This window comes from Scardinius erythrophthalmus (genome assembly GCF_964197995.2).
Source record: "Scardinius erythrophthalmus genome assembly, chromosome: 5".
NCBI lineage: Eukaryota > Metazoa > Chordata > Actinopteri > Cypriniformes > Leuciscidae > Scardinius > Scardinius erythrophthalmus.
The window spans coordinates 28385369-28508961 of NC_138225.1; the positions used below are offsets into that span (position 1 = coordinate 28385369).

The following is a 123593-nucleotide window of genomic DNA, read 5'->3' on the forward strand; positions in this document are numbered from 1 at the left end:
AATAAAGTTGGATGCCAATTGTGGAAACATGAATTAAGTTGAGTTTTCCAAAGAAGGGCCGTACTGCCACTAATCACAGAGGTCTTGCTGAGAGCAACCGTAAACGGGTTCTGCCCTCAGGCCCACGTCAGTGCTTTATGATCTACAGCCATCGATTATGGGGTGGACTTCATCTCTTCTTTGATCTGACAAATGTGATTCTTTACGACTTAAGTGATGGGTTTCATTATTGACCAAAAACATTTTAGTTGCCAAAATAAATAGCTTTTGCTCAACAACATGAATCTATTCATGAGATTGAGCTATTTGTAATGTTAAATAGTATTTTTATTTAGTTAATGAGGCACTAGAAGTACAGGATACAGTGTAGTTGTGTGATTGTACCCTAGTTCACACACGCCACTGTCAGATTGCCAACAAAGACTGGTTAGTAGAGCAACAAATCGCAGCTTCAAAGTGGCTACAAGAAACTGGGTCAGCAACCAGCGGCATCAGACCATATTTAAACCACTCATATTAATAGTCCTTATTTGAGAAGACGTTCACTGACTGAGAACCATGTTGAGTCCAGAGGAACACTTTTCTAATCAGTTAGGTACATTAGGATTTTATGTTACATTTAATGTTATTAATGTTTATTGCATTTTTAAAATTTCATGTGTGTTACCATGATGGTGTTTAGAGTTTGTGTGAATGACACTGTGCAGATTCTTAATATTAGCTTTCTCAGCATGTGGGAACGCTGCTTGTGATGAGCTTTGATTCATCATGTGATTCTTATCACGACTGTGATTGGTTGTCAGTGTATTACAATGGTATAAAACAGATATTAGTATTTCAATAACTCAGTAAATTAACATTATATCAGATAATGAAATACGGTTTTACACTGTAAATTTCTGGCCATGACAGCTGCCAGTTTTTTACCATAGATTTTGATTTTTTTGTGTGTGTGTGTGTGTGTGTGTGTGTGTGCGTGTATATATGAGATATAAAAAGGCATAGTTGATTCTTGATCCTGATCAAGGTTTGTGGACTACATTAGAGTTGCAGATCACTTTCCATTTTTCTTATAGACACTTTTGACCATGAAGATTATAGAATAGCTGAATGCAGCTTTAATGGCTTCATGCAACTCTATCACAATGTCACACACAGAAGGGAACAGACAGACGGTAAGGTGAAATGTTTTATTCAAGTAAAAGCAGAGTGATGGGACAACAGCGGGAACCAGACGATGGTGAAAGGATGGTGACTTGATAGGTGATGAAGACTTAGCTGGCGATGACTTAAGTGGAAACTCTGTGCAGGTGAAGGATGAACACGATGACTGGAGATCGGAATGACGGACAGGGGACAGGGGACTTGACAGGACGATCTCAGGTGAGTGTTCAGGTAAGGAGTCAGACACTGATGTGAGGGTGATGCAGGTTGATATAGGCTGTGTTGATGAGGGAGTGCAGGTGCAGGGAATCAGTATCTGGTGATGATCAGCAGCAGGTGTGGTGATGGCTGAGTGCAGGTGGGGACCAGAAGGGATGCTGGGAAGTGTAGTGCAGACAGGATACATAGTTGGTGACTGAGCTGGGGCCTCATTTATAAAATTTGCGTAGAATTTGCGTCAGAAGTGGCGTACGCACAGAAATATTCGGATTTATAAAACCGTGCGCATGCACATCCTATGCAGTTTTCCCTTAATAAATGTAGCGCAGCTTTTGAGGCATCATGTCACGCCCATAGTTGCCCATAAATAGTCTGTGAAACGCCCACAAGTTAATATTCATCGATTGCAAAATCATGGCAAACACAGAGAGGAAAACCAAGAAACGTAACTTCACTCAATGTGAAGTAGAAATTATCGTTGGCGAGGTGGAAAAGAGGAGTAAAATGCCTTCCATTTGCCACATCTTCTAAGAGCACAAGATCAGCCATTGTGCGTCATTACGCATTGTGATGGCATCATGGCATTTTATTACCATCCATTTGATTGCATCTGACAAGCTACAGATGTGTTATGAGGATGAATTGCATAACATGCCAATATTATTGCAGAACATATTTCACTTTTCTTTTTGCAAATATGTGTTAATTTGCATTTCTGTTGTAACCTTCGTTTGATTTTGTTTGTTTTACACCGCAGATCGATCAAACGGATGTTCGTGTAGGCTGTTAATTGTAAGACTTGCTTTGTGAAGTCTTCATGTTATTTATGAGAGGCAGTATTGCCATTTCTTTTACACAACAGTCTAGTTTCACACACTTTCACGTGTTTCTTCCATCTGCCGACGGTGTCGCCATTTCTCATTTCACTCGTTTTTGTGCGTATGCCTGGGTCAGAGTTTGCGTGAAGGACCGCACATTTTCCCGTCAAGTTTGCTTTTTATAAATACCAATTATTGCGTAGAGAGCGGCGTATGCCTTCTTTTGTGCGTACGCAACGTTTATAAATGAGGCCCCTGGTGACTGTGACACACAACTAGTGAACATTAAATTATTTGTTTTCTTCAGCAGCCAACTGCATCCCAACAGCTTTTCTCAATTATATTTCAATTCCTCCAGCAATACAATGTACAGTAACAAAGAGAGCCATACAAAGTTACAGAGAAAGAGAAAGACCAGTTTCCTATACAAATAGACTTTCAGTCTGTTCAATTACATTTTTCAAACTGAATGTGGTAGTTGCAGGAAATATCATCTGATTTATTTATTCTCATTGAATCAGTAATGGAAACCATATGCGATATGGCAAAAATAACATATAACAATTTTTTTCAGGAAAATCACGATTCACAATTTTATCACGATTCTCTTTCATGTTGGTTTTACTATTTTGCAAGTGACTGAGCATTACAGCGAAAAAAATTTCCCTATTTTAAAAACAAAGCCTTACAATGTAAAAAAAAAAAAAAGAATGGCTGACAATTAGGCCAAAGTGGCGCAAATAAAAATAGGCTACACAACATAATATACAAATGAAATAAACATTGCTTTATTTTTTCAGCTACAGTAGGTGTATTTAACAGTAGCATTCAAGAAAGAAATGAAATGAACAAATATAAAAATAAAACACTATATAGACATCACTGTATAAATTATACATTCATTCTTATTAAAGCAAATTTTAAAGTTCTCACTTCTCAGTCAAGAGCAGTGAGTGATTTTCTCTTTGTTTTTTGTTGTTTTATTAACATTAAAGGATTAGTTTCCCCCAAAATTACAATTGTCACAATTTACTCTCTCAAGTTGTTTTAAACCTGAATAAGTTTCTTTCTTTTGTTGAAAATAAAAGTTATTTTGAAGAATGTGGGTAACCAAACAGTTGCTTTTTTTTGTGTTCAGCACAAGAAAGAAATGAATACAGGTTTGGAACAACATTAGAGTGAGCAAATAATGACAGCTTTAAAGGATTAGTTCACTTTCAAAAAAATGTTTGCTGATAATTTACTCACCCCAATGTCATCCAAGATATCCATGTCTTTCTTTCTTCAGTCGAAAAGAAATTAAGGTTCTCTTACGAGAGTACTCTCGTGTTGCGTAAGCTAGCTTACGCTACGGGAAAATCCCTTTTCTCGAGAATAATTTAAAACGCATTGCTGCATGAGCAGACCTAGGCGAGGCAGCTCACGCGCCTATTGGTTGCTCTGCAGCAACTGCTGCAAACTATCGAGGGACTGCCCGTGACGTAAGCACCAATGAGGGCGCGGGCGCCCGTGCACGTCACGTCCCGCCAGAAGGGGCGTGGCTTAAGACTATATAAGCAGACTCCAGATAGGTTGTTCTTTGATTTTTCATCTCTTCAGCGAAGTGGTCACACCTCGCTGTTCTCCGGAGAAGCCTGCGCCGTCGAAGAGCCTTCAGCGGGACGAGCCTTCTCAGAAGCCGGCCATCTCTCGCCGCTTCAGCCGCCGTTCCTGCTGCGCTATCCGGCGCCGATATCCTTACATTGCACGCGTGTTACGTTACACACGCTTTTCTAAAAGAGCGAGGCGTTGTTGCAAATGCCTCTCTTCACCAAGTGCGGCTCTTGCCGAGCCACCCTCAGCGACGGGGACCGCCACATCCTGTGCGTTTTCTGCCTGGGACGAAGTCATGCGGACCACGCGCTTTCCCAGGGCGACTGCCCGGAATGCGAGGAGATGTCTATGTCGACCCTGCCGGCTCGTCTAGCATCTTTCGACGTGGACCCCGCCCCTCCGCTTCTCTCTTCTGGGCCGCACCGTAAAAAGCTCCGTCCACAGAGAATGCTGGAGGCCACCACTGCGAGCGCTTGCATGCCGGATATCTCATCTCCCTCGCCGGATATCTCACTGTCACCGAGAGACACTTGTGGTTAACCTTGTCTGACATGAAAGAGTCCGACAGAGCCACTTCGACACTTCTTACCGAAGCGCTCTAGTTCCGCTACGGGTCGCTCAAAGCAGCCGCCCAGCCGGAAATCAGCGCCGCCGCCAGCTTCACAGCGCCGTCAACCGAGAGAGTCTCAGCAGCGCTCGCGTTCTTCAAGCCGCCACAGGCCGCCTCCCCCCCGGGGACCCAGGCCCAAGATAGTGCTGAAACCTGAGCCCTCAAAGTCTTCCTGACTACACTAGGAAGACGGAGATGGTCGAGTCTCGCGGCCGGACCGCCATCAAAATCAGCACGCTTCGCTCTCTCAGTTCCCTCAACAGAGGCGACTGGAGATGTGTATTTCACAGCCAACGAGCCCGTTACACAACATGCTCGCCTGTACCCAAAGGCCGTTTACAGGATTTCGGTCTCCAAATCAACTGGATCAAGAGCTCGCTGTCTCCCAGCCAGAAAATTTCCTTTCTGGGGACAGACTAAGGCTGAATCCCAATTCTCTGTCTTACCCCTTCCCCTTACCCCTTCCCTTTAGTTTTGCACGTTCACGTGAGAGTAAGGGCTATCCCAATTCTCATTTTGATCAAAGGGTAGGGCTAAGGGGAAGGGGTAGATACCCCTTAAAACCAAGAATTTTCGCGAGCTTACTTGAAATCAAGGGGTACCCAGAATGCACTGCGCAACCGGCAACAAAGGCGGGCATACCATCAAGAAAGTCTCATTTTCGGCTTAAATGATTGATTGAAAAATTATGACAGTCGTGTTTTGTGCTCTACACAGTCATGTACATATATCTTTGCAACCATGTTGTTAACTGAAACGTTTTTAAAAATCGCTGGTCTGCTACGCTAAGCTATGCTAACGATACATTGCTGCTTTGCACAATCAGTCTCACATTTCTCTGACTAATGTCCGGGATTCGGCTTTTGTTTTCTACAGTCGCCATTCATTATGTGTAACGTTTGATTATTTGACACTGACACGTATGTGCCAGCTTTGCAGATCATGTATTCAGCTTCAAACGGATCCCGACTGATACGAAAACACAGGAATTTAAGCAATGCTAAAACGCACATAAACCGATCACTTGTTTCACTTGTTTAGCGTTCATGTACGTTAAACACTACATTCAGCTTCACCAATTTGAATGAATTCAGTCCGATTGAAACAACACTGTGCATAATGAATAGCGACGGCAGAAAACAATAAGCCAAATCCCGGACATTTTGGGTGATCCTGAAATCCAGGCGACATGTCCAGGAAAAAGATACGTGCTTTACATATTGTAACGCGTTGTGTTAGGAGGGAAACAAAATAAGGATAGCTCGCAGCTGAAGTATTAGGCCAGACAGACTCACGGAGGCGATTCACTCGCAATTTATTGACAAATCAAACTCCTGCAACTGTCTGCCACACGCTCCACCTTGCCTTCCACTGCGTCACTCAATAAAACAAAGCAAAAATAATGAGCATCAACAAAGAAATGACCCACATACATGGGGTTGTTCGAGTCGCACGGCACAATACCATTACAGCCCGTTCAACAGAGAGCGCGCAGCTCTTAAAGGGGCCATACTTATTTCCACTCGTTACAATATACTGTCCAGTATCACACAGGGACGCCGGAGTATGATGTATGATGACGTAACCAAGTGGCGTCTCATTTCATAGGGGTATGTTTTCAACCCTAACGCTTACCACTCGGTTTCGAGGGACAAGGGCTAGGGGTAAGACGAAGGGGTAGGGGTAGGGGAAGGGGTAAGACAGAGAATTGGGATTCAGCCTCAGACTCTGTGTCAATGACAGCGCGGCTGACGTCACAGCGCACGCTGCAAATTCAGCGCTCGGTAGCGTCTTTCAAGGTCGGCAACATCTCTCCTCTCAAGTGCTTCCAGAGTATGCTGGGTCTTATGGCTTCGGCCTGGGCAGTGCTTCGACTGGGCCTGCTTTTCATGTGCCCTCTCCAGCACTGGCTGAAAACGCGGGTCCCGCTTCGAGCATGGACCTCCAGCCGCGTTCGCCTCAGGGTGACTCAGAACTGTATTACAGCACTGGATCCCTGGAAGGTGAAAGACTGGTATCAGTCAGGCATGGATCTGGGAATGGTCTCGAAACGAAAAGTAATCTCGACAGACGCCTCCAACTCAGGTTCACTAGCCTGGTTAAAACCAGACCATTCTCAGTAGTAACTGAGTTATGGTCTGGCAAAGCTTCATTAATAACTCATTTCCAAAGGGGCGTCACCAACGGACGTCGCTCAAATGTCTCTGGGCGCAATTGGATAGCCCTAAAACCAATCAGAGAGATCGCCATCGTGTAAAGCCATATGCTGCGTCCCGATTTGCCTAAGTTACACTACGCCATAAAAGTATGTACTCTTTTTGTGAAGAAAAGGTATTTACTTTTGAATGTGTAGCAAAAAAGTAGGCAAGCTTTGGGACATACTACTTCATCATCTTTATCGGACGGATCTGTCGCGTGCATCCTGTCACATAAACTGCCCTGTCAATCATCTTGTTACAGTTAAAATCCTCTATTAAATCTAATTTAATTTCCTACGTTTCTGAGAGAAATGTAGTAGCACGTTCATCTGCCAGTGGGTCTTTCATGGAGACTGTCCTCATGTGTTTGCAATTTGAATATAATAATGCATTTAAAAGTTGGTGCGCTTCACCAATGGACATCGCTCAAATGCCTCTGGGAGCAATTGGATAGACTTAAAACCAATCAGAGCGATCGTCGTTGTGTAAAGCCCGCCCCAACGTTTCTGATTGGTGCCGCGATTTCGACGGATTAGAAATGGGCTTGAATGAGCTCTTTGCCAGACTACTTGCAGAGCAAATCTAAATTTGCCGGAAGTTGTCTGGGTTTTCCCAGGCTAACTGTTCACTTGAAAAAGTGAATGAAAATGAGTGAGCGAATTCGGACAGCCGTTGAGCGTACAGCAATTGTACACTCGTTATTGCAGTGCAATGTGGGATTGAATAAGTGCACTCAATAATGTCAGACACTTTCTGCTTCCCGTAGTGACCACTCACGTGGTGTTTGCATAGTTTACCACAGCTGAAGTGAAATAAATGATACGTTTCCATTTAATACTTTATGTACAGCTTAATACAGAGTCTGCTTGAACAAGATTAAAGTTCAACTAACATAAGCCTATACTATTTAAATATCAATGTAGTGGGGTCTACGTTTTTTAAAAATCAGTTTTATTTTGATAAACATGACACAATATAACATCGCGGCTACATGAAAAGAGCTTTTACTGTTATTAAAAAACAGATTTGTGAACATTAGTGGAACTGAAGGTGTTCGAATAACCACGAAACACACGTGATGGTTGTCATGCGGTGGATTTGGCCAATCATGGAACAGTTGTGTCGTCATCAGAGCTCGTGCAGCCACTCTGGAGAAGCTGCGCCGAATGAATCAGCCGGCTGCTCTCGAATCGCTCTTGCGGTACTTATATGCCATACGTCACAGTCAACTTCATACAGCATTGGGAAAAAAACATTAAGACATTTCCAAGAAAAAAAAGTTAGTGATAGGTCTATTCATTCTCTGTTAAGCAGAATGTGATGTTTTTAAAATCAAGAATACCTTTCCTTAATGAAACTAAATGAATTTCCCTTTTGTTTTCCTGAGAAGAAAGTCATACAGGTTTTTAGGGCTGCACGATTAATCGCAATAAAATTTGGCAAAGATCTGGCAAAGGCCGTGATTATTTTATGCGCAGCTTGTCAGTGCAGCACGGCTGATCGGTAGTAAATGCTGCTCCATCTGAACTCCAGAGGGCGCTCTCATGCAGACACACCAAATATGCCCCACTCCATCAATTAAAGGAACACTCCGACTTTTTGGGACTTTAGCTTATTCACAGTATCCCCCAGAGTTAGATAAGTCCATACATACCTTTTTCATTTCTGTGCGTTCTGTAAGTGTTATTTGACGCACCCACCGCTAGCCTAGCTTAGCACAAAGACTGGATGTAAATGGATAATGGTAGCATACTAATCCTAATAAGTGACAAAATAATGCAAACATTTTCCTATTTACATGTTGTGATCTGTATAGTCACAGCGTGTACAAATAACAAGGCTATATGAGACAGAGACCATTTTTAATCGTATAAATACTGGGAACTATATTCTCACTAGGCGTAGGAGCACAGCTACTTGGGCGGAGTGGCTACTTGGGCGGAGTGATTAGCGCAGCACACGAGACGCCCTGACTGTTGATGGTTCCGTAAACAAAACAAACGTGACAGACTAGCTAGTAGCGAACGCGACCCGTGATCATGGCTGACTTTGAGGAATTGTCAGAGGAATTTTACTGTGTATCAAACCAAGATCCAGAACCATATAGTTTTGAGCCAGAATACACAGACGAGGAGTTACAAACTTTGGAAGCTGTAAGACAAGATGCCGAACAGATTGATGTCGAAGGCAGAATCAGAACGAACACGGACTGGTGGTGTAAATGTGGAACATGCCAACCTATGCCGACAGAAACCGAGTGCCTTTGTTGTAATGAATGGGACCGGGTATTGCCATCAATGTCAAGGATTGATGAATGATGACAATCAAAATATTTGCGTCACTACCACGGAAGATCAACTGGAAGAAACGCCCCATGCCGAGTGAACCTAATGGTCAGTTGTCCACCAAGTAAGTGATTTTGTTATAATGATCATTCATAGTACAGTGATAATAACAATAAAGGGGATACACGGAGCCTCTATTCACGTAATAGTCACTAAGGATACATTACATTAGCATGGCACTGTTACAGTATGGCTAATGTTAGTCATCTCAAAACATAACGGAACACTTACCGCAGCAACAGGTGATTCAATTTGTCCTGTCTTTATTATCGATGGGATGGCTGTATCCTTTAGCACACGTTTCATGGTCCGTGTGGCAACTTGCATTTTTTCAAAATAGTCGTCTATAGTAAAATGTTCAGAGCAAACGAAATACTTATTGATGCTGTTTACAGGTGTGTTTGGATAAGTAGCCATCGATTCATCAGGTCAGCGTTTTTGGTTGGAATTCTATGAAACATCATAGTATTACCTGGTCTCCCCTGTTTATTGTCGCAGCTCTTTACAATACAGCGAACACCCATGATTGTAAACTATAAATTTACTATCTAGTAATTGCTGACTCTATTACTCCAACTCTGAGCGAACTCTCTGCTCCTCACCACAGGGCGTCTCGTGTGCTGCGCTAATCACTCCGCCCAAGTAGCTGTGCTCCTACGCCTAGTGAGAATATAGTTCCCAGTATTTATACGATTAAAAATGGTCTCTGTCTCATATAGCCTTGTTATTTGTACACGCTGTGACTATACAGATCACAACATGTAAATAGGAAAATGTTTGCATTATTTTGTCACTTATTGGGATTAGTATGCTACCATTATCCATTTACATCCAGTCTTTGTGCTAAGCTAGGCTAGCGGTGGGTGCGTCAAATAACACTTACAGAACGCACAGAAATGAAAAAGGTATGTATGGACTTATCTAACTCTGGGGGATACTGTGAATAAGCTAAAGTCCCAAAAAGTCGGAGTGTTCCTTTAAAACAATATGGAGTTCTAAGTACTAACTGTTGTTATTTGCCACTTCAATGACCACTGTAAAAAAACAAATGCTGTTGCACCTGAATAAAGTTATGCATGAGGAATGTCAGAGATAATGCTGTTCATTAGTTATACTTATTGGTTTAACATGAGGTAGCAGCCTCTGCAGCCGTGCAGTCTGGAAACTTCCACACACCTGCCAGCTTATTCAGTCCTGTCAGCGGACACATGGAGAAAGCCTGCTACAAAATAAGGCATGTTCTTCACATCTCACCAGTCAACAAGCACTTTGTGGTTTATATCCCAAAATAGCCCTTCAACCTCACTAACACAAACATCTTTGGATTTTTCCAGAAAGACTATTACAGGTGTTTTCAAAACGAGTCTTTGGCAATCGTTTAGAAGGGTACGATTACATTAACTTACAGAAAATCTGAGCTGTTCAAGGAAAGAGTTTGACTTTGAGAAGTTCGTAATATTCTATTGCAATGCTTCAGTAACTGGAATGTTTTATCTGCTTGCCCAAATAAAAATTTTAGTTGCTACAAAAAAAGCAAAAACTGTATAGCACCCGAACAGTCCAATATTATATTGAAAACGGTGGCATCCCTAGTTCCCACGGCTCTCAGCCCCGCCCTAATTGCCCCAACAACCATATGGTCAGATAGACTACAAATATGCCTCTATGGTTTATATGCGGTTATAAATTGCATTTTTTTCTTCTTTTCGGTTTTCCAATGTTTTACACGTGTCGCCTACTCAAATGGAAACACTTCCAACATGACTGCACATTTGCGGCGCCATCACCCAGCGATATCACTGTCTGAAAGCTGGATAGCAGAGCAGGTAATACAGTCACATCCAAAAAGCAACAGTCCCTGGCTGATTCCTTCCAGCACCAGAATACTCAACTGGTTAAATAACAAAGGCAGTGGGGATGTTCATTGCCAAAGATTTGCAGCCGTTTTCTGTGATTGGAGGTGAATGAAAGCACTAAACCAAAAGCGCTTGATCCGCATTACAGACTACCGTCTCGCACTTTTTTCAGCGCCGAGGTAATTCCCGACCTCTATGACAAGACACGCAACAGTGTTGTAATTTTTATATATATGTATTTAATATAATACAATACACTAGGAATGTGTACAAGTGGATTTTTTTTTTTTTTTGCTTTTAAGTAAAATAAAGAAAGAGTATTGCAATAAAAATAGTACGTTTTCTTATTGTTCCTGTCGCCTAAGCATACAGGATAACAAAAAAACTGATGTGCCAAGCCATCAGAACCGAACCGAAAACTGTGGTTAAAAAACAGAGGCATTTATTAAACCGTGGGTTAACTGTATTGTTGTATCCCTAATTGGAACATAGCGAGGCAGGTGGAGTGAGTGCTAATAAATTATGAGCGTCACCTGCACGCCACACCAGTTTCGAGTCCTACGGAGGAGCTCCGGAAGGATAAGAGGAGTGAGTGACAACAGTGCAAGATGAGAGAGGACCAGGCCTAGGACATTTATGTTGTGTTTTATGTTTATGCAGCAGTTATCCGTTAGGGGCTGCCACTTTACTCTCGTTTTGTTGTTTGTTTCACCTCCTTCTTCCCTTATCAACAAACCTTCGTTAAAGTGGTGCCAAAACAAGGGAGGAAAGAGGATCGCGATGTCAAAGAGCACTCGTCACTATGGGAAATCCAAGGTGCCATTGAGCATCCATGGTGGCAGACTCTGCTCACCACTGCTTGCCACAGTTGTCAAGGTTTAGTGTCACCTCTGGGGAATGATTCTCTAAGCGAAATTCAAACAAAGTTAAACAGTTTTTTAGCATTCAAAGACTTGAAGCATTAGCACAATCAAACCTGCCAATTCAAATGTTGTGAAACACTTACAGTGCAAAAGAAGTGAAAGAACTGAAACCCAAGGGGAATTTTCCAGCTGAATGTGTGAGAAGGCCGTGGGGGCTGGGAAGAGTGTCAGTGTAATATACGCAGATGTCAGAGGTGACACACTGTAGGAGTGAGACCCCCTCATTCAGATTCATTCATGCACTCTCCGCTCTCATTGAGGACAATGAATTGCACTTACAGGGGGCTCTCATATGTAAATGAAACCCTACACAGGGTACAATTCTTCAAGTACCCATACTTGCCATAAAGACCAATATAGTGATGGCCATCCACAAATGAATGGTTGTTTTCAACATGATTTATAATGATGCCAAAACGGACTGAAATAGGGCAGTAATGAATGGAAGGATTTTCAATGGAAGCTTTAAATCTGATTATTTTTGGGCCCTTCATTTTTTTTTTTTTTCAGTGAGTTAGTTTAATATTGTTTCTTAGGCTTCAGTTTTTATTTTCAAATACTTATATATAATCGACTCATGAATAATGAGTTAAACACAGCATACACAGCATTTGAAAGCTATAAGCTGTGTTTCTCCCAAGTGAGCTCTGTTGTAAATGTCTAAAAGTCAAGGGGTGAATGAAGTCTAGACAAGACAAAGTAAGGGTCATCACCATGCTTTCCAGAGAGGTTAGGGAAGCCCTAAAGTAAAGTAGAGTCAAGTAACATACCTTGGAAAAGTAGCCTATTAGTGGGTGCACTTACACAAGATGTGACACAATAATGATGCAAAACTCTTCTGATGTCAGCAGAAGTCAACAGGATAAACCCTTTAGATTTGTGTACACAAACATGAACGTACAGTAGTATGCTATATTATTAAATCAAAAATGTGTTTTGCCATTTTTCCTGGTTATTAAAATGTTAATCCTGAAATTAAATTTTGCACAATGGTCTGTGAACTAAAACAAAAGTGACTACACTGTAAATCATGTTTTTTAGAAGTTGTGAATAAAATAAGATTATTTTAGTATGTTATAATAATAATTTCTTTATGCCTTAAAATACTTGAATGTAGGGAAGCTTGTTTCCATCATGGAATACAAAATAAAAAAGGTAATTGTGACTTTTTATCTCAAAATTCTGCCTTTTTTCTCGGAATTGTGTGATATAGTGGCAATTGCGTGTTATGAAGTCAGAATTGTCAGTTATAAAGTCAGAATTGAGATGTAAACTTGCAGTTCAGATTTTTTTTTTCAGATTGGTGTGATATAGTCGCAATTGCGAGTTATAAAGTCAGAATTGTGAGATGTAAACTCACAAGTGTGAGAAAAAAAAAGTCTGAATTGTTTGAACTCTTGCTTCATTTAGAATACGAGGAACCATGAATATGCAAATTATTCCCCACCGCCACTCAATCACACCAGCTCAGAATACCCGATCCACTTGTTCAAATGTATTAAACACTGCAAAATGGCAAGTGGAAATATTTATTTAATTCAGCCATATATGTTTAAACCAGAAGAAGAAGAAGAGGAAGACAAATTGATGTATCAAAAGGGTAATGCATTTTTATGTATCGCTCTCTAAAATTTCAGACACATAATGGTAATTATTTGATTAGCCTTCGGCTTGACTATGTTATCAAACAGCTAATAATGAGTTACTAATGTTACATAATGTAACCATGTTCCCGTTCGCCATCTCAGAGTCAGACTACAGCATCCAGCATCCTTAGAAACGCTTTGAACAGGGATTGTTTACATGTTTGTGACAGTAGAAAACGAGCGGTTTCAAACCACGTTTATGAGACTGTTAGTTGCACTGCATTTTTAAGAAGAAAATACTCAGCAATGGTGTTGACTAAAGAATTTGCACTTGGTCTTAAAGCATATTAAAACACCTCGAATAGACAAATAAACAACATTAAAAATTTGATTTTCACAACAGGGGGACTTTAAAATATATTCTGATTAATACATGCAAAAGTTAGGTGTTTTATTAGATTCTTGAAACCACATTTTGATTTAATCTGGATATGGTAATCAGATTAATGCGTTTACATGATTAACATAATTGGGAAATAGGCCTACCCAATAATAACAGAATGTTACTGTGCTTGTAAAGACAGTCAATTATCTCAAATGGTGAATAGGCTACTTCTGTTTACCAAATGCAAGGAAACACTTTGCCACTTTTAAGGGTGAAAGTTTAGTAGATGTTCAGACTAGAAATTCTAGTTAGAAATAACTAGAAATTCACAAACATGCTGAAAGAAAAAAGATGTTAGCAATGCCAGTACTGCTGTATTTGTTCAACTTTGTGCAAAACACATCCCTGGAAACGTTAATGGTCCACTGTATTTTCATATACACATATCTGACATTTTTTTGTCAGTTTATTGCACCCAATCACCCAGACCCATGCACCACAAGAGACAGATAAATATTTAAATTTCAAACCAGCAAGGATCCATTCAAATGTGACTCCATTAATCTCTGAACTTCGACCATCCTTAACAACTCGTTAGCTTCATTAAACAGATAACCACTCTAGCAAAATATATGTAAAGCACCTAATATCAACCATACAAAACCCAATTTTTTTTTATGAAACTGGCCATCCTTCCTTACTCTTTGCCTAACGGTGCAGCATGAGATGTAGAGATGTAATCCCCCAGATGAGAATTTGATCTAGAGGGGGGTGGGTTGGTTCAGTCCTGTGGTCTCCCCTCTGGATGAGCCATGCATTGCTGTCGGGCGGGGTGCCAGATACTGTCCAGCTTAACCCAAAAACAACAACTGTACCACAACCCACTGACACTCCCCTGCTCTAAGTCTCACCATTCTCTCTAGATGCACCATTATGGTCTCTTATTTTAGACTACACACTGCTGTTCATTTTTTCCAGGACACACTCTCCACTTCAGTGCTGTAACACTAAAGGTTGTTGCTGGTGGGTTCATGCAAGAGAAGCATTAAAGGGGTCATATAATGGTACATGCACTTTTACAAGTTGATTGTACTGAAATGTGTGTTGGCAAACCTCTCTGAAATCAAGCCGTTCGACCGTGTGACGTCACACGGTCGGACGCCCCTCCCACGATTGTGATTGACAGCTGCAGCGTTTCAACACACACCCGCCCTCGCTCATGAGCGAGCTGTCAATCATAGTCTGCGCGTCATTGTTGATACCCTCACTGGAGCGCTGTCTATGAGCATAATGGCGTCTGCGATTGTTCTTCGGTGTAATAAGGAACACAGCAGTCATTTGAATGTTCCTAAATCTGAGCCATTGAAGATGCAGTGGCTGAGTTTTGTTTTTGAAGCGATATGCCCAAAGGATTGACGCGGGGATTCCCTCACGGGGATTCCCCACGATCGTCTGTGCTTTCCTGTTTGCGTGAATCATTTCACATCAGACAGCGTTACAAACGAGAAAAAACGGATCGGTACCAACGTGTTACTGCTGAACCTCCAGAAGATGTGAGTGTAATGTTTTATTAACCTTTATATTAGTATTTATATTAATCTTTGCAAGTTTGCAAACCTTGCTGCACGCTTCATGATGAATGCATCTAAGGTTTACACTCCGGGTACATTACGGCATGTTTTCTATGTACGACGTTCTCAATATAATTCATAATCCCACGTTTATAATGAACAACGCGTGGTTATTGTGTTAGAATTGGTGTACGCACAGAACAGAGGGGCGGGGTGAGCAAAGCTCATTATCATTTAAAGCTGTATGCACTGAAACGGCGTGCTGAAAACAGAGCTGTTTTTGAGCAGGTAAAATTAGTGTTTTCTTACTAATGAGAATTTTTAATTAAAGTATATTACAAACTTTTAATTTAGACCCTAAAGAATCATATTAGCTTGTACAAAAATGGCATTATATGACCCCTTTAAGACCTGGTATTTTTATGATCTGTATAGTTATCATGAAGCGATCAAATGGAGAAACCAAGCAGGAGTGCATTTCACAAAAGCATGATGGAACTTGCGACCATAGTTGGTTTTGGGAAACGAAACCCAGGTCAACAGAATTCTGATGAGGTGTGAAATATATATAGTGTATTTAGTGTATATACACAACTATATTTAGTGTGTACACAGTGCACAAAATAATTACTGTCATGTGAATTTAAAACTATACAAATAAAAAAGGATCACATGTCAGTGAAATATGACCTTTAAGATGGGTGATGAATAAATGGCTTCAAATGTCATATTGCAGATTGGTAATGATAGTTGAGACTTTTGGCTTGGAATTATATCGCTTTCCATATGACTCGTACAATGGATCAGAACATGACTGGGAATTTGGGAATATGACATGAAAATATAAACATGTGTTGACAATCAGCTAACAAGTTACAGCAAAGTAATCAATCTGGCCAATGAGTGCAATGGTTCAATCTGGCTCAGAAGATTAGTCATCATAATCAGCTTACTTCTTGTTTCTTACCTTATATGGTACTTCTGAAAGTGCATATTGCATCTAATATATACACAATGACAGACCGGTCATTGTGTACATTAGATCATTGGATATTTATTCTTTTCGGGATAGGAACAACGGTGCAATGGTAATGGGAGGTCTAAATGCTGACTGCCATAACTGAAAAAAGTGTGTAATTCTCCCACCAAAGCAGAAACAGACACAAAGAAAAGGAGGGGACTAAAAGCCCATTCACACCAAGAACGATTCTACGAAAACTATTATTGATAAATATATTAGCGTCCACACCAGTACACATTATTGTTCTGTTTATTGTAAGCACGTGCTGTATGCCACTTTAAATGCTCATGCTCTCTAAAGCAGAATGGATTCAGATTGGCTGTCAACTAAGCTTGACGTTAAAGGATTAGTTCACCCAAAAATGAAAAATTAATTCCTCACCCTCATGTTGTTCCAAAGCTGTAAGGCTTTCGTTCATCTTCAGAAAACAAATTAAGATCATTTTGATGAAATCTGAGAGCTTTCTGTCCCTCCATTGACAGCTATGTAACTCCCATTTTGATGCTTCAAAAAGTTCATAAAGTGATCTAAAATTAGTAAAACTAATCCATATTAATTGAGCGATTTAGTCCAAATTTTCTTAAGAGACTCAAACGCTTTATATGATGAACCGATTTACTTTAGTTTTTTATTCAACATTGATCAGCGTACATATACAGAAGCTCAACCGAACCTGCTTGACACTCAAGAACAAACCTTTTGAAAAGCTGCATAACACAAGAATGAACCTCATTGGTTCTTGCACATCGATCGAATATGTTTGAGCTTCCGTTTACCACAATTGATGTGTGAGTTGATAAAAGTTTATATGTGAATAAAAGCCTAAATTCAATCAGTTCATCAGCGATCATGTCTCTTCAGAACATTTGGACTAAACCTGTCAATTCATATGGATTAGTTTTACGATTTCTTTATGAGTTTTTTGAAGAGTCAAAGTGGTAGTTGCATTGGACAGTGACGGTTCGTGGGTTTTAAAATGGAGGCACACTAAAGTGTAATGTCTGGGGATCCCCTGCCGAGGATGATGATGATGATGACGATGATGATTATTATTATTATTTGCCTGACTGCTTTAAATGGCTTTTTGATCACTTTTAGACAGAAAATTAGACAGCAATATATAATACAAATATAATTTCACTCACCTAGCCTATTGAAGCAAACATCCATCCCTTCTTAAATGTCCGTGTTAAAAGAGCGCGTTTGGCCGTTTAGTGAAGCTGACTGCTGTAGCCTATATATCCAGCTTAGGCATGGAGTCTTCCTTCGTTTTTAATTTGTAGATACTGTTCATTTAAAATTTGTTGGCAATCAAATATTCAATATCGCTACTCTCCATAATTAATGTACTTGGTGGTATTATTTATCAGCGCAGCAGTTCAAACTAATATCAAGTAATTTCTCGTCTCTTCGATGATTAGTTGAAATACTAAGGGAGGATAGCCTCCCCTGCTATGTAATTTTCCTCAACACTCCTAAGCGCTGAAAGTGAAACACTTGATGGTGATTGGCTATTTTTTTTACCAACTGAGGCCCAAGAGCCGATTTGCCTCCCCCTCCCCTTCTCTATCCCTTAGCATTTTTAATTACATCGGCAGATTTGATACGTACGTCGTGAAAGAAAAGCGATGCTTTAGATTTCATTCGATTGGTGTTACAGCGGGGAAATTACAAAGAAACTTCTCCCATTTTCACCTCAAAATCTTGGGTAGGCTGTGCCTCCCTTGATGAGCCGCCACTGGCGTTGGAGTCTATGTGGGGTCAGAAAGCTCTCAGATTTAATCAAAAAGATCTTCATTTGTGTTCCAAAGATGAGCGCAAGTCATGAGGGGCCTAATTAATGACAGAACTTTCATTTTTGGGTGAACTATGCATTTAACACCCGCGGGTGGAATTCAGCAGTTGCATGTATCACAGTTATTCCCACTAGCTACTTTGGCGGGTTGAATTTTATATTCACTTAAATAAATATATGCACAGCAGGTTTCAGAGTGAAGCACGACACTTCAATAATTTACATGCGTGCAGGTTACGCGTCACTTCCAGCGGCTCAGAGCGGCTCTATTCACAGTAAATGCTGCTCAACATGAACTCAGTCTCTGCATACATGCACATGTGCTGTTATTTTGGGTTTCAAATAATGTGCATTTGGAAATGCATATAAAGTCAGACATGCTTTGTGTTTCAAGTGTTGTGCTGTTATCATTTAAATGCGTGCAGTATGTCTCCAGTTAACAAACTCCATCTCTGCATGTGCTGAGTTTGGGTTGCATTGCATATAATGTTCGTCTGGGAATGCAACGTGCGGCATTTCACCAGATTTGTACCGTAAAATCATTTATAAACTAACACCAACACAGGAGAATACATCAACGTTTCTAAATTATGTGAATTGTTGTTCATCACGATTTCAAAATAAAAGTTGAAACCCTCGCTCTGAGATTGCATGTTTTGAATGTCCACATATTCTTGTTAAAGAAATTACAGTGGCTGTGGCATTTCTATTGTAAAGAAGTGGCCAAGCATTAAAGATTAAGTAAACATCTGAATTAAATGTTGTTTGCCCAATATTAAACAAGGATTTGGTCATGCTGCAACAACAACAGGTCGTTGGCACCCTCTGCAGGCATTTGTTATAATACGTAATGTACATAAGTTGATTATGTTTATATTATGTATTGCATTATTTATTTTAACAGTGTTGTTCAAAGCCAAATGATTACTTGCTGTACTTTCATCGTTGTGAAAGTGATTCCAACAATATTGTTTCTCTGTGCTATTATCATTATAGTTGTTGTGTGGACTCTGCAATGTTTTTTTGTTTAATCACAGAATTATTAAACAATTCGTATCACTAAGTTCAACTGCATGATGAAAATTACTGGTCATGTGATGTCAACATGGTGGCACACATGGGGTGCGACCCACGCAGAATAAAACCCTTTTTTCCTAGAAGACAGACTGTTATGTCATTTCATGTAATTATACATAATTTTAACATTATTTATCAAGCGCAAAACTTTTTATTTAGCTAAAAAAAATAAATACATAAATAAATAAAAATACAGAGTGCACAAATTAGCGAAGTGCTCAGACTATTCCATTGCTGAAAACTGACTCTTTTTAAAAGTTGGCATATTCACAAATGTAAATTACTTGGTTGAGGCTAAAAAAAAGTGATTCTTTCATCATAATAATAGATACATTCATTTGCTCTTATTTGGTAGTAATAACTCAGTGTGAATAAATCAGGATGGATAGATACTAACCGTTAGTCAACATTTTTTTCTTCATTGATGTCTTAGCACAACCAGCCACAAGACAAAAATTCGACAGAAGTTCAGTGAAGGGAGACACGGGGAGTTCAGAGAAGCTTATAAACTATATAAAATAAAACTTACCATCCGTGAAACTGCATTAAAAAGTGTTAGCAGACTGTATTTCCGTGACCAGAGGGAATGTTAATCCAAATCAATGAAATTAGCTGCATTCACAAGTCGAGTCCTCGTGAAACGCCTATAGTGATCTGAGAAAAGTATCGCATGTACATTTAACAGCTGAGCTGTTTTCGTCTGGGTGTTATTGTAAAAAATAAAATAAAATCGCCTCTCTTTTGGTCAACTTTGACAACTCTTTCACAAAGGATGCAGCAGTAACAGTAAAGGCTCAGTTTTAACACATGCACGCGATTCGCCGTGAGGAGTGACGCAGGGAGTGGGCGGAGCGACATCGCTGATGCTGCTGGATCTGTCTGTAAACACAGAGCAGTTGTAAAAATGCCTTGTGGGAGATTTATCTTTTTATAGCAGTTTTAAGCTTTAAAAGATTTCAAGTGGAATTGAAACCGTCAAACTGAGAGCCCATACAGATGTGCCTCTTTTTTACATTAACCCCCGAATAAAATGCATGTTTGAGCTGTTTTAACTGAAAGCAACTTTCACTGACATAGGCTATCTTAGTGCCAATGTTTTGTCTCAAGATGCACACCAGTAATGTTTTTTTCTAAGAAAAATGTAAAAAATCTACTTAAATGTCCTAATTAAGATAAGGTTTAATCCTGGCTTAATCTAAGCCCTGTCTGTGCAGGCCTAAATGTCTGAATTGTGTGCTGTTAAAGACTTAATGATTTTGTTCTAACAGTCGATATTCGACTATAATGTAAATCTGTCTTATTCTGTTTTATAATTAACAGCAACAGTTGGAATCAGATTAGTTTTTTCTAACTGATTCTGTTCAAGTAAAAACGTACTTATTAGTGAGTGCATTTTGGCGCTATAGTTAAAGAACCATAACCTCTGGGAATCCCCAGCTGAGTTTTGTCTGGGCATGGCAAATCAGATCATGCAAGTCTTTATTGAAAGGCTTAGGACTCTTAACTCCTTTTCAGATCAGACTTGCCCTGCTTTTAACAATCTCATTCAGTATCACATTCCTATAAACTTAAATACACAATATACCTTTTTAAATGCGGCACTTTTGTGAGGAACTGTTAAATGTATGGAGTGATTTCTAAGGCTTAAAGGAATTTCACTGTTTGTTTCAAACAGGAACGCGAACAAAATGTCTCAGAACAAAAACTTGCCAATATTTTCATTTGCTTTCAAACACAATTGCATGTGAACATTTTTAATTATGATTCAAATGGTGATTAGAAATATTATGATTAACACAGGGCTGTTGATTTGTTAGCTTTGATTCTGCTTGACTACAATTGTTTCATATCACCCCAAAATGAACACTTGCTTATTTATTCACCTGCATTTTTATTTATTTATTTATTAATTTTGCTCCTGCAAGAAAGTAGGTAAGTCATACATTTGTGATTTTGAGTCCCCAATAAGGCACTTAATACAACTGATGGAGATGGAGCTAAAAAAAATGTGCTCAAACCTTGGCTTCTATTTTACTTTTTTTTTTACTATTAATAGTTCACTATTTTACTACTATTCAAAAGGCTGTTCGGCAGATGAAGTATTGCACTCTTCAACTGCAGAAGTCTATAGAAACAATGGACTCACAGGCATTCTTGGGCCCAGGTGGTTTTGATTTGGGAGGCGCTTATGTGCCTTTAGGTCATTTATTATTTCAAGGGAAGTGAAATTAACCATGAAGACAATGTTGCACTTTGCTGGACTGCTGGACACCCACAGATTGACCACTGGTCCTGCCAAGTTAAGGACAGACGTTTTAGCACGCGAGGAATACATTTCATCATAAAGGAAAATTATTGAAATGGAATAGACATTAATCGAAAACTGAACAGGCAATGCATTTGGAGTACTCGCCCCTTGATTTTATTTCTGCATTTTGTTATACTTCCAAATTTTAGCATGTTGAATAAACAATAAATTCAACACAAAGCAATCACCCCCTATAAATTCATGCTGTGCACATATTCCTCTAGTAGCATCTACATGAGTCGTCTTAGTTATGTCTGCATGAGCTTTCCACATCTCAATTCTTCAACACAAATTAACTCCATCTCTGCCAAATTAGAAAGTGTTGGCTTGCAGCAATGTTCAGGTCATACCTAAAAATATTAAATTGGATTAATGTCTCAGCTCATTCGGAACCATTCCAAAATTATAAGTGTATTTAAACCATTCAATCATACTTTTTTTCGGAGTGCTTTATCATCCTGCTGGAACATTAATTTTTAATCAAATCCAGAATATGTTGCTGCCACCATCAAGTCTGATAGAGATGTATGGTTTTACCAGGGTGTTTGTGGTTAACATGTGCTTTGCTTAGACTCTTCTTTAATCTATTGATCAGACCAGTTTTCTTCCCAAACTTTTTTCCCTTCGGGATTTTGTTGCATGCTTTCTAGTAACTTCTACACATGATTAAAGGTTTGCTGTTCAACACACTTTAACAAAGATGCCCAAACTCTGAAGTGCTAAAAAGACAAATGGACATCTTTGCCCATTCTGTCCCTTGATATTTTTTAACTAAGAAACTTTTATACAAATAACCATCATCACCAAGTTTTTTTTTGTTTGTTTATTTATTGCATTAATGATTGTAAATAATGTTCAGTGTCTTTGTAACAACATGTCGTGTTAAAGGGCCCCTATTATGGATTTTTGAAAATGACCTTTCATGTAGTGTGTAACATACTGTAGCTCTAAGTGAATGAAAACATCCTGCAAAGTTTTAAAGTCCACATGAAATCAAAATTGACCATATTTACTTTGTTTGCCTAAATTGATCGTTTTGTGGTGAACAATTCATCCATGCAAGTCAATCCACACAAAAAATTTTTTTGGCTTCGTAATCTTTAATCAAAATCTGAAAATGCCCCTCCCCTCTGCATTGGAGGACCTTCTCTGATGACGTAGGTTTGAGGACTTGGTTTGGGCAACGCTTAACCACTCCCCTCAAACCGTTAGTCTGTTATGAGCAGAGATGGAGAGGAGGAGCGCTAGAGTAAAACCCTGCCCTCTGTTCAATATTCCGTTTCACTAGGAAATACGTCACAACACTGGAGAAAAGTTGTTTGCAACTTCCGGTTCACGCGGACTTTAAATCTAAGTGCACCGTATATAAAGTTATTGTCTTTCAAAAGTAAGAATTGACTCTGAGTCAATTAAATGAATCGTTTTTCAAACAAGTCATAAGCCGTTTCGTTGTGACGTCAAGACGAAACATTAGCATATTGCCCGCCACTTATTGCACGCACAGACACCAGGGAAAACTTGAACCTCAAACCGGCAGCTGATTCCTGTGGATACTGGATAGCATCACGTCGAGAAGACGCTGTGCTCTACAATGTGAAGGTAAAGCCAGTTTTTTTTTTTTTTTTTCACTGCCCAAGGACGAGCTTGTGAAGAATCAGTGGTTAAAATTCATCTTTACCACTATACCACAGCAGTATAGTCCAAACCTTTGCTGTGTTCCCTTTATTTTAAATACGACTGCTTCTCAAATCTCGGAGTTCAATGCAGGATTCCCAAACCGCTTGCTCTTGAAAGATGGTGTTCGAAATACTTAGTTTTGAGTTTTAGATTGTGTAGGTCTCCTGCTAACTGGCTAACTCACATTATCACTGTCTTACTGAAATACTTCTGCTAATCAGTTGTGGACCACTATTACCTAAAACCTTGTCTATTAATGCAGATTGTCTTTCGTTCTCACTACTTTGAGTGAAGTTTAAGCATGAGGCAAGATTTGTTTTTACCAACGTTTATGTTACATCAGTCATTCAAGCTAGAGCTCGGCTAATGTATGCACAGGAGCATGTCTATGTTCCCACAGCCCTATGTTCCCACAAACGGCCTACCCCTGACCCCACCCCTAAACCTACACGTAACTGGGGTTTAGACAAAACGTAAAAAAAAAAAAAAATCTTAGAAATGTGGGAACATAGGGCAGTGGGAACATAGGGTTGTGGGAACATAGGGCTGACATGCACTGTTATTGATACAGTTTCCACATGTTCACCCCAATAAATTAGAAAAATACTCGGTAAATAAATAAGTACAAGTAAAATAATCGGTTTGTTGATGGATATGCACTTGTTAATGCTGATGGTGAGGAATTACAGTTGCAACATCTCATAATGTACCTCAAACTGAGTAGCGTATCACGTCCTGCTCAAGTCTCTTGTGATGGAGGTTCGGGTTGAATAACTAGTTCTTCCAGTGTTTCATCATCGGACTCGAGCTCGGATTGATATGGTAAAATCGACGTCATTGTTCGGTACTGTGTTTAGTTTACAGTGTAGAAAAGCCTCATCAGGACAAGCAGAGCTGACGTTGTTTTGGCTATGGGTGTTTTTGTTTTAGCCGCGCGCCGCGCAGTACGCACTACGCAGTAAACCAATCACAACAGACTGAGCTGTCTGGCCAATCAGAGCAGAGTAGCGAAAAGGAGAGAGATTGATTCATTTGACGAGTCGTTTGAGAAACATTGAAAATTTGGTGATGTGCAAATATATAATGAGAAAATGAAAAAATGAAACCGTTTTTTTTTTTTTTTTTACCTTTGAGGCATGTAAAACTGTTGTAGGAGACTCCAAAATAACATTAGGAAACTTTAAAATAGCATAATAGGGGCACTTTAAATTGTCACTTAATTTTGTTTAATTTAAGGTACTATACGGTTATGCGGACCACACGTGACCACACGTAAATCTACGATTAACCTAACCCTAACCCTACCCACCCTACCCAAATAGGTGTGGTCCGGATAACCGTATAGTTCCTAATTTAATTTTTATTTTGTATTTTATTTATTCTTATAAATCACTATCATTTTTCAATGGTTTTGAAACTTATGTATTTATTTATTGCATGATTAAATAAATTAGTGTTCAGTGTCTTGGTTTAAAACATGCAGTTTTAAAATAAATTTCTGGGAGACTATAAAGTATATTCTGCTCTGTTTATGAAACTCTCAGTGATGAGTCAGTGAGATTAATTGTGCAATCAAGCAGTTGAACAGAAAAGTATAAGGTCTTCATAAGAGCTTTGCCAAAACAGATACTGATTTATAAATATTTCTTGTGTTGGTAGGTTACAGCAGATAAGAGATTACAGTGAATCTAATCCTTACAACAGATATTTTACAACATTGCCTACATCCTTATCTCTCTGGGACTCTGAGATGCAAACAGGAGCCAGTATCACATTTGCACTTACTTCTGCATTGGTTTTAAGCAATTCTTGCAAGTCTGTATATCAGATTGACCACATTATCATGCTATGAATCAATTTTCTGAGAAAGTTACAAAGCATAACAGAATCCTGTCAGCTAAAAGGGTGAGCTGTGTGTGTGTGTGTTATATATATATAGAGAGAGAGAGAGAGAGAGAGAGAGAGAGAGAGAGAGAGAGAGAGAGAGAGAGAGAGAGAGAGAGAGAGAGAGAGAGAGAGAGAGAGAGAGAGAGAGAGAGAGAGAGAGAGAGAGAGAGAGAGAGAGAGAGAGAGAGAGAGAGAGAGAGAGAGAGAGAGAGAAGAGACTGTTTTTTAATCACTGGATAAATCAACAAAATCACACACTTCCAAGTCTCAACATTTCCAAGTGAGTTTATGCATGTCAAGCGCTTTCCCTTTAAGGAAAAGACAGAATTTTACATAACTATGAGTCATCATTGACAATGCCAGAGAAACATGTTTCAACCATATTGAAGGATGAAGGTGTTATGCTCGCTTCTGACCCTGCTGAGCATTTTGTTTCAGCGTTAAGAGATGAGCTCAGCTGAGATGTTAATGCAGTGAGGCTATTGCGTAGGCAGACACGGCACAACCTTCCACCACAGCTGGCCAAACGTCTGCAGAAACCAGACATCACACCAGGCCAGGCACAAGAATAGACCAGACTCAACAACACTATATAGTTTGTAAACAAACATCCACTGCTATGGGAAAAATACCACTCAAAGACTAATTGAAAAATGACCAAATGAGAAGTGTGTGTCAATACAAGAACCCTGACATAAGAGAAACCCTACTCACAAAATACAGTGGAATAAATCTGTTTACTCTCAACAGGGTAAACACAAACTCATTCTCAATAAGCGTTTCAGCTTTGTTTTTCAAGTTCAAGTTTATTTTTCTAGTATCATAGCAATGATTTTCTTCATGCTATGGAATGAAATGAAATAAAACTGTCAGCAAGCCAACATACCTCAACTTAAATAGCTGAAATACTCATTAGTGGTTGTATAAAGTAGTTATATAAAGAGTGTTACTCAACGGTATAACTAACAAGTTTCAAATGCTTAACTTTAAGAGTAAATGCATATGTCCTTCAGAGAATATGCACAATGCAGAGGCCAACTGTAGCCTGACATAGATGAAGGTGAGCTGCAATCATGTCCCCACTACCGTTCAAAAGTTTGGGGTCAGATTTTAAAGAAATTTATATTTTTATTCAGTGAGGGTGCAATAACTTTCTATTCATCAGTGAAAAAAATGTATCATGGTATAATCATGGCTTTTTGTCTCCTATATGTGAGAAATAAAACAAAAACGCCATGGCATGTAACTAATCTGATGCATCAAAAGCAGCACTTACTTTTTCACAAAATGAATAACAGATGATGTTTGAGGCACTTTCAAGACCATAGTTTATTTCATTGTAATAAGAAAGTATATACATTGGGGTCCCTTTATATTGAGTCCTAAAGCTACACACGATCTTAATTGTCTTTTACTCCGAGACACTTTTCAGACAGGTGAAAATCCCATAGGTCGACTCTTCCAAACAATTGGTGGATTTCCCAGACCATCGCTACATACAATTAACTATTGTGAAGCAAGCATTTAGCATCATTGTGAAGAAAACAAAGAACAAAACAAAAGCATGTTGATTTAAATTATTGCTATAAAACTGAATAAAAATCAGCATAATGAAAAAAAAAAAACATTAGAATATGGTGATTGAATGAAGGCTTTCTCAAAAGATTTTCATAGCGTAAAAACAAAATTAAGACATGCTTGTGTAAGCTTTTACATGCCAGGCAAAATGAACAGGTTTGATACAGAGTTTGCTCATGTGGTAAGCAGCATGATTACATAAGAAACTATATACAGATTTAACTAGATTGTGACAGAATGCAATGTCAATCAGCAAATGATAATAAAATACTATCAAAAATATACTGACTCGAGAAAATGGTGGAATCTGCTCTTACATACAAAAGTCACATTATAAAGTCTATATATATATATCTTTTTTTTTAATCCTATGTTTGTTTAGAAGTGTGAGTACATGAATTAAATCTTTTGACATTCAAAACCATTTCCATAAAACATCTCTTAAAACCTTGAAGACTTGCCCTTACCTCTACATAAATCAATAGAAAAATATTAAAAGAAAATTAAGCTGTATGCCATACAGATGTTTTTTATTTGCAGGGAGGACACAGATTCCTTTATTAAACTCTTGTGGTTCTCAAATTAGTTTCTGGTAGGCATATACAAAAGGTATGAAGACTACTGAGCAACCGAGTAACAAACGCTTTCTGAATCTAGCTCCATTAATGCCACGTCACAAAGAGCTACAGTACATCCTTCACCTTGAGAGCTATGCATCCTATAACCAATCTCAGGCACATAAAAGTATTTGAAATTCATAAGTAACACAAGAGAAAGCTAATGAGGAGTCACAACAATAAATGTGTGAAGAGGTAGAGTTTGAAGCATTCGTGAGGTGTTTATGGACCAAACGGAAGGAATAGCAATGGTAGAGCTCTCATAAAAGATTGCTGATAATCCACCCAGTAAATATACTTGACAGGTCCTCTAACAGCCTGAACTTCGTCACTCCTCTCTAAAAACACTGTTTTTTTTTGTTTTGTTTCAGTAGTGTGTTTTGTTTGTTTCAGTAGTGTGAATGTGAAGCTGCTAGCGCTAGCACACTTGCCACAAACCACTAAAATGTTATCACATCAGGATTTAGTCCTTGATTACCTTTCTTTTCAGGAAAGGTAATGGTTTCTTTTCAGGCCCCATTATTAGTATGAAAACAAATTTTGACAACAAATTGAAATTAAAAATGTGATACACGGTAGTGTACTTTATTTTCTTAAGTATCTGTTGTGTCTTACCATACGCAGATACTGCTTTGACGTAGCCTACACAGCTTATGTCACAATGAATCAATTCCAATTAAATGTATGAAAATGATGACAAAACATTGTAAGATCTGTTAGGTACCCATCACGGATGTCCAGGCAAGGAAACAATGAAAAACAGGCCGTTTTATGCAGCAATGCAAAATGTAAATGTTCCAACAGTCTATGGTGAGAAAGTACCCAAATGCATTCAAATGAACAAACGATTAAAGGAGGACAAAATACACCGGTCAAACAAAAGAGAGAAACCCAATGACAGATCTTGCAGAGAGAGAGTAGGGAGGAAGGGAGATATCTACAAGGAAAGAAAACCAAGACTCCATTTTGATGCACCAGGTCAACCACTTCTCAAACCTGATTTAACCAGTCCAACCGTTTTATTTCCCATTGCTTCATTTGGTGAAGGCGGCCACCACAGCCCACAGCAGCTCATTGGTGTTGTTCTTCATGCTCTCGCCCTCAGGCTCCAGGTCCAGCAGCTGCCGTACTCTCTTCATGGCCAGATCGTACTGGTCATCCAAAAGCGGGGCAAACGCGTTCTCTAGTACATCAGAGGAATGGGCTAGGAATATAAGGGCCAGAATGCGTTTGTCCATTCGATGAGGGTCGTTCACCCACTTGTCCAGCACGGCCTCCTGCACCTTCTTAATAAGGCGCTGCTTAATATTATTATTGGTAAGGGGGTGTGTAGTCATGTCGAACAAAAGGAAGTTTTGTTTCTCTGTTGTCAGGACGCCCTTCTCTACAAGATTCTTGGCCAGGCGCTCTCGAACGTTACGCAGCTGATAGTGAAGCTTCAGCGGGTTCCACGTCTCGCCTGCAAAAGACAAGCACTTTCAGCACCAGACATCAACTAACATTCACTTTATTTAACAAGGACAGAGATCCTTTTTTTATTTTTTTTTATTGCCCTGGCCCCCGACTGAGCCTGGGTTCTCCCAAGGTTTTTTTTTCTCCATTAGGTCACCTGATGGAGTTTTTTCGGTTCCTTGCCACTGTTGCCTTTGGCTTGCTCAGTTGGGGATATTTTGGGAATATTTAATTTAATTTTATCAATCAATAAATTTCACTAGAAACAAACCTTGTTGTATTATTTTAATTTAATACTGTGAAACTGCTTTGATACAACCTGTATTGTGAAAAGCACTATACAAATATACTTGAAATTGCTATAGCTACAACTTACAATACCAAAAAGTGTCACGAAAATAATAAAAACTGACAGAAAAGGCACTGTGGCAGCCATTAAAAAGTCTGGCGTAAGAGGTACAGCTCCCATAAGGCTTGTATATTTGAGACATTTCATTGTGAAGGACAGAAATGGAACAAATCAGGCCTGTTTGCACCTTGTGCAGTTGCTGCCAAAATGTATTACATTTATTTTAGGAATTAGGAGTTTTTAGCAATGTATTAAAACAGAAATGCAAATAAAGATGATTTCATCACTCCTTTGACAACAGCAGCACAAGGTGAGTTCAGAAGAAAGATATGAGTGCGTTACTTGAATGGACTTCACTGTTCTTAAAGGTGCCATTGCATGGATTATTTTATTATTTTAGAATGTTTCCTGGGGTGCCCTTATAATGTTAGTATGTTTTTTAGATCAAAAGTTGTTATAATCTCTGTTTGAAGGGGCGTGTCTGCTGTGAGACTTCAGTGTAAACACCCACTGCTGTGATTGGCTGACATGCTTGCATATGAAATATCTAGCATTACATGTGGAACTCTCTCGAAAACTTTTACTATTACAGTTAATATACGTTTTTACTATTACAGCTATCGGGATTAACGAATCGTGAGAAGTTTAAGTATTTAGATCTATTCCCATCACATAAAAGGTTGCAGTGATGAGCATTGAGCAGATGACAGACTGCGTGAATAAAGATCTTATTGCAACGCAGTTTCTGCACTCTCACTAATGATTTCACCAATGCAAACATGAGGTAAGTACAGAAAGAGCTTCGTTGTGCAGTGTAACAGCGTCATTGATTTCATAGCGAGTTTTGGCAAGTGTCCAGATAAACTCGCGCTGTGTGATTGACAGCTTGGTCGATTGGAAAGGGATTATTCTTTGATCGCTTTCTGTATATATACATTAATCACAGTTTAAGTAAGATTATTTTCATCCTACTAAGAGAAACGACGTGAAGTTGATAGTTTAGTCACTGGCTTGATTTACTGATGCATAAACAGTATTGAACGACTTTGAGAGAAAGATTATCTGTCTGAACTTGAATATTACACATCAGAAATTCACATAACCCACTGGTTCTTCAGAGGCTCGGATGAAGGAACTAAAAAAATACTTTTTTGTTCATTTGTACATCCAAACACTGAGCAACTGCCATGCTTCGCTCGTTTGCAAGCCATGATGTCTCTCGAGGAAAAACCGATATCGCGCTGGCGCAGCTCATTTTCTCATGGGCGGGCCAAATTCTCTTTGCGGGCAAAGAAGAGAAAGGGGAGGTAACCTTTCCCCTTATGACAACATAAGGGGAAGATTTCTAGATTCGCCCATCTGAGCTTTCATTTTCTCAAAAATACCCAGGGCTTGGTTTACACCCATCAAAACGTCTAGCCACTGGGGGACCATAGGCAGGCTAGGGGAACTCATATTAAGGTTGAAAAACCTCATAAAGTTACATTTTCATGCAATGGGACCTTTAAAAATGCTATTTTCTATTCCGTTTATTGGCACAGCTGTTAGACATAAGTCTATAATTTACTTATAATTACTATTATAAATGAAGGGTTGCACCATAATTCTAATTCTAGTCAATATCAGTAAGCTGTTATTTATTTTATTAGGGCCAATAAACGGTTAATATAATAATTCTACATTATGCATAATTAAATAAAATAAACATTAAGAAAAAAAAGGTATTTAAATGCAAGTGTATTTTAGGCAATATTAAATGTACTGTATGAAAAAAAGGACATTCATTTTGTCATTAAATTTATTAGTGCTTTTATTGATTAACTTAAATTTAATGGAGCATTAGATGACAGCAAAGGTAATCTAAATGTAAAAACAGGGATACATGAGCATGCACAATTATAGGGACACAAAAGAAGATATTTTGAAGAATGTTGGTAACCAGACAGTTGATGGTATAGTCATAGAAGTCAATGGCTACCGTCGACTGTCTGGTTACCTAAAAATATCTTCTTTTGTGTTCAACAGAGGAAAGAAACTCTTACAGGTTTGGAACAACTTGAGGTTGGTAAATGATGACAGAATTTTAAGTTTTTGGGTGAACTATCCCTTTAGATATCTAATATCAACCAATACCTATATAAAAAACTACTACCACTACATTTTTTTTTTTAATCACTGCTATATTGTGCATCCCTATTCTAGTTTCGGGTAAACACTTTTTTTCAAGAGTATAATCCCATTTATTGACAGCTGCTCCTACAGGCTCATTACATTATTAATAGTTTTAATATGTTTTTGTCTAGATTTCCGCCGTTTTAAGTCTTTCACAAGTTTCAGACTGGAATTTTGAATGCAGAAGTCATGCTAGAGTCCCTTGAGCGAGTACCACCAGCTCAGTTGGTCAGCTCCTGTGCTGAAGCAGAGAAGCACAGACAGCACAGGATCAAAGCAGGCTGTGCTCAAGCATTTGCTAGTCATCAGGCTGCAGTAATTTATGGCTCTGATCTAATTCGGAGCACATTTTTATACACTATCTAAACGAGGATGGCAGCTCCTTCACTCAGGCGCTTTGATCTCACCCTTTGACCCTTCAGCTCTCCATACTGAGACATTTCCAACTGAGCTCATAGCCACAGTAGGTCCCAGAAATCTCTCTCAATCATTGGACCAAAGTGAGTCTGGATCCAGATGTTTTATGCGCACCAGGCAAAGTATATTTAGCAGGTAGCAATGGTTAAAATGGTTCAATTTAATACAATTTGGTTACACTTTATTTTAAAGTGTCATTGTTACAGTGTAATTATATATTTAAGTACTGAGTAATATTTAGCAACTACATGTACTTTAGGGTTAGGGTAGGATTAGGATTTGGTTGAGAGTTAGTTGCATGTAATTATGCATAATGTACTGTTATTACTATGGTACATGTAACCTATGTAACAAGGACACTGTAAAATAAAGTGTTACCCAATTTTACACTATTGTTCAAAAGACTTGTAATACTTTTATTCAGAAAGCATGCATTAAATTAATCCAAGCTGACAGTAAAGACTTTTATAATGTTACAAAAGGTTTCTATTTTAAATAAATGCTTTTCTTTTGAACTTTCTATTCATCAACATTGATAATAATAAGAAATGTTTCTCGAGCACCAGATCACTATATGATATATATATATATATATCATCAGTATATTAGAATGATTTCTGAAGGATCATGTGACATTGATAACTCTAATAATGGTTGCTGAAAATTCAGCTTTGCCATCTCAAGAATAAATTGCACTTTTAAAATATATTTAAATAGCAAATAGTTATTTTAAATTGTAATGGTAGTTCACAATATTACAGTTTTACTGTATTTTTTTATCAAACAAATGCAGCCATAGTGAGCTTTAGAGACTTCTTTCAAAAACATTAATAAACACTTTTGGACAGCAGTACAATATAATAAAAAAATAACCATTAAATAATAATTAAATAAGAGTTTCAGCTTTTACATAGTAATATTTATGCTGTTCTCTAAAGCCTTGGAATGGTATTGCTGAAGTAATTAGGGGAAAAAATTCAGATCTCAAATGATACTCACCACTGAGCAACTCTATCCAGCTCTGCACGGTTTCGGGCGGTTGAGTGTCTTTTATGTGTTTTAGAGCCTCGTCCAACAGCACGTCCCCAGTTGGAGCATCAGACTTACATATAATCTAAGAAAAAGGAGAAGAGAAACGTCACTGAACACATTAAAACATTATACTGCACAAAAGCACCACTGACATCAAGGCAGAGAATCATGAGGGTAAAATCATGTGAAGGAGATGAACTACTTCAACTGAAGACCAAAGAGTTTTAACTCATGTATTAAATCTAATGCATTTTCCAGGGATACATCTGAGCCCAGTTTAATAATAAAAGTTCTCACTTCCAACAGCCAACACCAACCGCAAAAAGTGACCTCCTGACACACAATTAATATCAAAGTGCTCCCTCTTGTGGTAGAAAGTGTCCAACACAACTGGAAATGTAATGACACCAGAGTGCTGAATTCTACAAGCACATAAAGAATATATCATCTGAATTTGTTCAGTCCAGCTGTGTTTGTAGAAACCTCTGCAACTGAACCTTTACCATCAGTATAGCCTAATACATCTGAACTGTTTAAATGACGTTCTGGGAGGATATTTTTAAAAACACGGCTCTATTTTCTTTTTAGTCCATACAATGAAAGTCAATGGAATCCCGACATTCTTCAAAATATCTTCTTGTAAAAAGTCACACAAGTTTGGAACAACATGTGGGTGAGTAAAAGATGACAGCGTTTTTGTTTTGGGCTGAACTAACCCTTTAAATGTGTGTGGCAAGTGAACACAGCTGAAGGAAGCATCCAAAACAGGAAGCCTCTCCCTATCGTATGATCATTTCCAGCGTGCTGAACAGTGTGTCTTACCTTCCGTGTGAGCAGGCTTTTCCTCCTCATGCCACAGGCCTCCAGCTGCAGTCTCCCTCGTAAGGCCAGCTCAATGAGCATGCAGCCCCGCAGGCCTGATGAAATGCAGTCATTCCAGAAGGAGGTGTAGCCCTTGCACATAAACAAAACCAAGAAAGTCAGTACAAATGCCCCATCAAGGTTCGGAGCTTCAGTGCAGCTATACAACTTCCATCCAAATGGTTTGTGAACAAAGAAAACTTTTCTAAACAGTTTACAGATGACTCAAAATGATAAACACTGCTAATATGGACTCCAGTTGTTTTGTGTGAAGACCCATCATTCACACAAGGATCTAATTTATGCCTGCACAAATAAGACACAAATCCTAAAAATAGCTTTATTGTAATTTGTGAAAAAAGAACTGTAATTCAAATATGAATTTAACAAAGAATTGCAGTCTTAACATGTATTCCCATAAACGTTATCAGACAAAATATGGGGAAGATTGATAAAGTTGTATATTAATAATCAAAGTTTGAAAAGTCACCTATAGAAATCTGTATGTAATTATACTTAAAAATTAAAATGTCACCATCAAATCTCCCAAAATATCCCCAATTTTTGTCACCATTTATTTTTAGGGTGACAAAACGAATACGACTAAAAACACTGTGTTATGCTGCCAAGTCCAGTAGTTGGCGATGTTACTTTGTAAAGAAAACCTACATGCCTATAAACTGAACACGTAATACGCATATGCATATGCATGATGTCACCGTTTTCATAAATTCAGGTTTTTGTAGTTTACACTGAGAAAATAACGGTATCATTTTCATAAACTTGCACTTTGAAACCCATTTTCAAAAGTTTGCATTTCAGGCTGCCAAAATATCATTGACGTGTAAATGAATGGCCAAAATGCATAAACAGTTTTCCTTTTTTAGTTAAAAATGGTGTTGTGAAAAACAGCTCCTTAGAGTTATCTGAAAACATAGTGAACATTTTGTGGTGCTGTGTGGTAAAATGGAAGAGGTAAAAACAATGCCTGTTATTTTCACTTTGTCTAATCAGCTGAAATGAAAATGTATACTAGTACATACCAGAAAAAAAAGGTCAAAATAGTAATGATCACACAACTTGTTGGAGTAATATATTTGTGTAACTATTGCATTTCTTTGAATTGCAATTCAGTAAATTTCTCCTGTTGTCATGCCAGTTCAAAACCTGTGGGGTGTGGACAATGAAATTCAAATGTCAATACTTGAACTAAATTTTATGAAATAAAATGGGGAATTTTCTCCAACACTGAGGGATAGTTATGATGTTAGTTTTCATTTTTGCAGCTCCATCTGCTGCAGTGTCATGTTCAGCAGTGGATGAAGTGAGCGATGGATCCTTCCAGCACTAACAAGGCCTGCTTTGTGAAGGTCCAAGCCTCCCTATCCCAGAGGCCACAACCGGGAAACAACAGGCCTCTTTTAAGGCACATGCAAAACCCCAGAGTGATGCACAATGAGTAAATAATCAAGTCAATCATTTTGAATACATGATCAACAGGAATAATAACGTAATAAATCATTATATGTTGTAAGTTTGAAAAGTTCTAAAAACAGAAATCACATCTAACTTTTGTTGAAATGTCAGTTTCCACAAATAATTTGCTTTAAACTGAAAATTTAAGTTAAAATTTTCGACTGCCGAAAATTATCAGTCAAAAATGTCATTTTCGTTTTTTTTGGCGCCCTGCCCCTCCTCTCCGAGTTCAGCGATCAGGTTGCACTCGTGCAGCATGTTTTGTAACTTTGCAAGTGGCTGCGCTTCCAAAGATGCACAGCTTCGAAGCAACTGCTCAGTGTTCCGCTCTGTGTGTGCGGATGTGCTCTGCTCTCTACGTTCTGTATGTGCGCTGCGCACTCTGCTCAATGTTGCGCTCAGTGTGTACGCTCTTAAAGGCCCCCTGAAATCAAAATTTAAAGGAGAACTCCGGTCAATTTTAACATTAAGCTAATTTTTTTGTAAATTTGGAGTGCTGTCAATACAGAGAACAACAACAAAAATCGGTGTTGCCTACACCGTGTTATCCTCTTTTTAAAATTTGCACCCTGTTGACTTAAATGGGCCAAGTTTTAAACCAGCTTTTAGCCTCTTAACATCCTTGATGTGTCATTACAAGTGCACAGCCAATGTGAGTGATTCCTTCAAAGTGATCATGGCCCGGGTGAATCTGACTGCAGTAGATGTGAAAGATATTAATAAAAGTGATGTATTTCAGCCAGCACTCATACCTGTATTTACATCCTGTTTTCGGTCGAAGTCCATAGTAATCGATTGTCGAGTTCACACGCATAGGTTTAGTTACCTATGATCACGCGCGTGAACTCGACAATTGATTTAAAATCGACAATTTGCATTTACGGATTCGCTTCCATGATGCTGTCAAGTACGACTTGCAGTCTGTGAGGTAAACTAAATGCTATTGGCTATTTGAAAAGGGGGAGGAGCCATTCAATATGTCCTGCCTTAGCTTCCTGTTTCAGTGGAAATGACGTCAACGCCTCATACAAAGCTGCAAGTTCCACGGCACTTCAATGGGCCTTTAAGCCAGTGTTATACTTTCTGCGTGCGGAAGGATCCGCTAGGGTCCCCATGACGTAAAAAATCGTCATCTGAGGGTGTACGCAGAGGCTCTTTGGGGACATCTGCGTGCCTCCCATTTTTTGTGACGCACGTACTTCACTTAGGCTACAAAAGCACCAACTTCACTTGCGCTGGAAAAACAGCATGGACCCTCTACAATCTGACGTTAAAACAATATAAAGACAGCCAGATGTGCAATAATTCGCGGAGGGAAATTGCGTGTTTAAGTGTACACGCCGATCTACTGCGCATGGAACACGTCTGCCGAGCGGAGCCCAGAATACACTTTCAGTTGTATGAATACAAGTAGTCTGCGTCCGTGCTTTCCAAGCGCTCCACTTATGCAATCACGATCACCGCAAAAGCAAAGTCCGCTCAAACAACGCGCTGACATGAAATTTATCTGTTTGCAATAGCCCTCCTGTGGTGGGACATGGTTCACTGATCCACTCCCTGCTCTGCTCAAATGCTCTGATAATAATCTTTAATAAGACTATACATTATTTTGGTAACTGTCAAAAAAGAAATCTGTTAAATCGGATTCTGTTGCATAGAACTGAGTAAAGAATAATACAGTAGTCAACATTTGAAGTGGATCAAAAAAGTTCATCAAAGTTGTCCTAAGACAAGAACAGGTATTGTTCAAAGTTCATGCATAACTTTGATGAAAGGTTTTGATCCATTTCAAATGTTGGCTACTGTATACTGATTTTAATATATTGATATTTAATATTATTTTAATATAGGCCTATTTTCTGTCCATTTTTTGTGTTGTTTTTTTTTATTGTATTTTTTTTTATTCAGATTCAGTAACATTGTTGATTATTTAATTTAAAAGTCTAATAAAAAAATAAAAAAACCTATTTTAAAATGAGACATTAATAATTTGTGGGTGTGCCATGTGGGTGTGTAGTGATGACATACATCACGTTTTTTTTTTCGTTTTTTTTTCTAGTGGAACTTAAAAAGCATCATCAAATGTCAAAGCTGCTTTTTCATACAACAAAAGTGCATGAGGAACAAGTTCAGCTGAAACTGTGCTTGGTTTATTAAAAAATAGCTCATATTAAGAACTACTTTATACTTTAAAAACCTACTCTACTGTTCAAAAGTTTGTTTGTTTTATCTGAAAGAAATGAATACTTTCATTCAGCAAGGATGCATTAAATAAATGAAGTGACAGTAAAAAATTGCACATACACTGTCTTTTCTTCCCAATTGTGATGTATATCCGAGGAGAGAAACTAGAACTAACAAAAAGATATATAGGACAGGATTTTGTCCATTGGGAATTGATTGGATCACTGTGGTTTGCTTTTGCTCTGGCAGGTTAGACAACATTGCTTCTTTAAACAATACAGCACTCAAACTCAGGAAAGGTTGGTCATGGTTTTCTTGTTGACACTGTGCACAAGTCCTCTGTCCTGTGAGTACACTAGATGTACTTTGTGCTCTGACAACAACATAAAGCCAGAGTAAAGCCTGTTTTATACTTCTGTGTCGGACCTACGCCGAAGCCTGTACGCTGTAGGCAACGCGTTGGTTTTCATTTATACTTCTGCGTCGTTATCCGCGTCTACGCGCAATTACTCTTGCAGAGGGAGCATGTGAAACCCGAGGGAGGGGTTCTAGCAGACCAATCACAGCACTTGTGTCCGCGTAAAGTTGACGCGTTGTTACATTTTTGGAGAGGTGCACGTCAGGGTACGCGCGCTACACACAGCCTACGACGTAGCTACGGCGTTAGTTCGACGCAGAAGTATAAAACAGGCTTAAGAGCTGAGCTGAGACACAAGCAGACAGTCATGATAAAGGCTCAGTATGCAAAGGCACTTAAGGCAGCTGTATTTAAACATGGCTTAATTTTAATGTGTCTTTTACACAAATAGATATACTGTGTAAAATAAACAATATGGACATACTACAGGTTTAAGGTTTGGTTTAGTTTTAGTTGCTTGTTACTGTAGTAAATACAAGTAATGAGTAACAAAGAGACATTAAAAAAAATACGGAAATAAAATAATTAAAACCATTAAAGGTGGGATAAGCAATTTCAGAGAGTATAGCAATAGCAAGCTAGTTTTAAGAGTATCCCACCCTCCCTTCAGAGAGATCTCTCCAAAGCCATGCCTCTTTTAAAACACATGAAAGTGCAAAGCCAGAGCAGAGTCTGCAAAGCGTCACAAGAGACAGCGTTAAATTACCTCATGTGTCAAAGAACATAACATTAATATAATGAATGAAACAACCTGTACCACCCGACTGCTGCAGATTCATTTCGTCAATGATAGTGTTGTTGGCATAGAAACACATAATTCCGAGGACGTAAACAGCTCTGAGTAGAAGGTCACGGGTTGCCATCTCTTAAGGAAGGGTTAATGCCCGACGAGATGTCCATTGCCAGGTATTTATGGACGACGGCGAGGCGTGAACCGTCTGACGCGCAGCGGAGTCCATTAATACCTGACAATGGACACCTCGAAGGGCATTAACCCGCTTATACCATGGTCACTTGCCAAATAACACATTTTTAAAACATTAGTTTATATTTTAATTAGTTTTACAATCGAAATCTAAAGTTTTTACAAACAATAACTTGGTTTCCCTGGTTACGCCTGACGGTTTATTTAGCAACCGGAGATATTTATAGTCCGCTCAGCTCGTAGAACCCTTCAGTTTAGCTAACTTATGAGCCAGAAAGTTAAAGTTAAGAACTCCTTTACTAGGTGTCCTCCATCACTTTTTAATGGACACCCTGCAGCCAATCAGAATCAAGTATTCACCCAGACCATGGTATAATTAGTGATACACCAATCATGATTTACTGGTTGATAAAGCAGCAAATTTATTTGTTGTTTATTTGCTTTATAACAGGCAAACTGGCCTTAAATATCAGTAGCCATTTGAAATTAGAGGCAACCAACCACTGCATTTTGCTACACAACAAAGATGCTACACACGTAGCATGAGCAGTTGTTTTTGATTTGAATTAGATTGCATAATTTCAAGCAAAAACAGAATCGTCTGACTTTAGATTTGTGAAATAATGTTACATTAGACACCTGCACAAAACAAAAACAGCATACGGACTGAATGAAAATGTAAATTCACTCTCTGACAGTAGGTGGTGCTTATGGAACATCAGCAGTTTCTTTGGTAACAAAATGTTTATGAAAAACATTGGCTAACTTTAAGGTTTTCTTTTTCATGTCAAACACATTTCTCCCCCAAATTCACATTACTAAAATGCATTAGTGTAATACAATAATAGTAATGTGCATGATACTAAAAAATCTCAAAGGTTCAAATTTAATTTCTTTTCTTTCTTTTGACTTTGGGATGAAATATGACCCAGACATGTTTCAGACAAGTTCTGTGAGATTCTCCTAGAATCAAGCAACATAACCAATAGCCAGAATATATTAAAATTTTACAGATTTTTATTTGACAATGTTTCAACTTCTACATTTGTTGCCAACTGCCAACCATAAGCAAGAGCAAACTGTAGACCTGGAAGTTGGAACATGCTATGATAATACATTTATCCTTTCTCCAACTTTCCATACAGATAAGCAAATCTTAGTGAGGCCTCGACATGATATTCAATGTCTGAAAATGGCAGTAATCTAAAACCCAAAGGAGCTTTGTGAACAAGCGACAGGAATGCTACCTCTGGATTTAAAAACCTTCTGTGTTGCTCTTGGGCAAAACAGTGTACTGTTGTTAAAAACACAAGGAAGACTTCTGCAAAACTAATATACTGAACAAAATGTACAGTAGCATGACACTTCCAGGATCAATGTAAGATGTTGAACTGATCATAAACATCTTAACATGACACCAGGGAAAGACACTATATCCATCTAAAAGTCAATTTGTTAGAAATCTCTGTTGTGGAAAGATGACACAATGATTCCAGGTTTGAGAGGCCAAGATCATTTTTTTACAATTTGATTGCAGTGTGTTCTACACATGTATTGACAGTGTGTCGAGTAACCATTGATCAATCAAACCATTAAACTCCAAAACCTTATAGCCTATTTGACATGTAAAACAACCAGAAACCTGCTGTGTGAGGTTTGTGGACAAAGCAGGATCCAAGACATATTGCCTGAGTAAAACACTGGCCATTTTTCTATAAGCTACAATTAATTTTGAATAGTACCCAAAAGCCATTGCTGTTGAGAGCATAAAGTAGGCAGTAATTCGATATGAATGAGCTGTAAAGAGAGGTGTCTTCAGTAACACTGCCCTGTCAAATGCTTGCTCAACCAAAACCTAACTACAAAGGCCAGACAATGAGCTAGGTACAATTCACTACCTACTATAAACCTTAATTAAGGGTCGGTCAATACACCAAACTGGCTAATTTTAGGTGCTTTGCCTCTTTCCCTTTATTAAGAACAGTCATAATCAACATACTCATGACCTTCCCTCTTAAAATGAAGCATTCTACCTTTGTGGCATCTATGAGTGTAACAACCAATAAAACCCACATTTAGAAAGTTTTGCATTTGTTTGTTTGTTTGTTTATAGTTTAACGCCATGATGCCAGCTACCCCGGCTATATTCATGGCGAGAAAGAGATTACAAATTCTAAAACTAGATCTGGTCTTTCTTCACTTAAAAAAAAAAAAAAAATCACAAGACTCAACTGAAAATAAAGAATTCTTACAGAGTTGTGTGATAATGGATTAGAAAGTTCTACATAATTTTATGGAGTATGTTGGTGGCCTCCCTCCCAATGAATGGTTATGATCAGAAGTTGTACTAGCTTACAACTTACTAAATGCTAAACAGAACAGACTATTTACTTGCCTATTAGCAAGTAAAACAAAAGGAACTGGATGTTTAACTCCACGTTATTGCTTTAAAACAACTTTTTATCCATAACTACATACTACTAATTTAGAGCAAAAATGTCTTGACATTTGGCAGTCCAAACAAATGATTTGATGGATGGTTATCAACGGTTATCAACCCACTTTGGATGTTTTCCTTATTGTTGATTTGATTTATGTCAACTCAGTAGTAGAGGTTTCAAGTTTCAGATCTGCATCAAAAGGCAAACTATATGAAAAAAAAGTAGAAAAAACATGGATTTGTCCAAAACACTTCTTGTTGTGAGTTTGGATTTACATGCTTTGTTAGAATATGTAGGCTAGAACATGTGGGTGACTAGTGACACTAATCTCAGTGGGCGATGAAGGCATTTCAACTATATTAATTCGTCCTGCAATTATAAATCTTAATAATAATAAACAACTGCTTGACATGTTCACTGTATCTGAAACCATCATACTGAGCTTCAAGTGGATATGATAAGATAATGTCATAGCATCTTATTGTCACAATGGTTATCATTTACTATAGGAAACGGTGTATAATTGAAGTATTAGACAGTTAAAAGCATAACTCGGTATTTTAAACAATGTTCTTTACGCAATGTCGATGTGTTTCGACAGTCTGATGGGTCAGAGAGAGAACTTGTAACTGCAGTGGCAAGGCAAGCTAAAAGCTACATTGCATCACACAACATTTTGTTGTTTGCTTTTAACTCAAAACGTCATCAATTTAGAAAAGAAAAGGAGTTTTAAAAAACCCAGATTGTTTCCAGCTGCATCTTTCTTTAAAGAGCTCACATATTAACTATGAATCACGCGATCGTGGTGAGTGATGATGAGAGATAAGAACAGACAACTAACGTTAAGTTACTAAAAAAAAATAAAGCAAAAACAACAACAACCTCGCGATCTTTCAAGCCCAGCAGCAGTACTTCCTCCATCAGGGTCAGTCTGGTTTCCTTGGCATCGCCGCTGTCGTCGTCGTCCTGCTCATCTCCTCGGCGGGGCTCGTAGTCCTCGTCGCCGGATCCGCGCTCTCTGTCTGCGGCTGCAGCGCTGCGCGAAGCCTCGGTGCGCCTTTGCACCAGGCCGGAGCTCCGCTGGGTCAAATTACTCATCTCTCAAACACACTAAAACAAAACCTCCTTCCCAGACTCCTGTCTGAGAACAGACTGGATTATTCAGTCCGATGCATAAATGATTCCCGGGGTGAATAAAGGTGTGTTTAGGGATTTGTTTTGGAGAGGGGCTCCTCGCGATCCCAGCCGCGGACCGTCGCTGATTCCGTCGGGTTTAATATGGCGCCCTGACGAGTAGCTACAACAGTAGATGTGGCATCTCAACACTCAGGTTGTATCTGAGGAGGTGCACACCGAGACAGCATTTTCAGAAGGTAGCACCACCAGAGTTATTATAGTTAACTAAAGCCATTAAAAAACATTTTCGTCACTTAACCCTCTATAGGGGAACGTTTATAAATGACGCGAAGAAAATAGCTTTTTAAAATACAATAATAGTAAACAAAAAATAAAAAATACATTTTAGTAATATTCTGTATAACAAACTCTCCAGTCAATACAATTAAAATCTAGGTCTATGTGCTTGACTTCTTTCTTTTTTTTTTTGGCAAAAAGAAAGTAGAGATATTAGCATATATGTAAGGTCATATGCTGTCAAGGCACCATAGTGAGTTCATTTTAAACTAGAAAATGCATAAAAATTCCATTAATTTTTTATATATATATCATTGCAAATCCAAATGTTTTCTCTTAAGTTTTTTGTTCATTTTTAATGTACATTTTGTAAGAACGAAAACTCAAAAGACCAAAATAATAATAATAATAATAATAGCATCTCTGCCTGTTTTAGGTTGATATTAGTAAGTTTTATAGAAGACAGCGAGGAAAAGCTGTACCTTTCCCAGAAATTACTGTAGTGACGGCAGTGTATTAGAAATTGAAGTCATAGTGTATTAAGACAGGAAGACATTGAGGATCAAGGAGGATAGAAGCTGTCAGAGATGAAGAATATAAGTCATAGATTGTTGTGGAACTCAGGCATTTGGTACATTATCCTATGCCAGTTTGGAAAGTTTCTCCAAAATGACTAAACAGGTCAAAATCGAGTCGTGTGGAAAGTGAGTCTAGTTGATTTTCACTTGTGTTACAATCATTGATTTGGAATCCCAAGAAAGAAACAATGTTAAAGAATCTTTAATGCTTTTTGAAACACTCTAAGAAATGGTTTCATACTCTTCAGGTAGTGAAGTTGCATTTGAATTTAAGTCAAGTTTTTGACATTTATACGCAAGTTTCAAACGAATATTGAAGCACAAGTTGAAATGGAATGATAATAAAGCTTTTTAATGTTTTTTGAAACACTAAGAACTTTTCACTTCTTTTCAGATAGCAGAGATTCATTTGAATGTGTGTGAAGTTTCAGACAATTTGCCAAAAATAATTTACCCTATAGGACAAAGTCAGTTATAAATGACAGCACCCTAAAAAAAGGTAAAAGGTCTGATGTAGAAAACTATTTTTGGAAAATGATTTTAGTCTTAAATATGTGTATAAAAAAAAATCATTTTTTTTTCTAGTTGTAATTTCACAATTAGACCCATAGTACAAAAATAAACGTGAAAAAATTCAGCTGGGTGCCCAGGCAACATTTCTCATTTTCATTCATTTTAACTTAAAATAAAATAAAAACTATATAGACATATTTATATATATATATATATATATATATATATATATATATATATATATATATATATATATATATATATATATATAAAAAACTGTTAAATGAAACAAAAACGGAAAATATAAAACGAATACGAATAAATATAAACTATAATAATATCTCAATAACACTGGTACCACACTGTTTTGAGACAGACTTAAACTGGTACCATTAATATAATTTAAATATTTTGTTTTTAATTATATAAACATTTTTTAGGTGACTTTCCAAGTTGTACTTTCCAGCCTATTTTGTTTTTCTATATTTATAAATGTGCACTTTCAAGAGAATCAAGAGACCACAGAATAACAATCATATAAAAATCCCAAAAAAGAAAGAAAAAACATTTGTCAGAACCATTTGCATTAAAAGTTACTTTTTACAAGAACTGATCATGATCACAAATCACTGATCTAATCTTTTATTTCAAACATATTCTGTGGACAAAAAGAGCAAGTTACATACTCCCATGTGCATACATAAAAGTATTGAATGCTACTTTTACATGAAAATTATAATTTGAAGTAAATAGTCCAAAATAAGCCAAACTCTGATAATGTGAACTCTAAAGTTGGTTACAGAAAAATACAAAACAATTATACAGTAATAAGTTTCTTATCCAGCACGCCTCACTTGTCATACACAAGAGCAGTGCTGAACTGAAGTGAACAGAATCAGATTAACAGCTGACTGACTGTTCAAGTAACAGTGAATTACTGGCAAAGGAGCAGTAGTGCAAAACAAGGGTGAAAGGGTTGTAGGAATCTGCTTTCTCCACACCTAACAAATAACAACTCAGTGCAATGCTTACATCAGTTTCATTACATTACAATTATTATGGGGTGGAGGGGAAGGGCAACAGACATCGAACAGCACAATTTAGTGCCTGTTGATTTGTGGCAGTAGTTCTGCAGGCACCAGTGAAAAGAAAATAAGAAGAATGTGCACAAACGCAGATACAGTATGAAAATAGCTTATGCCTTAATATTTGCAAAGGCTTGCAGTCTACTATGAGGATTTACTCTTCAATTTGTCAGTTGAATCTTGCTGTGTATGTGCTGATGGAAACTTTTTCACATCCTGTGGTAATGTCTATTTGCATGATGCATTTGTCATCATAAGAAAAAACAGAGAAAAATCGTATATTAATATGATATTAATATTCAGCTTTGTGTCCTTTAAAAATGTCCCATACTACCAATTACAGCATCTAAGGTTCAATAAAACGAGTCAGCCGTTCATCGGACGGATAAGAGTCACACAGTGTACATCATACAATAAAGCACTGAAACTCTGAGACAGCTGATCTCATATATTGTCCTCTACTTCCTGTTTTCTTACAAAACAAAAGCCATGTACACATTAAACATTTATATACCCCAAAGGTTGACATGGTATCTGAAAAAAAAAGAAGAAATCACATTGGTCCATAGTAAGCATAGTCCAATCTTCAATAGATTTTAAATGCAACAGTAACAATAATACACTTGTAGATGGCTTCACACTTTTCATTTTCATTGCCTAACCTTTTTTAGACGCATCTCACTGCCATAGACAGCTGAAAACATGCTAGAGTGAACACTGCCCACTTTTAACCCCTGTGGCGGCATGTACAGACTGAGCTCTGAGTGCATGGATGTATCAGAAGTTATAATATGTGAGAGGTCAGAGAAGTCAAATGTATTTATAACTCTTATATTTGCTATTATTCGTTCATCCATAGATCATTGGAATGGAATACTGTATGTTACTTGGTAAAGATTTTATGTAACACTGTGCACTGGAAAGGCTGGAAGTTCAGGACTATATCCTGTTCCCGTTTTGTGACGAGCAAGAGGAAAATGCTAGGTGTTGTTCCATTAAGAACATCGAAAACAACAACAACAAAAACACTCAAATAAAAGAGCTTAAATCCAGTTTGAAGGCTCATATTATGTTTTCAATATAATAGGGCACAATTGGTTTGACAAAAGCCTATTTTCCTTCCCAAAAGGACCCGCTTTAGCGCCAAAGGCACTTTAAGCACCATCATCAGGATTTTAATCTGGATCTGATGAGGCCAATATAATCCTGATTTATATTATAATTATAATTTAATAATAAATGGACAAATATTTAACATATGGGTGAAAACAGATTCCCTGTTAAATCAAAAATAAACCTAACTGGCCTCATCCTCCTGACTAGCTAGGTTGTCAGTTACCATAAGGCTTTGCATTAGACCTGTAGGAATGATGGGCTTGAAAGATCGGTTGCGGCTGTAAGCGAAGGGGAACGAAGATGACAAGCGTCCTGAGGAGCCGAACGAGAGCAGCCGGTGCTGAAGGTGTGGACGGTGATCAAATTTAGCAGCTTGCGATGCATCTTTCTGCTCCAGCACACGTTTCAGATCCTGCACCTGACTTAGAAGTTCCATAAACTTGGTCATGACGGCCATGGAGCCTCCGCCCTGGATGTGCACCTCAGGTATCCAGCGCACATAGCGCTGCATCCAGACGTGGACAGCCGGTCCATCCAGATTGGGGAGCAGGAGGCCGTGATAGTCCAGAGGACGCTGTTGCCAGGACTCGTAGAACTCACGGGTGGCGGCCACAGGGGAGTCAGGAGAGCCCATCCAGCGACTGATACGCTTCACTCGTAGCATCTTTTTAAGGCTGTCGGTCTCATCCTTAAAGAAACCTTTCTTGGGTGGGGTTTTGAAGGCTGAGCTGGGTAAGGATAACTGTCTTTGGTGCTGTACATTTTAAAATAAAAAAACTATTTAAATATTAGTCTGCAAACAATTTATGCACAGAACGAACTCAACTTAGATATTATTCAATATGAAGAGCAAAGTCAGAAAAACAAAATAAGCCAAAGACACAAAATTAGGGCAAAATTGGGTAAGATGCCCACCTCACCTTTCATTTTCCTCAATCAGCATTTGTGAGATTTATTCCATCTGATATAGATTTGTATGGTAACAAATAGTTTTTTTTTATTTTGAAGCAAAAGGTAAAAAAGTGAACAATTAGGTGTTTTTATTAATTAAAGTAAGTTTTCTTCTGAGTAAAAAAAAAAAACTAGGGCGGGAAAATCGTTTTATGTGTTTACTTGATTGTTTTTTTATATAAAAATATTAATTTCATGGATAAATATTTTATAAACACGGCAACAATCCATAAACAATACAAATTGTCAATTTTGATTTAATGGTGACTAATAATAATTATAATTCATTAATAACTCCATGTCTTATATGTAAATGTATTATTCATCATAAGGCATCACTTGATCTAAATTCATAGTTTCTTGCTATTATTATCTATCACTTTTTAAGAATTAAAACTATAATTTTTTAAAATGTTCAGTATTTTAGATTTTGTCTGCACATAATTCAGATTAAACAGTGCAATTCAGATGTCACTAAGTGAGATTCTGTTATTTGATTTCTCTATCATTATGCAATAATTCAAGTAATTCTAAAAATGTATTAACAAATATAGAATATTTAAATATTCAAATTAAAGTAATTTGAAAACATCAATCATTATGTTTTACATGATATCAGATGCATTTTTTTGGCGTTATTAAACCTTTATGTTATTAACTGTTATTTATCTTAATAATATATTGGATGATGCATCATCATCCTGTACATGTTGAACCTGTTTCTAAATATTACAATTTAGCAGTAAATGAACACTGTTCTTAATTGGGGGCGGGGCATCTTTCCCTACATTATTAAATTATGTAAGGGCCTGTTTACACCTGGTCAGATGGCGATCCGATCGTGAAAATACCAGGTGTAAATGTCCTCCGAAACGCTTTCGAGACCGATTTAAATCCGATCGCTCAAACCACTTCAGCAGATGATTAGAGATGCATTCCAGATCAAACTGGACAAGTGTAAATGCATCTGGTTGTTGAAACCACATTTGTAAATTTTACTCCTCTCAAAACGGTAAAAAATAAACGTGTGAGCGCGTGTTATAGGCTACAGTGCTATGCTAAGTTTCCATGAAGTAACTGACCTTTAAAAATAAAAATCTGCCTGCCTCTATGGGAATTTAACATAGGGGTGTCCAAACTTATGCACCCTGTATTTTAAGGAAGAACATTTATTTATTTATGTTTATACACCCATACTAAAGTTGACTAAAAAGAGGAATAAAAAATCATCTTTTGGAAATTGAACTTAATGCCTTAATTTAAGAAAAATAGGAAAAATCCAACCTTTAAGGACACCAATTTTCTTTGTGAATGAATAATGTATCATAAATAAATAAATGTTCTTCCTTAAAATACAGGGTGCATAAGTTTGGACACCCCTATGTTAAATTCCCATAGAGGCAGGCAGATTTTTATTTTTAAAGGCCCGTTACTTCATGGATCCAGGATACTATGCATCCTGATAAAGTTCCCTTGGCCTTTGGAATTAAAATAGCCCCACATCATCACATAGCCTTCACCATACCTAGAGATTGGCATGGAGTACTTTCCATAAGATCATCTCTCAATGCAAATCAAACTAGCTATTAGGCTAACTGAAATAAAACCATGCCAATCTCTAGGTATGGTGAAGGCTATGTGATGATGTGGGGCTATTTTAATTCCAAAGGCCAAGGGAACTTTATCAGGATGCATAGTATCCTGGATCCATGAAGTAACGGGCCTTTAAAAATAAAAATCTGCCTGCCTCTATGGGAATTAAACATAGGGGTTTCCACACTTATGCACCCTGTATTTTAAGGAAGAACATTTATTTATTTATGATACATTATTCATTCACAAAGAAAATTGGTGTCCTTAAAGGTTGGATTTTTCCTATTTTTTTAAATTAAGGCATTAAGTTCAGTTTCCAAAAGATGATTTTTTATTCCTCTTTTTAGTCAACTTTAGTATGGGTGTCTAAACTTATGCATAGCACTGTATATGACATGTTCTAGCCAGATATGACAGCGCTACTGCAACACGCATCGCTTCAGTATCTCTTCAGCAAGCTGACGTGCAAACTGCTGCAAATGAAAGTCGCAGACGTTCAACACACAATCATCTTTATTAAAAGTAGTGAGACTAAATTATCTTACCAGTCCTGACGGCGCTCTCTCTCCTATTGTGGTCTTTGATCTTGAAATTAGCTGATGATAAATAAAATGCAGCTCATATCTGTTACTTTCGTTGACGTGATTTCCGTTAAATTTGCATATAGCCCGGGAATTGTAGATCGGATTTATATTGGTTTTGCGGAGACAAATTTATGTGGCTAAGTGTAAATGGAACCGTTTTAAAGAATCAGATTTCAATCAGCAAAAACACAGGAAGTGACCAGGTGTAAACAGGCCCTAAAATGGGTAAGAGATAGTATAACATTTCATCCTCTCACCTTGGGCTTGTGAGGTTTGCGTACAGTCTTCTCATGTTTCACCTTCTCTGAATACAGTGGGTTAAAGAAGAAATTCTGGGCCTTGCTGTCAAACTGCACGGACCAGTCCCACACTGTAGGGCAGCTCAATGTGCCGCTTTGTGCAAGTGGTGACTCAGCCTGCCAAGACAAATCAAGCACAGGCAGTCAGCAGGAGGCGTGCCGACTGCATCAGGGAGGCAACGGTCACCAACTTAAGTACACGTAGACTAACGACAGCGTTACAGAGGGCTGACTGTTTTCTTTTGAGCCACTGTACTTCTATAGAGGCCTCTAATACTGTTCATCAGGCAGAATGGTGAATGCGGTCCTCAAAATGCAAAATAGTGTAGCAAACTGACTCTAAGCTGCAATCACAACATCAAAATAAAATATTTTAAAAACATAAAATACATAAGTTTTACCTTCATAACACTTTCTCTGTGGTGGGCAGAGTTGAACAGAAAGGTGCTGAAGACTGGCACATGAACACTGTCGGACAGCACAGTCAGGTAAGTCTCTGAGAACTGGAAAGCCGGGCTGTGCTGGTGAACAAGCTGCCACACACACTCCAGGAACAGGAGGAAGACTGGAGAATGACACTGTGCATTGAGAAACAAGAATCTAATTAAAAAGACAACGAGGATGAGAACAGATCATCAATCATTCATCATTAAATGAACGATCGTTGATCGCTAAATAAATCATAGTAGGGAGACCAAGATGGTCTCATTCTGAAGGGATTTATTTTGCCATTCATATTTTTCATGTTACGGCACATCCTTATCCACCTTATTTTGCGACACGGAAGGTCGGCGCAGTGCACGCCAGGGAGTACCTGAAGGCCGCCTCGGCGTGGGCCAGGCAGGCGGCGCAGTACTCTTAGGTGTAGGGCGGGTTGATGGGGCCCACACAAATCCTGCAAAGGTTAGCCATCGGATGCGAGGAAGAAAAGGTAACTAGTCCTCAGGTGCAACTTCAACGATGACAGCGTGAAGAAAGAGATTATGACGCAATTGTTGTGCCCATGCATTTTATACTGCCCGCGTGACATTTGGCCAGCTGTTCCAAGCTGGCGTTAGCCCATAAGATTTATGGAGACAAAAGTGGAGAAGGGAGGAGTTCCCGCTCTCGAAAGGGAACGCTTAACCATCTATTGTTTTGTTTTTTTTGAGAGGTGATCTAAATATCCGTGGCTTGAAACAGATGGAAAACTGACAGGCCTGTGCTGCAGTTTATCTGTTTTGCTCTCCAGGTCTCCTCGCGAGTAGCGTGACTAAAAACTATGAATAGTGACCGGTTGACTGTATATTATGTATATCACATGGTTACTTAGCAAACAGATATATAAAAGGACACTGATTTTAGTTTTTAGAAAAAGTCTGCAGGATGGAACAAAAAACATGATACTAGTGCAGGAGATCGGTTGAACGGGCAAATGTGAAATGCTAATATTTGAGGATTTGTTCAGTAATCTTCATACACGAGTCATTAGACATGACATGATTTTACAACCTCATAAAAGACATGTTTTCAGGAAAAAAAGCCTTCAGAGGTTAAGAATAATACAAATAGAAAAATCTAGAACAGTAACATTTCCACTAAGCCTCTGAAGAAACAACAGGCAAGAATGAGCATGCAATAATTACCTCCTTGTCTTTCTGATGGAGGTGATTACATCGATCCAGGAAGGCATGGCAACCAGCCACCCACTCCTTCTGCACCAGACTCTGGAAACCCATCAGTGTTCTGTAATAAGGGTCCAGCATTATCTGAGCCAGACTGGAGATCACACAGCACAGATCTGTTCCCTCTTCCTCTGCAATCAATCGATAACAACAAAAAACATCAGGGGATACAATCTCAAAGTCACAAAGATCGATACATCGAGGTTTAAAAGTACTTTATTTTTTAAAGGTGAGGTACTGTAGTTCTCTCAGACACTTTAACCACCTCCAAAAAAACAGGTGGTCCAATCCCAAACTCACACTATTAGCCAACATGTCAGATTGTTCAAACAATCAAAACAATGTATTGAAATCACAATACAAGTCAATATAGTTTAAACATGGTTGACTTACCTGTTATAAGGACATTTGTGTTGTCTTTATCAATACATTCAACAACCTCTACTGCTTTGTGGAGACATTGTCTGTTGAGGACATTAAATACAGTTTGTTAATAGTTTCATAGACTAATACTAGTAAATCACACAATCTAATATTTTATCAATGTAAGCTGACCTAATAATGTCTAGCCATCCTGAACTTTCAAGGGAAGAGAACCATTTCACATCTGACACCCAAAAATCGGTTGAATTATCTATAAGAGACAAAAAATTAAATGGAGTCATTATAAAGTGACTGCAAACAAAATACCCATCCTTTCAGTTAATATTTGAGGATTTGTTCACATTTCCTTATAAAAGAGATTTCAGTGTATTCTGTGACTCACCGATAAGAAAGAATTGTTTGAACTTGTTATATGACTGCTGGATGTCTAGGATCGTAGGAAGGGATTCTGAGAGGTCCTCTGTTTTTACGGAGTAGAGGTAATTATGTGCGACTGCATTTATCATTCTGCAAAAGAAGGGGGGAAAAAAAAACAGAATTTGTCAATGTGAAGGTACCAGTAACAGTGAAAATAAGACAATACTTTATTTATATTTTTTTATTTGCTGTGAACACCATGTTACATGACTATTTTTTTTTGCTGTGGACACCATGTTACATCACCAAAACACAAAAAGGTTATATTGGTTCATGCTGATGGTGTCTAGAGCACTACTAGATAACATGCATGTTGTTCTTTGATAAAGAACAGTGCCCTTGAGTGTCAGCACCTAAACACACAGAAACTCAGGGCACAAATAACCATATCACAGCAGTTTGGTTGATTCCAGAGGATAAATAGGAGTCAAAAACTGTAATCCATTACGTGTCCAAGTGCTTTTGGAAATCCACTTCTTCCTGTGTCATAGGTGGGAAAGATGCTTTGAAGAGAGCACAACCACTGTGATGAGACCAACACCAGATCTAAAGAGGAAAATAACAGGCAACTGACCTCAATTGCATTCAACAATACAAATGACAACTTGTATACAAATGCCAACATTACAATTACAATAACATTCCTAAAATTATTTAAATGTTTATATTCTCTTAAGATAAAACTCACTGGCAATCCCTTCCCTTGATAGCTGAATAAATCATCTATTGCTGATGGGATGACAAAGTACTTCGGTAACCTAAAGACAATGTCAGAGCAGTGTTTTTGTTAGATACTTTTATTTCACTTTAACATTTTCAACGTGTGACATGCTATAGATCACTGAAAACAATTTTGCAATTTTTTTTTTCATTTTGCATTTTATCCTATATTAATTGAGAGAATACATTGGATTTCTTTTGAAAATTCACATTTATTCACTGCAGGACTATTTAACTTCTAAAAACAGACTAAATAAGTTACATCACCTAAAACTATTTACAGTAGTTTTGAACTACCCAAATATAAACACTGTAGGATTGATCAAACAAAAATCTAGGTCAGTAGCACATAAAGACTATGATAGATTAGAGATCTTGTTAAACAATAATAAAATAAAAACAGTAGTAAGACTTTATCAGACACTTTATAGCCATCAGCAACAACATTAAGTACCTTTGAGAGAGCTCAAAGTTCTCATTTTCTGTCACTAATCTGCATTTCGCTTTGGTCCGTTTCATTTCCTGTGTCCAGTCCTCTGGTGACTCAAACATAATTGTCTCCCGTTTCCTTTGCATTTCTGCAAATACAAAAAGCATCTTGTGCTGTTCCAAAGTTGACTAATGAGAGTAAAGCTATTTAATAAAATGATCCTTCATTCTAAAACTAGTCTGATAGTCTAGGGGGCAAGTGTGAGAGAGTTTCGAATCAGTTGTTGGAATTCTCACTCTCTCTACCGACCAGTGCAGTGTTGTCACCAAATCTTAGCACCCGACATTAACACCCGCCAACCCGCCAAATGCGGGTGTATTTCAGCAGTGGCGTGTAACGCAGTCACTCCTACTAGCCACTTTGGCGGGTTGAATTTCATATATAATACATTTTTAATTGAAGTCTTTTGAAAAGCCATCTGAAATAATAAACTAAGTGCAATGTAGTGTTGTCAAAAATATGAATTTTTCGACAAACGGATACTGAAATATCTGAAACGCATCCAATACTCATTTTCCGCAGAATAGATACACGATACCAGCTGTGCTTTCTAGCTCTCACATCTCTCCGACAGCGAGTTGACACACAAACCCGCCTCCCCTCACTCACTCGTTTCATTTGCTCCGGATGGATATTGTTGGTGTTACAGGGCTTGAATTTCAGTGTGGGATTGCGCATAATTTTACTTATTCAGGCAGATTTTGTGCTCACACCCAAAGTGTGCACGCATAAAGCCGCCTCTCAGGACTATAGGGAGTTACTTTTCGCTGCCAACTGTGCTTCAACAGTCAAAATACACACAAAATAATGTCAAAATGCCGGTCTTGGCAAGTATTCACGTAAACGCAGTCAGTTGTTGAGAAAGAAAATGCATGTGTAACAGTATAATGGATCCATGCATCAGGTCTTAAAGTGACAGTCACAGCACCCATAATTTGGCAATATACATGTTGCCAAATTATGAGATAGCGTTAAAAATGTCTATATGGTAGTTTTTCCTCATGGTATCGATGTCAAAATTGTGGCCAGTGAAAATGCTGAGTGGCTAGTAACTTTGGAAAAAGTTAATGTCAAGCCCTGATCACATATATATGTTTTTCAACAAAGTTTGTCGTTAACTTTGCTATCTATCTGACAATGAAGACTTGGGATATTTTAAAAAGCATCAGTTCCAAATTAATAATGCCTTGTTTTTCTTCTCAAATGACTGCAAATTAAATACCAGGTCATTCTTGTAATTTAATGAAAAATATATATATATTTTCCTGATACATATAAATCCTTGTTGAGCCACTAAAATCCAGAAAGATGATCTGGAATATATAATGTCTATAAAGAGAAACTGACTGTTGTTCTTGCAACCATCTGTTGAATTCCAGTTGCACAGACTATGATCAGAATTTAGCAGCTGGTGCTAGAAGTCCAGTGCTGGATGCATGTCTGCATTTCAGATGTGTGCAAAGTTCATGTTCTGCATTAGTGTGACTTCAAGAACTTCTCATGGTGATGCTTTCCCTAATGTTGCATTAGTGGTTACATGTGCTTATTGGATTATAAGATAATTGATACACAGACAACAGCTGTATTTAACCAACAAGTGAAACTATGGAAAGTAACAATAATAACAAAATGAAAGCCTCTAATATGAGCTAAAATCTGTACCTGGGCTTGGTGTCCCAGCATAGGAAAAAGCAAAGATGCACTTTAGAGATTTCTCCTCCAAACAATGGTGAGCAATACCCTGAAAGATCTGAAAAAAAAAAAAAATTGCACAAGGAAATGTGTAACTCTTTTTAAAACGTACATACATTTCAGTCCTCACGTTAAACAAATTACCTTTTTGGTATCTTCCTCCTTGGTGTAAGTTAGGCAGAACTGAAAGACGCGTAGATCTTTACAGTGAATTATTATTTTGGATGGGTATTTGTTCTTCACAAGGCTTCCTGTTATCAGTTTCCTTTTTTCATCATAAACTTTAAAAGAAATGAAACATTTTTCCGAACTCAAACATTCAAATAAAACAAACTTTCCCTTTTAAAACATTAACAGCTCTATAATCATTAATGATAAAAAGTAAAAACGATTATTACCACCATAGATGTGATCCACACACATTAATGGAATGTCATTTTCTCCATAGAGTTTGTTCTTAAAGGTCTTGGACTGGAACAAAGGTGAGTGACACAACAGCCTCTTATTGAACTTTCACAAAGCAGACAATACCATAGTAAATAATGCTTGCGAAAGACAGTGATAAACAAATGCTCAGCCAGCTGTGAAAAGGTGCATTTTTATACAGCACACAGTAACTAACAGGAAAGGCAGATGCTGTTGCCGCCTTGTTCAGTGTGCTGCATTAAACTTTCACACAATATTTTATTTGGGAAATCACTTCCTGCTTAGCCACCTCCAAATAGAAATCTGAAAGTAGCCAATGAAATCTCTTGATACCAACCAACACTAACATCTGGCCAATAGCTTTCAGCAGCATTGTTTTGCAGCTTTTTTCGATTACTGATTAGATTAGTTATGTCCTCATATACCGATGTTGGTCAAAAAATGAACTGAAAACAAAAATACCTGGCACTACATGAATACCTGACCATTTGAGCCTGCTGTAAGCCACTGGTTTCCCACCAGAATTTCACTGCCAGTGAGTCAGACACTCAAGTTCCTGAAATGGCAGCTAAAGTGAGAGCACTCACAGCACAGTTCCTCATGCAAGGTCACCGAGCATGCTCTTAAGACACCCAGTGTTTCAACAAAGTGTGATTCACACTTTTTCTGTTTACTCGTTTAGCTGCTGCTTTTATCTAAACCTGACTTATAAATGGCCTATCATACAGGAGCCAACAATATAAGCCGATCCGCAGTGCTTAATTTATTTTGGCTATAAAACTTGAAGTAACAGAATCTTCCTGTACACTGTCATTAACCCAATCTCTCTATAATCTACCATTTAGGTCCAATCTTTCGGATGCACGTGAAATTGTTTTGGAATAGTATAGTATGGCAGTCAATTTAATTAGTTAATTTAGCACAATTATAAATAACAACAATAATATAATATAATAAACAATAAAAACTTTTATTAACACATTTAGTCATACCTTCTGACCTGTCTGCTACTCCTCACTTAACCTCATCTGCATAGATTTTTCATAAAAATGTTTAATTGATAAACACCTCTAATAAATAGCATCCTTATCATTAAGATTACCATTATCTATTCTAGTTCACATGTTATCTTTTCTTCAAACCACACTATGTACAAGAATGATCCAGTCTACATACAGGAAGTACATGATATTTTTTAAGCACTGTGGTTCTTTGTACGGTAAGCCTGAATTAGAAATTACACATTGTTGCTTAGGTGATAGCATTCTGCTATTCACTCAGTAGATGTGAATCAGCATTACATTAGACCTCTTTTTTCTGAATATATATGTTGATTAATTTTTTATACTATGAACAGGAAAACTCTCACTTCAATTTTTTTACGTTGTGGTGAATTTGCATGATCTCATTCGTATATTTTCATATGATTTGTTTATACCCCACTGAGGGTTAGGTTTAGGGGTGGGCCTTCATGCTTTTTTCTAAAAATCTTACTTTTTTTTGTACAAATCAAATTTTAAAATGAAATTGCCATTCATGAAACAGTAAAACTTTCTTGTGAAATCAGGTCTCGTTTTTACAGCCCTGACATGTGTCCTTACCTTCTCTTCCTGAGTCAGCTCATCACTTAAGAACGTAACACGAAAATTGGTGCAGAACAACGTGCCAAAGACGCCACGCTGGGAGAGGTCATCTTGAGTGTATTTGAGAATGGGGTTGGCGCTACAGAACACCACTTCACCTAAGATGCAACAGATCAGCAAAGTCATGTCACATAAGCCCTGTTCAGACTGTCAGTCCAAATCCAATTTTTATGCATATCCAGTGATGTGGTGTCTTCACTTCTTTCACTGTGCGGAAGAAACGGAAAAAAAGAAGCTCATGCTGGCCTCTGTTCCTGTCGCTACTTCATTACTTAATTTCACAACAATGAAATAGTTTTTTGTATCCCACGTTCTCAGACATTTACATAAAACAACAACATAAAAAAAGACAACAAAATAAACAAAAATAAATATAAAAATGTCAATATAGAAACGTTTAAAAAAAAGATACATCAGATAAAACAATTAGTACGGTAAAAAACACACAAACAACAACAACAACAGACTGTTTAAAGTGTGTAGTGCAATTACAAATATAATTTATAGATGGAAAACATTTAGGAAGTGTTCAATAGTTGAACAGTCTTGTGGTACGAGAGTAAATTGTCCTGTATCTCCTACCCGGAGGGAGGTAGTGTGCCTATGCAGGGTGAGTGGGATATCTGAAATTTTTTGAAGTTCTGCTCAGACAACTGGACAAATAAATGTCCTCAACAAATGGTAATATCTGCCGATGATATTTTGTGCCATTTTGGTCAAATCGTTGCAGAGCCCTCTGTTCCTCTCTTGTACAACTACCGTACCAAGATGTGATGCAATATGTTAGTACACTCTCCACTGCACATTGATAAAAGTTCACAAGAAGTTTCTGAGGCAATATCCTCAGAAAATAAAGACATTGTTGTGCTTTTCCAATGACAGTGGAGGTGTGTGTAGTCCAAGAAAAATCCTCTGTAATGTTCACCCCCAAGAATTTAAAACAGGGGACTATCTCCACAGCCACTCCATTTATGAACACAGGACCAGCAGTCCAGCGCTGCAGCTACACATTGTCATATTCTAAAACACAACATTGCAAACCCCTCCATGTTGTTTTCTGGCATAGTCCTTTCAATGCAACATCATTGCGATGGAAACCAACGCAGATATTCCAGAAAATGAAAGAGAGCCATGGGACACACAAATCAGATCTGAACAGTTACGATACACAGTGTGGACAGTCAATCATTTAGATCTGATTTTAGTCGTATACACAAATAATCGGATTTGGACAGACAGTGTGAATGAACAAGGCTTTAGACACAATAATACAATGTCAGACATAAACACAATGCCAATTACAGTCTTGTTTTGTGGTGTGCAGCGCTTTGAAGAAATGCTGTATCTGCTAAATTTACACTAAATGAGATCTCTGGAAGTTACAGTCTGGATTAAAGAACAATTATAAATCTGAATTGAAAATTACACCCAGTGTACCACTGACACAAAAATGTATTTTAGATTAACTGACAATAATACAAAGAAAAACCTGAGATAGCAGAACATTATGTGAGGGATTTAATGTTTTACCTGGTAGCAAATCAGGATGCTTCTCCTTCTTTGGCAGGTCTTTCTCCAATTTTATTTCCTAGAGAAAACAGGAGCAATACAATTATAATATAACTGTAAACTTGATTGATTATCTAATAAAATATCTTACTAAATGACATTTTCACAGTTACCATATTGCAATACAATGCCAAACACACCAGGTCACATTTCAAACAGTGCCAGACTCTAAGTACGTGAATAAATCTACAGGACATCTGCTCTGTAGCAAAAACTAAAACTTCTGCATGCACAGTACAGTATAAGAATATAATAGTATTATAAGAATATAAGAATGAGAAACCTGCACTGTCATACATTACATTAAAGGGATAGTTTACCAAAAAAAAAAAACAACATTATCTCATCATTTGCATGCCCTCACATTGTTTCAAACCTGTATGGCCTCTTTATTATATTTAAAACACAAAAGGAGATATTTTGAAGAATGTTGGTAACCAAACAATTTTGGTGACCACTGACTTCCACTGCATGGACAAAATAAATAAATTAATAAATAAATAAATAAATAAACACAGTGACATTTCTAAAAATATCTTCTTTTATGTTCCACAGAAGAAGAAAAAAATCATACAGGTTTGGAATGACATGAGGGAGAGTAAATTTTACCTTTAACATAATGACTTTAATGTTATATATGAGTAATATAATATAATGAGAACTGAGTCAAAATTGAACAGCATCAGCACTGTACAGCAACATCAGTACACTAAGACTGTCAAGCCATAATAATTTGATCTCTAGCACCATGAATTTTAGCAGCAGCCTTGTGATATCCGCAAGGCATGCTTTGCAACTTTAAAATTTAAACGAGGTAAAATCCTTTGTTATTGGTTAGAAGATATAAATGTGGCTGCAGATAACTGCAAAATCAAAAAACTAATGCCAGTGTGTGAAAAATAAATTGTACAAGTTCAGTCGAAATAAAAAGGATAAATAAAGGAAAGGAAGCCATCAAACATCCTGCTACCACGAAGCCAGCTGAAAACCTCAATGGGTAAAACTTCACAAACAGTCCCAAGCATCTGGGACACTCCTTTTCCTAAAGACTTCCTCAGGGTGAAAATAGTCTCCTAAAATTTGCTTTTGAAACCTGAGATGGTAAATACACATGGTCTTGCCATTCATGCAAATGTTGCACAACAAAAATGGAATACAGTGGGTCTTCATTAATATCCAGCCAACAAAACGGGGGAGAACGCTGTGAGATCTGACCAAGCCCCAATTTCTGATCTTCAGAAAGAGAATTAGTTAAACTCTTCACATAAGACCAGGGGCCATATATATAAAGCCGCTCAGAGAGAAAATATAAACGTATCAAAATTCTAAGAATGGTGCAATTTTAGTCTTATTCCTAAACTTAAGAATAAATGTGATTAATTAATGTTCCTGTGTTAAGAGCAGCTCCTAAATTATTTAAGAGTGCTGGAGAGGTATCCTAACCTTTTTAGGAGTAACAAGATGGCAGCAGAGAGGAGGAAACCACACACTTTACGAAAAAGATATAATGTATTGGAGTTATATGATGACAGGAAGTTGATAAAACGATACAAGCTTGATAGTCAAGGTATTCATTTTGTAACTGACCCTAGTAAGAAATTGAATAACTTCTCCCATTATACAATTCAATGCTCTAACTGCAGAAATCAAAGTATTAATGACATTTTTTGACACCTGGACAAATGCAGCAGTGCACCAGTGATGACTTGGGCTCATCAGTCCACAGTGAGAAGAAAATAGCACTATTGTGGCACTAACCACACGAAACATACAGTAGTGGCCAAAAGTGAAGTCTGGAGAGGATATTTGTTTTTAATGACCCTATAAGTTCGATTAATCAATCAAAATATGAGGATTTTTTTATTTTATTTTTATGTTTTTAAATATTTTAAATATCAGGGAAGAACAAAACTCTAAACTGGTTCAAGGTATTTATCTAACTAAATTATTTGGAAAAAAGGCAAACTACAGCTAAAGGTTTTATTATACTATGTTAAATTTCATTGTATTTTTTTTTTTTTTTTTGCAGTGTCTGAAACTGTCATTCTGCCTAAAGCGACAACATTTACATATGGCAGATGCGTTTTATCAAAAGTGACTTCCATTGCATTCAAGGTACACATTTAATCAGTTCAGGTATTCCCTTGGATTTGAACCCATGACCTTGGCGTTGCTAGCACCACACTGTACAGCTTGAGCTACACAAAATCTTCTCATGTTGTGCTCCAAAGAAAAGAGAAAGTCATACAGGGTCCGAACAACATGAGTAAATAATGACAGTTTTTATTTTTGAGTGAACTATCCTAGTCTACTACACCTTTAATACTTAATTATTTTATAGTATTTAATGCTTTCATTTACTAATCTCTCTAATACAATGGATGAAAAACATTGATAAAATAAGGGGTTTACCTTTCTATTGTTTCAATATGCAGTAAAACAATTCTTACCATCATGCTTTCATTAATGAACAACAAGAACTCTATTGTCCCTCAAGACAAAACCCATGACATCGGTTATAAAAGGACGTCCTGCTCGCTCTCGCTCTCTCTCTCTCTCTCTCTCTCTCTCTCTCTCTCTCTCTCACACACACACAGAGCAACTTTCTGAAAACATAATCAAGAAAGGACTTCAAACACAATCACATGTCAGAGGCAAGTGAAGACACTCGTGAGTTGTGTCAATAAACATAAAATCGTTCAATAACATGGATAAGGATAACTATCTCTAGGTAGACTGGATTGTAAAGTTGAGGACTTTTTTTGGTAAACTTTTTAAAAAAGTCCATAGAACTCAATTTTAGCCGTCAGTGCGAAGGCATTTAACAGTTACAGAAATGTAACTGAATGAAAATGTGGTGTTGTTCGTTCAATGCATTTTCCCATGTGAACGAAACGTTCACAAAAATGAGATTTCCCTATTTGTCTAAACTACTAGAACAAGTCAACATTGTCAACTTCAGCATGGCACACTAACCCCGCCCAGTGCACGACTGTCCGCTCTTTCAACTCGTTTTAGTCAAAACCAGTGTCTCCGGCTTCTTTTGAAAACAACGTAGCCTAAGTGTATCACTACTTGAAAGCTTTCGCTTACCTCGGGTGTAACATAAGACACAAACGACGGTTTAGAAGACTTCGCTCCTCCGCTCCCCAAACTCAACATTGTGCCACGGTATCCCGCTTCCCGAGCAGTCAGGTGGAAATCCGGGACAGTGCGAACACAACTTTCCTCCCTCTCTCTTTGCACAAGCAAGCGCGGATTTCCTTTGGTTGGAAAACAAACCTGCTCTGACAGCAAACCGCGCCCATTCGACGGCATTGGCTGTTTATGGACAAACGGTCCATCTTATACTCTGGTCAAGAACAAGCCGCTTTTTGCTCATTGGATGAAGAGGCTGTCAATCTTCTGCGCTTCCTCGTTGCTGACCAAATAAGCAGTCGTATTTAAAGTGGCCTACGCCCTGAAGTTAGAGGTTTATGCTTCAACATCTATTTTGTTTTGTTTTTTTTGCTTTGTGTTTGCACATCTAGTGTTTTTTTAATCATTTTCACTCAATTCATCAGTGCTCAGACTAAAGTAGTTCTTCATTAGCATAATTAACAGGAAAGATAACCAAGCACCTGTGTGGCAATCTAGAAGTAATACACAAAAATGATCTAGAGTTGAATCCTTTAATCTGTGAGTAACATTCTGAAATATCAAAGCAAACAAAACCAATAAAGATAAACCAAACTAAAACTTCTGGTTGAATATGACTCTACATGTATTTCAGTTATATTTCATAGAATGTATAATAATTTCAGAAATGTTTTTATTATAAGCATTGTAGTAGTACCTTGACAGTGAATGACAAGCATCAAAGGTTAAGTCTACATCAATCTGCAGTTACAACACGGATATTTCACTTTTGTTCCTCCCATCAACAAACTCGAACCAGAAATCAAAATTAACAGCAAGCAACTACACATCTATAAACCAGTAAAACAAAATCCATAAAAACAAAACATAAAAAACAACATTCCTGTGCTTTAAAACCATACAGGCATTTGTTTTGAAGATCTATTGCAAGATTAGATACAGGCTTTTTAAATGATCATATATTAGAGATCATACACTTATATGATCACATTTACAGATACATTTAGGGTTTACAATAATATGAACACAAAACACAGGCAGACCTGGGTCAATTACAAGATCGATAGGAAAAACAATGAAGTCTTCGACCTTAAAACACTCCAAATGATCACCGTTTGAATACTTCCTTGTGTGAATAACTAATCTGAAATGGGCCTGTAACTCAAGATTCCTTAAATTTTACAATTGGTAGATACTTCTGGTATTTGGCCCAGGTCTGATTTCAACGGTTGGTGTCTTGAGAAATGTGAGAGCTACACCACAGAGGCACAGCTATCAGCAAACTTACAGCCTAACTTTGGGACAAGTGCAGCTTTACATCACTTGCAAGCATATAGAAGGAATGAGGTCCTAGAGAGGTGTCAAGGACATTAGTTAGCCAATGACAAATTTACAAATGGTTAAAAGCCAACCCAGCCTTCAGAATGCACTAGCAATGGAAAATACATGCTTGTATAAATCCACGTCCAGTCAAAGTTATCACATTCATCACAACAGGACGAACCCGTTGCATAAATCAACCATCTTATCTTTGATCTTGCGTTTTTAAGAGGAATGTCTCTAAACAAAATAAATTACGAAAACACCTAAACAATTTATTGCAATGCCAAGGAAGCCATTGTCAAAGTTACTTTACATGTGTAACTGGAAGGATAAGATGGACTTTAAAGAATCTGTTCCACATGGACATAAGTGCGCAGCTCAAACTTCTAGAAATGCCTAGCCTGAAACTCATAAGAGATCCAAATATGGGGAAAGATCACATCCAATGTGCTAAAAGGAGCATGAACTTAGGCTCAACTTCTCTAGATTGTGCGCATCTCCAATCTTTAAACCAAGACACCAGACTAAACAACTGAGATGGGATAGAGTCTGTGTCAAGGAAATAAAGCCTGGCATTTCCCTAAGTGGCCATAATCGGGTCTTTACCAGTTCTAAAAAATATATAATCGGCATGCACAGAGAGAGAGATCAACAGAAATAGCATTTTGTATACCAGGAATAAACAGAATTTGAAACAGGTGCAGGGTGAACAGGGCTAGTTGTACTGTAGTGCACTTCAGAACCCCTCGTAGTCCTTCTTGTCCTTCTTTCCTTCTGCTTCAAATCCATCCGTGCCATCGCTGTTATCGCGACGCCTCTTGCGGTTATTTCGTACGTTGAAGCGCGAGTTCATCTGGGGCAGGGGGTCCATACCCAGAACCTTGTGAATCTGACGGAACGCCAGAAGCCTCAAGGCAAACTGTTGGAGAAAGCGGCTGGTCAATACACAAACTGAAAAAAAATTATGTACCTCTCGATTAATACGAGACCATAACTGCATGCATAACTATACAATAATTGTCAAAATACATTAAAATATTTTTAAGTCGAGTCAATGCATGACAAAGATATTCTTCAAAGCAGTTACTGTGTACTCCACCTGAGCGCTTGACGTTATGTCCTCTCTCTGCTGCTCTTCCATGCTAGCCAGTGTATCTGTTGGATTCTTCTCACAGGGGTCTATCAATCCTGGAGCACCTGCATTACAAGGAAAGGCATACAAGCCAGAGAGCATGTTAAATTAAGCACCTGGATTCTCAAGTTGATTTTTTATGCAACAATATAACTAAGCTGTCAGTAAATTAATGCATCCCACATTTTCATTTTATGCAATGGAAAAAAAAACTGATTACATAAAACGACTTATTTTCTGACTATCAACATAAAAGCTACAGATATTATCAGAGGGCCCTCTTACCAGACAGCAGAATGCCTGAGGAAATACATTCAAAGACTCGTCGCAGAGCATCTCCTGGGCTCATTGGTCCAGAGGCACTGCTGATGGCCTTCTCCACCAGCAACTCCATAGCCTTGGAAAAGTCAACAATCATTTAATAGAATCCACAATATCAAACACTTGCTCATAAAATGGCACATTAAGCAGCAGTTTACTCATAAGAGGAAGAAAGGAGAATGATCAAATTAAGTAGGACTGAAAAGTAGCATTGTGCTTTTACAACATCTATAGCAGGGGTGGTGAACGTCAGTCCTGGAGAGCCAGTCCCACAGAGTTTTGCTCCAACCCTGATAAAAGTTCACCTGCCTGTAGTATTCTAGTAACCCTTCAGACCTCGATTAGCTTGTTCAGGTGTGTTTGATGAGGGATGAAGCAAAACTCTGCAGTACTGTGGCTCTATAGCAACAGTCTTAGGGATGCTAAATTACAAGTAACAAAGCTACACCAAGGACAGTATAAAGGAAGGAATGAAATTGGGGAGAAACAATCCCTTAAAATATTCAGAACTTAACATGGTGGTTGTAGGAAAGGCCTCATACTACATGGGATAGCTTTCCAAGCTTGTTTTTCAGTAACATATGAAATCGTGAGTAATGTAGACAGGAACAGATCTATGCATTGTGTTAATGCCAGCGAAACAGGAGTCAACAGCAACTTAGCATTGTGATATGCTGTGTCCATCACTGGAAAAACTACACCATTTTAAAAACACCTGCGGTCATGTTAAAGTGTGGTCACATTCGTCATTAAAATTCATATGAATCCACACAATTTTTTGCATGAGGGTTAAAGATTACCACCTGCAGATTTCGTAACTGGTTCAAGTTGGTCACACAGATTCACAGACCTGCTTGGTTTGAAAGGAACTCGTTTACTACACTATTGACAATAGAAAAAAAGACCTTCTACCTGCAAAATTTCACAAATATGACCACACTTTTAAGCATCTAATCCCCAACACTGTGTAACTACAGTGGGGAGAACAAGTATTTGATACACTGCCAAATTTGCAGGTTTTCCCACTTACAAAGCATGTAGGAGTCTGTAATTTTTATCATAGGTACTCTTTAACTGTGAGTGACGGAATCTAAAAGGAAAATCACATTGTATGATTTAAGTAATTAATTTGCATTTTATTGCATGACATAAGTATTTGATCACCTACCAACCAGTAAGAATTCCGGCTCTCACAGACCTGTTAGGTTTTCTTTAAGAAGCCCTCCTGTTCTCCACTCATTACCTGTATTAAAGGTGGGGTAGGCAGGATTTTTCTAAAAAAACTTTTCAAAATTGGTTTAAACTGTCTTTATATATCAATACATAATTAAAATGCAAGTACTCTGAAAAAAAAAAAAGATTATAAAAATCGAGTGACTGTAGACCTTTTAATCTGCAATAAACAGCTCATTATTTCCATCTGGGACGAAACAAATGATTGGCTTAGGCGACTGTCACTCTCTCTCGCAACCATGGCTACCACCCCTGTTTTTACCGGATCTGCCCACATGCGCGCACCCGTTTGATTTGAGTTCAAGGCACGGAAGTTACCTAGGTAAGAGCAAAATAATGGCAGAGAAAGATCATTCAAATTTCACATTACCGGCATATATGCAGTTAGCGAAGGCAAACAAGGCAAAAAAAGACAGTACTAGAAAAGGCAAATAACAAAGTTTTCGGATAAACAAAGAAATAAAACTCGAGTTAATATTGGCGTGGCTTTCCAGCAATGGCGAATACTGAGGGACCTCAAGGGGCTGAAAAGTGACTCCTTGATGGCTTTATTTCTGCTGGACAGGTAATCTTTCTTTTTTCATTTTGATTATACTTTGTTTTGTTTGTTTTCAAGAAGCATGTATCACAAGCACACGTAGCTGCCTAATATAGCTAACATAACATTACTTTGCATAACTACAATGTTTTACACTTAGCGAGCCCTAGTAGAGACGATAAATAAACAATAGGCCTAGCTCAAGTTGATAGCTCTCGTGTTGAATTGTGCAAAATTTAACTTTAGATAACAAAATGCATGTGTAACAGCTAGTTGTCTCCGGAGTGTAGTCCTCAGAGTCAACAATGCTTTCATCAATGAAACTCTTATATGCAAAACACCATATGTTTTAAATCTTACACGAAATTCATCTTCATCACAGTGTAACTGATGGAAATGGAAAAATGTGCATCAATGCAACCTGTTTTTAGCTTTGCCTTATAAATATAACTAGCTCGGTAGCGAATCAAAGACAATATATTTTAAACTTTACCAATATCGATATGTTAGCTTGAGTACTAAAATACATCTTATTTGTTTATATTCATAATGATAAAGTAAGATTTTTTTATTACATGTGATTCTGACATGATGTCAATACATGCACTGTGCTCCTTCCTCTCCACTCGTTTCAGGTAAATAATGCATCTTCCAGCTCAGCGGTCGGCGTCGCACGTTCATGTGTTTTGGGGGCGTGGCTTTGGAAGGAGCCCAGAAGGGAGGGGGTGGAGTGAATGGAAATAATGATCTGTCTTTAAAACAGTCGTGAGAGGTCTACAGACACTCGATTTTTATACTTTCTTTTTCAGAGTACTTAAATTTTAATTATGTATTGATATATAAATAAAGTTTAAACAAATTTAGAATTAGTTTTTATTTGTTGAAAAATCCTACCTACCCTGCCTTTAACTGCACCTGTTTGAACTGGTTACCACTGGTTCCACACACTCAATCAAACAGACTCCAACCTCTCCACAATGGCCAAGACCAGAGAGCTGTGTAAGGACATCAGGGATAAAATTGTAGACCTGCACAAGGCTGGGATGGGCTACAGGACAATAGGCAAGCAGCTTGGTGAGAAGGCAACAACTGTTGCCGCAATTATTAGAAAATGGAAGAAGTTCAAGATGACGGTTAATCTCCCTCGGTCTGGGGCACCATGCAAGATCTCACCTCGTGGGGCATCAATGATCATGAGGAAGGTGAGGGATCAGCCCAGAACTACACGGCAGGACCTGGTCAATGACCTGAAGAGAGCTGTGACCACAGTCTCAAAGAAAACCATTAGTAACACAATATGCCATCATGGATTAAAATCCTGCAGCACACGCAAGGTCCCCCTGCTCAAGCCAGCGCATGTCCAGGCCTGTCTGAAGTTTGCCAATGACATCTGGATGATCCAGAGGAGGAATGGGAGAAGGTCATGTGGTCTGAGACAAAAATAGAGCTTTATGGTCTAAACTCCACTCGCCGTGTTTGGAGGAAGAAGGATGAGTACAACCCCAAGAACACCATCCCAACCGTGAAGCATGGAGGTGCAAACATCATTCTTTGGGGATGCTTTTCTGCAAAGAGGACAGGACGACTGCACCGTATTGAGGGGAGGATGGATAGGGCCATGTATCGCGAGATCTTGGCCAACAACCTCCTTCCCTCAGTAAGAGCATTGAAGATGGGTCGTGGCTGGGTCTTCCAGCATGACAATGACCCGAAACACACAGCCAGGGCAACTAAGGAGTGGCTCCGTAAGAAGAATCACAAGGTCCTGGAGTGGCCAAGCCAGTCTCCAGACCTGAACCCAATAGAAAGTCTTTGGAGGGAGCTGAAAGTCCGGATTGCCCAGCGACAGCCCCGAAACCTGAAGGATCTGGAGAAGGTCTGTATGGAGGAGTGGGCCAAAATCCCTGCTGCAGTGTGTGCAAACCTGGTCAAGAACTACAGGAAATGTAATTGCAAACAAAGGTTTCTGTACCAAATATTAAGCTCTGCTTTTCTGATGTATCAAATACTTATATCATGCAATAAAATGCAAATTAATTACTTAAAAATCATACAATGTGATTTTCTAGATTTTTGTTTTAGATTCCGTCACCCACAGTTGAAGAGTACCTATGATAAAAATTACAGACTTCTACATGCTTTGTAAGTGGGGAAAACCTGCAAAATCGGCAGTGTATCTAATACTTGTTCTCACTACTGTATGTATGAACGGAGAAAAATGTGCAAATGGTCAATGGCCAGGTATTTCTGTCTTTACTTACCCAGCTAGGAAAGGCAGACCAGGTGGGTACTCGCTGACACAGGTCACGCAGTATTCGAATGACAATGACACATGACTGGAGCCCATTAGCCCTAGCCTTCAGTGCAGTGAAGTGAAGTCAAGATTAGTTAATGCACAGGAGTAAAGACATACAACATGGCAGAGTTCAGAGAGAGGTGCAACACTACTGTTCAAAATGGAAGCTTTTAACTGGTTTAAAAACAGCTGGACCAATTGACTTTTTTTTAAGCTGCCATTCCCAGCAGTATTTTACCTCACCATTAGTACAAGAGTTCAAAGTTTGCAAGATTCACTTGGAATGACTCCTTGGTAATCTTGTAAACCTTGACCTCAATTGTCAAATACTTCACAAACATATACTTTCATTTTACAAAAGATCAGTTTGCAAGAGTAGTTGCATAGGAACTGAAGCAGTCAAGGAAATCTGCTTTACTTTGCCTGTGTATTTGCGGAGATGGCAACAACACAGTAAACTAATCAGATATTCCTTTCCTCTCAATCCCTATTCCCAAGAAAAAAAATCATTAACAAAAATAAAGAAAAGAAGAAAAATAAATAAATCACAAAAAAACAAAAAAAAACAAATGCTCAACATGAAAGCTCTTATCGATGACACTTTATGCAAAGGTATTCTGCAGCCTTATGGAATCATTTTACATGCTAAGTATTTAATATAAGACTTATGAATAAATGACATGTATGCAAGGATGCTTAATTTGTTAGGATCAAATCAGCTCATATATACAAAAACAAAATGGAAAAGATATAGTATCAATCACCAAATTTTATACTGCATCCTTGTATCACTTTTTCCTCCCAAAAAAATCAACTTTGAGGTTTAAAATTTAAAAACAAAAGACTAAACAACTTAAATGAACAAATAAAAAGGAATACATCTCATAAGGCTACAAGAAGAAAGTAAAATGATGTTCCGAACCTGGAACCACTTAGCGTGGCGTAGGGCAGCCAGAGCGTCAAGGCATTTTTGCCTGTCCAAGACGTCCGCTGGGTCTTTCACCATACTCGAGGTTACATCTAAAAATGGATCGAATTGTCAAATGGTGGTAAGGAATGGGTGTTTGACCAGGTCAGAGAGACTGCCAAAGAACACATTGCCACACATACCAGTCTGTTCCTGATCATATATCTTTCAAAATGTAAAAACCTGTATATGTATTTCACATTTCACCCCATATGCAGAATCTTTCAGATCTTTTCAACAACATTATGGATCAGCCACACTTGCCATTGGGTGCACTTCTATTTAGTCTGTGATGTGGTGTTGAAAGAAACAGGATAGGGACAGATGAGTCCTGAATTAAAAGGCCTTTTTCAGGGATAGAAGCGGGTGAGAAAACACTAGAGAATGTGGCATAGCGATGTAGGATTTTAATTAGAATAGGAAATGCACTCATGATTTTTTTTTTTGGTACTTTGCATTTAGTTAGCATGACACCTATAATTACTAGCAATATAAATCTCTTGATAAAGATCATATCAGTTATGGCTCATCAAATCAATGCTCTGCAATCCACCATTTGAAATTGATGGGAATATGACAATGCATGAGTTTCAAATGCTAAAATATAGTGAACTAGCCTAAAAGTCGTCATACTGATACAATCCGTAATTGCTACTAATAGCAGATTCACACATTAAAACATCCATCTTATGTAATTTTATATCATATCACATAGGTTTACAAACATTAATTTGGAAAATTCTTCAAATTGTGCCATTTTGCCAACTACGTACCATCCTGTTTATTCCTTATAGTAGAAAAAACCTTTAGAATACATTACTTTGTTGTTTTTTTAATGCTAATAAAATCCAAAAATTGGTTGCTCTAGATTTCTAGTATCAGATGTGTTGCATATGTAGAATTTTAAACCACAAGTCCAATTTGAATATATTCGGGAAGTGTACAATTCCCTTATCTCTTGCCATCTTTAACCAGCTGACTTAACAGTTGAGGCTAAAGTTCTTTTTTGCTATGGGCAACAACAAATTGTGGATTCCAATGTCTACATAAGTAAAGTTTGAAGTATAATGTTATGAAAAATGCTTTGAGGATTCCATTGAAAAACAAAGCCACTGTACTGATCCAGAAACATTGGAAAGATAATGGGCTACAAATGGTACCCGATGTGTAAATCATGATGATGTAAAAAACAGGGGTATCAAGGGAGATGTGTAATGTTAACAGCTGATGAGTATTTGTAGCAACCCACTACAGTAACATGGCAATGGTAGGTGTGGCAAAGTGTTTGAAGGTATTCAGGAGGGGGACCTTGGTCAAAAATCCTTCCGGAGCTGGTAGACGTAGCCTCAGATGGGAGACAATTTGCTGAAAATGCAAGGAGGCTTTGGGCTGGACTTGAAAAGCTTTGTATACATGAAGGCAGCAATGCGTGCTGGCAAGAAAATATGAAGCTCCCAGCAAGAGGATTAGGACATCACTGCATGCATACCTGTCAAGATTGGGTTTGGAGAACCCCCATTTCTCAATTTATACCGAAGGCTGTAAAACCCCAGGTCCAACCAAAGATTCCTCTATCAAAGCCTTCTTCCCAAAAGCTGACTGATACTCCCCTAAGGAGCCAAACAGGAATGGTGGCATGGCCACAAAGCCTGCATTTAAGACTTTCAGCGACTTCTTACCAACTAATACTCTTCATTGTAAGGATATAAAAAAGACAAACGGGTTATTGGTGGTTAATCTACTACTTGGGGAAATGTGGCATTTTGTTAAATCGTACTTTTTTTTTCATCTAATGGAGGAATTAAAGTAACACCTGTTTGAAAGCCAAATTTCACCATTTATCAAGCTCTATATTTGGATTGCTTCTCTCAGGGGAGCACTTTCATTTTGGAACAGGGGACCTTAGAATGGTGAACATTTTCACCACCAGACGAAAATAAGATTTGTTTCCTGTGGGGACATGGTACACATTCCATTTCTATTCAGGAACTAAATCAGGAATTAAGTTTTGTTTGCACAGAATATTACCCCTGAACAAACTCTATGACCCCCTGAGAAAGAAAATGATTTTGCATAGGACACAATCCCCTTGAACACAGGAAACAAAAATGAATCTTACCCGGGACTAACTAGACTTACACAATGCAAACACTTATCATGCTTGTTTTGGGTAGAGCTTCAAGAGCACTGGAAAAGGTGTTACAAAGAGGACCCGGAGCACCACTGCCGGCATCGGAGATGGTTGGGTAAAACCTGGCAGTGTTGAACTCGGCTCTAAAGCAACTTGAAGCCACTTCAACTGGCTTCAATCCTGTTATAGTATGAACATTACAGGCTTCAAATGAAATAAAGTATAAATAAAGAGAAAGAGGCACTTTACCTCAATGGGTTAATTTTTAAAAGGAAAACTGTAGGTCACTTATGTACGGCCAAGCTCAAGCACATACCAGGTTTAATATTTACTACTTTCAAACCTATTTTTTTATTTTTTATTAAATGCTCCAAGTCCAAAAGGTGCAAACATAATTGTGCCAGTATTAACATCTACTTCCATCTCCACAGTGCCAACAGATGGGCTCTTTAGGTTGTCAAAATCAGCATAAAAATATTAATCTGATAGGTAGTCGGTTAATGTGAGCAACGTCTTTTCCAACCTCCATCCCGGGGGTTCTCCTCTCGGATGACGGGTGAGGTGAGGGTGATGGTCACTTGCATCTTGGACTCAGTGCAGGAGGTAAGGATAATGGCAGCCTCTTGAACGGAGCCTTTTACCTCGTATTTCTCCGGTGTTACGATCTGAGAAACACATGGGTTAGCAGTGTTGAAAAAGGTCACAACCATCCATTTAAGATTGGGCAAACCTTGACCCACAATAACAGGTGGTGCAGTTACTCTACATCCTGAAAGGGTTAGTTAGTTCATAATCTTAATTTGTGTTCCATAGATGAACAAAAGGCCTTACGGGTTTGGAACGCCATGAGGGTGAGTAATGACATTAAATTTTTGGGTGAACTGACCCTTTGAAGCATTTGAAATAAATATTGCAGGTAAAAATCTACTATTTTGCGGTTTACACTGCATTGAGCCAGTACCGTGAGCTGTTTAGGGAGATGTTCCACAATGCGTGTGAGCAGATTCTTGGTTGGCTTCTCAGAACAAAGGAGGACCAGGTTGACATGCGTGTCTCCTCGCAGAAGCAGCCCCTTGGCAAGAACACCCACTCGCATCACTCCTTTCAGCACCCTGCAATGCACAAGAGGTCATGTATAGCTTTGGCCTTGTTTTTCCTCTCTGCTTTGAGAATCATTAGAGCACTCTTCTCCCACCTGTCTTTGGGAGGCTCTTTCTTTTCTTTGTCCTCTTCGTTGCCCTTTACAGTTGTATCTTGGTCAGTAATGATGTCAGAGACAAGCTTAAGTGCTCGCTCAGTGATTGATACAATCTTCTGGATGGCCTGGAGCTCATCCTCAGATGGGTAAATAGCTGCATGTTTGGTCATCACATAACGATCATCCGAAGAATCAGGGCGACGTGGAGGCTGCAACAAAAACATGTTATAAACCAAATAAATTTGACATTTCAGTAATAGATATATGTTTGCAAAATCTGATGTTTCTCTCTTGAAAAAACAGAAACAACTAAATATGCAACAAAACTAAATTCACTACAAAACTGATATACTAGTAAAAAATTAAGCTGTTTAATGCAACTTATTTTAGTCAAGAACTTCCTAATTTTTGATAGGAAAGGGCCATTTGACCATATAGATTGTTTTCAACCAACCAATCTGTTTGTGCAACAAAAAAAAGAATCTCATTTATCAGTCCCTTAAAGAAATTTGTGGAAATCTGTGTAGACCTTTTTGCAGCCAACTACACTAATACAGTCACACGATCCTTCAGAAATCAATTCTAAAATGCTGATTTGGTTCTCCATAAACTACTTATTTTCCACAAATATTGAGCAGCAAAACCATTTATAAAATTGATAAGATTAAGAATACTTTTTTTTCTTGGATTCTGAGCAGAAAGTTAAAAATGGTTTAGTATTTCTCTGTAAAGTAGAACAATGTTAGCAATGTCACATAATATTCTTTGAAACCATTTTCTGTTGTCACCTCCCTCTCCTCGGTATACCATTAAAATTAAATTAATATCACACACAACTAATGGCTTAATTTAAGGACTACTAGTAGACTAGAACTTTAGTCAGGGGCAGCCCTTAACTTGATAACTTTTATTCAGCAAGGAGGCATCAAATTGAATTCCTTAAAAAAAAAAAAAAAAAAAAAAACTTGCACCTTGTAGGTACAATATATCTTGTGTATCTCAAACACAAGCCACATGTTTTGGCAAATCCAGCACATTTCATCTCCATAGCAGTTTTCAGGACTTACCACTGGTCCTTGTGGTTGAGGAATGGGCATCCCAGGCCTCACTCCAAGAAGACCAGGAGGTCCAGGTGGACCCTGTGGATAACCGCCATCAGGCATTCTGCGTCTTTCATCCCAGTGGTGCTCTTCCTCCATACGCCGCCAATACATGTCCTCTTCATAGCGTCTGAGGACAAACACTATATTTAGGACCTCTTAAAATTCTCAAATGTAGATACTGACATTGAGGGAGAAAAAGCGTCACACCTCATCTCCATCCTCCAGCGCTCCTCTTCTTCACGCCTTCTCCAATACTCTTCCTTTTGCATCTGCTTCCTCATCTTTTCCTCTTGGATCTTCCTGGCTCGGATGCTAGGTTTCACTTCCACCTGGAGATCTGGGTTCACCTTTTTCTACAATGGTAAAAAACAAAACAAATCAGCTACACTGAAATATCACAACCATTTAGAGTTTTTTGCATTAATCAAAAGAATCACTGCAAACTAATCCCACTAAATCACCCACTAACCTTATACTGCAGTCGATGTCTCCTTCCTTTCAAATGCATTTCCTTGGCATTTGGGTCATTAAAACTGCATTCACACAGTTTGCAGTGGAACCGGATAACCTTTCCTTCATCATTCCTTACCTAAAAAACAAAAACAACAACCTTTGTTTGCACTTGGCTACATGACTTAATTACTTTCATTTCCACATAGGAACTTTTCCTTATAATACCTCCTCTACATAGTCATGTCCGACGGGCTGAACATCGCTCTGCAGGGCTGCAAGTGCTGACTGAGGTGACAGAGGGTCAAGCGTTTCATTCTTTCCATCTGGTGGTGGTGCAGACACAGCGGACTGTGCAGTTTTAGCTGCCTCAATCTTGGATTCATCATTTTTAACAGCAGTGGTCTGTAATTTGTTTCCACCTGTTTTGGTCATGCAAAGAAAAGAAAATAATTAAATAAAAACACTTATTTACAAAATAAAAAATAAATGTAAAAAAAAAAAAAGTACCATAGGATCAGTCAAAGAACAAATAACATTTGTTCAAGACATACCAACAAAGTTGATCTTGGGTGTGTTGACCTTCTTGACAGTGGTGCTGTTGACCGAGACACTGTTGGGCACTGGACTCTTGCCCTGTGCAGCTGAAGCCATATTGTTGACCATGCTGCCAGATTTTAAGTAAGAGGCAGAAACAGAGGAAGCAGAGAGGTTGGATGATGTGCTTGTGGAGCTGTTGATGTTGGAGCTGGTAGTCTTATTAGGAGCTGCGGTACTGGAGGTAGAGGACTGGGAAACAACACTGGGCTCGGTGGATGGTATTGGCTTTCCTAGCTTGGTATGCAATTTCACAACCTATAGAAACAGAATGCAATTAGATATTAGGTGGATTTAATAAACATCCCACCCACATTTTTAAAGAATCCAGTGCTATGAAGATTTTTACTCATTACAACTTGGCATTACATAATCTAGTATGCTTGTACTAATGCATCATTATTCCCCTTCAAAAAACGTTGTTTTGTATATTGTAACTGACAGACTCCCTAAGAGATCCTCTACAACGGAGAGCCAGAATTATACGTGTTCTAAAAAAGAGCTGCCAAAAACAGGCTAAAGCAGATTATTATGTGCTGAAATCAGAAAGTGAGTCATGTACCTTCTGGTGTTTGGCTCCTCTGATGTGTGCGGCGTAGGCATCTGCCCCAGTACAGGACACATCACAGAGCTCACAGCGTAGCTGATTCTGTGTGCCGCGGGCGGAGCTTCCGCCTCCACTGCTGCTACTGCTGCTCTGCGATACTTTCAGCGCGGCTTCTTTCTTTTTGTGCTTCTGACCCTCCAGATGCTCCTTATAGGTCTGAAAAATAGGCGATAAGACATATACAGAAGGTGTCACAATCCATGCAAGTATCTGACCTTTTGTTATGAGTGGTGCGGTTTTCACCTACTACAAACACTGTAAATCTGCTTTGAAACAATCTGTATTGTATAAAGCGCTATATAAATAAAAGGGACTTGACTTAATCACATGAAAGATGCTCATTGTGTTTTCGGTGCACTATACGAGGACATGACCATATGAACTTCACCTCTAGAGCTGCTCAGAGTCAACTCTGAGCATTTCATTTAAAAACTTGAAGAAATAATTATAATGAAGCTGTTAAGGAATCACAATTTTTCCTTCATGTTTCCTTTTTTAAAGTACACCTCTACTGTGTAGTTTGACAAAAAAATAAACAATTAACTTCGCACACCTGCAAGTACTTATGATAATTTTCAAATCCCAATGCAATAAACTAGAAAGACAGTTTATGCTTTTGATGACTGAAAGAAAATGAATTAAATTTGTCAATAAATTTATGGAACAACATGGAACAACAAAGAATTAAGGAAAAAATTAAAACCAATTTAAGGCACCTACACATTTTACACATGAAACAAGCTCAAACAGCAAAAAAAAATCATTCATTAATTATAATAAAATACCTGTGGTCCAGCACAACTGATCTTGCAGACATCACAGTAGTGTATCTGTGGTGGTTTAGGGGGCTGTTTCGGTTTGAGTGTTTTGTTCTGGAAAGGAGTTTTCTTTGTAAAAGTGCTGCCGGTCCATGCGGCAGTGGCTGCTGCAGCGACGGCCGCCTGTTTCTGCTGCTGTTGCTGCTGTTGATAGTAGGAGGAAGCAGCCGAATACACTGCAGCTTCATAGCCAGAGTATGACGTTCCTGAATATACAAAGAGTAACAATTATTGGCAACAGCACAACTGGAGATTGATAGGATTGCAATGTAATTTTGAAATTTAAATCTATAAAACTAGATACGGTGGCTCAACTGGTAGCGCATGACACTAGCAATACCAAGTTCAAGGGTTTGGGGTTGATACAGTATTAAAACATACGGACGGGGTGTGGAGAGGGAAGCCTCGTCAATGAACGCTACTCAAAATTAGGCTGGAATCAAATTTAAGAGGAGTATAACTGGAGAGCAAGATGCATGAAAAATTACTTATGCTTATACTTTAGAGTGTACTAGAAAGGCATTTTACTTCATTCAGTTGGATTTTAATCAAGCATTTGGCTGAACTACTCATCCTTTAAAGGGGTCCTATTATGCCCTTTTACAAAGTCTTGATTTTGTTTTTGGGGTGTACTAGAATGTTTTCATGCTTGATTGTTGAAAAAAAAAAAAAAACATTATTTTTCACATTTTACATTATTACATTATCACAATTTACACATAGCTCCTCTCCATCTCCAGTCTGGACGAACGCGTCGTTTTTGATGAAGCCTTCGAAAAACGAAATGTGATTGGTTAGCTGGCCCAGTATGTTGTGATTGGCATCGCTTAGCGCGTGTTTGACTGAGCATAAAAAAAGATCTGCAAGGTTACAAAGCTCAAACAGCAACATTACACACTAACTAAAGTTGAAAAAGTGAAAGCATAATAGGACCTCTTTAAATGAATAGGGCTGTCACGATTCCTCGATTTAATTGGAAGTACTCGTTTAAAAAAAAAATCCTCAATTGCAATTTACCTGTGCTGATAATCTGACAAAATACCAGAAGTGGCACATTCTATGGATGAGAATCCATGAATCTAATTATTAGACTTTTCCAAGGCTGTACGATATATTAAAATAGTGCATAACAGCGATATATTGTGAACTCCTAGGCTGTTGAACCCTCAGCGCGTGTTTAAGTGCATACAAAGGCTGTGACTAAATTAAATTACATGCATGCAGGTCACACGAGTCTCAGAGTTCACAGTAAATGCTGCCCACATAAACTCAGTCTCTATAGTATTGGGTTTGTTTGGGTTTCCAATAACATACATTTGGTAAAAAAAATAAAAAATTATATTATATTATATATATATATAATATATATATAGTCTGATGAGCTTTGGGCTTTACTGTTGTCATTTACATTTGTGGAGATTGTCTCAAACTTCATCTCTGCATGCTGCAAGTTTGGATTGCTTATAAATTCATCTGAGAACGCAACGTGCGGCATCTCAGATTTGTAATGCAAATCATTTATAAACCTACGCCAAAACAGGATAATACGTCAATATCCTTTTAAGCCGATGTCCTTTATGTATTTTAGCAGTGTTGTTCAATAAAACCATACGTTTACTTGCTTTTGATACTTTATTTGAACCAATTATTATAGTTTCATTGTTGTTATATGCATTTTAAAGGCTACTGTTCACCTTAGATTAGGGGTGTAATGGTTCACAAAATTCACAGTTCGGTACAATACAGCAAAAAGAAATGCCAGAGAAATTTCCTTGATTTAAAAAAAATATATATATATTTATTAAAACTAACATCATACAGTGTGATCTTTTTTTACTTGAACAATGATGGAGCTATACTTGAACAACATCTGGGGTGTCTTAGCAGCTTTTTTCAGAAAGATGAGAATGTCCACCAAATGCTGCAGGGATAGTTTGTAGTGTGTGTGTTTCTCCTTGTTTTCGTCTAGTTCCACTTATTGACACACTGGGGTGACGTCAGTGTAAATGAGTTGACATGTTTGAAGTATTACCACTGATGTAGACTATTGTCAAGTAAAGGACTCCAGACTTTTGAAAATTTTAGACGGACAAGCAGAAAATTTAGGGGCACACCTGAAATCAACCTGCAGTGCAGTTATTCACATTTTCCACCATTTTGACTATTACTGACAAATACCTTGGTAATAAATAGACTTAACTTACAGAAATGACAATGGGTAGTTTTATTTTTAAGTTTACAAGGCTCCAGATTATGAATAAAAATGCTGCCCTCAAATGTTAATGTTGAAATAATTCAAAAGCACAACAAAAAAAATATTTATTTAATTTATATTTATATATTTCATCCTTCAAAGATTACACCATTTATAAAACTACATTTAAATATGATAATATTTCAGTTTTGGAGTGATGGAAAAATGTGTGACGTACTTGAAAACATTTTACTATTCCTGCCAAACTTCCATGGTTACAGTTAGTGTTACGACATTAAATCCATGGTGAATGTTGCTGATCTGTGGACTTAAAGCCTACAACTAGTTCATTCATGGCACAATGTTTCTCCTGGTTTCCATGTCAGCACTGTTTGATCTATTAGAGATCTACGGTTAATAACGGAGAAAGTTGAATGCTTCTCACTAGATCTAACAGCGAAGTTATCATTTCTGTGGCCAATTCAAATGCCTTCTTTACTGGATCACTTAGCACGGTGTAGTAACAGTGTTGCTTGATCAAGATCGGCTCAATTTGCACTAACATTGGTCCAAACTGATAAACGGTCCGTTAAGCACAAATGAGTCGCGCAGTTTCGTTCTGCTTTCATTATGTTTGCCATTATGTCACACCAGCGCAACTGCTAACAAAATATTGGTCCGCACCAGCAGGAAAAAAAAATAAAATAAAAAAAATGGTCCAACGAATCATTCTACTTGTTAATTTGTTTTTAGAATTGCCATTGTGTTTATAATTTGTAGTTTTGTTTTTGGATTTGTTATTGTTTTCATTATTGCGATTTGTTTTGCACCTCTCGGCCACCGTATCGTTCGGTTTGTAATGCGTACCGAACGGTTCAATATGAATACGTGTATCGTTACACCCCTACCGTAGGTCTATTTTTAATAAAAAAACAAAAACAAAACACTATCCAATTACTCATCAAAATAATCAACCGATTACTCTATCACCAAAATAGTTGTTGGTGACAATCCTAAATGAGAAATTGGGTGTCTCCAGGGCTCAGTGTACATTTCATTATATCAGATCAACAACAACCCACAAATGCCTTTGAATTGAAGCATGATATTCTTACCAGAGTATGTGACTGCATTGGTGCTGTAGGTGGGACTCTGAGAATATGATGGGACTACAGAGGCAGCTGCAGCCGGCTGTACGGCAGAGGACACTGGGTAAATGGAGAAGGTTGAGGTGGCAGGGCTGGGGGTGGCTGGCTTTATAGTTGTAACCTGACGCGTTTGCTGGGTCTGGGTGTAAGGAGTGGCGCCTTGGCTGTATCCAGTTTTGGGTGCTAGAGGGAGGAGTAAAACAAAGTTGTAAAGGATATTTTCCAATACAGATCATTTAAAGGGTGACCTGAATAAGACTGATTTCATTCTGTGCCCTCAGATAGCATTGGAAAAATAATTATAAAATAAATTCAATGTTAAAGCTTTTATGGAACACGAAGGCTTTTCACATTTGGAAATAAACTGATAGGAGAGAATTTACAAAGATAAAAACAGAACTATGAAAATATTTCTTTCCATTTAAACGCCAAGATGTGTCCAGCGTACCGGTCTGATAGTAGGATTCGGCCACAGTCTGTTGTGGCTGGGCTGCTGCAGCAGCCACAGCCGGTGTAGCCACAGGTTGCTGGTAGTATTGTTTACTGTCATATGCTACAGCCGGAGCTGTGGAACGCACATATGAATAGGAGTCCTGCAACAGTAAAGGGACATGGACAAGTGTTTTTAAAAGTTATGCTCCACAAGGCTGCATTTATTTAATCAAATACAGTAAACTCATTTTAATTTAAATGACTTTATTTTAATTATATATATATTTTAAATTGTATTTTATTCCCGTTATGACACAGCTGAATTTTCAGCAGCCATTACTCCAGTCTTCAGTGTCAACAGTTGTGCTGCTGAATATTTTTTTGAAAACAGTGATACTTTCAAGATTCTTTGATGAATAGAATGTTCAAAAGAGCTATTTTTCAAAATGGAAATCTTTTGTAACATTGAAAGTGTCTTTACTGTCAATTTTGATCAATTTAATGCATCCTTTCCAGGATAAAACCAATAACAGATTTTATTTTTAATCTTGCTGACAAACTTTTGAACAGTAATGTACTAAAGTAGAACTAAAAGTAAAAAGCAAATTTGCTCCTTTCTTTTACCTGGTAGTTTTGTGAGGTGACAGGAGGTGGTGGTGGGGGTACCTCCTGCTGTCTCTGCGCATACCCATAATCCGTGGCAGCGTGGGCTGGCTGGTATCCTGCATAAGCAGCAGCAGTAGCCGCAGCTGCTACAGCGACTGGTGCAGGCCTAGCAACAGCAACCGTGGCGGCTGTAGGGGCGTATGCTGCCGCTACAGTGTGCGCCGCCACCGGTGCTTGATGCACAGTATAGCTGGCCACTGTAGTGGGATGGGTGTATGCTACCCCAGCGGCCGGCTGCTGACTGCAGAGAAGAGGACCAGAGTCTTAGATGACAACACTGACAGCTTATAGTCTGCCAACTTACCAACGTCTGTGCTAAACTAAAGCATGTGCAATTATTTAATATTAAATTAACAATTGCAATTAATATCTAGAAAACATAAGGGTAGCTGACAAAATACATTTGGGAAGTTGACATGAGATCTAAAATGCAAGGATTAATTATTTTACTTTATTTAAATGAAAAGAAAAACTTTAGAATTCTGAAGATATGATATTTTGAGATATTCACGTTAGCATGCAACTTGCTCCATAACATTTTCCCCCAGTTTCACAGAGAAGGCTTAAGTCTGGTCCTAGAGTAAAAAGCATTATTTGAGCGGTCTTAACTGAAAGCAACATGTCTGAAAAATTTTACATATCGTAAAATATGTCAGTACAATTGTTTTTTCTCAAGATGCACACCAGTAATGTTCTTTTTTCTAAGACACTTTTATAAAAGCTACTTAAATGCCCTAATTGAACTAAGGCCTGTCTGTGAAACCAGGCCATTATATTGGAGATTAATTTATAATAGCCTTTTCTGATAGCTGGACTTAATGCACCAAATCCATTGGCTTGACAGAAGATGCATGTAGAAGATCAAATCAGTGGATTAAATGATTTAGTGCAGCATTTTCTTGATAAAAAGGCAGACAAAATGTCATCCGAATACTAATTCTCTCTTGCTCTAATCGTCAATCGGTCTAAAAGCTGAAATCACACATCTCGAGCTATAACACACCATACACCAAAGGCATCTAAAATCTAGGCATCTAGAAGAGCTAAATTAATCAACTTGAACCACTATCCACCCAAGTATAAACTGCAACTATTTCCAAAATGTCAAGCCATCAAGCTCAATATAATAGCAAACACTAAGGCCTTGGAAAACTGGTCAGAAATATGATCCAGCTTATGAGAAATAATCAACACATGGAGCAGTGACAAAACACCTAAACAGGAATAGTATAATTACTCTTAAAAACAAGTAACTGAAAAATAAAAACTCAACCTAGGCCTACTAAACCCTTTAAAAAGTGGATCAGGACAGGAGTGACATTCAAAGGGTCCTTGAGGCGCAAGACATCGCCCTTCGGAAGCACACACACAACATTTATAATTTATTCGGTTAGATTTTAAATTTTAGTTTAACGACGATAAAGTGTCAAATCAGTTTTTGTAATAGCGTGGCGCGACCACATAAAATTGCCTGTCTGTCTTAAACACTTATGTGTATAGAAAAGCGCTGAGCTGTACGCGCATGCGCAGAGCTGCTCTAGTGCAGAGCTAGAGGAGAGATGACTGACAGCTGCAGTCTACTTCATTTTGGCTGCTCGGAGTAAACTCGGTTTATCTAAACAAGTGAATATCAGAATGAGTTCACAACAGTGTTAATATCCAAGAAACGTCGCGTGTTGCAGATAAACTCAAAGATAGGAGTCGTGTCTGTTCATGGTGCAAACTAGTCTGAAGGGATTAACGTAAACAAATAGTTATTTACTGAACCTCGGCCAAAAGTTTCAAACCAAAAATGTTACATTTATAACTAAAATGTACAGATATTATAAAACCTGTTTATTTTAAACTATGATCACCGGTTTAAATTTGTGCACCTGCTGGTCACAACACCGAATGTTAATATAAAAAAAATGCTTTAAATTATACAGCGGTATTATAACCTCTTATTTGTAGTTTGTCCAGTAATTACATTTTCCCTATAATGCTCCCCAGAATAAAACATTTAAACGCCTCTCCCTATAAAAATAAAAGACAAATATCACACTATCAAAAACATGGGTATGTAAAATGCGTGTGAGAATGCATTATTTTCTCTCCAGTCGTTTATCTCGAGGCATAAAGCATAGCCAATCGCCTCCCTCCCCTACCCCCACCTCCACCCAAATCCAGCAACAAAGGCAGCGGGGACAAATCCCACCATTACTGTACCATCACCACAATCCCCATTAAACATCGTGGACCTTACCTGTACTGGGCCGCCGCACCGTGGGTAAATCCAAAGTAGTTGCCGGTGGCCATTTTGGCATCTTCACCAAGCCGGCTGGGCACTGAAAAAGAGACAGATTCAAGGAGGGTAAGCGACTGTGTGAAATGGCAACCATGATGAAGAGCCGTATCATGCGGAGGAAGAAAACACGCAGGAAACTACGACGACAGAAAGCCGACGATCCCCGCACAACCGTAACATGATCCCAAACACATCCTCTCCCTTTTTGAAACGCGCACTGATATCTCAATGTGCTTTTAAAAACCCAATTTTACTCACCATAGGTGAAGGAGACTACTGGACATATGGGAATCATTGGTTTCCTATTCTCTAACGAACTCTGACTCGTAACCCTGCCTTTTTATATGAGAAGGTCGTACCAGGATATGGCGCTTACCGCTCATGCGCGTTGGGTCTTGCGATAGATGGGAAGTGTAGTTTTTCTTAAATCCAGTTTCAAGGTCGTTGACTACAATTTGTTATTCTGCCTTCACGTGCAAGCGGAAGTTTCCTACTTCCCACTTCTGAAGTCGTGAATCGTGATTACAAATTTTGACTTGAGAGGACGCAAACTAGTATTTACGATAATTCCGAGCACGTAAATGGCATTAAACAAAACATCTATATTATTTTGATTCGGAAGTGATAGGAAGCAAACGAAACGAAAATTGGGCCATTCTACAGAATTGGAGCAAACTGCTGTCCCACAACCAAAAAACACATTTAAAAAGCATTTAAGTATTCAAATCTTAGATGTTTACTAAGATCCTTTTATTATCTATTGAATCCCATAATTGATATAAATATAAATTGATATAAATTGGTAGGTGGCTGTCCCGAACCCTAACCCCTAAATTTCAACTTGTGAAAATGATATTGAAATGTTTATTTTTTTATTTTTTCCATTGTTGTGTTTAAAAATATCTTTTTTGATTTCTTTTAAAAAGTCAAGTAAAAATAATAATAATAATAATAATATTTTATTTTTAAATCATGAAACTTTAAGTAAAAAAAAATGTGTCCCGCATTTTCATGTCACTACCAAAACAGTGTGTGTTTTAGTACATTGGCTGAGACTGATTTTAACCACACCCCTACGTTTTTGATCAGGAAATAGTCTCTCATAGCCTCTCTTTCGTTGTAGATAGGTACCATCATTTTGAGGGAAATGTGTTAAAAGTCTGAAAATCTGTGTGTAACTTTAAGGAACATCACTACCAAACACCTTTTTGCAATTAAGCAAACTTTTTTGGATGTTATTCCATAAAATGTAATTTTCATGTGTGTACAACTGTTCAGAACTGTGCTAGTTAACTGCTGATTAGCATCTTTGAGCTATGCTCAAAATCTAAAATTGTCGCTACCGAAACAGTCATGACCGAAACATGTCATCATTGTTTTGGTAGTGACAAAAAGGAACACATAATCATTTATTTGGCGGAAATAAACAAAATTTTAGTACAGTTTAGTACAGTACATTAGTATATGTTTTAGTAGTGTTTTAGTATGTGAGTTAAAATTCTGTAATGTGATGTGGTCGCTACCAAAACATTACCGAAAATGTGCCATTACGACCGAAACATGGATGTTTTGTCAAAAATAAACTATATTGAATTATCAACTAAGATATATATATATATATATATATATATATATATATATATATATATATATATATATATATATATATATATATATATATATGTTTGGTTCAATGTATATTCAAACTAATGAATCCTTAACTTTGAAATCAGTATGATTAACTTAATGCCTTTTACATAGAAAGATTGAAATCAAAATACAACAAATCTTATAAATTACACTTGAAATATTGTTAAAATTGTAATTGTTATTGATTTACCTGTGAAAACTTTTTTTTTAAATAGCAAAAAAAATATTTACAAGGTAGATGTAAACAAAATATTAATAGGTCAATATAGGCCTTCTTATGAAATTTATTATTGTGTTTCGGTAATGACCAATTTGGGGAGAGGAAAAATATTCCAAAACTTTCTGAAATTACAATATGATAATTAACTGCACAATTACTAGAAACGTGTACCTTGGATATTATACAATTAGAAAACATACAAAATTTGGGGAAAAAGACGTTTCCAACTCTGAACTTTGAACAAATTCTGTAGAATGGCCCATATAGGCCTACGAAACAAACTTAAACACTAAATATGCTGAGTTTATTCAAATTAATTTGCCATAATGTATTCATTTTAGATCAATTAAAATTTGAATGTACACCATATTATCACTGTTATTTTGTTGTTTGATTCCTCTTAATGTCTCTGTTCTTTTGAATCTGTTCACTATAAAACATGTTTATTTGTTTCAGCATTACATTGGTATTTTGTGTTATTGTTATGAGTGAGTGATTAACTCAACCAATTATTTAAAAAAAATACTGAGCTGATAAAATATGAAAATTGCTCCCTCTGTAGACAGAATACGAAGGTAGCCAACAAAAAGGCTTGTTTTGCATGCATGTCAACAAACTCTGGAAAGAGTGTTTAAAGCATGAAACAGAAGTTGTGATAGTGTTTTCTTTCCTATTGTGATGTATATCCAAGTGAAATGGCTTAAACAAGAAAAAAAAATTGGGTGGCACTTGATTTTGTCCATTAGGAATTGATTAGATGGTTGTTGTTTGCTATTGCTGTGATCTCATGTGAGTGACAGGTTGTCCCGCCCTCACGCCAGTGAACACACCATCAGAGAAGAGATACTGCGTTCAGGAAAAGTCCCTTTCATGCAAGCCATTTCACTCTCCGGCCATCTTTGAAATGCCTTTCAGGGAGTTCAGTCATGCAAGTAAAGCTTCTCTTTGAATGGAGAAATATCAAATTCTCCAAAGCTGTTCACCAAGCTTACGATTAAATTTCATATTTGAAATCTGACAACAACAATATCATAAATCTGATTTCATTCAAATAGCGTTAAAAAGCTTATTTTTAAGGCTGGAGCAGCTAATGCGCATGTTCAGTCCTAAGCGCGCATCTGTTTTTATAGCATCCGGAACTTCTGACAGCAGCTGCAGTGACGCGATGACTTTATCAATTGGCGATTGGCTCTTTTATTTAAAAGGCGGGACTTATTCCGTCAAATTGTTGCACTTTCTCCCATTCAAAGGCTGTGTCCATTTTCGAGGCCGCTGGTCCAATGTGGCTACAGTGTAATGTATAAATTCGTTTTTAATTGATAATTAAATTGTACATACTTTCCATGACAGGGTTCAAGATAAATAATTTAATCTTACTACTGTAGCTGCCATTTTGCTAGGTTTTAAATAATTAAACAGCAAGCACAAACTATGCAAAAGCGGCAGCACTTTCCGGCACACCCAGTGTCCGAATTCACTCACTTGTTTTCATTCACTCTCTCAAGAGAACTTTATTAGTGGACTAATGTAGAGAATAGTGAATGAGGGTATGGGGGCGATTTCGGACACTCAAACCTTCGGACATTCAAATGGCTCCTCCAAATGCATCCTTCCTTCGTTAGGGCATAACAGATGGATCCTTCACGGCCTTGCCAGAATTCAATGCGCGCTAGTGACGAGAGGATGTTTTGAGAGAAAATGCCGAATTACACTTTTAAATATAAGTATTGGGTTTCAACTTACTCAAATATCTAATGATACAAATGTAAATAAAAAAAAATTAAAAAACAAGAACAATACTCTCTAGGCTAGACTGTCCCATTCCACAATGCTCGGTCCGACCTTCGTAGCCTTCGAAAGATGCAGCCTCTGAATTGGGGCACGGCTATAAAGTCTTTAGTTCAGGGCAGGCCATGTCGTAATTGCATTTTTACAAGAAGACAACACGTGACATTCTACTGTTCATGGCCTCAGACTCCTAATTATGCGTTTCTATGGCAACATCAAAGCCAATATGAAACTGCAGCAGTCAGGATATGCAGCAGTCATTCCCAGTTTACAAGTTGTAATTACGAGTTCTACGAGGACGTGAGCGCTTTTTACAATCTCATAATTATGACATGGTGTGAATGCATCTAGATGTCATTGCAAGCTGAAGGGGAAGATTACAAGGGCACGTGAATAAAAAAAAATGCACAGACAAATCATTTATAATAAATACTTATATCCATAAATATAATAATAATAAAAAAAGATTTAATGGTGACTTTAAGCATTGAAAGTGTATCCCCACACATAACATAAGAGTTATAAAACCCAGATTTGTTATTTTCCCACCATAATCCAACTTCTGGGTATGACTTAACAGCCGAACAATCATAGCAAAATAAATTATGAGTTTCATCAACAGCATTACTTTAAAACTCTCTCGCCTTCTTGTGAGAGACATTGACAAACGTCCAAGTGTGGTGAGAAATCGACCCCCCCCCCCCCCCAGGAATCGGGTCTCCTTTAGGATGCCCGAGTGATCCCATTGGTTCAACTGACTTTTGATGGTCTTTTATAGCAAAATAATAGTAGGCTATTTTTAGCACCTGATTACAATTCCTGCAGATTTACAATTAGACTATGATCTATATTGTTTGAAACGCGTTACCATGACCATTAATGTCTTTTAAATTACATGGTTTATATACAACAGAAGCTATAGGCTGTGAAATTAAGCATTTCTCGTTCTTACTGTTTTTTAGTTAGCTTATGTACTAGTCTATCATAGCATACCCGATTAGTCTGCTAGCTTAGCTTATATTAGGTATGTTTTTTGCTTCCAATTTAGTTCCCAATTACATGTTTCAAATGAATGATATTTGTGTGAAAAAGCATTATATATTTATTTAAAAAAATTATTATAGGCTAGTATTATTATATACTATACCACAACATTACAATTGTTGTGTAAAATTAATATTAAATTACTTAGTATTACATAGTACGTTCCAACAATCCTTATAAATCCTTATTCCAATATCCTATATAAATTGTTAGGCATGGTTCTTTTCTAGTTTGTTTTATTGTACAATACACAGGCATTCGTTTTATATTTCAAGCACGTTGTTTGTGCACTTAATGTAGCCTAATAAACATCATACAATAGTTAAATAGGTAATGATTAGGCTAGTCGAGACACCGTGACAACAACTTTTTTTCAGGCATACCGCCTGGGTCCTCAAGGAGACCCAATTCCTGGGGCGGGGGGGAGGACTCGATTTCTCATGACACCGGTCTGAAAGATCAATGAGAACTACATTTCCCACAATGCCCTCTAAGACGTTATTAGCCTTTTGGTTGGTTCTCGATTCCTCGACTTCCCGCCGCTAAGCGTGACTGACTGTTACAACCCACTGCACTACGTAAACGTAAGTCCTATTCAATTAATATAAAAGCGAATAGTAAACCGTCACTTTTAGATATGCACTTGATAAATGAACGCACAAACATGGACAATTATATAAAGACCAATCATACAAAAACGGAATGTGTCATTCAGGGCCTATTTTTCCACCTTAGATTTGGGATGCAAGGCCCTTGATCAGCCCCGCTATACTCGCCGGTGTTTGAACTACAGCAGTTAACGTAGTCTTGTTTGAACAAACCCAATAAATCAATTTGATGTCGTCCGTCCCCGTATGTGAAAGCAAATCGCTGAAGCGAAGGCATTATTGATCGGGGAAGCCTCAACTCTTGCTTCATCTTGGATCACCAAGATGACAATCCTCTCGTAATTACGCTGCGATCGGCGAAACGGAAGGGATGCGCAGCTCTAGTTCTGACAGCTTTTAAAAATCTATGCAAAATTCAAGTAACGTTAGGCTAGATTAAGAAACATTGAAAATCGTGTCTCTATGGCGCATGTTAGAGCTAGGAAATGTGTGTTGCATGTGGTTTTAGAATGTTTACTTAAGTACTTTTTAAGAACCAATATTGGTCGACTCGTTAAAATAAACCTCATATTCCCATAGTAATAATGCAAACCCTGGGAATATCAGTGAATCTTATGATTGGATTCCAGGTCAGAGAAGGTCTCGAAATTCAATAAAATCTTTAAAAATCTCATGAAACTGTTTACAGTGCCTGCCCTCAGATTTCACCCATTACAATATGATTATTAATAGTTAGTAGTTGAACCATTACTATTAATAAGTAAACATTTTAAATAATTTGGTGTCAGATAAGTTATTAGTTTGTTCTGAGTAATCACTTGTGATTTATTTTTTGCATAGAAGCAACATTGTGTAACACTTGTGCAGTGATGACAAATTATATAGATATATGGCATTTGTTGTTATTTCATGATTTTTGTATTATTTTAATGAACCTTTTTTCTAGCATTTCTTTACTTTACGTTTAAGTTAAATTTTGGTTGGAAGGTAATTAGAAGATAATTCCTTTAAGTTCTGTAATGTTAATATAGCAGGTAGTATAAAGCACATGTTTTCACACCACGGGCCCATTTGGTGAATAGAGATTATATATATTATAAAACAGGGTTTCTCACACCTTTGACTAATGAATTTACACAGATTCTTTAAATGTTTGTGACTGTTGGATAAGGATATACAAAATAATTATTTTGTTGAGATTGCTTTTCATTAAAGCTGATTATGCCTTGGAACATGTATATTGACAACAGAAATGTCTGTGGTTTTTAAGATGATTGTAAGGTTCTTTAAGTGGCCATATGGGGGCAGTGTTGAATAATGTTTACATAAAAATGATTCTTGTTTGTGTTCAGCAGCATGCCTAAGACTAAAGAAGTGCTGTCTTCCTCTTCTGGCAGTGATTCAGACAGTGATACAGAAACAAAGGTATGAACATGGATTTACACGAATGCATCACAATTAATGTAGCCTTTGCAGTTGGAAACCATATATAGTCATTTTTAGTTCTGATTTAGTTCTTAAATGTGTGTCCTTATTTTCACCAAAGGCCAAAAGAAAGAAGGCCAGCGCTCCTGAGAAGCCTGCAAAAAAGCAGAAAAGCGGAGAGACCTCCAAACCGAGCGGCTCTGCTAAGAGTGACAGAAACAGTGATGATAACATGTTCCAGGTTGAGATTTTTTATTATTATTATTTTATTAATATACTTGATCTCACTTATTACAAAACTACTTTGCAAGTATGGGTGTAAATCGTCACTGGTCTCATGATTGAATTTGATTATAATGATCAAGTCAATGATTCGATTCAATATCACGTTGTGTCAATATTGCAAGTAAATAAATACATGGGCATGTAATACTGATTTGACTTGAATTATCTTACTCCCGGTTAGCAATAGTGTAATACAATATAGAAATCTGTGCTAGCAAAAATATATATATTTTTACAAACAATTTATGTATTCTTGATCTGAAATGCAGACTTACTTTTTCTATGGACTAGTCAGCTAACATATTTAACTCTGGCATATCGTCTATTTTTAGTTTCTTTGTGTCTCTTATCAATTCTTTGTTGTTCCAGTTTATTTAAGGGCAAAAACTCCTACAGTATACACATAAAGGTTGAATATAGAGTATGCATAAAGGTTCTGAAGTAATTTTGCATTGGAACCAGCATTTTATACTGTTTTGATGTTCTTCAAATTCTTCAGTGTTTGACTGTAAGCAGTGTTATTGATCAATGATAAATCTGAAATGTACTGTTCTTCAAATTAATTGTCATTTGTGGCTCATTCATGTTCTGATACGTGTCAGATTGGGAAGCTGAGATACGTCAGCGTCAGGGATTTCAAAGGCAAGGTTTTGATTGACGTTCGAGAGTACTGGATGGACCAAGCTGGTGAAATGAAGCCTGGAAAAAAAGGTAACTATGCAGGCATATATATATATATATATATATATATATACATACACTGAACAAAATTATTAATGCAACACTTTTGTTTTTGCCCCCATTTTTCATGAGCTGAACTCAAAAATCAAAGACTTTTTCTATGTACTGTACTGTGCAAAAGTCTTAGGCATGTTAATAACCCCCCCCCCCCCAACTATTTCCAAACATTCTTTTTGCCATTAATTGTAATAATCCATTGAGATTTGTGTATGCACAAGGAGTCTGACAACAGCCAGGATGATCTGATCTCACCATCATCGAGTCCGTCTGTGATTACATGAAGAAACAGAAAAAACTCACACAGACTAAATCCAGAAGAACTGCGGGAATGTCTCCAAGATGCTTGAAGAAACCTTCCTGCAAAGCTACAGTACTGTGAAAAGTACTGGCACTTGTGTTAAAATGCTGTAAAGTGAGAATGCTTTTAAAAATAAAATCACACATTGAATTAATTTATGATTTAACTTCTATTAACTAATTCAAATCAATATATGGTGTACGACCCTTTGCATTTAAAACGGCTTTTGTCCAGGTACACTTGCGCATAGTTTTTCAGGTAGCTTTGCAGGAAGGTTTCTTCAAGCATCTTGTCAGCATCAAGCATCAGTCTCAGTTTTTTCTGTTTCTTTATGTAATCACAGACGGACTTGATGATGGTGAGATCAGATCATACTGGCTGTTGTCAGACTCCTTGTGCATACACAAATCTCACTGGATTATTACAATTAATGGCAAAAAGAATGTTTGGAAATGTAAACTGATATTCCCTACTGACACACTACAGCAAAAGATATAAATAACTGACTTAAAACCATTTTTTTTGGGGGGGGGGGATTAACATGCCTAAGACTTTTGCACAGTACTGTACAAAAAACACCTTATATTTTATATATATATATATATATATATATATATATATATATATATATATATATATATATTTTTTTTTTTTTTATATTGTATATATATATGTGTGTATGTGTATATATGTGTGTGTGTGTGTGTGTATATATTATCAGGTGTGCAGAATTATTAGGCACGTTTTCTTTTACAGATAAAATAAGCAAGAAAAAGATTTTACTCAGACTTAAAAGTAAAAAATTATTATATCTCCATAAGAAGAATGCAATACTACAGATTGCAGTTAAGGCATGACCATTGGAAAGTGAAATGTTCATTGGGTCAGCAGTAGGGTGGTCCTTATCAAGTCCAATTTTTTTTTTTTTTTTTCAGTTCTTAAACTGTTCCTTTTAACTTCAAAATTAGAAATATGCCAAAATGTTGACAAAAAAAAATGATATTTAGAGGTAGCTCAATCATGTGGAAGATTGCCTGGGTTAAGCTGTGCGGCGTTATTGTGATATGCAAGTAATATTAAAAGTTGTTGCAAATTAACTACATTTTATTGAAATCAGAGCAACACTGACGTAACAACAATGACAACAATCTCAAAAAGTGCAAAAAGTTTTCAACAATCCCTCATTTCTGATGCTCAGCAGCCAGTGTTGACTTTTTGCAGTCTGGATAGATCCGTCGGTGATCTTCCACCACATGAAGGAGAAACTGCAATTGTTCTTCAGAGTGTGTGAGATAGCCATTGTATTCTTGAATCAGAGCCACTCCTCTCTCGGCGTGATCATTGACTACTTTCATTGCATGGTTGCCTGCGCCTCCTGATAATCTGCTTGATTCGGCCAAAGTTTCGGGTCAATTTCAAGGAATGTAATGTAATTTTTTAAACCAAAAAATTTGCTCTAAACCCAAACAATAACCAAGGTGATCATCAATAGAAATATGTATTGATTCCACCAGGAAAGGTAAATCTGCTAAACCGGGTCATGGATGGATTAATTTGGATTTAGTTTCTACAATAAGTAAACTGAGATATGTATGTAAAATACATATTTAGGAATATATGGTGCATTAGATGCTTTTATGGAGATTTTTTTGGAATTTTGGTGGCGCTGGAGACTAAAGGGTTCTTGATGGTTTCACACTTAATTCTTCACCTTAATTCTTCATTCTTTTGCAGTTAACATGTGTCTTATCTTCTCCACCTGTATTTGTCTAACCCTGCTGACCCAATGAGCATTTCACTTTCCAATTAGTGTTGCTTTCATCAACGAAAATTCTGACGAAATATTGTCGTCAACGAACCGTTTTCACCTGACGAAAACGAGACGAGACGTAAATGCATGGTCATGTGACGATGACTAAAATACATGTATGATGCATTATCGTTGACGAATAAAAACGAGACTAAATGTGGCTTACAAAATAAAAACTATGCTAAAATGTCTCCTCATTTTCTTTGACCAAAACGAGACGAGAAGAAATGTTATAACGTCACGACGAATGAGAGAGTTGTGCGTGAACCCATAGCTTTGTCGGCTTTAAATTCTGGTTTGCGATCTGGTCACCCAATTATCAGCGAATTTAACAATATTATTCCATTAGTTTTTCTATTAAAATGTCTCATTGATATATTTGACACATTCATAATCATTACTTTTGCTGGTTCTTTGTGACAGCTGTTATGTGCGTTATGGCAGCGTCTCTGGTTACATGAACGCGTCATCGCATCAGCACCAGAACATGGAGATTTTATTTTAGAGAATTATCGCACAACCTATTCGATATTCTATAATTAAATAAACTAATCGAATATCCAAAAATCGTGACTCATCCCTGCATGGAATCTCTTGTTTCTTTTCCCAAATCTTCACTCACGTCTCACCCATTTTCTAAAGGGATTATACACGTTTCTTCATTGGTTCGCTTTTAATTAGGCCTATTATATTCGTATTCTTTACTGTGGTAAAGTATAGCATACATTTGTACTTGCATGTCAAATTCTTTTTAACACAGTTTGTGTTTCTTATATTAGACATAGGGCGCGTCAAGTTTAGTTGTAAAGCGCGTTTCACACGCGCGGGTGATTTTTAGTTTCACTTTCTCTGGCAGCGCAATCTCAAACATAGCCTAAATATTTTGCCCATGTGGAGGATAAAATTCGCTATTCAGACCAATTTAAGTAGAAAACACGAAGATTAGATATTATAAAGAGATCGATGGTCTCTTTTCTGCTCGTGTCCCACATGCGCAGAGTGGTTGGCTATATTCTGCTATATCAGGCGTCTTTGTGTGAAAATATAAAACGAGTTTTTATTTTTTTTAAATAACCCCCGAACCACCGCCGGTAGTTGGTCCATTACCGCGGTGGTAAAAAAACTGCCACCGCCACAGCCCTAAATATACTAAATAGGCTATAATAAGATAACCTTGTTTTGAAATTCTATATTGACTGGGTTAAATAGAATTGCATTCCTAAAAAGAGACTAAAATACAATTTTCATTGACTAAAACTAGACTAAAATGTCATCAGTTTTCGTCGACTAAAACTTGACTAGACTAAAAAGAGTATGAACGTGACTAAAACTAATAAAAACTAAAACGACAGCTTGACACAAAGACTAGACTAAAACTAAAATTAAAACCGGCCGCCAAAAACAACACTATTTCCAATGGTCATGCCTTAACTGCAATCTCTAGTATTGCATTAGTATCGCATCCTTCTCATGGGGATTTAATATTTTTTGACTTTTCAGTCTTAGTTAAATCTCTTTTTTGGCTTATTTTATCTGTAAAAGAAAACATGCCTAATAATTCTGCACACCTGAATTAAAGGCGTTTTTCATTTCCAGCCTTCATGAACAATTATATATCACTTATAAATGATTAAATACAAAATGAATAGTAGTTATTAAGATTAATATGGTTTGGAATTGGCAAAATGTTCCTGGGAATAAAATATGATCAGAAAATCAACGTGCCTAATAATTCTGCGCGCACTATATATAAATATAAATTAGTGCTGTCAAATCGAAATTTGATGTAAAATCCAATATTTCACCAAATCTGCAGACTTTTGAACTAAAAGCCCTGAGGGACGTTGTTTTGTCAAGCGCTTTCAAGACAGAGTTTTTTTTTTTTTTTTTTTTTAATTGGAGCAGCTGACGGTCATAATTCATATTAAAGGTATCGACTACTTTTTTCATTTTCATAACTCCTAAAAACAAATTAAGACATAACTGTTACTATAAGTTTCTCGGAATAAAATGGGTCAAATACTGAAGCTTGAGTCTTAGATCTTTTTAATGATGTATAGTTTGTCAAGTTAATTTCATTAAATCTAATATCACTTTGAACTAATTTAAACAAAGAACAATTTATTGTGTCGGCGTCCTCGTGAAGGTTAACAGGTTAAGTGCAGGTAAAACATTTCATTTAAAATATTTCTTTCATTTGATTACTGTCTTATAGCCTAGATGTTTTTGTTCCATCAATTGTATTGAATCACCCTCAGGCATCTCGTTGAATCCTGAGCAGTGGAATCAGCTGAAGGAACAAATGTCGGACATCGATGATGCAATTAAAAGACTGTAAGACCACTTTGTGCAGTGAATGGTTGACTGGTTCTTTTTAGAGTTCCATACTTTAGTACATGGGAACTTGCTGTTTGAACTTGTACTTAATGTATGCTGTTAAATTTCAAGATAATTATTTTGTTATGTTATTGTTTATTTCCAACAGTCTGCTGTTAAATTTTGATGTGTGTGCAATGCATAAGTCTTGACTGGGTGATTGTTATTTTAATAGTCTAATAGCTGCATTCTTCTCGTACTCTGCCTACACAATAAAGGCTTTTTTGGTTTGGAGTTTTCAGTGTGTCATTTTGAGTATGACTTAAATACAATGTGCTTACTAGCTATAAAAATTGAATCCATGTTATGATGTTTTGTTCCCTAAACCATGTTAAAATGCAGATTTTTAAACTCTAACTTGTTGTGATCCTGACAATAAACAGAGCAGTAATGGATGACCTAAAATGAAGGCGTTTGGCACTTTATGATACTTGTTGTGTCCAGTCCTGAGTGCTTGTGTGTAATTTGCTCGCCTTCGCGTGGGAGCAGGAATTATAATGGTCCGTACACCCACTCAAATATAGACCAGACTCCAGAATAAAAACAGCCCTTTCACTTGACTGTCCAGAAGAGCCATCTTGCATCAATTGCATTTGCTGTCTAAATTAAATCAATCTTAAATCATGGTAGCCACTGTATTGCCAGCATGTATTTGAGACAATATGGTTTATGGTGTTGCGTGCAAAGGAAGCATTATTCGGACGGTTACTGTAAGAGGAAACCACATTTCAGAGGTCCAATGTGAATAAACAATTATAAAGTTAATTTTATCTGTATATCTTTTTTCTTTTTTTTACTCTTCAGAACTGGTTGACTGAGCAAAATTCCTATTTCAGACATTTAGGGCAAAAATGGTCTATATATATATATATATATATATATATATATATATATATATATATATATATATATATATATATTAGGTGTGTAACATATCGTGTCAATATATAGCGATACAAAACTGCAACAATATGTATCGTGGATAGTGACAGTATGTATTGTGTAAAAAGTGGCCTACATTATTTTAAATGTATTTAGTCAGTGACAGTTCAAGCCCAATTCGTTTAAAATAATTGTGTATTTTCAGCTTCAGAATCATGAATATTTTTATTTTGGTGTCACCATTGTCCTGTTCTGAGGGGTTATCAGCACCAAGTCCAAGCCTTTTCATTTTCACCCACAATGTAATATCAAATGTAGCATTTTAATCAACAGTAAATCTTTTGTTAACCGGCTTTTACTTGATGTCTTGGACTTGGAGTATCTCAATAATATCATATTGTGAGTTCAGTATCTTGATATGTTTCGAATCGTGACATGAGGGTATCGTTACACCCCCATTTTATATATATATATATATATATATATATATATATATATATATATGTGTGTGTGTGTGTGTGTGTGTGTATATATATATATATATATATATATACATGTGTGTGTGTGTGTGTGTGTATATATATATATATATAATATATATATATACACACACACACACACACACACACACACACAGACTGCTTCATAAGTATCAAATGCATCTTAAGGTTTGAACATCAAGCTTTTTCGTTTCACTGGCTGCACTTCAGGTGGTGGTTACTATGGAGATCTAACCATAGAGGTTGATTTTAGTTCCTGAGAGGTAATCGTTTCATGTTTTGATTAAGATTGAACTTGCATTTCAGTCTTTTACCTTTTATTTCTTTGACCAAATGCTGGCACAATGCTAAACTATGAAATATCAAGCTAAAACCATCTTTCGACCTCCTGTGCACAACCAATATTGAGCGTAAAACGTGTGCAAAATTCCCACGATAAAAAGAGATCGAAACATTTTATTGGTGGACACGCTATATAAGTCTGAGTTTGGCATAGTGATAATCCAAACATCAGTTAATTGCCACATTGCTAAAATGTTCTGAGTTTAATACAGTAAAGTGCCTTAGATTAAAATGGACCATGCACATTCATTTATGCCAATTTGAAAATGTCTAATGTCATACAAAATAAAAACATCACTAGGTGGCACCAATGCTCTGTTGAAATGAAAAGTTCTCCTGCTAGTTTTTAGACACAATAAAGCCATACTCAACCTGTCAACGTTTTGAACAATGAAGTAAAGGTTTCTTTAAAATGACTGACAATTGTACAGTACACATTTCCATTTTATAAATTGAAGGTCTTTAGTTCTACTTCATAACTATCAATATAACAATTCTAATAACAGTGAGTCAGTGTGTTTGTGACTTGCTGATGCGAATTTCTTTCCATCACATGTTAGTTGTTGATAGGAAAGGAATTTGTTTCACAACTCTTGGCAGTGCATCAAACACTGTTAATGCATGAGAATTTCCTTTTCCATCAGTGTGTGATAGGTATTTCATATGAACACATTAAGTTGAGCAATGTGGATGTCATGAGGAGTCACATTCAGTTGTTCAATTAGAACGTGTTACAAGTTGTGCTTTGGTCTGCAATCATTTTAATGAAAGCACAAACACGACGCAAGATCTCTACCATCTGTCCACTAAACAGGAATCGGTGGAATGTCCCTGATAGCTGGAAGCGGTATTAATTGCCCATGCAACCTGAATTTTCTTTGATTTCTTGTACATCACTTTGATGGTTTTATGATGGATGGAGGAATATGAAGAACATCCTGCAAAGAGAAGCCAAACGGGTGTGTTGCACTAGTTTACCAGTGGAGCACTTTAGGTCACTGATGCCTCAAAAGTCCAACATCTGCTTCCATTTGAAGGGTCTGCTGTGAGCCTGCCGATTGAACATTGGTGTCTGTGGTTCTTGGACTGGTTCATGTGTCATTGAGTATTGCATCGCATATTTCAGCGCTTGAGTTTCAGGTTATGTTTACATCTGGACATGGGAATATGCTGGGGCGTGTAGCTCATCTTTGGGCTAATATCAAACCGGTGTGGATTTTACAGAAGAGAATAACGCATGAGGAAACCCTTTCAGCCCAGTTTTGATGGATGTCTCAGCCTCTGTTGTTTTACTCCATGGTGGCTAATATAACGGATACTGTTTCATGGAAGGAATTTGTTCTTCCATTGAGATGTGAAATGCATATTGATTACGGGGCGCCTTGAGTTTCCTGTCCGTGACAGGGATGGTATTGGCTGGAACCCGCTTTGGCTGTGAACTACGGTCGGTTATTGCCAATTTGTCTACAGTTGAATTATCTTTACAATGGACAAATTATATTAAGAAGTTTATAGGCCAGAATCCCTCCTCTTGATCCTCTGGCAAGGATAAAATCATTCATCACGAGCGCGTCAGATGAAAAACAAGTCCACTTAGACTTCACCCTGGCTCAAGTGTTCTTGCTCTCGTGCATTTCTGCCAAATGTACTGTCATTCTGTTTATAGCACTAATCATACAATTAAAAAGCAAAGAGTGTGTTGGTATTCTGGCTGGATTCATGGAATGTCCAGAGAGTGTCAGTATAATAATGGCTGCAGTTGTCTTTGGCATGGATACGTACTGCTTAGATGTGAGATCAGTTTTGGTGAAGCTGCCACAGAAGTGAAGATAGATCAAAACAGGCCCTTTGTCATGATTAATGAGTATAACCCCAAAGGTGGTCAAGGAATCAACCAAGGATGAGATGAAATACTGCTTTGCTGACTGTAATGATAAAATGGACATTTAGATGTTCCAGCTTGAAGAATCCATTTGATTGCGCTTTCATCTTCAGCTTTATGCATTCAAATCAAAGAAAAATTATTATACACATAGAACTCTACTTGTAAATGCTATCTTAGTTCATTAAATGAATATCTGACTTTTGGGACACCAAATTCATCTCTTAGTAAATATTTTTGTAGATTATTCATCTGAAAATACTTACAGATCTGTTACTACTCAGACTTTTGAATGGCAAATTCCATCAAAGAAATAAAAAACATCTGCAGTTAAAGAAAAATAAGCTTTTAGGAGCCTACTGTTAACTGTAAAATTCAAAAACCTGACTCAAGTGTCTTTTATTGTGTCCTGATCAAAGGTCTGTTGGCAGTATTTTGCTCAGACTCTGACTGGAGTGGAACACATGCTGAAGTGTATTTCATATTTCGTATTGGAAGTTTCATTCTTAGCACAGAGCTTAGATGCAGACATGGTTGCTCATGTTGGCTGGAGAACAGTGAGGAATGTAGTGGGCTCGTTGATAACTTATATCCTCTCAGCTGGGGCTTATACAGGCCCTTGCGCTGGCTGCGGGACGCTGAGCAGAACGTCCCTTAGGTTAACTGGAGGTGCCCTCGACCTGACTGTCCACACCGCCTCGTAAATCTGCCTGTCCTGGACCAACACTTTTTGTTCAGAATAAAGGTTGTTTGCCAGGATTAAGTTTCACCCTCAGACAAGTTGTTTGGGTAGTCAGTAGTGTTTAAATGTGCCTAAGGGTATTGGAATGTGTAAGCCATTATTTCACAGCTCTCTGGCATACTTGATTCTGATTGGTCAATCCATGGCAACAACGCGGTGCATGTCCACAGCAGTGTGCAACTCCACTTAGTGTCGCTCCAAACACTAGAATGCCTCTGCTTTACGATGTGTCTGTAGCGATTGTGTTTAAACTATGGTAGTTTTCAGTACACAGCCAGCATAATCATCATGTATATAAACAATTATAGTCGGAATGGTACACACTTTATTTTCAAATGTCTAAAATAAAATTTCTTACACACTTTTGTTAACCCAGCCAGATACTGAAAGCATCCAAATTGCTTTTGAAATCTGAATGCACTAAATTCAGCAGAAACTCCAGCACATTGTGCAGATTTTCAAAGGCCAATGATGTCACTGCCTGCATCTCGTAGCGATTGGCTGCTGCCTCATTTTTTTGGCCTGGTAATTGTATAAAGTAAAGTCAGCATGAAATCCAAATGGTTAATTCTTTTTATTTTATTTTTTATATTGTGGTATTATTATAAAATATTTATCCGTGCACATCATTATTTTTTTGCTTAATTCATGTGCCCTCTTAATCTCTAAAGGTGCAGTAAGCAATTTGTGAAAAACGCTATTGAAAGTGGATTGGACCGAGTACCACAACATACTTGTAGCTAGTCAGCAGTAGGGGTGTCAACTCCTACTGGGAGAGGAGAGAGAGTGAGTTGAGCAAGAGGGAGATTTGAAGAAAGACTTTAGAAAAAGACTAGAGATGGCTAAGAGACATTACAAAAGAGAAAAGGTCAGAGGAAAAAATCACTGGAAAAAGGAGGGTTATGATCAGACAAAAGCTTTAGGACCTGCATTAATTTTAGAAAAGCTTTCCAGCGCTGGAGAAATGTAAGCAGGAAGACGTGAAAACGGACACCAAGGTTCCATTGTTTCCACCCATACCCGAGTGTTGGTTTTATGTGTGTGCTGCTGACGACTAGAAACATGCTTGTGCAGTGGCTTGTGGAAGTGGTGAAAGAATTGAGAGTGCCCGAGTGCATCCAAAAGTTTATGCAAACAAGGAGATATTTGCAGTTGTTATATACATGCTAAATAATACAGTTTGGACATTGTGAATAAGATTATTGTGAATAGACTAGCTTACAAAAGTTTGATTTTCCAACAGTAGTTGTGTTTATATATGATAATTATAGTGGCCACATGCTGAAAAAAAATAAAAAAACATACATTAAACACTCGCTAGTACAGACCCCAAAGAAAAGGCGTTGTAGCATTTTGAGCGACACTGAGCGGAGCTGTGGCAGTGTATTGTACACGTACTGTCAATCCCACAATACCCCTTTTCTCGTATAAGAATAAATGGAAAACATCCACTCTACTAGGCTCACTCTGTGCCAGTGGACAGATATGCATTGTAAAAAAAAAAAAAAAAAAGGCACTACTTTCAAGTTTGTTTTTGCTCTGTTTTTCCTGTTCTGTTTATGTCTATGTTTCTAGGTTAACTTTCTGATTTGTTCATTAGTTCAGTTCTCCTCTGTTCCCTGCCTGTTTGGTGTCAGTTTGTTTGTGGTTACGTTTTCTCTGTGTCATTCTGTTTTGATTCTTGAATTAAAAGACCTATTTCAGTATCTCTTTAGTCCTGCGCTTCATTACAGCCACCGACTGTGTCAGAATGCAAGTCCTGATACAGATGGATTTAGCAGCAGCAGCCTTCATTGATCTTCACCACCGAGGACTTCCTCTCAGGGAATAGCCCCTTAAATTCTGTGAGTTGACTGAATTCTCAAATCTGGATGATACCAGCCTTAAGTCTACTGTATATATTGGGTTGATGCACAGGGTGACCAATCATTGGACTTACAAGAGATGAGAAAGTACTCATGGAGGGAATACGTTTGCCTCTGTATGTGTTCATTCCAAAATCCTGCTCCATTCTCAGATCCAGCTCCATTCCAAATTCCTGCTCCAACCCATGAGCCCACTCCAGAGTCCGCTCTCAAGTCTTTTCCAGTGTGTGATATCAAAGAGTCCATTCCAGCAAGTGATATCCAGTGGGTCCATTCCTGAAAGTGAAATTCCCAAGTCTGTTCCAATGAGTGAAATTCCAGAGTCTGTTCCAGAGAATGAAATTCCCGAGTCTGTTCCAGAGACTGAAATTCCCGAGTCTATTCCAGAGACTGAAATTCCCAAGTCCGTTCCAGAGTCTGAAAACCCACAGTCTGTTCCAGAGTCTGAAACCCCAGAGTCTGTTCCAGAGACTGAAATCCCAGAGTCCGTTCCAGAGTCTGAAATCCCAGAGTCTTTTTCAGAGTCTGTTCCAGAGTCTGAATTCCCAGAGTCTGTTCCAGAGTCTGAAACCCCAGAGTCTGTTCCAGAGACTGAAATCCCAGAGTCCGTTCCTGCTCCCTGGCTCCCAGTGAAGCTGGGCCCTCCCAGGATCCCCGAACTGCAGTGAGTGAAATTCGAGAGTCTGTTCCAGAGACTGAAATCCCCAAGTCCGTTCCAGAGACTGAAATCCCAGAGTCTGTTCCAGAGTCTGAAATCCCAGAGTCTGATCCAGAGTCTGAAATCCCTGAGTCCGTTCCTGCTCCCTGGCTCCCAGTGAAGCTGGGCCCTCCCAGGATCCCTGAACTGCAGTGAGTGAAATTCGAGAGTCTGTTCCAGAGACTGAAATTCCCGAGTCCGTTCCAGAGACTGAAATCCCCAAGTCCGTTCCAGAGACTTAAATCCCAGAGTCTGTTCCAGAGTCTGAAATCCCAGAGTCCGCTCCAGAGACTGAAATCCCTGAGTCTGATCCAGAGTCTAAAATCCCTGAGTCCGTTCCTGCTCCTTGGCTCCCAGTGAAGCTGGGCCCTCCCAGGATCCCCGAACTGCCGTCATCTCCCTGGCTCCCTGAGTTACCGGCACCTCCCTGGAGGCTTCCTCTCTTGCCTAAGCCACCCCTCATCAGCCTCCAGGGTGCCCACCCTCCCACCCCTGTGGACTTATATGGCGCTAGGACACACCTTCGGGGAGGGGGATGTAATGTCACGTTTTGAGTTTGTTTTTGCTGTTTTTCCTGTTCTGTTCATGTCTGTGTTTCTAGGTTAGCTTTCTAGTTTGTTTATTAGTTCAGTTCTCCTCCGTTCCCTGCCTGTTTGATGTCAGTGTGTTCATGGTTACGTTTCCTCCGTGTTTATTCTCCAGTTTAATGTTTTGATTCTTGGATTAAAGATTTGAGTATCTTCTTCGTCATGCGCTTCATTACAGGCACTGACCGTGACACATCTCTCATATCATACCACAGATTAGCTTCCTCTTTTTTCATACAAATACTTTAGATATACAATGACGATGCACTCATTTTACCATCAATGGGAGTAAGAGCAATACGCAATACGGCCAAAAATAAGTCTTGCCTTCTAAATAAAAGAGCCAGTTGCTGATTGGCAATGTTATCATGTCACTGCAGATGTAGCTCCGGTTGTTATAGAAACAGTCAGTGTTCTGAGACGTGCGCTTAGAGTCCAATTCACACTGCACCGACAGATGGCAACAGACACTTTGTAGTGTTTTGTCGGGTCTGTTGGCATCTGTCGGAGCTTGTTTTTGCTGACTGAATATGCTGAATTGAAATTAGAATGTCTGAGATGTGATGTGCTGTGCTGTAATCTGGTGACTGTCGGTTTTAGTCTGTCGGTGCTGTGTGAATTAACCTCTGGACTGCACTGTCTGAAAAAATATATTTTTTCATGATTTGAGCTTTTAGAAAGAAAATTTATGAGACAGTTGTTGTTAGATTTCTTTGGTGATTTCATATTTCAAATATGAAATCACCAAAGAAATCTAACAACAACTGTCTCATAAATTTTCTTTCTAAGGAGCTTCTATAGGAGCTGCACTTGCATGACTGAATTAGCTGCCTGAGAGGCGTTTCAAAGATGGCAGAGTGAAATGACTTGCCTCAAAGGGACTTTGTTTCATACAAGCGCAACTGACACCATCTCAGTTAACAATTGTTGTGAAAATGACCTTAGAAGACTTTGTCTAGTTACTTGGCCGATTGTTTTACATTACATTGTTATGGGCTATTTTTTCTTTAAGATAAAACACAGGTAAAAGTAAAAAGTAATTTCAACTCATTAGGCTGTTTCATGCCCACATATTTATTTATTTGGTAATTGTTTTGTATAATAAACAGTACATTATGCCTTACATAAGCCATATTTCCCTCACCTGCATGCTACACAGCAGGACAGAATGTTACATCGTGGGGAGGACTGATTCCGCCTGGGCGCCAATATGCTCCCTCGGTGTGCTGCAGCAAATGGCTGTGTGGCGAAGCATTATGCAATGCCATAACTCGAGCCATAGTTTAATTCCTGTGATTCCCCGCGGACACAATTAAGATAGTCATGGTTGTAATTTTGACGCAGCGGTCCAAATGTGCTCACAGGCGGAGAAATGTCTTGCCAAAGGGGGGAAATATAAGGAGTCATGTCTCATTTATCTCGTGTACACAACACAGTCTCTGCAGCAAATCATCTTGTTATTTGCCTGGGTGTATCAACAGTGGAATTTCTTATCGAGGATCAATCCAGATTGTGTTTTTAATAAACAAACTGTGCAGACTTCAGATAATGAAATCACACATCTCTCACTTAGTTTGGATTAATAGTGGAAAATACAATCAACTGAAAGACTCCAGGTAGAACTGGAGAAAAATTCACTGTGATTAATGGGGGAAAAAAGTTTTTGGAATAGTGCAGTCATTAAATATTCATGATTGTGCTTCCCGTGTTTGCGCTGGGTTATGTTAAATCACTTCGGGGATGAGGGTTTTCCACTTGACCTGTTCATATCCTGTTTTCCCCCTTTTTTCCAGCTTAAAGTCTTTAAGGACACAAAAAATTCTTTATTACACTAGGGGCCCCCCAGCTGTATTGTTTCATTACATAGCAGATAATGTGTGTATATGTATATATATATATATATATATATATATATATATATATATATATATATGTATATATATATACATATATTGTGTGTGTGTGTGTGTGTGTGTGTGTATATATATATATATATATATATATATATATATATATATACATATATATATATATACACACATATATATATACACACACATATATATATATATATACATATATATATACACACATATATATATATAGCCTATATATATACATATATATATATATATGTGCCATGCTTAATCCGATTTTCTTGACTTTAGGGATAGGGAGATCAAACAAAGCAGGTAACGTGGGAGGACAGGTGGGGCAAATTAATCAATAATCAGGTAACAAGATGGGCGGGGCAAGACAAATTGACAGGAGAGCACATGGCACAAGGAAACACATGACAAGCTATGTGCTCACACCAAACGAGACATGAACACGCAGCCAATGAGAACACTCATAAGCCACGCGTTCACACAAAACATGACAACATGAAAGCACACCTAGGCTTGAGGCAGAGACTAGCATTATTGGAAGTGTGATATTGCTTTTATATGCAAGAGGTTAATATTGAGTCACACTAAATTTTACTTATTAGTTTGTGTTTTTCTCAACAGAAATGGTTCCTTGTCATTTTCCATAATGTCCAATTCCATGCTCATTGATGAGAACCCATTTGAGGGCAGATGAATGTGGCCTAAATCTAATTTTCTGCTCAAATCCATTTTTTGTTCAGTGATGGATGTGCTGAGGATGTTCACATGACCTTTTAAATGTGGCCCATATCAGACACTTCTCTGAACAGGTGATGGCAAATGCAGCTGTCAAATAAACGCTTTTGTGGCTATTCATATTGAAGCTACTTTAGAAAAAAAAAATTTATTTCCACATATGAAAGAGCTGAAGGTCAGTTTTTAAACAATAAAATTAAATGCGTTTCAGTGGTGTTCACACCGTTATCCAATTAACGGATCTGTATCAGATGGGTCTGCAATTCCATTTACAGATATGCAGCTTGATTACTTTGGACATGATATACTTACTGATAATGTAAATACCACAATTGAGTAAATTACATCAGTTCTTTTTTTTTTCCAGACCTCACAACACTCCGTCTGCCCACTGACTCTTTTCTAGCATGGACAGAATGTAGACAGGACCAGACAATGGGAAGCAATAATACACCATTCAAATAAACAAAGATTTGCAGAAGAGGCAAAAAAAACAAAAACCAGAGAATCTCTTGACGTAAAAGCATACCGCACATGCAGTGTCAACATAAAGTGTTTCTCTTTGACCGTGGGACATCAGAGCATACCATTTGGAGGATGTTTAAACAGAGATCTGCTCGTCTCTTTACTCTTGCCTATCTGCTGCTCAGACCACAGGAATTCCAGGACAATCCCTGCTTGGACCGGTCTCCTCATTATACTGGGAAACCGTAACTCTGAATCCTTGCTTTTGGATGGGTTTATTCTCTAAAGTATCATTAGAAACATGGAATAAGGCTACATATACGTATTGTTGCATTACTGCTCCAAAATATAGCTGTACAATGAACTCAATGAAATCAAGCAGCAGTTTGCATTGAAGGAGCGAAAACAAGCAAAACAACACCCCAACTAACAATTTTATGTTCAAAGATGGTAACACTTCAGTTTAGGGTCCACTATTAACTATAGTTGCTTATTAGCATGCATATTACTCCTACCCAATACATAAACTTAACACTACCTCACTAACTATTGATAAGCAGTAATTAGGAGTTTGAGTTAACCCGTTAACGTAGTTAATACTGAGAATTGGACCCTAATCTAAAGTGTGAACATAATCTATCTATATAGAACATAACTTTGAAAGAACATTCTGGGAATGTTCCTTGTTAGCTTGGACCATCTTCATGTGAGATTGCCTAATCCACTAATACTAATTGCTGACTAATTCAGTTAGCAGTGGGAAGAAATGTAGTCAGTCACACTCTCATGCAGGGCCATTAAGTCATTCACTGCCCAGAGGCAAGCCTCACTACACTTAATTAAGTCACAAGCCCCATTTATAACATTATTCTACACTTCACATTTCCATCTCTTTTAAAAGCTTTAATAAATGGAATATTTTGGATTTCAACAAACCCCTAACGACTTGGAGGGATTTTTAATGTGTCCTCCTGGGGAAAGGAGGCTGTGTCTGCTCTTCGGAGGTGAAAGGAAGTTTAGTGGAATGTCTGCAGCACAATTTGAAGTAATGGACTTGGGTTGTGTTATTATTTTGTTCCGAAAATCATTACTTTTACGATGTCACATTCTTTATTTTATTTGGACTCAAGTGGACTTATATTTCTCTATACTCCTGGTTGGGGCCTATTCGGTTACTGATTTGCACATAGTTGACAGATACAAATGCTGAAGGGAAACAATTTTGTTTGCTTTGTATAAAAATCACCATATGTTTTACACGTCTATTATGATTGAATTTTATAGAGTCTCATTCAGCTGCTTTAAAAACATCTCTAACGCTTACTAGGTGTCCGTATCTTGGGTTTAGTTACTAAAATCAAATGCCTGCCCGTATGAGCCATAAGTGAATGCTGGACTGTGGACTACTTGACTTCCAGACTTGAGGGCACAGTGCCTCTTCTAATCCCTATGAGGACTGTGGGTCATATTAACCTGTCCCTGAGAGTTTGTTTTTACATGCATAGCCTATGTGTTCACTGCCATGGCCTCTTTTAAAAGGAAACAGGAATTTTGCCAAATGTGTTACCCCATACTGTAGATTGCTCTGAGAGGAAGAGGAACGAAACAACAGGGGGTGTCTGCTCTACAACAAGGCCAAACATCCAGCGCTGTAAGGGGCCGGATTGAAGAATGCACTCTGTATGCATTAAATATTTTCAAAACATGAAACTCAACTCTTTAAAACATTGCTCACGCCGTCTCCCGGGTACCTGTCTTTGAATATTTGCATTCCAGGCACATCAGGGAATGAGTGTGAAAGTGAAATGTTGCTACGTGTGTTCACATATTTTGATGACACTTGCACCTCTGGTGTGCTGTGCACTAAATTACATTGCTCATTATTCTCAGGACCTTAATTCAAGTAATTTCTGAAAGTTTACAAATAGATAAATCTGCAATATAATTTTTTTGTTCCTACAAAAACAACTCTTAAAGAGTTTTTATTTAAATTGTACATTTTCATATTGGTGGTGGTTGAGGATGCTATATAAATGTAACAATATTATTATATTACTCAGATCAATCCCTGTCCCCGTCCATCCATAAAAGGTTTAAAATATAGATTTTATAAAATAGCTTTTTAAAATCTGCTATAAAAACCACATGATATATCACTAACTAACTAGGGTCATTCATTCAGCTGGATCTCTCATGAACATCATAGTATTTTAAGGCTCAGTCATACATAATAAAGTGGACTTTTATACATTTTCTGACAAAATGTCTGAGAATCAGAATCCCTCAGGAGTCAACATCATGTTTAAAGTGTATATAGTCCATTCAGTTCCTGTTAAAGTGGATCTTTAGTTGTGTATGTTACGTGACAAAGGGATGAATTTCCCACTTAATGTGGCATAAGACATTTGGTTGAACTCAGATAGCAGCACAAGCTAAAAAGAGCAGCGTATCCAATCAGAACAGGTGCCTCTCCTTCTCTTATCCTGCATGTTATGCTGAGCTAAAACTCCTAAGTGATTCTGTCACATTCATTTTTTTTCTACTGAATAAGGGTACTTTGATAAGCACCAAGTATTGTTTGCAACTTTAACACAAAGTCAGATGTGTTTGCTGTTGTCTCAAGCAGTCTGAGCATGCACTTTGAATTATTCAAGCTATATGCGTCCATAACATCTGAATTAGTCATGCAGTGAGACTGAAGCAATCTCATTTGTAACTTACAAATTCACAGTTACATAAAATTTTCTTATCTGTGAAGTACAACCCCAAGTACAAGTTTACATTTTGGGACATTTTGTGGAATGCAATAAAATCAAGAATCTGTGATTTGTTAATTCTGAGACAAAAACATCATGGGTGACTTGCATATGTGTAAAAGTACCATTGATGTGGAGCCTTATATTGAGACTGCCATCAAGATGACATCTTTCCTGGGAAGCAATACAATGCCAGGCTTCATTCTGCACGTGCTACAACAGAGGGGTTTCTTAGATACTCTACAGTAGAAAGGATGTGCTTGACTGTCCTGCCAGCAGTTCATCTGTCTCTTATTGAAAATGTATGGCCCTTCAGGAGAATCAGACTACAATGACCATGGACTGTTGAACAGCTGTCTTGTATCAGATGAGATTGGGCAAAAATTCCACTTGAAAAACTGTATCCTCAATTCCTAAAGTATTAAAAAGTGTAATTGAAAGGAAAGATGATGTGACAGTGATAAACATACCTCTGTCCCAACTTGTTTGGAGTGTGTTGGAACCATCAAAATCAAAATTTGTTTATATTTACAAAATGCAATTAAGTTGGTCAGTGAAAACATTGGAAAACTTTTCTTTGTACTTTTGTTAGTTAAATAAAGGTTAAAGATAATTAACACATCACAGATTCTTGATTTGATTGCATTTTACAAAATGTCCCAACTTCTGGAAATTGGGTTGAACATTATATGGAATAAGTATGTGCTACAACAAGTGAATTTAGGCATACAATTAAAAATGTACATTAAAGTTTAGTTCACCCAAAAAATTAAAATTATTCCATAATTTAATCACTCTTAAGCCATCCTAGGTGTATATGACTTTCTTCAGCCAAACACAATCAGAGTTATATTAAAAGTATCTTGGCTCCTCACAGTTTTATAATGGGAGTGAATAGTTACTGAGATTTTGAAGCCCAAAAAAGCGCATCCATCCATCATAAAAGTAATCCATATGGCTCCAGGGGGTTAATAAAAGTTTTCTGAAGCGAAGGTCAGAGGTCACTCTTCCGCCGGAACTCAACTTCCGTAGGCTCGTTACCGGAAATCAGTGATTATAATTAATAAAGTTATAAATATGAATATTTTTTATTACAAAACCACATCGCTTCACTTCAGAAGGCCTTTATTAAAGGGATAGTTCACTTTGAAATTAAATTTTGGTATGTTTTAGCTTACCTCAAGGGCATCCAAGATGTAGGTGTCTTTTTTTCCGCAGTAGTTTCAATTTTGATATTTTTAGGTCAAACCGTTATTGTCTGTCAGTTATATAATGCAGGCCTATGGTCACGGTCTCAAAGAGCATGCACAGAGTCCAAATTAAAACAATTCCCCATCATCCAAATTAAACAATTCCCCATCGTAAGTACACATTGATGGCCTAAGACATGAAACAAGCGGTTTGTGTGAGAAAACGAACAGTATTTATATCGTTTTTACCTCTTGTAACACAGCCACGTCCAAGTGATCTGAGGCGCGAGCGCATCCTGGTGTGTAACGTGTGCGCAGACTGGTGCATAGATATATATACACTAGATGTCGCCTTGTCTACGGCAGTTCATTGGAACGAATGTCTTTAATGCGACATCTAGTGTATATATATCTATGCACCAGTCTGCGCACACGTCACACAGCAGGAAGCGCCCGCGCCCTCAGATCACTTGGACGTGGCTGTGTTACAAGAGGTAAAAACGATATAAATACTGTTCGTTTTCTCACACAAACCGCTCGTTTCGTTTCTTAGGCCATCAATGTGTACTTACGATGGGGAATTGTTTAATTTGGACGATGGGGAATTGTTTAAATTTGGACTCTGTGCATGCTCTTTGAGGGGGTGACCATAGACCTGCATTATATGACTGTCAGACAAGAACAGTTTGACCTAAAAATATCAAAATTGAAACTACTGCGGAAAAAAAGACACCTACATCTTGGATGCCCTTGAGGTAAGCTAAAACATACCAAAATTTAATTTCAAAGTGAACTATCCCTTTTAACCTCCTGGGGCCAAATGGATTACTTTTATGCTGTATGGATGCGCTTTTTTGGGCTTCAAAATATAATTTACCATTCACTCCCATTATAAAGCTTGGAAGAGCCAGGATATTTTTTAATATAACTCCGATTGTATTTGTCTGAAAGAAGAAAGTCATACACACCTAGATGGCTTGAGGATGAGAAACTTATGGGATAATTTTCATTTTTGGATGAAGCCTTTAATTCTAAGATATGTTGAAGGTTACATTTTCAACAGTTGTATTAAATAATTAGTTATTAAATATTTTAAGTAACTTTGAGTGAGATTTAGATAACCCAGAGGTAATCTAAATGTAAAAACAGAGGAAACTTAAATGAGAGTGTGTACTTAAAGGATAATTCCGGTATTTAGCACTTTGAGTCACTTTTCTGGTTTGTTTTGGATGAACTAGAGTGGTGGACACAGAAATTTTGACAATGGGTCCTGTCTCGACTTTTTGACTCGTTTAGAATCGCCTTTGACCGCTTCAGAGTGGCTGGCTATGGGCATGCACAAACATGTCCTTAAAACAACCCTTAACGCCTTAATAAAACTCTGCAACTCACAAAGTGGTAAGTGATGTTCGTTGATGTTCCAAAACAAGTAGCGTAGCGAAATACAGTTTCTGTCGTGTTTTATTTGGCATTTTGTAAAATCCCATTGATTTCTGATTGGAGGATTCATTGCTCGTTGATATTACTGCGCTACCAGAAACGGAAAAGACGCTTCAGACTCAAATATCGAGCAGAAGTTTATACGCGGTTGTGAGGTATCTGAAAAAATAGTTCCACTATAGCAAATAACACGGATTGAAATCATACATTGCGCCAATATATTTGTTTTTAATCATCAACGAACACCACTAACCACTCGGAGAGTTGCACAGTTTTGAAAACGAACGTTAAGGGTTGACATGTTTGTGAATGCCCGTTGCCAGCCACTCTGAAGCGGTCAAAGGCGATTCTAAACGAGTCAAAAAGTCAAGACAGGACCCATCGTCAAAATTTCTGTGTCCACCACTCTAGTTCATCCAAAACAAACCAGAAAAGAGACTCAAAGTGCTAAATACCTTATCCTCATACATTATCCTTTAAGTGTACTTAAATGAGGAAAAATCAAAGATAATGTCAGCAAATTATGGAGTGCAGCAAGGATCTGTGTTAGGCCCTCTACTATTTTCAATATATATGCTGCCACTTGGTAATATTATAAGAAAACATGGAATTAATTTCAACTGGTATGCCGATACTCAGTTATATATTTCATCACGACCAGATGAATTCTATAAATTGTCTAAGTTAACAGAATGTGTTAAAGATATAAAATATTGGATGACCTGTAATTTTCTTCTATTAAATTCAGCTAAGACTGAGGTATTACTTATTGGACCAAAACCCTGTACACAGAATCTCTGAGAATACAATTTGCATTTGGAAGGATATAGCCTACTGTAACTCCATCCTCTACAGTTGAAGGCGTTATATTAGACAGCAACTTATCTTTCGAAAATCATATTTCAAATGTTACAAAAACAGCCTTTTTCCACCTCAGAAACATCGCTAAGCTCTGGAATATGCTATCTGTTTCTGATGCAGAAAAGCTAGTTCATGTTTTCATGACCTCTAGACTAGATTACTGTAATGCATTACTAGCTGGTTGTCCTGCATCCTCAATAAAAAAGCCACAATTAGTCCAAAATGCAGCTGCTAGAGTTCTTACTAGGTCAAGAAAATATGATCATATAACACCAATTTTATTATCCCTATCTCACTGGTTATCTATTAAGTTCTGAATCAGTTACAAAGTATTGCTACTGACCTTTAAGGCCCTAAACGGTTTAGCTCCTGTGTATTTAACTAATCTTCTATCGCCTTACAATCCATCATGCTCTTTGAGGTCACAAAACTCTGGTCTTTTGATAGTACCTAGGATATCTAAGTCCACTAAAGGAGGGAGAGCGTTTTCACATTTGGCTCTAAAACTATGGAATAGTCTTCCTGGTAATGTTCGGGGCTCAGACTCAGTCTCCAAGTTTAAATCAAGATTAAAGATGCATCTCTTTAGCCTATCTCCCTTATACTGTTATATCAAATGCACATGATTATTCTTGCTTGATGTTATGAACAGCAGCTACGTTAATTATTTTCTATTTGCTTCTCTGTTTTATCTTGGGATGCCCATCCTGAGGTAACTAGAGAGTATGTCAGTGTCACGGTATATAGATTCACTGTCTCCTCTCTCGTCTTGTTGTTGAGTGTGTGTGTACGGGCGGAGCTGCTGATCACTGTCGCTGATCAGTTTCCAGCTGCAGCTGATCAGCGCGCCAGCTGCAGCCGATTTACACACCCTATTTAGTCTCTCTGTTGTCACCTTGTCTTTGTCAGAGTGTTGTTGGATGTTCGGTGTGTTCCTGCCTGTTCCCGTGTTATCCTGCCTGTTCCCGTGTTATCCTGCCTGTTTCCCGTGTGTTCCTGCCATCGTCTTAGCCTATGTATTCGTCATCATCGTCATCGTCCTGCACTCTGATCACCTGCGCCATTTCCTGGTTTCCGGTTTGTGTTCGTCATCCTCATCAACATATTTCACCACCGGAGTTCCGGGCTGTCCCCAGCGTCCCTGTGCTGCCAAGTGTTATCATCTCTGGACATTATATCATTCATCACTCACACCATCTCTGACCTGCTCTTCTTAATAAATATCTGTTTGCACTTGCAATTGAATCTCTTCATCATTTCATCACAGAACGCTTTGACCAAGAATGGATTTAGCAAGTAGACCTGCACCTGATCTCAACGAGTTTTTGTCACGTAGCATTTCAAGAATGGACCAACAGGAGGAGAATCTGGCTGTCACAGGACGAGCAGTACAGACCTTGGTAGCACAGGTGTCCGAGCTGACCCAACAGATTCAACAACTCTCTCCTCCCACTGCGCCCAGCCCACCGCCGATTTCCCATCAAGGTGATCGCTCGGTTTCTGATTACTCTATTGACTTCCGAACCTTAGCCGCCGAGTGCCACTGGAACGAGGAGCCGCAGTGGGACATGTTCCTGCATGGGCTGGCTGACTGCATCCAGAAGGAGATTTTTACCCTGGACCTGCCCGCTAAACTGGATGGACTTATTGAGCTGGCTTTGAGGGTGGACGCTCGCCTTAGCCGCCTGGGACAACGGTCCAGGATGGTCCCTCATCCTGGGAGCGTCGAATGCCTTCAGGCCAGCGGCGGTGATGCGGTCAGCCCCGTCTTCGATCCCGAGCCCATGCAGGTGGGTCGAGCTCGGCTTTCCCGGGAGAAGAGAGAGAGAAAGAGATTCCGGGGGCTTTGCCTCTACTGTGGCGGAGCTAGACACTTCCTCAACAACTGCCCAGTAAAAGACCCGGCAGTAAAGAGGAGGCTACTGTCGGGCGGGATCTCCGTGGATAAGACCTCATCCTCTACTCTCCTTCCGGTAAGACTGCTGTGGGCAGCCCGATCCCACGTCTGCCAAGCACTTTTGGATTCTGGGGTGGAAGGTAACTTTATGGACTTGTCACTCGCTCAGACACTCAACATACCCATCACTTCACTTAAGGACACCATTTCTGTCAGTGCACTAAACGGCCAGGAACTCCCCGCCATCACTCTTACTACCAATCCTCTGACACTCATCACATCTGGCAATCACACCGAACAGATTTCATTTTTGCTCCTGGACTCACCCCTGGCTCCCATCGTCCTCGGTCACCCTTGGCTGGTTCAGCATAGCCCAAGGGTTGACTGGGGACACAATTCTGTCTCGTCATGGAGTATTCAATGTCATGAGTCTTGTCTTGTGTCTGCCTGTTCGTCTGTGTCTTGTTCTGTTTTTCAGAAGGAGGCTGTGAATTTATCTAACGTGCCCTCAGAGTACCTCGACCTGAAAGAAGTGTTCAGTAAGTCCCGTGCTGCTTCTCTCCCTCCACATCATCCCTATGACTGTGCTATAGACTTACTCCCAGGTAAGTCTCCGCCTAAGGGCAAGCTTTACTCGCTTTCTATTCCAGAAAGGGAGGCCATGGAGAAATATATTTCTGATTCTCTAGCCTCCGGATTCATCCGCCCTTCCTCTTCTCCTGCGGTTCTTTTTTGTGGGAAAGAAGGATGGTTCTCTGCGACCTTGTATTGATTACCGAGGGCTGAACAACATCACGGTAAAACATACTTATCCTTTGCCGTTGATATCTTCAGCTTTCGAGAGGTTGCAGGGAACATCTGTCTTCACAAAATTGGATTTAAGTAACGCCTATCATTTGGTTCGCATCAGGAAGGGGGATGAGTGGAAAACCGCATTTAACACCCCCAGGGGCCATTTTGAATACTTGGTTATGCCCTTCGGGCTATCCAACTCCCCAGCGGTTTTCCAAGCACTCGTCAATGATGTGTTGAGAGACATGGTTGATCAGTTCATATATGTCTACCTGGATGACATATTTTTTTTGTCCTGGACATGATTTTTTCTTCGTCTCTCCAGGAACACGTTCAACACGTCAGATGAGTGCTTCAGAGGTTGCTAGAGAATGGGCTTTTTGTCAAGGCGGAGAAATGTGCTTTTCATGCATAGTCTGTTCCTTTCCTAGGTTACATCGTCTCTTCTGAGGGAGTGCGTATGGATCCTGACAAGGTTAAGGCTGTGGTAGATTGGCCAAGTCCAGATTCCCGTAAGGCCCTACAGAGGTTTCTGGGGTTCGCCAACTTCTATCGGTGGTTCATTCGCAACTTCAGCCAACTAGCCGCACCTCTGACTGCCTTGACCTCCCCCAGAACAACGTCCAGGTGGTCCGATACAGCTGAGGCTGTATTCTCCAACCTCAAAAGTCACTTTGTTTCGGCTCCCATCTTAGTCGCCCCTGATTCCTCACGTCAGTTCGTGGTGAAGGTCGATGTGTCAGAGGTGGGGGTAGGTGCAGTTCTATCCCAACGTTCTTCCTCAGACGACAAGATGCACCCTTGCGCGTTTTTGTCCCATCGTTTATCACCTGCCGAACGTAATTATGACATTGGTAACAGAGAGTTGTTGGCCGTCAAGTTAGCGTTGGAGGAGTGGCGTCATTGGTTAGAAGGGTCGGGGGTACCTTTTATCGTTTGGACCGATCATAAGAACCTTGAATATATTAGATCTGCTAAAAGACTCAACTCCAGGCAGGCTCGATGGGCACTTTTTTTCGGACGTTTTGACTTTTCTCTATCGTAACGCCCCGGGTCCAAAAACATCAAACCCGATTCCTTATCTCGCATTTTTGATCCATCCAAACGCCCGGTTACTCCCGAGTGCATTTTGCCTGAGAAGATAGTTATCTCCACACTCACATGGGAGGTCGAGTCGAAGGTCAAGTCGGCCTTAGAAGGGGTAACGCCTCCGCCTGGTTTCCCACCGAGTCGATTGTTTGTGCCGGAGGAGTTACGGTCCGAAGTTATTCGATGGGGTCATTGCTCCAACATTGCTTGTCATCCAGGAGTAAACCACACTAGCTGTTTAGTAAAGCAACGATTCTGGTGGCCATGAATGGCTCGCGACATTCACAGTTTTGTTTTGGCTTGCTCAGTTTGTGCCATTGGTAAGACGTCTAACTGACCTCCTGATGGGTTACTCCATCCGCTGTCTGTCCCTTCGAGACCCTGGTCCCACATAACGCTAGATTTTGTCACCGCCCTCCCCCCCTCTAATGGCATGAGGGTTGTTTTAACCGTAGTGGACCGGTTCTCGAAGGCGGCACATTTTATTCCCTTGCCCAAATTACCTTCAGCCAAGGAGACAGCAGTGACTGTTGTAGACCACATCTTTTGTTTACATGGCCTCCCGATGGACGTGGTCTCTGACAGGGGGTCCCAATTTGTGTCCAAATTTTGGAAAGAGTTCTGTAAATTACTAGGGGCTACAGTCAGTCTGTCTTCGGGTTACCATCCCCAGAGCAATAGTCAGACCGAGCGAGCCAACCAAGATTTGGAGAGAGTGTTGCCATGTTTGGTATCCAAGAATCCTTCATCCTGGAGCCAACAACTTTCTATGGTTGAGTACGCACATAACTCGTTACCAGTGTCATCCACGGGCCTCTCTCCGTTTGAGTGTAGTCTAGGGTACCAGCCACCAATTTTTTCGAGTCTGGATTCCGAAGTCGCGGACCCCTCCGCTCACGCCTTCGTCCAGAGGTGTCACCGCACATGGACCAGAGCCCGTGAGACTCTGCTTCAGGTGGGGGCGCGCACTAAGGCTAAGGCCGATCACCACCGGTCAAAGCCTCCCGTATACATCGTGGGTCAAAAAGTGTGGCTTTCTACCAAGAACATTCCGCTCCGCTCCGTGTATAATAAGCTAGCTCCCAAATTCATCGGCCCGTTCACTGTCATCATGATCATTAGTCCGGTGACAGTCAGCCTCAAACTTCCTCCGGCGTACAGGAGAATTCACCCCGCCTTTCATGTCTCCAAATTGAAGCCTGTTTTTTGTTCTCACCTTAATCCGCCAGCCCCGGTTCCCCCACCGTCGCGACTCATAGACGGGGAACCTACATATTCGGTCAATCGTATTCTGCACTCGAGACGGAGGGGACGCGGATTTCAATACCTGGTGGACTGGGAGGGTTACGGTCCAGAGAAGAGAAGTTGGGTTCCTGCTAGGGACATTCTGGATCACTCCCTTATTGATGATTATAATCAACGGGTAAGTTCTCCTGAGAGCGCCAGAAGGCGCTCCTAGGGGGAGGGGTACTGTCACGGTATATAGATTCGCTGTCTCCTCTCCCGACTTGTTGTTGAGTGTGTGTGTATGGGCGGAGATGCTGATCACTGCCGCTAATCAGTTTCCAGCTGCAGCCGATTTACACACCCTATTTAGTCTCTCTGTTGTCACCTTGTCAGAGCGTTGTTGGATGTTCGGTGTGTTCCTGCCTGTTCCCGTGTTATCCTGCCTGTTTCCCGTGTGTTCCTGCCATCGTCTGAGCCTGTGTATTCGTCATCATCGTCATCGTCCTGCACTCTAATCACCCGCGCCATTTCCTGGTTTCCGGTTTGTGTTCGTCATCCTCATCACCATCTTTCACCACCGGAGTTCCGGGCTGTCCCCAGCGTCCCTGTGCTGCCAAGTGTTATCATCTCTGGACATTATATCATTCATCACTCACACCATCTCTGACCTGCTCTTCTTAATAAATATCTGTTTGCACTTGCAATTGAATCTCTCAGTTTGGATCCAGCCTATTATGAAGACTTCAGATGCCCGACACCTATGAAGAAAGGGGCCAACTCCTGCGAAGATTTCAGATGAAGTAAACACTGAATCAGTATGCACCAATGCTATATTTTCTAAATGTCATAATCATTTGTTAACAAACAAGTATTCATTACTTCAATGAGCTCATTGTTTCATGCATTAAATTATTACATTGTTTAAATTAATACATTTTTAGCTAACTGTGACTTTGTATATGTACATTTCTGAAATACTTAACTTAGGCAGTTACCTCTGATAACAGAACACTCTAAATTGTAATATGGACTCATGCACTTTCTGTAAAGCTGCTTTTGAAATGATGTGTATTGTGAAAAGGGCTATACAAATAAATGTGAATTGAATGTGTCTTCTCTGATTTGTGATGCTTCATGAGGAGTGTAAATGAACCAGAGAAAGCAGCTCCAGTCAACTCAATCCAGCTCAAACAAAGTCTAATGATGAGGGCAGTCTGGCTGTGTGGAGAGGGGCTTGTCCAGACACATAAAACACACTTATTAAGATATTTCACAGGGACACTGACACATATTTTGACCAAGAGAACAATCACTGTTACTTTCTGTCCTGAACACCAGCTAATGTGGTTCAATCCAGTAAAAAACAGATTACTTTGGTACGAGAAATCACAAGTATCAATTTCCATGGTGTTTTAAAGGTAATTTAAGTTCATTTAGGCTAGTACAGGGAGAAAATGAAACATCTTTAAATTATGTGAAAATGTGGTTCGAAAATGAATGATTTTATGTATATTACTGACCTTTTTTGTTTTCCAGTTTCCTCAGCAAATGTTTCATTGTGCTCATTCATGACACAATGACTGGGTGTGAAAATGAATAATGCAGCCAAATGATGTTAAATGTCATCATGAACACTTGGCTTCAAGCAAAGATGTCAAGATATCATGGCAACCCATTGTTTGTTTGACCCATATGTGAAAATGATCCTACCAGCTTTGGCTGAAACATTTTTAAGTTGATCCTTATTGCAGTTAACCAAGCAAACAAATCAAATTCTTGTTTCACATGCAATGTCATTTGATCTTATGTTACCAGAGTATTCAAGCTATTAAATGTGAGAGAGGGGTGCTATTTGCTGTCATGACCTCCTGATTTCCCATAATTCTGTTGAAACACACATCTGCACATTATTCTCCATTATTTCATCTCATAACACTCTTCGATATGAATAAAATAAACCGTAAGCTTCAACAAAATCTTAACAAGCATCACAACAGACTTTTGCTAGGTCAGGACTTCAACCAGAACAACTTTTGTAATGGAATTTATGACTTTCAGAAAAGTGGTTGTCTCTTGTTGTGCAAAGGTCCTGCATTTCAAATGAAAGGCACTGAAAGTGTGACACTGGCACCTTCAATTAAAATGCTTGGAAACATCACTGTAGTGGTGGCCTTTCCAGTAACTATTGAGAGGTCTAGCGTTTGTTGACATTTCCCAGACTCTCGCTTTGTGGTGAATGTCTGTATACAGTATGTGCTCACCAATGTGTGTCCAACAAAGTTCCTGAAAACAAGACAAAACACTTAACCTTCTCTGCATCTCATTTTATTACAGGCTTACTTGGTTTACTCTTAAATGGCAGAAAAACAAAGGTGTTTTTAATGTGGTAAACTTGAATCTACAAAATACTAAAGGGAAATTTATTGCACAGAGCAACACAGCTGAACATCATATTCCCAGAGGTATCATTTGGTTAGTTATCAACATAACTGTGGCTCAAAAATGAACAACAAGGGGCACAAACTGAAAGATGGAATGACACTTTCAGGCAGCCATAATCATGAACACTGTGTCAGGCTTGAATGATTTGTTAAAGGGGTATTTCACTGCTGACAAAATTGGCTTTCAAAAAAACAAAAACAAAAAACACATTGAAATCGGTGCTACAGTACCTGTCCTGGCTAGAGAAAACAGAGAAAAAAGGCTGTTGTCTTCCCTTTTGACAGATAAGGGAAAAAACTTCAACACCCATTATGCACTGGGCATTTTGCCTTCCAAGGCCACTCCCCCCAGTCTGCTATGGATACGGTTCACAAGAGTCAAATACCGGATTGCTTTAGTAGGAAACAATTCTTAGCAAACTTTTATTTGTAATGGTGCCGACTTGTAGGTGCAAAATTTTAAAGACTAAACATTTAGCGGGAGTGAGTTATTTTCTTTTTCCAGTGAAGTATCCACCGAAAGAATAGTAAATACGGAGAGAACGTTGTTTGTAGTGAAAATTTTAAAATGGATTACCACAAATACAACTGAAAGAAACTGCCATTAGGTCAGTTCTGCCCAACCTCCCAAAGAAAAATGCCGTCACATACAGGTAAAAGAAAGCTGTTGCCATAGAGTTCCATTTTTTCAGTGATAAACCTACCATTACAATAACTGTTTTGCTTCACATGCTATTGAGATTTCCTACTTCCCACTTCTGAAGTGATTTCGAGCTTGTCGCATTCAAGTGCTTTGTTGTCGGAAAGAACAGGAATCATGGAGGACGCCAGGTTTATTCTTGCCTATTTGATGGGAAACTCTTATTAAAGCCAAAATGATATTTAGCATCCCACTCATTGACAACCACAAACATCACCAGGCTAGATAGTCATCTTGCTGACAATTTTGGAATTTCGGTCAAATACAGGCTTTTTTTGCTGTGCATAAAACATACAATACGCTTCAAAATGATTAGGCTATTCATATAAGTAAAAATGCACCTCTTTAACGACAAGACAAGGCGATATAGCTGTTGTAAAAAAAAAAAAAAAAAAAAACGAATAAAGAATACCAGTCACAGCAGCAATCTTTATTAGAATTTCATAATTATCCCCAAGCTCCCCAGTGGTAAATACGATTTGAGAGGGCATTCATGTTAAATTTTTAATGAGAAAACTCCTGTCCATGGGTGCGGATACAAAAATGCGTAAGTATGATCTTTAGGGTGATTCTCAAGGCTGCATATCTCGGCTGCCATGCGCCATCTCAATTTGAAGGATCCTTTGAAGGCAGCCTTCGTTTCCCGTCCTTCATTCCAGCCTGTTTTGAAGGATGCATCAAGTGTACCCTTCGCGTCCTCCAAACACCCACAATACTTTTCACACATTCCGACTCAAAAAATAAAAATCTGCACTGAGCTTGTCCAATTTCATTATGTAATGCAAGAAAAAAAAAATATTTTAGAGGTAAAAACATTGTTTTCTGTTGTTTTGTTGTAAATTAATCGCATAATGCAAATTAATCACATAATGATAAACTGTGCGCAATGTAAGCCACAGGGAGACCACAGATGCCATTACCTATACTACATTAATAGAAAAGCAGTTAACAAAGGTTTTTAATATAAAGTTGTTGTTTTTTTAATTGTAATTGTAATACTATTTTCACGCCATGACCGCGGGGGCAGAAACATTCATAACGTAGCCATGCGCAATTACTCATTCTAGCGTTTAATGGCGGGTTGAAAATCGGCAAAGTTACACTTTAAGGGCAAATCTCCAAAATATTATTAAAATATTGTGATGTTGATGCATTAGTTATGCTAAGATACTTAAACTTGTTTTTACTTTGGATGCTACCAAATTTGGACTACATGGTGGCGTTCCTGAGTGAATCAATGTTTATTAACAAATTGTTTAAAAGAGTAATTCAATGACTTGCTCATTAAAGACAGCATTTGTTCCTGAAAGAAACAGTGGTTTTGAACAAATCTATTGAATCATTGACTTAATTATAAACAAAGTCACTTATTGTTGCCCCCTACTGGCATGTCAACGTAACCCGAAGAAAAATCCTAAACACAGTCAAGAAGTGATCCAAATAGTGAAAAGTCCCAGTGCTGTTGAACTGTATATGGACACTGTTGAAACGCTTCTCGACCAAGGACTAATAGTTGTATAATGCACAATTTCTTCTTTACTCACATCAGAAAACACAATATACTGCAGTTATGGTGAGTATTCTTAATCACTATTATTATACAGGCCCTTCGAATGACAATATTGCCAAAGATGACTCTATCAACCCATCTAGGACAGCTAAACAAATAAGATGATTCTGTTCTGGAGAGGTCCGATTTCAAACAAATCTGACAAACAAACAGCCATTAAAGGCTTCTGTGATTCACTATATTCACAAAATTTCTCAAGGAAAACAAACATACTGAACCCATGGACAGTGTCTTCTGCAGTGGGAAGCTGGGAATGTGTCTGATAAGCGTTCTCTCTCTGTCTCTCACCAACAATCTCAAGGCCCTCAGCCCCTGTGGAGTACCAGCATCCCCCACACAGAAGAGTCTGAACATGTCGAGTGATTTAAAGCATGTACCTCTATTTAAATAGGCCAGAGAGCAGAGTGGCTTTGGCTTTTAACCCTCAATATCAGCGTGAGTTAGAGAAAAATTTGTTTTTCTTTAGTATTTTTTAAATTCAGATAAATTATATACATTCAACAATAAATCACATGCACATCTGCCTAAATCTATCAAATCAAAAACTTACTTCAAAATAATACACAGCCTGCACATTCATTTCCAGTAGACTGGAAAAATCAAGCCAACCCAAATCAATATTAATGTGTTTTTAGTCCTAGTAGTAGTATTTCAATTTAATAGAGCTCTTTCTGAAAAGGATGTTGCATCTAATAATGCTTCCCTTGAGAATATTTGTTCATAGTAGCTCATGCCAAGACTGGGATACTACAGCTTCATTGCTTGTATTAAATAGTTCCTTGTTAACAAAGCCACAGAACATTGTTGATGTGGACCCTTAAAATTTATGTAAAAAAAAAAAAAAAACATTACAAACATAATAAAAAAACCCATAAGGCATCATGTTGAGTATTCATTTGATTGCAAAGCAATGCAGCGAATAGCCTCAGTCTCAAGAATTTTGCACAGAGCAGATTGTCTCACTTAGCTTTTAGTGTGAGTGACGCAACATAGGGCAGCGAACATCTTGCCCTGATTATGAATATTGTTATTATTTCCTCTCAAAGTGCTTTTAATAAAAGTCAGATGTGCCCCTCAAAACAGGTACTGCCATTATTTAGGCCTTTTCATTGTATTTGCTTTATTTCCCCTGATGATCTCACAAACTGCTGGCACTCAATAGATGCGCTCAGACTGGCCAAACCATTTAGCACCTGTATTGTTACTTGATCTCATTCGAATGTCATTCAGTGCCAAATGATTATGGGGTGTAACTGACTACTCAGCCCTCTACATGTAGTTAAATACATTGAATGCCTTACAGTCATTTTAAGAAAAGACAGTTTGCTTCTGTATACTTGGGTGATCTCCCTGCTTTGAAATCACTGAATCAATGTTTACTAGGTTCAAATGCAACTTAGACATTTCATTTTAAATATAAAGAAATTATGAATGTCACTGCATTTAAAGGGTCATGAAACCCCAAAGCACATTTTTTGAGATGTGAACAGATATGTACGTCACTGAAAACACTAAAAGCACTAATACATTTAATCAACAAGTGGAAATTGGTTATTTTTGCAATTTTCTGAGCAATTTTGTTCTTCCGAATTGAAAAGCAAAGTTGAAGCAACATCACGGAATCTGACGCAGAAGTGTGCATCAGGTGTCTGTGATTGGCTGCCGAAGATGGAGAGCATGACTCTACGTCATCCAGTTTTGAGCGCTTCTCTGCATTTATTCATGAGAATAAATTATTTTTTACCCAATCACTGCGCTGTATTATGCATGAGATCGCATTACAGTGGAGAACATATAACAACATGGTCTCAAGGTGATTCAATGGATGTATGAAATTTGTTCCCCTAAGTGTCCTAGTAGAGTAACCACAGGTGAAGGTCATTAACAACCAGGACGCCAAGTGCCAAAGCTTTTTGTGAAGCCTGTTTGATCTAGGCCTGTATATATATATATATATATATATATATATATATATATATATATATATATATATATATGAGAGCGGGTCACAACCTAATGCTTTTTGACTTTCTCAGTTTGTTTTAACCTACTTAGGGTTCAGAGTATTTATTTTTTCCCACATTAATTTCACACGTCTAGTACAATTATGTGGCTTTGTCTCATTAAT

At 38.2% G+C, this 123593-nt stretch overlaps 4 protein-coding genes across 7 annotated transcripts; 1 reads left to right on the forward strand and 3 right to left on the reverse strand.

The window, feature by feature from the left end:
- Window positions 1–25815: 25815 nt before the first annotated feature.
- Window positions 25816–42294, reverse strand: golph3a (golgi phosphoprotein 3a). Its single transcript, XM_081366496.1, has 4 exons — window positions 41838–42294; window positions 33473–33604; window positions 32618–32732; window positions 25816–28687 (listed from the first exon to the last, which is right to left on the reverse strand). The coding sequence occupies exons 1-4, from the start codon at window positions 42051–42053 to the stop codon at window positions 28263–28265; spliced, it is 888 nt and encodes a 295-aa protein (XP_081222622.1). The 5' UTR covers window positions 42054–42294; the 3' UTR covers window positions 25816–28262.
- A 1792-nt stretch (window positions 42295–44086) lies between these two features.
- mtmr12 (myotubularin related protein 12) lies at window positions 44087–61346 on the reverse strand. Of its 2 annotated transcripts, XM_081365677.1 has the most exons (17): window positions 61186–61346; window positions 58054–58111; window positions 56482–56621; window positions 54853–54925; window positions 54599–54735; window positions 54425–54512; window positions 52727–52850; window positions 52241–52310; window positions 52001–52098; window positions 51518–51642; window positions 51307–51385; window positions 51145–51215; window positions 50713–50882; window positions 49489–49665; window positions 49046–49204; window positions 48750–48800; window positions 44087–46414 (listed from the first exon to the last, which is right to left on the reverse strand). In XM_081365677.1, the coding sequence occupies exons 1-17, from the start codon at window positions 61252–61254 to the stop codon at window positions 45842–45844; spliced, it is 2262 nt and encodes a 753-aa protein (XP_081221803.1). In that variant the 5' UTR covers window positions 61255–61346; the 3' UTR covers window positions 44087–45841. The 2 variants fall into 2 exon arrangements, with proteins under 2 accessions (XP_081221803.1, XP_081221804.1); XM_081365678.1 differs by lacking the exon at window positions 48750–48800.
- Window positions 61347–61735: 389 nt separating this feature from the next.
- Window positions 61736–83030, reverse strand: zfr (zinc finger RNA binding protein). 2 transcript variants are annotated; one of them, XM_081366965.1, is made up of 20 exons: window positions 82930–83030; window positions 82630–82711; window positions 80343–80625; window positions 79735–79879; window positions 79254–79469; window positions 75912–76150; window positions 75082–75282; window positions 74477–74777; window positions 74151–74344; window positions 73942–74061; window positions 73680–73825; window positions 73437–73599; window positions 72367–72578; window positions 72133–72283; window positions 71695–71836; window positions 68996–69093; window positions 68039–68134; window positions 63971–64082; window positions 63653–63750; window positions 61736–63472 (listed from the first exon to the last, which is right to left on the reverse strand). In XM_081366965.1, the coding sequence occupies exons 1-20, from the start codon at window positions 82964–82966 to the stop codon at window positions 63290–63292; spliced, it is 3219 nt and encodes a 1072-aa protein (XP_081223091.1). In that variant the 5' UTR covers window positions 82967–83030; the 3' UTR covers window positions 61736–63289. The 2 variants fall into 2 exon arrangements, 1 of the variants encoding a protein (XP_081223091.1); XR_014030264.1 differs by lacking the exon at window positions 68996–69093 and having other exon boundaries at window positions 61749–63472.
- A 4731-nt stretch (window positions 83031–87761) lies between these two features.
- sub1b (SUB1 regulator of transcription b) lies at window positions 87762–95150 on the forward strand. 2 transcript variants are annotated; one of them, XM_081366966.1, is made up of 5 exons: window positions 87762–87957; window positions 89337–89406; window positions 89528–89647; window positions 90294–90402; window positions 94799–95150. In XM_081366966.1, exons 2-5 carry the CDS (start codon window positions 89338–89340, stop codon window positions 94876–94878), a joined length of 378 nt encoding a protein of 125 aa, XP_081223092.1. In that variant the 5' UTR covers window positions 87762–87957; window position 89337; the 3' UTR covers window positions 94879–95150. The 2 variants fall into 2 exon arrangements, with proteins under 2 accessions (XP_081223092.1, XP_081223093.1); XM_081366967.1 differs by having other exon boundaries at window positions 87859–87957; window positions 89334–89406.
- Window positions 95151–123593: the final 28443 nt, after the last annotated feature.

Excerpts from the sequence above, each read along its gene's own strand:
- golph3a (XM_081366496.1), bottom strand. The coding sequence starts at position 42,053 with ATGAGTAATTTGACCCAGCGGAGCTCCGGCCTGGTGCAAAGGCGCACC. Across the intron at positions 33,605-41,837 it reads TGGGCTTGAAAGATCGCGAG|GGCTACACCTCCTTCTGGAA; the intron begins GTTGTTGTTGTT and ends TTTATGTGCAAG. Across the intron at positions 32,733-33,472 it reads AAAGCCTGCTCACACGGAAG|ATTATATGTAAGTCTGATGC; the intron begins GTAAGACACACT and ends CCTTTTTCTTAG.
- zfr (XM_081366965.1), bottom strand. The coding sequence starts at position 82,966 with ATGATTCCCATATGTCCAGTAGTCTCCTTCACCTATG. Across the intron at positions 73,600-73,679 it reads CGCTGGAGGATGGAGATGAG|ACGCTATGAAGAGGACATGT; the intron begins GTGTGACGCTTT and ends GTTTGTCCTCAG. Across the intron at positions 72,579-73,436 it reads CTCAACCACAAGGACCAGTG|CCTCCACGTCGCCCTGATTC; the intron begins GTAAGTCCTGAA and ends TTTTTGTTGCAG.
- mtmr12 (XM_081365677.1), bottom strand. The coding sequence starts at position 61,254 with ATGTTGAGTTTGGGGAGCGGAGGAGCGAAGTCTTCTAAACCGTCGTTT. Across the intron at positions 56,622-58,053 it reads GCATCCTGATTTGCTACCAG|GTGAAGTGGTGTTCTGTAGC; the intron begins GTAAAACATTAA and ends GTTGCATCTTAG. Across the intron at positions 51,216-51,306 it reads GGATGGCTAGACATTATTAG|ACAATGTCTCCACAAAGCAG; the intron begins GTCAGCTTACAT and ends TGTCCTCAACAG.
- sub1b (XM_081366966.1), top strand. The coding sequence starts at position 89,338 with ATGCCTAAGACTAAAGAAGTGCTGTCTTCCTCTTCTGGCAGTGATTCA. Across the intron at positions 89,648-90,293 it reads GTGATGATAACATGTTCCAG|ATTGGGAAGCTGAGATACGT; the intron begins GTTGAGATTTTT and ends GATACGTGTCAG. Across the intron at positions 90,403-94,798 it reads AATGAAGCCTGGAAAAAAAG|GCATCTCGTTGAATCCTGAG; the intron begins GTAACTATGCAG and ends AATCACCCTCAG.